The 143,535-nt window shown below is 37.9% G+C and overlaps 6 protein-coding genes and 1 non-coding gene across 8 annotated transcripts; 5 read left to right on the plus strand and 2 right to left on the minus strand.

Moving 5' to 3' along the window:
• Positions 1–4,084: 4,084 nt before the first annotated feature.
• LOC117298061 lies at positions 4,085–11,605 on the minus strand. 2 transcript variants are annotated; one of them, XM_033781291.1, is made up of 3 exons: positions 11,473–11,605; positions 6,309–6,704; positions 4,085–5,478 (listed from the first exon to the last, which is right to left on the minus strand). In XM_033781291.1, exons 2-3 carry the CDS (start codon positions 6,693–6,695, stop codon positions 4,795–4,797), a joined length of 1,071 nt encoding a protein of 356 aa, XP_033637182.1. In that variant the 5' UTR covers positions 6,696–6,704; positions 11,473–11,605; the 3' UTR covers positions 4,085–4,794. The 2 variants fall into 2 exon arrangements, with proteins under 2 accessions (XP_033637182.1, XP_033637181.1); XM_033781290.1 differs by lacking the exon at positions 11,473–11,605 and having other exon boundaries at positions 6,309–6,837.
• On the plus strand, positions 10,194–14,072 carry LOC117298062 (RING finger protein 11-like). The gene is made up of 3 exons (XM_033781292.1): positions 10,194–10,466; positions 12,437–12,585; positions 13,704–14,072. Exons 1-3 carry the CDS (start codon positions 10,365–10,367, stop codon positions 13,873–13,875), a joined length of 423 nt encoding a protein of 140 aa, XP_033637183.1. The 5' UTR covers positions 10,194–10,364; the 3' UTR covers positions 13,876–14,072.
• Positions 14,073–21,495: 7,423 nt separating this feature from the next.
• Positions 21,496–42,098, plus strand: LOC117297603 (intraflagellar transport protein 74 homolog). Its single transcript, XM_033780719.1, has 21 exons — positions 21,496–21,632; positions 22,640–22,754; positions 24,123–24,180; positions 25,361–25,438; positions 26,061–26,208; positions 27,373–27,433; positions 28,498–28,557; positions 29,121–29,182; positions 29,863–29,941; positions 31,543–31,665; positions 32,270–32,362; positions 32,507–32,598; positions 32,993–33,072; positions 33,505–33,558; positions 34,231–34,271; positions 34,972–35,028; positions 35,432–35,552; positions 38,590–38,753; positions 39,626–39,680; positions 40,659–40,790; positions 41,820–42,098. Coding segments are annotated over exons 1-21 (1,794 nt in total). The 5' UTR covers positions 21,496–21,630; the 3' UTR covers positions 41,939–42,098.
• An 8,287-nt stretch (positions 42,099–50,385) lies between these two features.
• LOC117297970 (neuronal acetylcholine receptor subunit alpha-10-like) lies at positions 50,386–75,577 on the plus strand. The gene is made up of 8 exons (XM_033781170.1): positions 50,386–50,801; positions 58,251–58,396; positions 59,673–59,717; positions 60,607–60,716; positions 63,442–63,644; positions 65,600–65,832; positions 67,208–67,301; positions 72,952–75,577. The coding sequence occupies exons 1-8, from the start codon at positions 50,729–50,731 to the stop codon at positions 73,500–73,502; spliced, it is 1,455 nt and encodes a 484-aa protein (XP_033637061.1). The 5' UTR covers positions 50,386–50,728; the 3' UTR covers positions 73,503–75,577.
• A 6,089-nt stretch (positions 75,578–81,666) lies between these two features.
• On the plus strand, positions 81,667–84,697 carry LOC117297341. Its single transcript, XM_033780319.1, has 2 exons — positions 81,667–81,780; positions 82,926–84,697. Exon 2 carries the CDS (start codon positions 82,963–82,965, stop codon positions 83,884–83,886), a length of 924 nt encoding a protein of 307 aa, XP_033636210.1. The 5' UTR covers positions 81,667–81,780; positions 82,926–82,962; the 3' UTR covers positions 83,887–84,697.
• A 7,331-nt stretch (positions 84,698–92,028) lies between these two features.
• LOC117297668 (GTP-binding protein Di-Ras2-like) lies at positions 92,029–120,288 on the minus strand. The gene is made up of 2 exons (XM_033780816.1): positions 120,109–120,288; positions 92,029–95,675 (listed from the first exon to the last, which is right to left on the minus strand). The coding sequence occupies exons 1-2, from the start codon at positions 120,250–120,252 to the stop codon at positions 95,046–95,048; spliced, it is 774 nt and encodes a 257-aa protein (XP_033636707.1). The 5' UTR covers positions 120,253–120,288; the 3' UTR covers positions 92,029–95,045.
• Positions 120,289–120,621: 333 nt separating this feature from the next.
• On the plus strand, positions 120,622–120,694 carry Trnar-ccg. The gene has a single exon. It is a non-coding gene; the product is annotated as a tRNA-Arg (tRNA).
• The last annotated feature ends 22,841 nt before the right edge of the window (positions 120,695–143,535 follow it).

Genomic DNA, 143,535 nt, shown 5'->3' on the forward strand with positions numbered 1-143,535 from the left:
AACAGCTAGCACTCAGCAGTAATTTTTAAGATTAAGAGAAGCCGTTTTTATTATCATTATCTTCATACCCTGTAAGTTTAATGTAATTCTGTGGACATTTTGAAAAAGTACCCGATTCTCTTGATATTTCAGAAGCCTTACGTTAGCTTGTTTTAAAAACAGTTGTATACCAAATTGATTATAATCTAGGCCTATGTTGGGTCACAGAGTGCAGGTACTTGGCCCAATTTGATAGAGCTGCTTAAAGGCAGTGGACACATAGGTAATTACTCAATGGCATAAAACCTCATTGGTAACGAGTAATGGGGAGATCTTGATGGTATAAAACATTTTGAGAAACGACTCCCTCTGAAGTAACATAGTTTTCGAGAAAGAGGTATAATTTTCCACGAATTTGATATCGAGACCTCAAGTTTAGACCTCGAGGTCTCGAAATCAAGCATCTGAAAGCACACAACTTCGTGTGACAAGGGTGTTTTTTTTCTTTCATAGTTATCTCGCAACTCCGACTACCAATCAAGCTCAAATTTTCACAGGTTTGTTATTATATGCATAATTATGTTAAGATACACCATAGAGGATACACCAAGTGAGAAGAGTCGCGCACGCTTTATGAAGTGCGCCCTCTGTCATGTGAAAGCATTGCTCTTTTTTATGAAAACAGCCCCATACTACATTACAATGATCCTGCTTACTGCTACTTTTAAGTAGCATTAAAATGTTATAATAATAAATAATAGTAATAATAATTGTGACTTCTTATATAGCGCACAGTCATGTCCGTCACACAGTGACGCTCCATACGTGTCGATATTTTTTTTATGGAAGTATGGAAATAAATGTGTACTTGAATTGAACAAATTTAAATGAAGTAGCAAAGATAATAACAAAGTCTTTCACTGCATTCATCTCTCTATAAGATATGGTCGATGGTGAAACGGCTGCAAGTGGTCCCATCAGTGGTACCAAACCTACAGCCGGTTTCAACTATGGTCAACAGAGCATGTGCTTCAAGGATTCCATCAAGTGTCGTGATCTCTTTCAATAATGAAGAGCTCTGGAGTAAATACTTCGAGCCAGAAGACGAGATTGAAGTCGGTTTTGCATCTAGATGACGATGCAGAGTGGATCGTCGTGTAACCCCTCTATGGACCACAAGGTAACAAACATTTGATGTCAGTGTTTTGTATTATACCAAAAGTCGTATTAAAAGGCCATGCAGATGCACGGTCCGAAAAATCGTTTCGGGACCCCTGCCCGACCACCCAATTATTAATGACTTGTGTATCTTTATCTATTTCTGATTACCTTCAGAAGCGAGCCGGCGCCGTCGATCAGTGATGGCTGAAGAACCGAACTCTCTGAAAAGTGGTAAACCTAAATCGATGTTCCTTGAGTTTACACCAGTTAGCGTAATGATGCCCTTTGATAGCTGAGTTTCCCGGGTTTCATAGTGATGCCCTTTGATACTTGAGTTTCCACCCAGGTAGCGTAGAGATGCCCTTTGATACCTTGAGTTTCCACCCAGGTAGCACAGTTTCCGAACTCTCTGAAAAGTGGTAAACCTAAATCGATGTTCCTTGAGTTTACACCAGTTAGCGTAATGATGCCCTTTGATAGCTGAGTTTCCCGGGTTTCATAGTGATGCCCTTTGATACTTGAGTTTCCACCCAGGTAGCGTAGAGATGCCCTTTGATACCTTGAGTTTCCACCCAGGTAGCACAGTGATGCCCTTTGATACCTTGAGTTTCCACCCAGGTAGCACAGTGATGCCCTTTGATACCTTGAGTTTCCACCCAGCGTAGAGATGCACTTTGATACCTTGAGTTTCCACCCAGGTAGCGTAGTGATGCCCTTTGATACCTTGAGTTTCCACCCAGGTAGCACAGTGATGCCCTTTGATACCTGAGTTTCCACCCAGGTAGCGTAGAGATGCACTTTGATACCTTGAGTTTCCACCCAGCGTAGAGATGCACTTTGATACCTTGAGTTTCCACCCAGGTAGCGTAGTGATGCCCTTTGATACCTGAGTTTCCACCAAGGTAGCGTAGTGATGCCCTTTGATACCTTGAGTTTCCACCCAGGTAGCACAGTGATGCCCTTTGATACCTTGAGTTTCCACCCAGCGTAGAGATGCACTTTGATACCTTGAGTTTCCACCCAGGTAGCGTAAAGATGCCCTTTGATACCTTGAGTTTCTGGGTTTCATAGTGATGCCCTTTGATACCTTGAGTTTCCACCCAGGTAGCGTAGAGATGCACTTTGATACATGAGTTTCCACCCAGGTAGCGTAGAGATGCACTTTGATACCTGAGTTTCCACCCAGGTAGCGTATAGTGATGCCCTTTGATACCTTGAGTTTCCACCAAGTTAGCGTAGTGTGGCCCTTTGATACCTTGAGTTTCCACCCAGGTAGCACAGTGATGCCCTTTGATACCTTGAGTTTCCACCCAGCGTAGAGATGCACTTTGATACCTTGAGTTTCTACCCAGGTAGCGTAATGATGCCCTTTGATACCTGAGTTTCCCGGGTTTCATAGTGATGCCCTTTGATACCTGAGTTTCCACCTAGGTAGCGTAGAGATGCACTTTGATACCTGAGTTTCCACCCAGGTAGCGTATAGTGATGCCCTTTGATACCTTGAGTTTCCACCAAGGTAGCGTAGTGAGGCCCTTTGATACCTTGAGTTTCCACCCAGGTAGCACAGTGATGCCCTTTGATACCTTGAGTTTCAACCCAGCGTAGAGATGCACTTTGATACCTTGAGTTTCTACCCAGGTAGCGTAATGATGCCCTTTGATACCTGAGTTTCCCGGGTTTCATAGTGATGCCCTTTGATACCTGAGTTTCCACCCAGGTAGCGTAGAGATGCACTTTGATACCTTGAGTTTCCACCCAGGTAGCGTAGTGATGCCCTTTGATACCACGAGTTTCCACCCAGGTAGCGTAGAGATGCACTTTGATACCTTGAGTTTCCACCCATGTAGCGTAGTGATGCCCTTTGATACCTTTAGTTTCCACCCAGGTAGCGTAGTGATGCCCTTTGATACCACGAGTTTCCACCCAGGTAGCGTATAGTGATGCCCTTTGGTTCCATGAGTTTACACCCAGTTGATTTGATTGGAGTCATACCCGTTTATATTTACAAATGGTATGGAAATTATTCTGAACCTGATATACCTTAACTTTACACCCAAGTAGCGTAACTGGAATGTGGAATCCTTTGATACTGACATCGACCGCATATTAATAATTTATTTTACTTTTGAAACGTAGGCTAGTGATATAATTACAAAGACAACAGAGGCCGACGTTATAATTGCAAGAAAACGACGAAGTATGGTTGAAACCTCCAACTCGGTAAGCTGGAAGAGGCCACGTTTACCGACTAAGAGTGATATTCTGTGTATCCTCATTCAAAAAAACCTATACATTATAATTTGAACACTGTTCGTTACGGTGACCGGGCCTTCTTATAACATTATTGGTTTTTCTAATAAAAAATAAACTTGCCAACTCCATCCGGAATATTGCTTATTTGGAGACTTGCAAAAACAGAATTAACTTGGAACATTGTTTATTTATTGTACATCACTTTCAACAATTGCCGCTATGATAATATATTCATAAATACCAAAGACAGTTTATCCATTCTGATTGGGCGAGAGGGCATCACGTGGGGGTGTTATAACGGATGATATAACACCTGTAAAAAGTGTTGAACCATGGGCGTGACACGCGAGCTTGCACCTGTGCTTATAAGACAGTTTCTTCATTCCTATTGGTCGAGAGCAACGGCCGGGGCAGTAGTGCCACATCACGCGATACGCGCGACGCGCACAGCAATCTCCTTATAAGGAGTTATTTACCCGAGGGCCTTACCATTTCATAGCTGGAGGGGTGTTGTGTTGAAAGAAATCTCTCGAAAAGAAAATTATTGTTGCTAGTTGAAATTTAGTAGCCTTTAAGACGTTTCGTCTCAATGTTTTGTGTTTTGTGGGGTTTTTTTTTTTGGGGGGGGGGGGTTGGGGGGGGCACACTATGTGGAAGCAGACTTACCAAGTAAATAATAATATTTATCGTGGTATTGTGTGCATGCTCAGAACTACGAAAACAATGGGTGCGTTCCATTAGCTTCCCCGGTTCGACCCCGGGTGCTCATCCAAGTAGGCCCCAGACACGAGCTAATCGAACGCCAACTTTCCCCAGCATTGACACCGGTGCATCTTGGCATGACCAGACCGGAACTGTTTTCTCTGTGTGCATTACGTCCGAAATAACTGTTGATTCACGAAAACGTCATAAAATAAATATTTTCAATGTAAAACTGCAACATTAAATAATTTCACACACCCACAGTGATAAAAAAAGTACCTGTCTTCGAATAAAAAAGTACTAACTGCTCACACAAAGTCGCTGATTAAAGGGTGAGAGTAAGTGTTAATAAACCATGTGGAAATGTCCGGCTGAATTACACACGAAATGGTGGCCATTTTACGACATGACCACCTCGTCAGCCCCAAGTAATGACCCACTCCACAAGTTAGACATTTTGGGCTGACCCGGGTGAGCCCCACAAATGACTTCAACGCTAATCGAACGCATTCTATATAATTAATAAGTCTGCTGCCACCTAGCGTTTCAGAGGTTCCCATTGCCATAAAGGAAAGCCTTTGACGAACATCTCAATATACCCTGAACTTGAATTGTCCAAGAGTCTATAAGCTGTAGTAATGTCTATTCTTATTAATCTAAACGCAGCTTCAGATTCACCCACAGAGCAATAAAACAAACTTAAATCATTGCTGTATTTGTCACTTGAATTGAATCATACCGCGGGTCGAATGCAGGAGAACTTTTGGAATGTTGGAGCCTGGCTATCTTTTTAGCATGTGGATCAGCAGTCATCTCCGATCCTTCTTTTTCATTTTTCTCCGTGATTCCTGCTTCTAGGGCTCCGGACGAACTTCGTCGTTTTCTTAAGGTGCCTGGTGACGGCGTCGACTGGGGTGCTTCTTTGGGGATATGGTCAACGCTGGAACGACGCTGCCTCTCAAAGTCACAACTTCCCCCTGGCAGGAGCTGCGGGAAACTACTATTCATCTCTGTTTGAGGAGACCTCCAAAGGGTATTCTGCAAGCTCGGCAGACCGTACTCACGGCTGGTCTGCTGACCGTTCGCCTGCGGCTGCATGCTCGCCCCAACACTATTCAATCTCCCCATGTTGGTACGGGATAAGTTACTACGGGAGTCATCTCTCCAACTTGATAGATCTCGGCTGGACGCAGACTGCCACTGGCGGCGCTCTGACATCCACTTCTCGTGTATTTGCTCGATGGACTCACACATGGATGAATTTATAGATTCACACGAATCACTCATATCATATGACTCACTCATCCAGCGTAGCTCTTCAATGGCATCGTAAATTGTGAGGAAATGTTTCAACAAGCCCAAGTCTACAGCCCTCAGTGCACTCTGGAAATATTAAAAATAGAAGAGATAAATATTACCGCGGTTTGTTCCAAACATCACTAAACCTGTCACCCGATCTGGCAAACCAGGGCCCAATTACAAAGAGCTGCTTAAAATAAGTAGCCTTAAGCCATCATATTTACGCTTACCATACCAGGGTTACCAGCCAAAATACCATGTCTCATGTACAGATTGTGACTGGTTTCCTGCTCATATATGCTAAGCATACAATTTTTGTTAAGCAAATTGGACCCAGAGCTTAATAACTCGGGAAGATCACGATTCTAGAGTATAGACAGGTGGGTCCAAGAGCACGTCATCACTATGACTACTTCTGGGTCATAGTGGACATGGATTCTGGGTCCCAGGGGCGGACAAATTTCCGGGTCAAGTGACCCGGAAAGTAGCAAAACTACTTTTTGTTTTACTCTGAAACTGCAAATTCTGACCAAATTCTGTGCCATAACTTACACAGATTCCAAGTTAAACTGGCCCAGAAATGATTCATGCCCAACGGGGAACCCGGATCCAGGTCAATTCCAACTCGGAACTTGCTTAGAGAGCACACGGAACTCTCCGCTTTTATGACTGCCTGTGTTGTGTCATTTCGTTGGGTAATAAGGAATCTTTTCAACGAGTCTAACTGGCACTTGATTGTCAAACATTAATTACTTGTTTTCTGTTAGGCAAAGTACAACCAACATAAAACACATAATTTGCAATTATGTTAAATTAACACTTGAACTTATTGGCCTAATGGGGAGGCTTCGTTTGGCCATTAAAATATGAAGTCTAGTTATTGTCACAAAATATTTATTAATAGAAAAACTTACCATAGAGGTCTTGAGTTTGTGACAACTTTCCTGCAGCTTGTCGTGTTTGACAACGAGTTGTTTTACGGGAGACAAATGCCTCAGTGTGACGTCATCAGTGGGAGAAGTTCCATGCATGTCTTCTTCCTCCAATCCCGGCGCCATCTTGCCATCATGTTTTCGCTGGTGTACCTCGGGGGTACTGCACCGTTGAGATGCGGCTAGCATCTCAACTGATCCCGGTGGGGTTCGATTAAAACTTTTACCGCCACTGGACGACGTATATCTCGGTGGCGCGTTGAAGTTATCGAACATCGGGCGTAGAAGGCAATGGGGGACAGAGGCACCCAGTTTATTCTCAATCCCACAACAAAGTTCGTCCATATATTCGACATCAGTAAGTTCCATCTTGCTGTTCTGCTGGTATAATAAATTGTATATGACCCTATACCTTTTCCCCCAAAGGTTATACAACCAATCGTACATATACAATAGTACCGGGCATGAAAATGATTGTGGAGTTCACTTCAGGCACAGAACGCAGCGGAGGTTATTACAACGTTTCAATGGGTACACACAATGTCCGGGTACGTCAAGACATATTTACCTTTTGATAGGTGGACTAAAGTTCACCGTCTACAATAATCAGCTTACAGTATATGCCTGTCAGCGAATTATTTGGCAGAGTAAACATTCGTGGATTTATGGATTATTATTTTGTTTACATGTTTCGAAGGCAGTGGACACTATTGGTAATTACTCAAAATAATTATTAGCATAAAACCTTTCTTGGTGAAGAGTAATGGGGAGAGGTTGATGGTATAAAACGTCATGAGAAACGGCTCCCTCTGAAGCGCCATTGTTTTCGAGAAAGGAGTAATTTTTTATTTATCGAATGTTGGAAATCGAGAATACTGAAATCGCGAATGTCTTTGACATTTTACCGACAGTAAGCCTTTAAGGAAATGTTGATTTGGTCATCTTAACAAAACTGTATAAGATGTGTATACGCAAGGCTGACTCGAATGTATTAAAGTTCACAACTGTGTACAGTGTCAGGACCGGATTACACAGTAATACTGAACTTCGTGCAGTAAATCATAGGCCTTAAAGTAAACATTAAATTTATCGAATTATAATGTGCATGCTTGAGCCTGCATTGTGTAATTTATCTAGGGTTGATTTGCTTCCCAATGCACTGATTTGGGGGAAAGACCAGCCCACTTCGATATCAAGTCTGAAACTACCTCTTGTTGCCCCTCGTATTGTCCGGTGTAAGGTGCAATTGTGTCCGCCATGCAATACTGTCCGCTCCGGACACTTTTGCATATGCAATCGTGTCCGGGCCATGCAAAAACCGTCCTGCGGAGATGATGGATGTACAGGTGCGCGGTAAGCAAGCGTGCATGCACTGAACCTACATGCACCATGAATATTCACGTAGTTTATTATTGCAGCGAATACCCAACGGCCGAACATTTCCCATGTCATTCGTGACTTATAGCTTGTAAAACAAGGGGGCGAACGTGTTGCGTCGACCAAGGACGTTTAATTTATTGCAAGGACGGTTTTGCACGGGGGCGGACACAATTGCAGTATGCAGTAGTGTCCGGGCGGACATATTTGCATATGCGAAACCGTCCGGCGGACATTTTTGCATAATAATGCAATAATGTTCTCCGGATGGTATTGCATAGAGGACATAATAGCATGCGACACCGGCCTTGGTGCCCCTTCACAGTTTTGCCATAGACTTTCAAAATCTCCCTTGGAGGTGCCCTTTTCAAAACATTGCCTTGCCGCGTAAACGTAAGAAATTCCAAGCCTTATATAAGTCAGTGACTCCAGTAACAAACTGTCAATAAATTATAGCGAGCATTTTACATTCGGCAGCAAAAGAAATTTGGGGAAATCCAAAGAGCACTAACAGTACAAACGTTTTTTAAACTTGTATTTCAAGGCAGTGGACACTAGTGGTAATTACTCAAAAATAATTATGGTTATCACCATAAAACCTTTCTTGGTTACTAGTAATGGGGAGAGAGGTTGATAGTATAAAACATTGTGAGAAACGGCTCCCTCTGAAGTGCCATAGTTTTCGAGAAAGAAGCAATTTTCCACGAAATTTGATTTCGAGACCTCAAGTTTAAAATTTGAGGTCTCGAAATCAAGCATCAGAAAGCACACAACTTTGTATGTCTTTGTCGTCCAAGTCCTTGTCTGTCTCAGGGAAATATCCAAAAGCATTATTGCGTTAACTTTTTCCCTGCATGTTGACTATTATGTTAATTTTTGTAGTTATTATCTTCAAATTCTATTCATTGCATTTGTCCTTCATCATTATATTCATCGATATTTGTTTTCTAGTATATGCTTTAATTGTTATTGTCGACATGAAAATAAATGTTCATTGAATTAAATTGAATTGTTATACAATGGTGTTTTTTCTTTCATTATTATCTCGCAACTTCGACGACCGATTGAGCTCAAATTTTCACAGGTTTGTTATTTTATGCATGTTGAGATACACCAAAAAAAGTGTGAAGATTAGTCTTTGACAATTACCAATAGTGTCCACTGTCTTTACACACATTAAGTGATCATGGTTGACTATGAGATATGTTATTCCATGGTTTTAGGAGCAGCGGCCACAAACAATGCCAGATGGATAGAGTATAAGCTATAGTGTACGGTCTTGCGAACTCCTGAGATGGTAAGATATTCGACCGATATAGTAATTTCGTGGAGTGGTTAATATAATATAAGAATGTACATAATTAGTGGTAAACCCATCATTGGCTTTATAAGTTATTATAATGAATTTAAATGTTACGTTTTATGTAGTCCCCGGACAAACTGTCCAGCCCATTCGGCACATTATTTTACAAACCAGTCCTAAATAAGGCGGCTTAGCTCAATCGTGTTTTTGTGCACTTTTTTTTTATACGGGCATCAACGACTATGATGCATGATGTGTCCAAATTAATGTTACCAGGCTATTTTCGACGCTGTTGATAGCACTCATACAATGATCGCTGCATATAGAAGTGATGCAATCCTGAATATAACCACACATATGTCACCATTACAGTTGGGACAGCATATAATTCACAAAGCTAATAGTCTTTGGCAAATCAATTGTTTAACAATTTTAGTCCGAAAGTCATATCTTATAGTTTACTGGACAGAAACACCATTTCAAAGTGTCGGTGTTCTATAAAAAAAAAGTTATAACATACTGGGCTTATGTGCACAAACTTTAATTCGAGAGACTTGATTATAGGTTGGGCTTGCAAGCCACCGGGCAAGCCTAATGACAACATGGGTTGGTAATTTTATGGCACTTGAGGTAACTATAGCAAAATCAACGGCTGAGCTGACCTGCCAAAACAAATAATGATAACAATTTGGCAGATTAAGTATTAAAAAAAACCTACGGTTTTCAGTCTTCACATAAAAACTGAGATACTACCTAGCTACGATAAGTTATTATTTGTATTCCACTTGTTGTGGTCACATGAACAAAAAGGTTAGTATGCGCCTGTTCACCCCACTGATCTCTCTCAGTGGCATGGCGCACCCTGCAGAACAATAATAAACAAACCGCTATTTATATTATAGCGCCACCACTCGGTAAAAGTGTACTGTTTACAATTATTTTAGTGACGTATTGATGACTAGCGGGATTGCACCGCGGAGTGATAGTCTATCTTAAAAGTACCCAAATAATCTATAATTTAGAATGAAATTCCACAACCAATAATCACAAATAACATTGTTTCGTAAATTCTAAATAAACCATTACTCAATTTGACCATTTATTTCTGAATTTGTGTACATCTACTGAACTATTTATGTATGCGCACTGTTCAACACAAAATGGTGTGCAGCGGTTGTGTTATTGTGATGTGAGATAGTGCAGAAACAAACACAGTGACGATAGGAGAACTAAATGTTATCGCCATTTTTCTGTTTCGCGGAGAGAAAAATAATGTTTGTTCCTCGTACGTCGCCAGTTATGTAGAGAAGGAGAACAACAGAGTCAGTTATTTCCTTTTTCAAGGGGACTCAGTTAGTATGGGGAACTGTTTGACTGGCCATGCGGCCGATGATCTGTCTTTACTACACGAAGAATCGGACCATGTCTCGGATCGTCTCGGACCCCCACCACCGTATCAGGTAAAAAACGATAACAAAGACTGTACATGAGTTGATAAACAAAGGCTCTACACACAACCGGGAAGGAAATAACTCATTTCAGTGTACTAGGTTTGTATAGTCATGGAGGTATAGCGTGTGTTATGTATGAATGTGGTGTAACAACTAAAGTAAACATGATGAGTCTGCAATAATTATTATAACCTTTTGGGGTTTGACTTGGTTGGTTTCTACCTCAATGGATAGTTGGCTATCAATCATGACAATAAAAATACATGTCTGAACAGCTGATTCTTGTAAATTTGTTGTCTTCAGGGCTGATGAGAACATTTCAATCTTGAACTTGAAGTTTTATCAAAATTTAGTTTTTATACAATCTGCTGGGTAAATAGAATAATGTATTTTTTTTCCCTCCAAATAAATTAACCACCCTTAAGCTTTACGTCAAAACGTGTGGCTCCTGCTGAGTAAACCAACATAAACGTATAAAGTCAAAGTCTATAGTTTATGTTTGAAGATACTGTTTCAAAAAGCTCCTTGCATTGCACTCAATGTCCAGCAGAGGAGTTTATTCAATTGTTATTTACCAAAACTTATACTATAGCGCCTTAAATCAAGCCATGGGGAGCTCTATAGCTAGGGCACTAAACGAATGGTGCTAGTCAAAAGCTAAGCAAAACATAGGAAAACAAATTTGTAAGGAAATTTAATTGAAGAGAAAGTAACAACCTGAGTAAAAGTAAAAAAAAAAACCATTAAAACCTATACAGATACATGTTAATTTGTTATTGTTAGTAAGACGACGAGGATAAAATTAATTATCGACTGAAAATAAATTAAAAAATGCAATCAAAAGGTAAATATGCCGTCATTTCAATATACCCCAAAGGATCTGGACCCTAGTTTAGTTTCATCATTTTTCATCAGCAGTAACTCTCAACATGGAGCTTTATTACAGCTCAACACTCAAGGCTCTCAGTCTGTGTGTTGCAGATTGTGTAAACAAAACAAACAAACTATTACTCACTACTTTTTAGCGGTCCAACTCCAAAGTCCAAGCACTATTCATTGATCAGAGGCTGCACTTTCTCATACAGGAAATACCCCTGATGGAGTTTGCCCTGCCCCAGCTGGCTGGTGGTAGGATGTCTATCTCTGTTTGCACGGCAAGCAGAGTCTTATCATGAAGGCTCATTCTGTACAAACTGAAACAAAATTACAAAATTGTAAGTCAGGAGTATACAGTGATTTACACACATCAATGTTCAATCCAAACAATAATTATTACAATTTATTTCAAACCATTTTTTACCTGAATGCTAGCTGAAAGCTGAAAGACATTTCATACATTGTGAGTTGGAAGCTTCAAACCTCACCACTGTCAAACACCAAGGGTTACAACTTAATTGTTCGTGCAAGAACTGCGGCCTTTTTTTTTTACTCATTTCACAAGAAACTTCCAGAATATAAACATGTAGAATGCTCCAGAATGGGCTTTTAAAGCCAAAATAAACACCACAGACCTTGTTAATTCAGCATGCTTTACACCAAAATTCTAGGGGTTCTTTCCTTTTTTGTGTAGCAAAGTTGTAAAATGTTATTATAAATTGTAAATTCCGTAGACTGTCCAAGGTCAAAGTGAAATCTTCTGAAACATTGCTACAATTTGTTGGAGGTCGGGAACTGCAACAAAATCTTCTGCTAGCGGAAGTTTGACTCTAGGACTTGCGCAAAATCATCGAAGGGAACCTTCCATGCCTGAAGCATCCTGTACTTGTACCTTTATGTTAATTTGTTTCTTAATATATGCGCATATGTTAATGTGTGTCTTAATATATGCACATGTGATTGGATAAATAGTGCGAAATCATCAAAGGGAACCTTCCTTTGCCTAAAGCATTCTGTACTTGTACCTATATGTTAATTTGTTTCTTAATATATGCGCATATGTTAATGTATGTATTAATATGCGCATGTGATTGGATTAACAGGAAGAAGCCCCAGTGTATCACTTGAGTCCAAATCAAAGACGTACTGTCAGTCAACTCACAGAGGAGGAACAGGTGAAGATCGCTAAGAGGATAGGCCTTATACAGCACTTGCCAACCGGACTTCATGATGGCACTAAGAAGGCTAGAGAGTAAGTAATTATAATAATAATAATAACAATAATATTAATAATAGTAATAATAATAATAATAATAATATTAATAATGAAGTGATAAAAGAGGTTCTGCTTATAAAAAAGTACTTTCTGAAATCTGGATTTTCAGTTTGTACTGCGTTGTGGACACTATTGGTAATTACTCAAAATAATAATTAGCATAAAACCTGACTTGGTGACGAGCAATGGGGAGAGGTTAATGGTATAAGACATTGTGAGAAATGGCTCCCTCTGAAGTGGCATAGTTTTCGAGAAAGAAGTCATTTTCCACGAATTTGATTTTGAGACCTCAGATTTAGAATTTGAGGTCTCAAAATCAACCAACTAATCGCACACAACTTCGTGTGACAAGGGTGTTTTTTCTTTCATTATTATCTCGCAACTTCGATGACCAATCAAGCTCAAATTTTCACAGGTTTGTTATTTTATGCATATGTTGAGATACACCAAGTGAGAAGACTGGTCTTTGACAATTACCAAGTCCAGAGTCTTTAACTTAAAATGAATTTATATTACATGTATGTGCAAAAACACTTTGCAGCAGTACAACACACATTCTATTAGTATCTTACTGGCCACAAGACAATTGTGGGGAAATTAACATAGTGAATGTTGTTGTGAAGACTGGTTGGCAGTAAACTGTCTCATGTGACATGGCCATTAGCCAAAGAATTAATAAGGCCGAATTTTATGAAGCTTTCTACTGGTAAGCAACTTTTCATTCCACAAATCTGACAGTGCAAGTTCGTGTTCCACAATTTACTTATGTTGTTGTGTTCCTGATCTTTGTACAAGAACCGCCGACACGATAAAGTGACTTTTGCTTTGTTTACAAACATGTAAGGTCAGTGTTATAAATTAAAAGAGACACTGTGCTAATGACCGCTCCGGTAGCATAAAACATCAGGGCCTAATGTTTTCTGTTAAGTGGCTCTATGAAATTGGTCCCTGCTTACAGGGAAACTTCCTAGAAACAGTAAAGCTTTGTTGAAGTTTATTTTTATTTTTACTGTGACACTCATTGCGACATGTTATGTAACCATGATGTAACAAAAATGACCTTCATTTCTTTCATTTGTTTGTTTTTTTGCCAGGTGTGTTATTTGTATGTTGGATTTCCAGATGGGAGACGGTCTACGTTACCTACCATGCATGCATACGTATCACAAGAACTGCATTGATGATTGGTTAATGAGATCTTTTACTTGCCCGTCATGTATGGAGCCAGTGGACGCAGCCCTCTTATCAACGTATGAGACTCGCTAGTCACAAACACTCTGTGCCAACACGACAAAACACTTCTGGGCCCAATTTCATAAAGCTGAAACAAATTTCTGTGCTAAGCAAAAATTGAGTGGGGCACCAGTCTCATTAATGTAAACATTGGCTGGCCAGTTTCTGTTAAAGACTCTGGACACTATTGGTAATTGTCAAAGACAAAGTCTTCTCACTTGGTGTATCTCAACAAACATAGTATGCATACATTAACAAACTTGTGAAAATTTGAGCTCAATTGGTCATCAAAGTAAAAAAAAATAGGGAAAGAAAAAAACACCCTTGTCACACCATGGAGCATTGCTCCATGGTCACACGAAGTTGTGCGCTTTCAGATGCTTGATTTCGAGACCTCAAACTCTAAATCTGAGGTCTTGAATTCAAATTCGTTGAAAATTACTTCTTTCTCGAAACTACGTCACTTCAGAGGGAGCCGTTTCTCACAATGTTTTATACTACCAACAACTCCCCATTACTCGTTACCAAGTAAGGTTTTATGCTAATAAATACTTAGAGTAATTACCAATAGTGTCCACTGCCTTTGAGCAACCCTTCTCTGTGCTTAGCAAGTTTGTTTGCGCTTACAGGCTTTATGAAGTTGGGCCCAGTGCATAGCCACAATCAATGGTACACTTCCTATCGCGATGACAACATACAGGTATGAACAACAGTTAAATATTTAGTCAATCTTTGAAGATCTTGTATTCGACAAACTCAAGCACTTGTTATTCATCATCGACACAGCGATTGATAATAATTGATGTATATAAAGAAATAAGTAATTGCTACATCAGAAGTTTTAAAACTTTTGTTCATAAAATGGACACCCAAAATTAAGCTTGGGCGATATCACGATATTATCGAATATCGCGGTATTAATTTGGAAATGATTTCGATATCGGTTCGATTTGGTTTTAATCGAAATATCGATATACCGCGATATATCGCGAAATATATCGCAATATAGCGGTTTAAATATCGATTAATATCGATTAAATATTGCAATATCATGATGTATTTGCTAGCTGAGACATTTTGCACCCCATAGGTTTGGAGTAAAACCAGAAGAATAGGTCATTAGAACACCTCTCTTATGCTTTGACTGTCTCTTCTACAACTTTCACTTGGAGTTTGAAGACTGATATGTCAAATTTAATTAGTCGCGATTATATCGAATATCACGATATATTGTCGGCGATATATCGTGAATAAAATAAATCGATATCGCCCAAGCTTACCCAAAATGTGTAACCATGATTGTGGCTGTGCACTTCTACTTCATGTGCAAACAACATTCGTACCAAACTCTTTATAATAGTTCTTTGTCTTAATATATTCCTGGGGTAACAATGCAATTCAGTGTGCACACAGATCGTTAAAAGTTATGTGGTTTTGAACAAATCATTTAGTTTGCTTAGTTTTTTAACATTAATTAATGAAGTTATAATAATGAAGCCAAATCAGAATAATCAACCACTGTTGATCAGAAAAAATCAACTTCTGATCAGTTAAGTTCATCCATAGATGGTGATGTCTTGAATCGTCCTGTTTGTGTTAAGTTAGTTTGTGTCTGTTGATCTCTGTGATATGTTATTCAATCTTGTATCTGTGTCGTAATGAAAACACTTTAATAACACTGCATCATAAATTGTACAAGTTATATGATGCACATACATTGTAGCATCATTACTTGGTCCTTTTCTCAAATTGCTGTTCTGTATCGAAATTAATTTTGTGGCACACCACACCACGGTACAGCAGAAGAAATTGTACTAGTTTAAAAGAATTATTGTACGGTAAGCCACCTAACAAAAAATTTTAAGACAAGAGGATTGACACATCTACATACAAATTTTGATTGGCGTTGCTCGTTTTGTTCACCTTGTCACCGATAGCGCAACACAAATGACTGGAGAAGAGATGTCTGTATCACACAAACATCAGGGCCCAATTTCATAGAGCTGCTTAGCACACAAATTTGCTTAGCATTAAATTTCTTCCTTGATAAAAACAGGATTACCGACCAAATTTCCACGTGATTTTCAGGTTAAAGCAATCAACAGCTGAATACCAGTAACAAGCAAAAAAGCAACAAATGGAAGTTTGGTTGGTAATCCAGTTATCCCAAGGAAGAATTTTCATGCTTAGCAAATTTTTGTGCTTAGCAGCTCTATGAGATTGGGCCCTGTTGTGATCCAGATACGTAGACTTGCCAAGTCCCTCCTAGTAAATGTTGCGCCCTCTACCGCCCAGTGACTAATACACAAAACAGCCTCCCCAATCAAGACAACATCTATATGGGCAACAAGTCACTCTCACTTTCCTGATATTTAATGTCCTGTTCCTTATTTCCTTTCCTGTTTTTAAGGGGGGTGGGGGGGGGAAGGGACATGAGTTTTGCGGTTAACGTACATTAATTAATTTCTCCCTTTTTTTTTTTAGTGCCATTGAAATTTCTAAAGTTTTTTTTTGTATCACACTTTGGTCTTTTCAGTTATTTAATTCTAAGAATACAAGTTATATGTTGGCCTACTGAGGAGTATCACTACAGTATCATACTTCAGTTTATTTTTTTCTTGGAGGGGTAGCATTTTCTTTCTTTTTTTTTTTTTGGGGGGGGGGATGCGTAGTATCAGAAAAGTTACTTTAATGAAAAATACATTGAAAATAGCATTTTTGCTGACGACTAAGATATCACTTCAAAATGGACATGAAGCTTGTATTAAAGTACTCATTTCCCCTCAAAAGAATGCACTTAGTCTGCACCACAGTTCACAACTAAACAAAAGTATTTGACAATGTTGCGACATGGAAAAGTGATCTAAACAAAACACATGCCATGCTTTCTACTTGTACAATAAACACTGTTACAAAACCGTTGAACTGTTGATATAATGATGAAACTAAACTTACAGGAAATGGTTGGTTTATTCAAGGTAAAAGTGTAACACATGTCGGTTCAGTGTATCTGATTGGTGTGTTATAAACTGCATCAATGTGCCCAGTTTTAGAACTGTTCCAACTGTGGTTGGAACTAGTCGCAGCGCTGTTAGCTGAGAGAAACTTTGAGAGGATCGAATATTACTTAAAGGCCCGCTAACAGACCCCTTGTATTTGATGTCACATCCTCAAACAGTAGCCTCACTGAGGCAAAAGGAAGCGGGCATTGGATGATAGCTGTTCTTGGGGCATCAAAATATGAATAAACATGCGCGTTACCTCAAAATACTAGCAGCGTTGCACGTTTAAATGTACAGTGGTTTGTACATCCATGGAGAAATAAACTATGCTCCATGGTACATCACTATCATGCAATCCCATGTATAGTTGGGCTGTCCCAACTGCAGTTGGGATCATACCCAACTATCATGACTATAGAACTTGGGCTCTCCCAACTGTAGTTGGAACAATCCCATATCAAGTTAATGGGCTCTCCCAACTTGTCACCAATCCCAACTTTGGGATGATTTAAAGATGGGACGGAGTATTAAAAACTTTGGTCTTTACCATTGTGTGCATGCCTTTTGCATGACATTTTTATTCAGTGGAACTAATGTGGTCATCAGAAATTTCACTATGTCGGATTCCAACTTTCTATTATCATTTGACATAACTTTGATTAATTGGTTGTTGAAAAGGAAAAACTTTATGATGTACATAAGTCACGTCCGAACACGCAGCAAGTTGTAAGGCAGGACCAAAACTGTTGTCTGAAGGGCTTGGCTTGTTGAGTTTGAGAACACAGTGTGTGGTAAAAAAGGACAAGGTGCTGGATTAAATTGTCACTTTTTATGTATTTATTTATTGATTGTAGATGGGCAATGTGATTGTTTGTCTTTAAATTCAGTGGTTTTGTTGAAACATGTAAACATTAGTTTATATATAAACCTGTCAGTAGAAATGGTTTACAGTAATGAAAGGACTGTGCTAACAGAGGAAAGGGTTGGGCCAAATTTGTTTCTTGGCTTTGGATGTGGAAAAGGCATAACATTAACATGGCAGCCATTTTGAAAAATGGCAGGCATCTTTAACAAAAACGGCCGCCATCTTTGTTTTCTTCAAAAAATGATCTGTTTCAATCTATGTATTTTTAAAAGGACTGGTTGTTGGAAAGCAGCTGTCATTATTGATTGGCAAATTATATAATACAATATAAACGAGTATAGTTGTAAATCAGCATAAAATTCAGTCTCTTTGTAATATTAATTACAGATAATGACTTGTGGTATCAAGGATTTACCACGAAGGATGAATATCAAAACCCAATAGATTTAGAGGCAGTGGACACTATTGGTAATTGCCAAAGACTAGTCTTCACAGTTGGTGTATCCAAACATATGCATAAAATAACAAACCTGTGAAAATTTGAGCTCAATTGGTCATCAAAGTTGCGAGATAACAAGAAAAGAAGAAAACACCCTTGTCGCACGAAGTTGTATGCGTTTTAGATGGTTGATTTCGAGACCTCAAGTTCTTAATCAGAGGTCTCAAAATCAAATTCGTGGAAAATTACTTCTTTCTCGAAAACTATGGCACTTCAGAGGGAGCCGTTTCTCACAATGTTTTATACCATCAACCTCTCCCCATTACTCGTCACCAAGAAAGGTTTTATGCTAACAAATATTTTGAGTAATTACCAATAGTGTCCACTGCCTTTTTAAATAGCATGTAATTATTGAGACAGGAAGTTTGTTTTATTGTCAAAATCTACTTATAAACAAACATTTTACTCAATTGCAATGCACTTATTTTGAGAATAATTAATTGGTTGTTTGTCTGACACACAGAAATTAATAACTTATAGTTGTGGTATCTTTCAAATCATTAGTTTGCCCTTTACAGTTCATTCATTTTCAATTTTCCATCTCTATTATGTTATCTATGTTGTGTTTATTTAGATTTTATCACATGTATATTAATTTATTTAGAGTTGTTAAGATTATTAAAATGCATTCACATCCACAGATTGTAATTGAAAACTTAATTAATTTTATTGTATATAATAAGGATAATGTTAAAGGGACTCGAACGTGGTACGAGTCGATAAAAGTAGCTTTACACAATTAAAGGTATTGTCATTGAGTAAATCATGAACCTGTTGGATGTAAAGATCGCAAAGTATGACAGTGAATAAAGTTGGTCGTAGCAGGCATTCAGCTACAGTACACTTTAAATAAATATAAAAAGTCAAAAATATGTCTTTCTTTCTAGATTTCATGTTGATATAATATGGCCTGTTATTATAACATGGGCTTCAGTCCTTCGGAGGACAGGGAGGGGCCTCTTCTCCCTGAACCCCCCCCCCCTCCCCCGTCAAGAGCTTTGCCTTTAGACCCCAGGTGACCATAACCGGGCCCATTGTATGTTATAAGTGCTATGACTCCTGAAGTCCCCTCCCCCCCACCTAACATTCGGAAACGCTTGCATAAAAGATTAGTAGGAGCTTTGATCACATCCCAAAGTGGGTGGGGTTTTGCTTTTAGGTGTTTATATGACAGTAGCTGCTGACAGCACCCCATCTCATAGGCCCAATTTCATAGAGCTGCTAAGCACAGAAAATTGCTTAGCATGAAATGTCTTCCTTGATAACAGGATTACCAACCTAATTTCCATGTGATTTTCAGGATAAGCAAACAACAGCTGATTACTAGTAACAAGCAATAATAGAAATTTTGTTGGTAATCCTGTTTTGATCAAGAAAGAAAATTCAGCCAAGCAAATTGTTGTGCTTAGCAGCTCTATGAAATTGGGCCCTAGTTGTAAACAAAACTATACATAAGGGTCTCATTATTAAAAATAAAATAAAACATAACTCTGCTTTTATAAATCATTTTCAAACAATCAGTGTTCTTGTAGTCTGATATGCCCAAGGCGCACTTGGTAAAGCGCTATAATAAGAATCCAGTATTATTGTTATCATGAAGAGGAGACAAAACAAAATTGAGAACTATAAATTGATTGTCCATAGATGAGCAATTAAAAAACTTCAAACTGACCACCCTGCAACTACAGAGATTGATGTTTGGCTCTACAGAGCTGTCATTTAGAGCCTTCAGTTTGGAATAATCTGATCTAACGGTAAGTACAGATGTTCTTGGTAAAAACAAAAATGCCTGAAAGGTAGAGGACACTGCATGTATTGGTAATTACCCAAAATAATTATTAGCATAAAACCTTACTTGGTGACGAGTAATGGGGAGAGGTTGATGGTATAAAACATTGTGGGAAACGACTCCCTCTAAAGTAACCTAGTTTTTGAGACGGAGGTAATTTCTTACCTAAATAATAAAAGACTTCTAGCTGGAAGTCTTTTATTCTTATCTGAAAGCACACACAAATTCGTCCGACAAGGGTATTTTTCTTTTATCACTTTCTCACAACTTCGATGATCAATTGAGCCCAAATTTTCACAGGCTTGTTATTTTATGGTTATGACATGTGTGATGGGATACACCAAGTGAGAAGACTGGTCTTTGACAATTTACCCTACTACCTTCCCTTCAATTATACTGTTTATCTTTAAATCCACTCCCCTTATCACTTGCATGCTAGTTTGTGAGTTTTGTTTTTTTCTTGTGTGGCCATAGAACGCTCTTGTTCAATGGTGTGCGAGCATTCATTTTGAGCAACATTTTATGTGATAAAGATTATGAGTGAATTGATTTAATAGTTGAATTGAATTTACTTGGTACATGCGTTTCGTTATCTCCAAGGTTTTGTTTTTGTTAGCTTCTTCCGGCTTTCATTATGGCTTTTGCTGCTTTATAGCTTGCTATTGTGTTAATTTTAAGGTTTTGTTTCTTAAAAAAAAACTATTACTTTCTACATTTTCATAAGTGCTATTCGTGTTCTTTATCAGTGTTTGTTTTTGTTTGTTTTGTAGCCACTTTCGTTGTGGTTATTGCATGCTTTGATAGGCCTAGTGTATTTTTCTTATACCTGGTTTTGTTTTGATTATAATACATTACTTTTCATTCATGTCAGATTATTTGTGTGCTCCTTTTGTTCATTTAGGGCTTTTGGCATAGGGCAAAATAACTTCCAGCGAGGTTATTGTAATGTAAAAAAAAATATATAAAAAAAAATTGATATTTATTATTGCATAATTTATTTTATTATTTTTTTTTTTTTACAATAAAATGTTGCGTTTTTTATTTTGGTCACTAAAAACTTTGTTGCCCAATAGCCATCCTTTCCTATAACTTTTTAATTTATTTTTTATTAAAGGCTACCCTGTTATAAAACACGCCGAACAAACTTAATAATAATAGAACAGTAAGTCGGAAGTTTGCTGAGATCAATGTCAACCGTAAACTGACCGCAACAAACTTTGTTTGTATTATTTGCTATGCTTTTAGTAAGTTTGCATTCTACAGCTATGAATAATTATTAGGGGAATTACCTAATAACACCTGTTATGGTGATTTCGCTCTCGCTCGGCGGTGTCCGCACGAAAGTCAATGATCACTTTGTTCGAACAGCGCCCTCTTTTGAAAAACAAATTCAATAGTCTGGTATCCAGATCTACAGAGTTTGCACGTAAAAAAAGCATTGGTCTCTCGTGCGCGAGTCGGTAGCTTTTCCAGATTCCTCAGAGTGGTAATTCTTTTGGTAGTCATGGACGCGTTGTAAGAAGTCTTGAAATCCGCTGTCTAGTAGTATTGAAAGTTTAGGATAGGAGATCTTTCATCAACATTTTGTTTCTTCCAAGCAGAGACTTTGAAGTCCACACTAAAAGTTAAAGTCATGTAAGTAATGACATGTGTTTAATTAGTCGTATCATTGTCAGTATTGTCTAACTATGTTTAGACTTTTCACTCGTCTCTACTCTCTAGTCTAGTAAACTAATCATTTTCTCATTAGTGATTAAATCAATCATCCAAATATCATCAACATGTATCTTCTCTTGGATTCGATCATGATCTTGCACCCTCTCTTCCTTCCCTCGCCTTTTAAATTATAGTATTCTTTATGCATGCTTAGCGAGACACAGCAAATACTATACACACACAGTGCACAAACTAAGACACTGCAAAGAATTACATGATGACTATAATGTGTGAGGAAAGGTTAGACAATATTTAAAAACCGACAAATAAAATATGATGTAGCCTTCATTTTGTTCATGTTAATCCGTTTTTGGTGTAGACTGACAACTGTTTGATATGTGATACTGTACTGACAACTAACTCGGACACCAGTGACGTCTGAGTGATGAGACTGATGGTGTTACTGAAAATAACATTTGGAAATTTGCCGTCAGTGGCGCCTGTATGGATTTGCCTCGTGCGATCCGGAAATTCCTGACATACATACATGTAGAGCCTACCTAGTCCTGAACTATATTAGTCCTGACCCTACACTAACAAGTAACACACATTATTCCTAACTTCGCAGCAATAACCATAGCTCGTCTTGGTCTCGACCTTCAGGAACATTATCAATACATGGGTTAAGATGATTGAACGGTACTAACTTAACAGTTTATAAATTGTGAAAAGAATTAATTTTACTTGTCATTTTTTGTTAATGTTTCAGTATAAGCATTATTATATATTTTTTCTCTAAACGACCCCCCCCCCAAAAAAAAAAAACCCAAAAAACCATAAAAAACCACCACCACCAACAACAACAACAACAACTCAACAACAAATATTGTCAATAAAAAAAAACAGTTAAAACTCCTAATGATGGCACACTCACATTTGTAATGTATGTCCTAGTTTCACTAACTTGCCTAAGGACCTATTTTCAGGAATCGACCACCATCAGGCGGAGCTCGAAGGCCAACTACAGGTGCTCGACCCAACAGCTCCTTACTGAGACAAGCCCCACCTGGAACTGCAATGAGAATGCCTCAAGGAACGGGGGTAAATCTTACATCATTTCTTTTTATTTAACAGATTTCTTTACAACTATATATTTTGTTGGACAGCAGACCTCGAATTTCATCTCTGAGAGGGGTCAAAGCCATTTTCATTTTGCAAAGGGTACTTCCATTGGAAAATCTGAGAGTCAATGGGAAATTTGGCCAAGGTCAATAATAGGGGCAGCATAGGCCATGGCCTTCAAAGCTCAAAGTAATCTCAGGGATGGGACAGAAGCACTACCCTTAATGTATATGCACCACTTTCACGGTAGAGATAGTTTGAACTTTGAGGAATGCTCTGAAACTAAGTAAGCCCTAATGAACAGGATTCATAATATTAATTTTTGGTTTTTACCCATATACACCAATGTGTGTAGCACTGTATACTCAGTACTTTCCCGAGTCCTGTGAAAAAAATCACAGGCATTTTACTCGGGTGAGATTCAAACCCACGACCTTGGGTAAAACCCCCCCCCCCCCCAAAAAAAAAAAAAAAAATAATAATAATAATAAATTAAATATTCTTTATCCCCGATGCAAATTTAACATCTATAGGATTCATAATGGTGTAAAGCGCCTTGATCTAGCCTACTAAAATATTACGCGTGCCGTTTAGAAATCAATTATTATTTGATGAAAATATAACATGCCTTGAACTTTACTCTTGAAGGGGTACAGCAACTTTCCATTTCCACTGGTAAGGGGCACTGGAATGAGTATTGAAACCGTGCAAAGGGTACAACAGCAAGAGCACATGGTTATTTTGAGGTCTGATAAAATTGGTAGAGCTGCATTAAAGCCATTATACACTTTCGGAACAGAAAAAAAAAAAAAAAAGTTCACAGATTTACAAATAACTTACAGGGTTTACAGAAGGTAATGGTGAAAGACTTCTCTTGAAATATTGTTCCATGAAATGCTTTACTTTTTTAGAAAACATTAAAACAATTATCAATTCTCATTGTCGAGAATTACGGATTTATTTTAAACACATGTCATGACACGACGAAATGTGCGGAAACAAGGGTGGGTTTTCCCCGTTATTTTCTCCTGACTCCGATGACCGATTGAGCCTAAATTTTCACAGGTTTGTTATTTTTTATATGTTGTGATACACGAAGTGTGGGCCTTTAGACAATACTGTTTACCGAAAGTGTCCAATGACTTTAAGACCAAATAATTATTTATTTTTAAACCTTTTATCTACATACCAGGTAGATACAAACTATACTAAGAATACATCAATTTTGTAAGTGTACGAAGCAGGTATAAAAATATGTAAAATGTAGTTCAGTGTAACTTGTAACACCACTCACGTGAATGTGAAACATTATTTATATTGATTGAGCTTTGATTGATTTGTTTTAAGGCCCCAGGTACTGCAAGGCCAGGAACAAGGGGAGGAGCTGCAGGTGCAGGAGTGGGAGGTATGACATCTTATTCTTATTTCAATCTTAAAGACACTGGACACTATTGGTAACTGTCAAAGACCAGTCTTCACACTTGATGTATCTCAACATCAACATGTATCTCTGCATAAAATAACAGCCTGTGAAAATTTGAGCTCAATCTGTTATCGAAGTTGCAAGATAAGTTAATGAAAGAAAACACACCCTTGTCACATGAAGTTGTGTGCTTTCAGGTGCTTGATTTTGAGACCTGAAATTCTAAAAATGAGGTCTCAAAATCCAATTCATGGAAACATACTTCTTTCTCAAAAACTACGTTACTTCAGAGGGAGCCGTTTCTCACAATGTTTCATACTATCAACAGCTTCCCATTACTAAGTAAGGTTTTATGCTGATAATTATTTTGAGTAATTACCAATAGTGTCTACTGCCTTTAAGAGCATCATTCTGATCTTTAGTAAAAAAAAACTTTAAAAAAAACCTTTTACTCTTGATAATGTTTGCCGATAAATTGACCAACCAATTGTAACTATTCAGTTGAATTTGAAACGTTGGATGGTGGGAGTATACTGATGGAAACGTTGCGTTCAGGGATGTAGCTAGACCAATTTAAGTGTAGGGCAGTAAATCTACCGAGGGCAAGGGGACCAACAAAATAAATCATGTTTAATTATGAGCCATTATTGATGAATGGCCTCTTGATTGTATTCTTTCTCTGTGATATTTGATACTCCTTATCATTAGCTGTGTCTCAAATCAATGCACACAGGACAATATTTTGAAATCTGTGATGGGTGGCATAAAGTATTTTTCTCAGAGTGCTGGGCAAAAAATGAGAGTCCTGGGCAGGCCTGCCCAGCACCGCCCACCGTGGCTACAACACTGGTTGAGTTGTCAACCACCAGTTTTTTTTTTCAGAAACAATTACTCAAAAGAGGTTTACACATGGTGCTACTGCAAACCTCCCCTAATGGAAATATTCAGCAACACATTTTGCGGATGTTGGAACAACGGTATCTTTGCAGTGGATGATATTGAATGGTCACAAAGTAGGAGGGTTGACTGTGTGTGGTGTAGATGCATTCACCACATGGTTCTCAGAGAAACAAAATCTACACAGCAGAGTAACACATTGACTTTGAGTTACCATAAAACTGAATTATACATTGTATTCATTATGTTTGTATTATTTTGTCAGTCCTTGATGCCAAGCTAAGCGTGACTGATCGACCTACCACACAACAAGGTCTTGGAGGAATGAGGACTGGTAAAAAAGGTGAGACAGTCGGTTCTTGTTTGTTTAGAGATACTTTTCATTTTATCTGGTGAAAAATTGCATTCAAAGAAATGTATAATATTGATCACTTTTTTTAAACTTGTTGATGACCCCCATATTTATTCAAAATAATAATAATAATAATAATAACGAAGTCTTATGTAGCGCACGTATCTACCAAACAAGGTACTCAAGGCGCTGAGTATATACAAACTTTCAGAAAGATATGTTATTGCAGTGATGAATTCTGAGACCCAATTATTTAGCACTTTATAAGGGTTTACAAGGGGCTACGGCGCATTAAGCAGCCACAACCAGGAACACCGGGGCGAACCCCTTCTTTTTGCGATAAGTGCACTGGGTTCTTTTACATGCGTTACACAACACATGGGACCAATGGCGTTACGTCCCATCCGAAGGACGAAGCAATGGTTAAGTGTCTTGCTCAAGGACACAGTGTCACAGCTGGGGATTCGAACCCACACTCTGCTGATCAGAAACACCAGAGTATAATATTGATCAATTTGTTTAACTTGTTGGTGACCCCCATTATCTATTCAAAAATGCTCATTGTTTGGCTTAAAGATTAGCATTTTTGCTTTTAATTTAATTTTTCCCCTAGGGCCACAACGTGTTGTAATGGACAAGTCGTATTTCATTGGAATGCTTCGCACCAAGCTCAATGAGCTTCAGATTGAGAACAACAAGCTTCAAGGAAGTATCGACACAGCTAACGATGAGAATAACAGCTATTTGTCTTATGAAAAACGGTGAGTCTACCAGGATTTTCCTTGGCAGTTCTTATTTTAAAAAGGGAGTTTTTGAAAGTTGATGAGCATAACATATTGTGAGAGGCTTGAGACAACATAAGTGCCTATTCTAAGCCCTAGCCCAAGTAGGGGCAAGTTTGGGCAAGTCTACTCGCAGTTAGCCTGAATTTCTGACGTCATTCTTCGAGGCTTGTACAAACCGCCAGAGACAGCCCTAACAAAAATTGCAAAACAGGCGTGTAGTTTGACTTCTGACCTCGGTCATTTCACATAATATGCAGTCAAATTCCATTGCGGACTTAGCAGTGACTATTTGGGCATCTATGTCACTGCACGTATCCAATGATATCATTGTATCCAATGGAATCACGGGATCTCGCGGCAGCGACCTGTCTTTATCCTTGCGGATAAAGACAGGGGCCCAGTCTAACTCGCAGTTTGCACTGCGGCAAATTGCCCATATGAGAACCCTACCCTATCCCAAACAGGGTTTTGGCTAGTCTACTGGCAGTTTGCACTGTGGCAAAGTGCCCTACATGGGTAACCTATGTATGGCCCAGTGATACAAGCTGAGGGATTAGTGAAAACTGGATGATCAATAAAATATTTTTTTTACCCTCACACCAATGTGTGTTAAGCACTGTATATTCAGTAATTTCCCGAGTTCTGTGAAAAAAAAAGTCCCAGGCAAAACCACTCGGGTGGGGTTCCAAACCATAAACTTTGCATTGCAAGAGCAGACATCATACCAGGGGCCAATTTCATAGTGCTGCTTAAGCAAAAAATTTGCTTAAGCATGAAATAAGCATGCTTATTATACACATGTTACTGGCGAAAATTTCATGCCACATACATTGCTTGTGACTGATATTTAGCTATTGTTTACTTAATAATAATTGAGTGGAGTCTTGGCCGGTAATCTGATTTTACTAGGCAAGGATTTGTTTGCTTAAGCAAAATTTTGTGCTTAAGCAGCTCTATGAAATTGGGCCCAGTAGGTCACCAAGCTAGCCTGGTGTCTAGAGGCAGTTTCAATCCTGTGTATTGGAACCGGGTGCAGTAACGATTTAATAGATCTATGTTATTTTTGCATCGAGGAAAAAAAATACATTTTGTTTTTTACCCACCTTTCACATGTTTTATTTAATTTACTTCTTATATTAGAGCGGAGAGTCTTGCAAATGAAGTCAAGGAGCTTCAAGGTCAACTTGGTGATTACAATACCGTGAGTTTTTATTAATATTATTTTTATTCTTGATAATTATTCATTTCTTGCCAAGCATGAGCATATGATTTCAAATTCATCAATAACGGTAACTGTTTATTATAAGGTGCAGTGGCACAATCTGCTGTAACTCATACCAAAAACCACCGGGGCGACTCCCTTTTCTTAATGATAAAATATGAACTGGTTTTCTTTCGTGTAACTTCTGGGAGTTGGGATTAAAATAAGGGAGATTAAGAGCGTGCAAGCTTTAAACAATTTAAAGACACTGGACGCTATTGGTAATGTGTCAAAGACGAGTCTTCACTTTGTGTATCTCAACATATACATAAAATAACAAACCTGTGAAAATTTGACCTTGATTGGTCGTCGAAGTTGCAAGATAATACTGAACGAAAAAACACCATTGTCACCCGAAGTTGTGTGCTTTCAGATGCTTGATTTCGGTACGAAATCAAATTTGTGGAAAATGACTTTCTCGTAAACTACATTACTTCAGAGAGAGCCATTTCTCACAATGTTTTATACTGAAAACAGCTCCCCATTACTCGTTACCAAGTAAGGTTTTATGCTAAACAATATTTTGAGTTATTACCAGTAGTGTCCACTGCTTTTTAAAGGGAGGGTATACCCTTGGTTATTATTCCACAAGTTTTAAGGATATAAAAACTTACTTGGTGTGAAGCACTGTAGCTGTTGATAATGTATACCAATTTGAGAAGCGAGTCCCTTCCAAGGAATCTGGTTTTGGGCAAAAGGGATTCAACACTTTCCAAGGAATCTGGTTTGGGAGAAAGGGATTCAACAAAATTTTAATTTGAGTATATTCCAATCACAGATTATTCTTCTTGCGTGGACATATTTTTGGTGATGTCTAAAAAGAGTAGGCATTTTTTTTTGTTTTTAATGAAATTGTCACCGGTAAGTTTGATTGTATATATCTACACTTGTATTAAAATAATTCTACAGTTCCGAAAACCAAAGTTTACTTTGCTTTTAAATTGTTTTCATATTCTGGAATCTATTTTTTGATATTAATAACAAACTTTGTGTGTTTATTTCAGCTGGTGGATAAAATAAACACTGATACTGCGATGGAAGATGTGCTTGAGGATCATAAAGACGTAAGAAATTAACTGCAATCAGAGCATAATTGACCGTATCATCGCTTTTTAACGAAATATTTTCTCGCATCACAATTTTTCGGCTCAGAACTTTAAGATCGATAATGCAGTTTGTATGGATTTCATAACATTTTGTTTGCACATTTTGGAGCCTGTGGTAAATGGAATTTATGGATTGAAAGTGGTCTTCAAAGTATTTGTTGGGCAAAAAGAATTGCAATCTTTTTTGACAAAAAAATAATTATTTTGATTTACTTGTTCGGAAACTCATATGCATTTTTTACCTAACACCATATTGATAATTACAGATACTGTATTGAAATGCAATTAATGACTTAGCACTAAGCTGACACGTTTCATTTTTTGCTTAGCTTGATTGCCTGTTAGTTGTTTTCTTAAAATCAATGGCCAAATAAATACAAATAGAAATAACATACAAAATCAAAACATTTATGAATTGACGAGAACCTCAGTTGTTTATGAGTAACAGACATGGTTAGAATTTCAATATTTGGATGACCCATTTAAGTAATACAATTTTGATTTGATGGGTTTTTTTGTAGCTTAAGATTCAGAATGATACGGAAGCTAAGAATATCGACAAGATCTTTACCCAAAGACAGGAGTAAGTGTTGCCTATTTGCTTTCTTAATCTTTTTGCATCTCCTTACTCTATGAAATCCATAGAGTAAATCACTAATCATGCAATTGTGGAGAAAATCATAATTGCGGATTATTTTTCCTGCTTGGACATAATATTTTTGGCGATATCTAAAAAAAACGCTACCACGTTTTGAAAACGAAATTTTGTTAGGTTAGTTTTAATGTATGTATTTATATTTTTAAGGATAAAAACAGGAGAGATTGGACATTGCTATGTCAATCACTTTCATGCAGTAAGCACATGGGCCCAATTTCATAGAGCTGCTTAAGCACAAAATTCTGCTTAAGCAAAATAATCAATGCTTAGTAAAATCAGAATACTGGCCAAGACTTCTCTCAATTGTTATGCTAAGTAAACAACAGCTAAATACCAGTCACAAGCAATGTATAGGGCATGAAATGTTGGCCAGTAACATGTGTAAAACAAGCGAGCTATTTTCGTGCTTAAGCAAATTTTGTGCTTAAGCAGCTCTATGAAATTGGCCCCAGAAGGTTAGCATGCATACAGTAAGCACAAAATCGGCCATTGTGCAGCGCTATGAAATTTGGCCCAGGTCCCCACAATGTTATTGCATGATTTAAAAATGACTGTCTTTAAATGCAAGATCTTTGTACATTTGTCTGTTGTTTATTTGCTAACAGTGTTGAGCAGACTATTCATCAAATAGAGCAAGAGATTCAACAATGTCGTAGGATGGCGGATACATTGATTGATGATATGGTACGTATGAATCAATCTACTCCCCGCAACGTAGGGTGCGTTCAAGGCAGCTTCCCTGGGTCGACCCCGATCTCCCCCCCCCCCGGTACGTTCTAATAGCTTTCACGTCATTCCAGGGGCTCACCCGGGTTAGCCCCAAGTGCCCTGCTTGTGGAGTGGGTCACTTTGGGGCTGGCCCCATAGGTACATGCCGTCACCACGAGAGGGTGAGTGTGTGTTGGATTAGCTCTTGTCAGTGGCTCTCACCCCAGTGAGCATCGCGGGGTTGACACAGGGAAGCTTATCGAACGCACCCATGATAATAATAATAACAGGGGCTTCTTAAATAGTCTCGAATCCAGTAGTGGTCAACAAGGTGCTCTGGCGCAATGTGCTCGCAATCAAGCCAGGACGCCCGGATGAACCCCAAGTGCACTTGGTTCTTTTATCGTGCATTGCACACTGATTACACAACACATGGGTCCTACGACATTACTTCCCATTTGAAGGACAAAGCATCATGGTTAAGTCTTGCTTAAGGACACAGGTGTCACGACCGGTGTCACAAACCCATACTCTGCTGATCAGAAACACCAGAATTTGAATTCCGGTGCTCTTAACCGCTCGGCCAGGACAAGCCACAACAGGTCCCAGTGAGTTAAAGGCAGTGGACACTATTGGTAATTACTCAAAACAATTATTTGCATAAAACCTTTCTTGGTGACGAATAATGGGGAGAGGTTGATGGTATAAAACATTGTGAGAAACGGCTCCCTCTGAAGTGCCATAGTTTTCGAGAAACAAGTAATTTTCCACGAATTTGATTTCAAGACCTCAGATTTAGAACTTGAGGTCTCGAAATCAACCATCTAAATGCACACAACTTCGTGTGACAAGGGTTATTTTTCTTTCATTATTATCTCGCAACTTCGATGACCGATTGAGCTCAAATTTTCACAGGTTTGTTATTTTATGCATATGTTGAGATACACCAACTGTGAAGGCTAGTCTTTGACAATTACCAATAGTGTCCACTGCCTTTAAAGAGAAGGTATACCTTCAGTAATCGCTCTTGAAGGCAATACATACTTTTGTTTAGAAGCCTATAGCAGCTTTCCATAGTATAAAGCATTTTGAAGGATCAAGCATCATGATTTTAACACTTAAAAGTGTTTTGCTTTTAAAGGACACGGGTGTCACGACTGGGACTCGAACCCACACTCCACTGATCAGAAATTGTCATTAGGCATTTAGGTACCAAGAAGCTATTGTTGCTATAGTACAACAGTATATTTCTTGCTATTGGTACAGGCCCCAGTTTCATGGCTCTGCTTACCGCCGAATTCTGCGCTTACGATCGCAATTCCCCGCTTACGTGCAAGCGCCGAATTTCTGCGCTAGCCTTGGTAATGTAGAATGTCTAGAAACGTGGAGTACGCGCGCGCAGAAACCCAAATTCGCCGCTAACCCCGTGAACTACGCTTGCCGTAAGCACAGAATTCCCTGCTTCTGTAAGCGCCGATTATGTGCTTACGGTAAGCATAGCCATGTAATTGGGCCCTGTACATTTGTTGCTAGGTTCTAATGAACTATTCCTAACACTATTGTAAATTCAACCACAGAATCCACAGATGCGGAAGAAATATGGGGCATTGAAACAGACGAATGAATCTCTGGCAAAAGAATTAGAGGCGAGACAACAGGAGCTGGATGCATTAAGCACAAAGAAAGATAATCTGGAAGATGTAAGTAGCATTCTGTACAATTTAGAACGACAGTTTTAAATTATGAAAATTAATTTTGTAACTTATAAAGAGATTTTCCAGTACCGGTGTAATGTATTTCCAACATGCAAAACTTTTAAGTTCCCAGTAAGACAAAAGTTATTTTAGCCTGTCGAACGGTTTAACGCGACTCTCCTGAAAACCATTCCCTGTTATTTTCACTTTTTTTTCTTTCTCAAAAATTCATATCATGGCCAAAAACTTACTCTTCAAAACCCTCTAGCGTATCATGTATAAAGGGAAGTGTGCTTAGAGCAGTTAGACTGTACGTCTTTCTCCAAGTTCCAAATACCAAACTACGTTTTTCCGACATGATGTAAACTATGATGCAAATTTAACATCTATATATCGTATCGTTGCGGTACCCACTGCCAAAACATAGCTGCCTCTAGCTACCGGGAAATCTTGGTAGTCTAGTTGGTAAAGACACTGCTATACCTGTGATGTTTTTTTTCACAGGACTCCAGGAAACAGTATACAGTGCTATAAGACACATCGGTGTTAACTGTTTGTAGATAAAACCAAAAAGAATATGATGTAACTAGTTTCTGGTTGGCTCCCATAGGATCTATCCCACTCTCAGATAAAGCAAGAAGCAGTGCGTCTTTATGAGCAATTGCACGAGTTGGAAGAGAAGAAAGCTCAATTAATCGCCGAGGATAACACCAAAAAGAATATGATGTAACTAGTTTCTGGTTGGCTCCCATAGGATCTATCCCACTCTCAGATAAAGCAAGAAGCAGTGCGTCTTTATGAGCAATTGCACGAGCTGGAAGAGAAGAAAGCTCAATTAATCGCCGAGGATCAGACGAGAGGGACGCCCACGGAAGAAAGAGAACGCCTCTTGAAACAAGTCAAAGAAGATAACCAAGAAATAGCGGGCATGGACAGACAGTAAGTATCGCTAGTTAAAAAGTCTCAATCAAATGCCTGAAAGTGTTAACTGGAATACAAACAGGCCTTGCAATCAAAATTGTAGAAAGTAGCCAACCTGTTTCAGTTGCCCCCATACCATTTTAGTAGCCGAGATATAAACATGTATTGTCATAAATCTATCTTTGTGATGTACCAATGGTAGCAATCTGGACCAGTTTGATGGTTAAACAATTTCTGAGCAGTACAAACTGGTTCTCATCAAAGCCACAACTACTGATCTAAGAGATTTTAAAATGGTGTCACTATGGTCCTGTTAACATTTTGAGTGCAAGCCCTCACATGGTTTTTATTTCACCCAAACTCAAGCCGTAACCATTCTTCTAAACTTTTTGATACAATCTGCTTTGTGTAGAATTCAGGAATACAGAGACCAAATCAGTACTTTGACCGACGAAATACAACAGCTGGATTTGGATCTTGAGGAACATCAAGGTAATTTTGTTTGTTCAAAATTTTTATAATAATTTCAAGTATAAAAGTGAACTGTTTAGTTTTTACAAAATCTACTCCGTGGCTGTAGATTCGATCAATCAATCGACCAGTCAATCAAATAATCAATCAATCAACCAGTTTATTTCCACAGTAATACAAACAAAAGACAATTCAAGTTGGAAGTTTACAGTTACAAAGTTGTACAAGACTTAATTTAAAGAATAAGTATTGGAGTTCTTGAAACTACCGTAGTGTTCCACTTGTTGTGTAAGTATCTCTCAAATAGATTTGTTCTTCATCTTGTCTACTTTTTCCTTACTTTTTATCTGCTGTTTTTGATACTTTTTTGATGTAATGCGCAGTTGATCCTTTTTGTGTAAATCGCGCTAAATAAATCTCTAATTATTATTGTTATTGTACTTCTCTTTCTAGGTGAGAAGAACATGAAATACAAGGAGCTGAAGAAGAGAGAGGAGACTATGACAGGTTAGTTTAAATTGCTCATTGGGTCTTGTCACTAGGCCTGTGCGACTAGTGAAGTTTACTACTAGACGGACGCAATACAGTAAAGTTCACACTGAAAGGATTGAAGGATTGTGTCATTGATTGGGTTTCGTTCGTAAGTAAATTACGAATATTCATGAGCCACACAATGAGCAGGTAGTCGCGACTGTTTTTGCAGTAGTCAGGGCAGCACAGTTAACCAAGTTAATAAAAAAAAAGTGGTCGTGACTCGACTAAGCGATCAATAGTCACTCTAGTCGCCCAGGCTTTACACAAGGCAACATTTGCTGGCAACTTGGGAACAACCAAGAGCAAGTTGGAGTGCGCACATTTAGTCCACCAGTGGTCGACCACAGACTAGCAACGCACATGCGCAGTGATGCACTCACTCGAACAATTCATTTGTTTGACTTTCACACCAGCTATTTCACTGGTGTATATCTCAAACAGTGATGTCTTGTGGCGTGTCGTGGCCAACGGGTCAAGCCCACTGGGCTCGAGCTCTGGGGTCAACTGTAACGTGGAAATGCTGCATGGCCTCAAATGTGCACTACACTGTAATTGTATCAAAGCTTGTTGTGATTACAATATCAGGTGAATTGGATTAGAACCACCTGTTTTTTTTTATCTGAAAATTATTTTTTATTTTTCTAGAATTCTTGGACACATTTGAAGAGACCAAGGCACAGGAAAGTGTGAGTATTAATCATGTGACTCAGAGCACCTGACTGAAAATCACTTCTTAAGCATTTAATCACATGATAGGTTGTGAATCACATGATACATAGAGGGCGTTCGTTTAGGTCTAGGGTCGACCCCGGTGTGTGGCGTTTTTTTTCTCTTTTCAGGACGAACGTGGGTAATTATCTGCACACGTTCGTCCTGGAAAGAAAAAAAACGCCACACACCTGGGTCGACTCAGGGAAGCTAAACGAACGCACCCATTGTGAATCACATGATACGTTGATTGAATGACTGAATTAAGGTTTTAGAGTATTTTTAGACCATAAAATTTGGACAACATTTGAAAAGATTTTGATACAATTTGCTTGCACAATACACTTATATTTCCAGTCACATCACAAGTTAGGCGTTTTATTGTAAATAAAATAAAAATTTGAGACCTGCTGTACAACTTATTGGAGAATAAAACAGACCAGAAACAAAGATTGCCATAAGCACACATTTGAAATAAAATTTGATACAATTTGCTTGCAGAATACACAAATACTTCCAATCACATTACAAGTTGGGCGTTTGATCGTTGATATTTATTTTATTTCTGCATTGATTTCTCTTTGCTTTGGCTAGGGTGTCTACGTAATTATTGATTTGTTATAGCGTGATAACTTTTCTTGAATCATGTATTTTGCTTTCTACTTTTTTTTTCTACAGGAACACAAGTCAAATCTGGAAGAGAACATAGTTGCTATCTTATCCCACATGAGCAGGGTATGATATTATTTTGTCTATTGTTATTTTCATTTTTATAAGATACCGCCTTATATCTGCAGAAGTGGGTGCTGGTAAACCAATTCCTCAAAACAACTTTTATCTCAGGCGACAGAATTGTTTTTAAGCACAACGGATTTACGCGACTCTCCTGAAATTGTGATTACTCGTTTTTTTTTTTTATAAACTTGCCGACTAATGAAGATGAAAGTTGTACAGGTTAATTAAATTACATACAATTTCATTCAAAGTGAGTAAGAATTCATGTCATGGCAAAAAATCTTTATCTACAAAGGTATAAAATTCTTTATAAAAAACCTGTTATTTTCTCATTGTATAACGAATTCATGTTCTTTGATCTACTTTTCTATCACGGTCAATGTTTGTTTTGTTTTTGTGCTAGAACCTGAGTCGTACAAAGCACATGCCAAGCCCACATGAACTGTCGCGTATGCAGGATGATCTGAATTTCAAGCAAACTGAGATGCATAAATCGGAAGCGACAGCATCTACTCTGGCTGGAGGTAGGTTCTTTTAACCTGTGGGATTAGTATGCCAATATATTCACACTGCAGCGCATGGCCACACAGTCTGTGTGTATAACTGATTTGGGCTGCTCTCAAACTTTTCTAACATGGTATAGACGATATGACCTCTGACGTCACACGAAAACCATAACATGATTCGCGCGCATACCGCCGGGCAAAACCTTTGTGTTTTGGCAGCCAGCTAGAAAGTGTATGCAATCTTACCATGACTACGTGTCTTTTTGCCCGGCGAAACATGACATATACAGTGTTTTTTCAATAGAGGGCGGTTTAAATGTAAACACAGGTCACATCGTCTATACATAAACTCTGAAAGATTCACTGAAGCAACAGAACCAACAACACATGCTGTGTGTATTTGGGTTAGCACACTTGGTCCCTACAACCCTGCAGTCCCCTTGCAATTGCTCAGTGTAAAGTTAAAGGAACACGTTGCCTCGGATCGGACGAGTTGGTCTTTGAAAAGTGTTTGAAGCCATTTGTTATGAAATGCATATGATTAGAAAGATATTTTAAAAGTAGAATATAATGATCCACACAAGTACCACTCGAAAGTTGCGTGGTTTTCCTTTTACATCATCGACTAACACGGTCGGCCGTTTATGGGAGTCAAATTTTTTACTCCCACAAATTTCGAGGCAATTTTGTGTGGATCATTGTATTCTACTTTTAAATCATCTTCCTAACCATATGCATTTTATAACCAACAGTTACAAACGCTTTTTAAAGACCTACTCGACCGATCCAAGGCAACGTGTTCCTTTAATATAAGAATAATGTACATCAGGGTCCGAAGTTGGGTCGATGAAATCCACAAGACCGCCGGGCTTGTAGCTAAGAATGTTTTTGTTTTTTCTTCTTCTTTTTGAGAAGAAAAGATTGTTCTCATTTGTCTTACGAGAAAGTAGACTTTTGTTCCTCAACATAATTGAAAGATATTTATTAGAAACAAAGTCAACATTTGAGAATAAACTTTTTTAATGAAGATATTGAATTGAGGAACACAAGACTAGCAGCATTGCCAGTCGTGCGTTTACTTGCATGACACTAAAATCGCTTGCCTTAGGCCTCTCGTACAGTGTCAAATTCAAGCCCTGGACAAGCGCAGCCACCCACCAATTATTACGATCAAAGCATATGAAAATTAATAAGAGTAATATTAGGCAGTTCTTTACAGCTGTATGTGACACCTGACGGACATCTCAAAGCGCTCATTTGAAATATGAGACACTTTTATATAGTGACTTGTAATGGTTTTTAAAGGAACATGTTGCCTTGGATCGGTCGAGTTGGTCTTTGAAAAGCGTTATTAACCGTTTGTTATAAAATGCATATGTTTAGAAAGATATTTTGAAAGTAGAATATAATAACCCACACAAGTATCACTCGAAATTGCGTGGTTTTCCTTTAACCTCGTCGACCAACATGGTTGGCCATTTATGGGAGTCAAATTTTTGACACCCATAAATGGCCGACCGTGTTAGTTCACAAAGTACAAGGAATACCACGCAATTTCGAGGCATATTTTATTGGATCATCGTATTCTACTTTTAAATTATCTTTCTAACCATATGCATTTTATAACAAACGGTTACAAACGCTTTTCGAAGACCAACTCGACCGATCCAAGGCAACGTGTTCCTTTAAGGTGATAGGGCAATCTGCAGCCAACCACGCTAGAAACACGGAGGTAAACCCCTTCCCTTAATTGGACTGGATTCTTTTCAATCAACACATGTCCCATCTGAATGCCATTTGACCTGTTATTTCATTCCGTCTCAGCTCCCAGGGGAGTACACACATGTATACAGCTATTGCTGCCAAGTATGTAGCTCACTAAACCTAAATCAATCACGAAAACCATCTCTGCCCTAACAGGTGCCCTTATACTCCTGGGTTGAAAGAAGCAATTAGAGTCAAGTGTACTGCTCAAGGATACAAGTGTCATAACCAGGATTCAAACCCACAATCTAATAAGACTTTGCTTCCAGGACTTGTGTCAGGTTCACTAGATCACTCCGGCATGACAAGCATGATTTGATTATTTTACAAAGTAATAAACTCCTTAAGGTGATCCCTCTCCTGCCACTTCCACGGTTGTATCCTAAAACTTGGGTGTGATTCCTGGCTATATGGCAGTTTGTTTGGCTTCTGACTGATGGCATCCCAAACAAAGATATTGACAAAATAGGGAAACCACCAACTAGAAAGGAAAGCTCAGTTAGAAGGGCACTGCCATGTTCATCTTAAGTTTGCAGGTTCAAGTCTTGCTCTAGTCAATTTATCTTTTGTTCAACCCCAAACTGTATTTGCCAAAGTCTACATCATTACGAAAAAAAGCACCAATATCAGAGTTTTTGAGTTTTGCCACAAAAAAATCAGAAAGATATACTGTTTGGAAAAAGAATTACATGGAGATAACAGGGGTGAGTCGCCAGAGGAAAACGATGTTATAGTTTCTGTAAAGGGTCTGAGTACTTTCTGTAGGACACTAAACACAATGTCCACAGATTGACATTGAAGTTACACAGTTTGAAGATGATGATAGTAATCTGCTTCCCTTGAAATATTACGAGCTGTAGTTTTTTTTGAGAAATGAGTGGAACAAGTCACAAAAATAATTTTCATTGCAGTGAGACAAAAATTATGTTAGCGTGTAAAACGTATTTTTGTGACTTGTTTCACTCATTTCTCAAAAACTACAGCACCTCAGCAAGTAATAATTTAAGGGAAGCTTTCTACCATCATTATCTTCAAACCGTGTAAGTTTAATGTAAATCTGTGGACATTGTGTTTAATAGAGTGTTTTGCGCAGTTTCATTTCATTGTGTTTCATTTTATTAACATTACATTTCATGGCCGCATGCCAAATTGGATGTGAATTACAATCGGTAACTAGCAATAAATAGTACAAAAACAGTAAAAGAATTACAAGGAATTACAAGTGTAATGGAAGACTTAAGTATTTACTTTAATCTGTAATTTATCTGTAATATTCTTATTTTTCATACAGAGAGCACACGTCTCCAGCTTGATTTCCAGAAGGTGGAGCAACTAGAAGCAAAAATCAATTCAGAGTTGGACACCTTGAAGGCCAAGATCAGCGCAATGGAGGAGGAACTTGTGGTTTACTCCGATCTGAATAAACTGAGATCCGAGTCTGATCAAAGGAAACAGGTATGATGTGGTTTGTTAAAGGCATTGGATACTATTGGTAATTGTCAAAGACCAGTCTTCTCATTTGGTGTATCTCAGCATATGCACAAAATACCAATCCTGTGAAAATTGGTTGTTGCGAGATAATAATGGAAGAAAAAACACCCTTGTCAAACAAAGTTGTGTGCTTTCAGAGGGAGCCGTTTCTCACAATGTTTCATACTATCAACCTCTCCCCATTACTCGTCCAACACTAGAGCACTGTGACTCGTGCATGCCAAAAGAAGTCAGCTTTTCTTTTGTTTTAAAATGTTTTCAGTTAGTGGTCTCCATAAAAGACTTTTAAAGTCATTGGACACCTTCGGTAAACAGTATTGTCCAAGGCCCACACTTCGTGTATCACAACTTCTATATAAAACAACAAATCTGTAATAATTTAGGCTCAACCGTTCATCGGAGTTGGGAGAAAATAACGGGAAAACCCACCCTTGTTTCCGCACGTTTCGCTGTGTCATGACATGTGTTAATAAATCCGTAATTCTCGCTATCGAGAATTGAATGTTTTAATGTTTTCTCAAAAAGTAAAGCATTTCATGGAATAATTTTTCAAGATAAGGCTTTCACCATTACCTTCTGTAAACCCTGTAAATTATTTGTAAATCTGTGAACTTTTACTTATTTTTCTGTACCGAAAGTGTATAATGGCTTTAAGTGCAAATGTCTCCAAACCTCGAAGTTTCGCTGTGGTGCAACCATTATGTCAGTTCGTAGTGTGACATAGAAATGAACTTGGTCAGTAAACGACAACTATTTAAATTATGCTGGACTTGAAACAGTTTTTGGTCAGTAACCCAAAAATACAATAAGATTTAAAATAATTATTTTGAACACAGAAACTTCAGGAAGAAAAGATTACCCTCACCACAAGACGGGACACTTTCAAGAGAGGTAAGTCAAAAGTAAAAACTCGGCTACAAATGAGAGGGATTTACCCTGTGGAATTTGACAACATAGTTTCGAAGCACAAGAACGGGAGTAAATGTGTATCACACTGTTACATGTATCTCATTTGAAGGACAAAGCAATACAACCAAGCGTCATCTTCAAGGACACCAGTGCCATGATCCAGGCACTAAGCAATGTGATTACAAGTGTAGCATCCTGCAGATCGGCAAACCCTGGTACCATCGTGCCATACACCTTCATTCTAAAAACTGTATGGGTGTTCACCGTCTCTTCTGTAACTACGCAAAAGCTTTCCCCGAATCATGTGCCACAGCAACTGTCTCATTAGTCTGGGGTGGATTTCACAAAGATAGTCCTAACTTAGGACTAGTCCTAAGCAATGCTAAGAGATAGGACCCGTTCTAAGTTAGGATGAGTTACTGGTCCTAACTTAGGACCAGTCCTATCTCTTAGCAATGCCTAGGACTAGTCCTAAGTTAGGACTATCTTTGTGAAATCCACCCCTGGTGAATTAAATTTAGGTGGTAACTTTTGATCAAGCACGTCATTGTACCAGAAAATATTCAAATCTAACTCACAAATGGCTTATTGTCACTGATAATTGTAATTAATAAAGAGTAAAAACTGCCCAATATTTTCAGTCTTGTGGATTTTCCCCTACAAATTTGAGCCCTGTATATAGAAATGAATGGTCTTTTCAGGGCTAGGTGCACCCATGTAGAGTTGAGAAGCCAGCCGTCGATTTCACAAAGAGTTAGGACTCGTCTTATCTCGAGTTAGGACGAGTAACTCGTCTTAACTTAGGACTAATCTTAAGGTCTGCACGCTGCAGTGCAGGGTTGGGACTCGTCCTAAGTCCTAAGATTAGTCTTAAGTTAGGAAGAGTTTTGTGAAATCGACGTCTGTTACTTGTTTCCTAACTAAGTTGTTTGTTGTATTTTATTTTGTGTCCGCTATTAGCTGTTCAAGAACTGTCTTCTCACTACGAAGCCATGAAGACACAGCTGAATGAGAATGAGACACACGCCCAACTCGGCAATCTGGAACGGAAATGGCAACATCATGAACAAAACAACTTTGTCATGAAAGAGTGTATCCTTTGTATTGAATGATTTTGTTGAAATGGGATTTGAGATGATGAGGTATCAATATATATTTGGTTTGCGGTAACACCATGTCTGTGTCTACTTGGCAGGTAAGATTTGTTCTTTTGGGAACTTGTCTTAATTTATACTCGCTACCCCGGAGTAGATTTTCGGAATTCGGGAGACTTCTCAGTTCGGAAAAGAACTGTCCTGCTTTTTAAACTACTACCTGGGCGAGAGGTAGAAAATCGGCCAGGGCTACTACTTAAGCTTTTAGTGGATCTTTATTAACTTCGCTACTGCGGAGTGAGTTCTTAATTCGTCGCAACATTTTGACTGGCTAACTCAATCTTCAGGAAACTGATTTAGTCAATATTGCTGATCTCGTGTGTCTGCCAGTTCTAGAGCAGTAGATAAAGGAAAGTCTGCTTTTTGACTGAAAATAATCCCGCAACAAAGGTTGAATAACTGTTGTTAGCAATCCGAATGAGGAAAACATTACATATTGATCTTGTAATCAGAATTTAACAGGTCAGATTTGGGGGCACGTGTTGGCAATTGGTTAGTGAATAGATCTATTATGATTCTGAATAATGTATATTTTTGTTTTGATCCACGCATTGAACATCTCTTAAAGATTGATATGGTAAAACAAATGCCTCTCATTAATGTTACATGAAGTAAATACAGCCCTTGTATGGCAACCATTGTTGGGGGAAACATGCACTAGTGAAAGGCTATCATTTGCTGAGGGTCGTGTGTGTAGCCCGTACACTTGTGGATTTTTCCATTGTTTGTCATTAAAGATAGCATAAATTGGTGTCATATATGCAATCTATAAATTACAGTTATCACCGCATTTTCAATTCATCAAACACACTTTAAACATTACAGTAAGTCTTCAGAATAAAACAGTACAACCAGTTCAAAAAATATATGTATTACAAGTTTTCTCTTTTAGAATGATTAAAGACAAAAAACTAGTAATGTTCAGAATTAGCAGCATTTGTTTTTCTTAACCAGTTTTTTCCATCAGTCATTGCTGCCAAGAGCATGGAGAGTGACTACCGCCCTCTAGTGGCAACTGTCAAGAATCAAATCAATGAGTACAACAAGTTGCTACAAGGCAGCCTGACGAGAGGATCCCAACGATGATGTCAGAGTGTGTCTTAAAGATGGTGTCTTAAGAACATTCAAGGTCACTGCCTTCTTCAAATACTTTGGATGTGTTCAACTCTATTCAAAGGCACTGCCGTCAATTTCACCAAACTCTTCCTAACTTAGGAATAATCCTAACTCGAGATAGGATTCATCTTAGGGTTTCGTGAAATCGGCTGCAGGACACCTTTGGTAATTGTCAAAGACCATTATTCTCACTTGGTGTATCCCAACACATGCCTAAAATAACAAATTGTGAACATTTTGACTCAGTTGATCATCGAAGTTGCAAGAAAAAAAAACAAGGGAAAGAACCTCTTGTTGCCCAAATGTGTGTGCTTTCAGATGAATAAAATGAGAAATTACCTCTTTCTCAAAAACTACGTCACTTCAGATGGTGCAGTTTCTCAATGTTTTCTACTATCAACAGCTCTCAATTTCTCATCTGGAATTTTTCAAACAGAATAATAGAGACCTTCAAGACCAAATGAAACTCTTCCATTCCAACAAAATTAAGTCACTCATTTGTAAGGGACAGTGATATTGTAAAAAATCCAAATACTATAATATTAGAACGGGTTTGCTCTTAACTTTATTCAGTGACTATCCAGTGGGACCAGTTAGCTTTTCATTTAACTAGTCCCCAGGTTTTTTACTAGCTGTAGAATTTGGCTGTTTTTCAACACTGAACTAGCCTATCAGAACACTTGGAAAAAAAACTTTAAATGGTTCTCAGATGTTTTGGTCAGCGCAAAATGCTATTAAATCATGGTATTGTAAACGAAACACACCAGCATGTCTCATACAATACTGCAGTAGTGAACATTTGTTATAATAAACATTATACAATTATACAATTTATACAATTGTCACAACTGAGCTTAAGTCTCCATACATTATTTGTAAAAGCTAAAGAGTGAAAACTGTACATAATATTAAAAAGTCATGTTTGAAGCTGTACATGTAGTAAAGTTTACCTAGAAATTAATTTCAGGTTCCAATGTATATACAGGACCGGTAAGGATGACAACAAATTTGTATTTACCAGTCTTAAATGTTAGTGAAATCGACCCCAGGTATCTTAAAAGCCATGATTTCAGAGCTGCCACCTCTCCCTAATTCTACACAGAAAGTTCCCTGACAAAAAACCAATCTTTCCACAATTTGATTAACAAATTTGAAAAATCTCCCCAGTACGGAAAGTCAAAGATGGGGTCAGTTTGCAAGTCTTTTCCAGCGCTGTGCAGCAAACACTTCGAGCCGTCGTGCTTCGAGAATCCGGAATACACTACACATTTTGACATGAAGAGAAAAGTTCTTTTCTTAAACATGACGCCAAGGAAGGCTGAAAGTGATTGATGTTATATTAATGCACTAACTCTGTCCCCTGTTGTACTTAATTTAAATAGTGAAATATTGTTTGGTCTCTTCTTTTTGTTGTTATATGAATTAGGTTTACAAGTTCCAGTTGTTTAAATGAAAAAGTAATGTTACCAAAATGTAATAAAATGCAAAAAGATACCGTTTTCATCTTCTGAACTCCTCAAATTGTTGTAAATAATAACATTGGGTGTGTGTGACTACAAAATTAAAGTGTGTGACTCGTGTTGGTTTTGTCAACTAGTAACTGTTCTCTCCAGTTATTAAGATACTTCAAAATACAAATAAATTTACTGAACCTGACAAATTGACCCTTGCAGAGTTTTTCTCGAAGGTTACAAATTACAACACAACACAAACGGGTGTAGGCCGACAGGTTTAATAGATGGAAGTTTGCATCGGGATAAAGAATAATAATTTGGGGATTTACCCTTAACATCGATGTGTGTTAGCACCGATGTACGCGCAGTACTTTCCCTATTTCTGTGGGGGAAAAAAAAATCACAAGCCTACTGCTCAATTTGGACTCGAACCCACGACCGTTGCAATTATAGAGCAGTGTCTTTACTATAGGTACACTGGTCTAACAAATTCAGTCAAGTGGGAACCAGTGGTAAGATATGGGTGTCCGAATAATAGAGCAGTTACCCAGAAAAACAAAACAATGGATGAATCGGACAATGAAGCAGACAAATGGGGGGGGGGGGGGGGTATAGAACAATCTTTTTGAAATAACTGTAAAGTGCACAAATTTAAGAGACGACGTTCCACTATAGTTTAAGAGCAGTGGACACTATTGGTAATTACTCAAAATAATTATTGCCGTAAAACCTTTCTTGGTGACAAGTAATGGGGAGAGGTTGATGGTATAAAACATTATGAGAACCGGCTCCCTCTGAAGTGACATAGTTTTCGAGAAAGAAGTAATTTTCGACGAATTTGATTTCGAGACCTCAGATTTAGAACTTGAGGTCTCGAAATCAACCATCTAAACGCACACAACTTCGTGTGACAAGGGTTATTTTTCTTTCAATATTATCTCGCAACTTCGATGACCGATTGAGCTCAAGTTTTCACAGGTTCGTTATTTTATGCATGTGTTGAGATACACCAACTGTGAAGGCTAGTCTTTGACAATTACCAATAGTGTCCACTGCCTTTAAATCCCAACGATATTTAGTTTGTTTAACAAATTAATTCTCGGGTTTTCAAGCACTCATGAAGTAAAAAGTACTTGGTACATTAAATGTTGAACTGGATCCCAAACTAATACAAGCTGATTTCCTGTTGCAAGACTGACTTGCAGGTGGTTGCATATTCTGACGTTACGTTACTCTTGTATCAACACAGTCTATAGGGGCTGCTTTTGTAAGAAAAATCTGTCGCCGTACTTTTTTTTTGTAGAACATAGGGGCTTTGTACAAATGCCAAAGCATTTGGAATGGCTAAGAAAACATCTGTACTATTGAAGTCAGACAGTTCAGCTGCTGCAATTGGAAAGCACAGCAGCTTGTTTATTAATCTAGTAGCCATTCGGTTCGATTGTGCATAGTTTATATTCCACCATCAAAAGCACCATGACGGCGTCACATAATGATCATCGTCTCCAAGCAAGTACATTAAACTTGAATTTCATAGCAATGAGAAAATAATTGTGAAATGAACTCGCAGCGAGGTGTTTTACAGAGGTCGTTGCGTTTTTACCACGGACTTTTTTTGTTTGTAAGTGTGAACCAATGTTGGGGGCCATTTTGCATTATAGATGCATATTTTGTTGAAATCTAGCCGTTGATTTAGCACCCTTGACTTCCACACCTGTCACCTTCGTGACTCGACTCGTATCTTGACTGAATACTACGGACTTAATAATATCTATCAACACGGCAACATCTCACTCCCTTCACGAGCACCCAAAGGTCCCGTGAGGCCATATCAATATCATCTTGAATTTTAAATCAATAAAGGTGCAGTTTGGGGGCTAATAAGAACACACGCTCAATCGCTGTTCTAAGTCGAATACAAAATCCCACGTATTGATCGCTTACTACACCCGCAATGATATTTATCTCAAGTCTCGCTACCATTGAGTCCGCTGATTGTGTGTTAATTTAAGTTTGAATCAAAGCATTATCTGATCTTTATGTCATTGAACTTTATGGGTTTGGGTGAGAGTAAACTCTCGCTAGTCTTTCTCTCAAGGATACAGTATGCTGATAATAACTTGGAGGATGAAACTGATTGTAGAATCGTGAGATAGGTAATAAATAATGCAAATTACTGTGCAAAAAGAAAAAGTTAATTGTCTGACGTTTCGACTCTAAGCAGAGTCTTTCTCGAAGGTTTAACACCATATTTGTAGTTTTGGTTGATAAGCGGTTTCCAACAGCTCATTATATTTTTTCAAAATTATGTTTTGCAAGCACTCGATCGCATGAGTGTTCTGAAAATTTTCAGTTGACCATTAATGCATCAATAGATTACTAAAACGGTGTGCCACAAGTCTGTGAGGTATTTTGCGTCTAATTTTACCGGAATTCTTTATTCACCATCGACCTTAACATGTCCTGCACGTACGTTGTAATTGATTCTCACCATTTTATGTGCCACTTTTCTGTGTCACTTAAAGAGAAGGTGCAGGCCTACGTTTGGTAATCACTCTTACTAGCAATCAACACTAGGTTAGTAAGCAGCTTTCTAGATAGTATAAAGCATTTTGATATAATCATTTCTCTTCGAAGTGGTGTGGTTATGGAAAAAGATATCAGTTTATCCCCTCAAAATTTGACTTTGGGAAACGTTAATGTCAGAAACGTTTCTCAGATTGTGTATTCTGATTCTTCTTCCGTGCGGGTGGACAAAACCAATCCTTGGCGATTTTTGGCGATATCTCAAAACAGCTTCTACCTTCTTAGCTGAATTTTTAACAGGTTAGTTTGATTGTATACATCTACATTGTAACATTGTGTAAGAAAACAAACAATCGAACGATTCCAACAACCAAAGCTGACGGGACACGTCTGAAAAGACTCCCTCTGAAGTAACGTACACAGATTGTGAAGAAGAAAACAAAAATCGCTCACTAAAATATTTGAATCTGAGAAAGATATCAGGCCTGAAGCTTTCCTCCGGCATCTGAAAGCGTACACAAATTATGCAACAAGGGTGTTTTTCTTTCATCATTTTCTTGCAACTTCGAAATTTTTTTACAGTATTTTTTAATGCATATGGTATGTCAGGGATACACCAAGTGGAAATACCCGTCTCTGACAATTACTAAATGTGTCCAGCGAATTAATCCCATGTCAAGTTATGACTAGTAACTCATCCTAACTTAGGATGGGTTCAATGCGTCCTGTAACGTTTATCGGTTATCGGTTATATTATCATCACGGAACCTAACTCTTCCCAAGTCCTATAAGATTAATCCTTATTTAGAAGGAGTTTGGTGAAATCGACGGCAGTGCCTTTAAATCATCTTATCTGACATTTACGTAACTATGTTCTGTGGGTTGGGATGCTGTATCCCCGATACAGCCAGGCAAGAAGGTGCCTCCATCTGCTCCTGGGCGTAGCAGGTGTTAGTGGGCCAGATCGCCTCTTCATTTCCCACGCGCTTTGACAGTTTCTAATGAAAACATTGATTAGCTGCCTTTCTACTTTGAATAAAAAAAAGAGATTCTTGAATGTGTGTAGATGGAATGAAATGGCACAACGCGAACTAAGAAAATTATCTTCAAAAAAGCAGCTACATGTTAAAGACCCTGGACACTATTGATAATTTTCAAAAACCAGTCTTCTCACTTGGTGTACCTCAACGTATGCATAAAATAACAGACCTGTGAAAATTTGAGCTCAATTGGTCGTCAAAGTTGGGAGATATTATTGAAAGAAAAAACACCCTTGTCGCACCATGCTTAATTTCGAGACCTCAAATTCTAAATCTGAGGTCTCGAAATCAAATTCGTTGAAAACTACTCTTCTTGAAAACTACATTACTTCAGAGGGAGCCGTTTCTCACAATATTTTATACTATCAACCTCTCCCCATTACTCGTAATCAAGAAAGGTTTTATGATAAATATTTTGTGTAATTACCAATAGAGAGATCTTGTTTATTCATGTGACGGCTTTAATGGACGAGAAGGTGTATGTTTGAGAACGGAATATACAAGCCAAAGTCGAGTAGCTACAAATCTACACTTAGCTAAGTCTATACCGACTTAAACTATTTTCCCAATTGATTATGTTACAGTTTCGAGGAATTGGATTTCTCAATGATCATAACAACACTTAGTCTATAATTTGTATAACTTCGTGTTTTTAGTCAAACGACGGTTGGTCACATTTTATAATTATTTTGCAAAATATATAGGATATAGTGTTTGCAACAGTATCGAGCACAGTGTCAGTTTGCCCAGTCAAAAAAAAAGAAAATTGGTGCTAAAATGAAATTTTTTAACTGAAAAATGATTTTTGTAAATTGAAAGATGATATGTTTCCAGCTCACGTGTTACCACATCATATTATCTTTTTGGAAAGGCAGTTTTTTCGTCGAACTATTTACTTCAGCTTGTAACGAATCTACAGTCCGATTACATCTACAGTTGAGTGTAGATTCGTGAAAATGATCTACATTTTTATCATTAGAGTGACGTCAAATAAAATAGTTTAAATACCAGGAAGACCCAACGGTCATATTTATTATTTCAAACTATTATTATAGTGCACGTACACGATAAGAGAGATATATTTTTTTGCAATCATGTGGCGGCATCGTTTGTATCTGAACACAGTTCTTTTTCAAGGCCGCTTTAAAGGCAGTGGACACTATTGGTAATTACTCAAAATAATTATTAGCATAAAACCTTACTTGGTAACGAGTAATGGGAAACTTGTGATACTATAAAACATTGTGAGAAACGGCTCCCTCTAAAGTAACGTAGTTTTCGAGAAAGACGTAATTTTACACGATCGAGACCTCAGATTTAGAATTTGAGGTCTCGAAATCAAGCATCTCAAAGCACACAACTTCGTGTGACAGTGGTGTTTTTTCTTTCAGTATTATCTCGCAACTTCGACGGCCGATTGAGTTCAAGTTTTCACAGGTTTGTTATTTTATGCTTGTGAGATACACCAAGTTAGAAGACTGATCTTTGACAGTTACCAATGGTGTCCAGTGTCTTTAATTTCTCTAGTCGGGGATAATAAAGTTGTATCTATCTATCTATCTGTATCTATGGATGCGCTTCTGTGGTGCAGCAATGTGAACTAATAAACTCAAATTGTTTTTATTTTTATTAGTAATGTTAAAAAGTGCATGAACAGTTTGTGTACAATTAATATATCAAAAATACACATTAAAAAAACATAAAAAACCATAAGATGTGTTCCGGGCTGTTGGCCCGAACACCTAATAATACGACACATCACTCTTTTATTTAAACAATAAAACAGTGTCAAAGACTGCTAGCCTTTCATTTGGGCTAGTATATTTTTTATTTTTTTATTTTATTTTATTTTTTATATAGGTTTTCTCGGTAAATTTCGGCAAATGAGCAGCCAATTTAACCACCAAGCTATTCTATTTCGCGCGAAATCGAATGCTATTGAAAAGGGTAATTCTATTTCGATTTCTTTTTATGATTAGTCAAATGTAATGTTGCGTCATTCGATTTAACAAAATAATCATCAAAATTAACAATTCATCAAAGCAGCATTTAAATTCGCAGAGGCTTATTTGGGGCGTGTGTGTCACGAAAAAGAATGACGGTCCGCTAAATTGAACAGAGTGCTAAAGGAATTTGACTCGACTCAAAACGAAATTGAATGGCCGAATTCTGAATTTGAAACGCAGTAACAACTGGAGAGGCAAAACAGCTTTATTTCGAACGCATGAAAATGAAATTGGCTGCTCATATGTCGAATTTGACCGAGAAAACCTATAAAATAAATTAAATCTTTTCATAATAATTGGAGAGCTTGAAACATTCGTGCAATCACACACGCTCAAACGGATCGCCGTAATCCGAGTCAGCGTAGTGGTCCTTCTGAGAGTTTTTTTTTTTTTTTTTTTTTTTTTGAAGCACTGCCTTTTTTAAGAGTCAATTGAAGTTCCAGGTAACCAATGTGAAGTGGACATTCGATCTTGTTCAAAACAGAGGGTTTGATTGAAGATCAGAATTGCTAATAGGTCACATATACCGAGCATCATGAATGCATTGAACTAGTTTGCACCGTTGGTGTTGAGTTGCGTGTTGTGTGTTGGGAAACATTTCAACTGAATCGACGGTAATTGTTGGGAGCAAATTTAAATTTAAAGACAGTGGACACTATTGGTAATTGTCAAAGACTAGTCCTCACAGTTTATGTGTATCTCAACATATGCATAAAATAACAAACCTGTGAACATTTTAGCTCAATCGGTCGTCGAAGTTGCGAGGAAATAATGAAAGAAAAAACACCACTGTCACACAAAGTTGTGTGCTTTGAGATGCTTGATTTCGAGACCTCAAATTCTAATCTGAGGTCTCGAAGTCAAACTCGTGGAAAGTTACTTCTTTCTCGAAAACTACGTCCCTTCAGAGGGAGCCGTTTCTCACAATGTTTTATACTATCAACCTCTCCCCATTACTTGTAATCAGGAAAGGTTTTATGATGATAATTATTTTGAGTAATAACCAATAGTGTACCTTCCCTTTAAGCTTCACTTAGGCCTCAAGACACAGGATGAGCCATATGACGTAGACATTAGCAATGCTAAATTGTAATAGTTTTTTTTGTGGTTTTTTTTTTTACAGTTTTAAAACCTTAGAAGAAAAAAACACTTTAAAGGTTATAATAGACAGTAATTTGACTATCACTGTTTTGTATTAATGGTTTTTTTTTAAAGGTTTTTTTTAGTCTACACTATTTCATGTTTAGTTCGTGGTGAATTCTCACGCGTGCTGACTATCAACTGAAACAGCCGTTGGCCGTGGTTATACATATCGGTCATGCAGAAGAAGCTCGATCCAGTGCTCTACTGGCAGTATAGAGGGCTGGCATAATTTCAGCGAATGCCTAAGCTTCAAAACCAAGCTGCGTGGTGAGGAGGGAGGAACTGTGATGACAAGTGTTATTAAATAATCACATCATAACTCAGGCTGAACCCACTTAGTCTGTCATACACAGAGACTTCGGGATCAACATTTGTCAAAGTAAATTTTGGACAAGTTTTGGAATCACCTGCTTTCCGGACTACTGTTTTAGTCGATCACCAAGTTGTACCGGGAGCTCCATATTTTGTTCTGCTAAATTGACATGTAGAAAGCGTTTCTCTCGGCAGATTAAGTAGAATTAAGACGTCAATTGGATTACTTATCGGGATCTTATTGTGCGGGAAGGAGAACACCAACTTCTATTTTTAAAAATGGAGAGGTTGTTGATGAAGATCACCACTGCGATGTGGATCTGTTCCGTTTTGGTGGCTCTACAATTTACAGGTAATTCTTACACATGTTTACGTTTCTTTAACTTTATGTCCTTGACATAGTTTGAAGTGGTTGTTAGCTTTGGACGTACAGCCGTTAATGGAAAAAAATAATGTGGGTAATTTATACAGGAAAAACTGATCACAATAATTAACGCATGGCTTGGATTTTATGCATGAAATTCCAGTCATCTATGGTTCTACACTTGACAAGTAATTCTGCACATTTGTAAGTTGTATTTATCTTTAACTTTCTGATTTCCATTACAGTATTAATGATTTTAAGTGATTGTTAGCTCTGGAAATACAGGGTTGCTGAGCCGTAATGGAAAGATATAATGTGCGTAATTTCTATAGAAGAACTGATCACAAAATGATCAACGTATGGCTTGGATTTATGCATGACATTCCAACCGTTTATGGTTCTACACACGGATAATTCTACGCATTTCTACCTTTAGACACTTTAAACATCTGTCATTTACATAATATTTATGAAGTGATTGTAAGCTTAGGACGTGCATGCTGTACGTAACTTATATATAAAAAATATAAAAAAATAAAATATAAAAACTGATGACGATGATTAACATAATGGTTTGGATTTTATGCATAAAGTACCAGCCAGAAAAACATTATTTATTTCCTACAAATTTAATTAGTCATAATACTGTTTCGCACGGAATGTGAGCACACAGCTCATGATAATTATTCATCCAGTATTATGTTGATGTGTAATAAAATGAATTATTATTATTTCTACCCTCGAAAAAAAATATTTAAACGAAAATAAAATGTTTAATTGCCTTTGGATTCAGACCTTTGTCTGGCAAATAAAGTTTGCGGTATTCGTTTTGTTTTATTTTATTTCTTTTTTTTGGGGGGGGGGGGTGTTAACAAAAGCATTGTTATTGCGACAGCAAATCGCTTTATCTCTCAATAAATCTTTGGGGAAAAAATTGTTTTATCAAACAGAGCTAAAAACAAAACAATTTACAAACTTAATGTTTTTGAAAGGGGATAGGCTGGCACAAAATACTGGCTGGAACTACGTGGGCGGAAAATACTTGGGAAACTATGCAAAGCAAATAACATACCTATATTTGACAAACTTGGGCACTTCCTTGAAACGGCGAAGTGGCTTTAATTAAAGTGAAGGTAATTATTGCATCACCCTTGATATGAATTATGATTTGATGTCTGGAATGTTTTATGTTTAGAATTAGCCTAGGTAATTAAACAGACCTGGAGTCGATTTCACAGAGATAGTCCTTAGGACGTTAGGAGTAACTAAAAACTAAGGCTGTAGTCCTAACTTTAATTACCTGTCCTTACTCGAGATAAGAATTGTCTTAACTCTTCACGAATCCAACACTGAGACTTCACGGTTCCCCTCGAAATGTTCGAACAGAAATTTATAATTTCCCCATTAGAAGTGCCCTTTGGAATATATAGCTTGCCATTTCAAAAGTGAAGCTCCATGCCTGCTTAAAGGCACTGGACACTATTGGTAATTACTCAAAATAATTAGCATAAAACCTTGGTAACGAGTAATGGGGAGCTGTTGGTAGTATAAAACATTGTGAGAAACGGCTCCCTCTGAAGAGACGGAGTTTTCGAGAAAGAAGTAAAACATTTCTACAAATTTTAACTTTAGGGTCTAATATCTGACTTAAACTTATTCCCTCAATCTGTGTACTTTGTCCAACGACGTTTTTCACAACTATTTTTCAAAATTTACAAGCATTAGTGCTTGCAACATTATCGAGTCCAATCTTTCGCTAATAATTATGTTTTTACTCAAGTAAATAAAATTGTTAAAACTGAAAAATGTTCTGGGAAATTGAAAAATCAACATGTTTCAGCCGAGTTTTTCGCATCATATTTGTGTTGGAAAGAAAACCGTTTTCAAGTTGAACTAGGGGGCCTATCACTTTAGTAGTTTGTACACTAAACTATAGCGAATCCACAGCTGAGTGTAGATTCGTAACAAATCTACAGTTAAAGGACACTATTGGTAATTGTCAAATACCAGTCTTCTCACTTGATGTATCTCAACATAATTATAATATGCATAAACTAACCAACCTGTGAAAGATTTAGCTCGATTGGTCGTCGAACTTGCGAGATAATAGTGAAAGAAAAAACACCCTAGTCACACGAAGTTGTGTGCGTTTAGATGGTTGATTTCGAGACCTCAAGTTCTAAATCTGAGGTCTCTAAATCAAATTCGAGGAAAATTACTTCTTTCTCGAAAACTATGTCACTTCAGAGGGAGCTGTTTCTCACAACGTTTTATACCATCAACCTCTCCCCATTACTCGTTACCAACTACGGTTTTATGCTAATAATTATTTTGAGTAATTACCAATTGTGTCCACTGCCTTTTAAATGTAGGCCTATATTCATAACAAATAGTTCTCACTTTCATCTATAGAGTGACGTCACAGAAACAAACGACATGAATTCGGTATAAAATATTTATACAAAGTAGACATGGACACAAAGCACGGGAATTATGTTTTGGACCGATAACAACATTTTCATGTGGTGGGGGTGGTGGGGGTATATGGACGCTACGAAGCTACGAAGGGCAGACCTTCCACAGAGTGTGAACTATTTATCAAGGGAATTCCGTTGATGGCAAAATTCAATTATGGAAATAAATTTACGATGGTATAAAAATAAGGTTAATAAATATTATTTGTGTGCACATTAAATATTTATGTGGTGTACCGTGGAAACTTAAGAGAGAGAGAAGAGAGAAAACGAAATGTCCTGCTAAACGAGTTCTGTCTAAATAAAAAATAAAAAATCACAGTATGTTATCGCACAGGTATATTTTTATGTGTATTATAAAGAGCCTCTTTGAGGTATGGTAGACCTTAGAGGCAGTGCACACCATTGGTAATTACTCAACACATTTTTAGCATAAAAACTTGACAACAAGCAATGGAAGCTGTTGGTAGTATAAAACATTGTGAGAAACGGCTCCCTTTGAAGTAACGTAGTTTCCGAGAAAGAAGTAATTTTCCACGAAATTGGTTTCGAGACCTCAGAGTTAGATTTTGAGGTCTCGAAATCAAGCACCTGAAAGCACACAACTTCGTGTGATTCTTATCTCGCAACTTCGACGACCAATTGAGCTCAAATTTTCACACAGTCAGGCTTGATATTTTATGCATATGTTGATATACACCAAGTGAGAAGACTGGTCCTTGACAACTACCAATAGCGTCCAGTGTCAAGATGCTATGTCAGATTTTTGGCCCCAAACATTAAAAAATATATTTGTTTGAGTGAATGGAATTTCAAAGAGTATCACCCGCTCCAACGAAAACAAGTTTAACTTTTACTTTAAATGGTCAGGAACCAGAACAAAAATTTAAAACGTTTCTTATAAAACACATAAGAATTGGTCACGTGGTCTGTTGTCGGGATCCCGATAAAAACTAATTTTGAGCACTTTATTTCACTGCTACTAATAATTGGCGGACTTTTTCGAGCAATGGCTCAAATGAAAGCTTGTATAACGTTCTCGAACCCCAACAAAATACCTATTGAATTTTAAATCAAAATTTTTTGGTCAAATCGGCAAAAAATCTGACATAGCATCTTTAAAGGAGTGTACTGTTAGGTTGTTGGTGTTTGTACAGACCAAATCAAATAGTGTCATATTAGTTTGCCCATCTCAAAATGGCTATAAACTAGTATCCACACGGATGACTAAAGGCTTATCTTTGAAGGACAAATGACATTGGTTTACGAAGCAGTTTGTCTATTTTAATCCTATAAAAATATGGAAATATACAATAAACACCAACCACCAAGGGAGACGATCAGAGCATACTGATCGAAACGTCGAGTTGAAACCAACGGTTCTTTTCAGAACATCCCCCGACTCATTAGAGATAGTCTTTACATGGTGTTATACCGCAAACCTTTCTATAACACCAACCTGTAAACATTTATTTCAACAGTTTTTTTAGATGAGTTTTTTTTTGACTTTGTCCCACGCAGGAAGAATAATCCGCAAAGGTTGACAAAGTCAGAGACGTAACTGTCAGTAACGTTTCTCCGATTCAAATTTTGAACATAAAATCTGATATATTTATCCACTCTTAAATATGTTTATACTATCGAAAGCTGGTGCACTTCTAACCCAGTAATTATAAGAGTAGTTAAAGGCAGTGGACACTATAGGAGACTTTCCAACGCTAGGTGGCAGCAGACATACCGGGTAAATTTCCATTGTTTACGTAGTTCTGAACATGCGCATAATTCTGAGAACAATGGATTTACCGTGTAAGTCTGCTGCCCTCTATCGTCCCAGAAAGTCTCCCATTGGTAATTACTCAAAATAGTTGTTAGCATAAAACCTTTCTTGGTGACGAGTAATGGGGAGAGGTTGATGGTATAAAGCATTGTGAGAAACGGCTCCCCCTGAAGTGTCATAGTTTTCGAGGAGGAAATAATTTTCCACGAATTTGACTTCGAGACCTCGGATTTAGAACTTGAGGTCTCGAAATCAACCACCTAAAAACGCACACAACTTCGTGTGACAAGGGTGTTTTTTTCTTTCATTATTATCTCGCAAATTCGATGACCGATTGAGCTCAAATGTTCACAGGTTTGTTATTTGATGCTCTATGTTGAGAATGAGATACACCAACTGTGAAGGCTAGTCTTTGACAATTACCATTAGTGTCCACTGCCTTTAAGAAACCTATACTTTCCCTACGGATGGCTACTGAATGGACTCTGGATATTTGCATGTGAATTTGTTGAGCAGGACTTTGGAAAGTAGGCCTAGGCCTAAGACCATTATTAATCCCCAATGCAAAATTAACAACTATTAAATTATTGATTTCTTATACAAAATTATAATAAAAAGGGTATAGTAATTTATAGGGTTGTTTGTGACTGAAATTTCGTATCAGCCATAGAGTGTTTGTTTAAAGAGGCACTGTTGTACTGGACACTATTGGTAATTGACCTCTTCTCACTTCCTGTAAGTCAACATATGCAGAACATAACAAACCAGTACGGTAAACATTTGAGCTCAATCGGTCATCGAAGTGGCGAGATAATATTGAAACAAAAACACCCTTGTCACATGGAGTTGTGTGCTTTCAGATGCTTGATTTCGAGACCTCAAATTCTAAATCCGAGGTCTCGAAATCAAATTCGTGGAGAATTACTTCTTTCTCGAAAACTATGTCACTTTAGAAGGAGCCGTTTCTCACAATGTTTTATACTATCAACAGCTCTCCATTACTTGTTAACAAGTACGGTTTTTATGCTAAGAGTTATTTTGAGTAATTACCAATAGTGTCCACTGCCTTTAAATTGGTATGCACAAGTGAATACTATTAGGCAAGCTTGTCTCAGCCTCTTGAATTTGGTAATGGATATTTGCGCTTGCTGATAATAATTTCTATTTCCTCTTTGTATTATTTGTCTACGTGAAGTTGCTTCCAGGCTTTCTTCTTTTACTTGGCCTACAGGTGATCTACTGCAAGTCCTTTTAAATAACACTTCGGCATTTTGAGGGCTTTGATGAATTCATGTATAGACACCACTAGGCATCACCTGCATGGCTCTAGAAGCCCAACTTAAACCACGGCTTGTTGTTGCCACTGCTTATGATATAGGCCAAGTAAAAAAAAAAAAAACTGCTAAGCGTCCCGTTCGCTTCCTTTTTAGGGGTCGCTTTTTTTTTTTTTTTTGGATTTTTTTTTTTGTATATTACATGATCTTTTTTGTATGTAAAAAGAAGATATGTTTTAACGGTCTCAGCGAGAAAATAAATATAGAAAAAATAGCCAAGCCGTTTGTCTTAAAATAATGTGTGTCGGGCAGCCATTTAAATAAGATATATATAAAAAGGGCCCTCTTTCCTCCTTTTCATTTTTTCTTGTTCAATGTTTTTGTGTGTGTGTGAACAGTAGAAACAGCGATGTATATTTGCAATTTTAAAAAGAACGGCGGCCGTCTTGAAATTTTTTGTTTTTTTAAAAGCCCCTCCTCCTTCCTTTTTGTCAGAAACCCAGACGCAAAACAAATTTCTTTTTATACTAATGTCACCTTCCCTTAATGGTTAAAGAGATGAGCTTTATTTCTAGCCTGCGTCCATTTCCTTCGATCATTTTTGGTAAATGCTTCTAGACATCATTTAATCGTGTTCTTCTTGTTATATGATGACGAAGCAGATCGAGCTAAAACTATATCAACCGATTGGGGGCGAACCGTGGTCTTGCAAAGCCGCCGCAAGATATTTAAACTCATTACAATGCAATCTTGTGTTAGCCCCTTTTCAAGAAATACACATTTGCTAGCAATACACTATTAAAAAATAAATCACAGTTTTATGTGAAGATAATTAAGAAGAAAACTCCCTCCGCACCTGAGGTGATGAACGCGACCGTAATTAATTTACAATTGGCCGGCCCAAGGCTGTGCTCCGGGGTATGGAACAGCACCCAAAATCACTCCTGGGTGAATAGGATGTTGATATAAGTTTATAATTAAAACAATTAGCATAAAAAGCTCATTCCAAATTTGATGATGTATTTCATAATCGTTTAAAAACTACATAGTGTTTCTATATCATTTGTAAAATTATTCATAATTATTTTGTGGCCATCCTTGCTAAAGTTAAGGCTTAAAGGTAAGGTCATGCTGTTGTTGGTTATTATTTTTATGGGGGAGTCCGGCCCAATACTCTATAGGGCTTAAAACAGCACCTATATATGACGCCTGTGTGACTATGATGTTTGTTTAGGTTGATGTTAAAACAATATTATCAACAGACAGCTCATTCCAAATCTATGATGAGTTTCACAATCATTTAAAAACTCTGAAATGTTGTTTTATATCATTGGCTTATTCTGAAACTATAGTTTTCAATAAAATTCAACATCCACAACCGACCTCCAAAAAATGGTGATGAAATTGGGTGATGAAATTGGGTGATGAAATTGGGTGATAGCTTGCGTGTTCCACCTGACAGAGTTAAGGGCACTGTGGTCGATTTCACAAAGTCTTAGGACTAGTCCTAACTTAGGACTAGTCCTAGGAGATATACAAATTGCATGTATAGTCCTAAGTTAGGACGAGTAGCTGGTCCTAACTTGAGATAAGACTAGTCCTAACTCTTTGTGAAATCCACCCCTGGACACCTTTGATAATTGTCAAAGCCTACTACTCTCACTTGGTGTATCCCAAAATAATATAGGTAAAAACAACACATCTGTGAAAATGATGACTCAGCCATGTAAGTTGCAAGAGAATAATGAAAGAAAAAACACCCTTGTTGCACACAATGCATGTTACTTCGTTACTTCAGAGGGAGCCAGCTACCCTTTGCTTGTTAACCAAGTAAGTTTTTTAAGCTGACAATTATTTTGGGTAGTTACCAATAGTGTCCATTGTCTCTAATGTATTTGTTTCTTCCCATTAGGTGTCAGTGGGTCCCTTCAAAGCAAGAAACTTTACCATAAATTCTTCGTGGAGGAAGCCTACAACCACAATATTCGTCCTGTGTACAACATAACTACAGTCACTGATGTGGATATGCTCCTGTTCGTCTCGCAAGTCCTTGATATGGTATGGTAACTTCTTCATAAGTTCCATTAAATTCTTGATAATAAATAAGACTTGTTGGTATCGGCCAAATAATTTCATGTTGTTGTCCAATAACGTCTTGTTAATAATAAGAACTTACTGGTTTTTGGCAAAATAATGTCATGATGTTGTTATCCAATAACGTCTTGATTAATATAGAACTTGCTGAATTGGAAAAAAAAAAAACTTGTTGGTGATGTTCCATACATAGTAATTTTTTGATATGGCGAAATACCTTTTTTTTTGGTCCAATTACTTCTAGATAATAATAAGAACTTGTTGGTATCGGCAAAATAATTTCATGATGTTTTCCAATAACTCCTTGATATTATTTCTTTAGAATTTGTTGAATTGGAAAAAACTTGTTGATAATGGTCTATATAAACTGCTCACAAAAAGTAAGGAAACTTTTTTCAATCCAGTGAATTTGTTATTATTTAATACTCTCTTTGTATATGGTATATATCAATGCAAAGCTAAACTGTTCCTCTTTAAAATGATATCACATTTGCAATGATTACATGTTGCTGAACTTGGATACATGCATAACAATGAGGCAAAGTCACAAAACAAATGTGCCAAAATTACCGTTGTCTGTGAATGGTCAATAGGTAATGCTCATTAATCAGTTTTGCATGTAAAAACGAATTAACCAGTTATGCTATGGTTTTGGTATGATATCATAAATGGTTAAGGGGATTTGACATGCTAAAATAATTTTGGTCTCATGAGACCAACATTATTTTGTGACTTGTTTTACTCATTTCTCAAATACTACACAATCTTAGTTAGTAATATTTGAAGGGAAGCTTTCCACTATCATTATCTTCAAACCCTGTAAGTTTAATGTAAATCTGTGAACATTTTTAAAAAGTACCCGAATCCTTTATAACATATTTTTTGGTAACTCTTGGTTTGGGTTGCTGTTGTTTTGATTTTTGGAGGTTGGGTCAATCTTGTCAGACATGCATTGTTTTATATCAGTATTTTTATCAACAGTTACTTGTACAATAACATCGCAGCTTTTTGTGTTAATTGCAGGATTAGCGTACAATTAGGGTATCTAATAGTTAGTATACAAATATGGGCTACAGTATGAAGTATAAACAATTGTTAACATATTATTTGGTAACTCTTGGTTTGTGTTGCTGTTGTTTGGGTTTTTGGAGGTTGGGTCATTCTTTCTATAGAGGAATATCAGTATTTTTATCAACAGTTACTTATAAAATAACATCGCAGCTTTTTGTGTTAATTGCAGGATGAAAGGAAGCAGACCTTAACAACGAACATGTGGCTCACATTTGTAAGTTCTTTTCTGTATAGACTTTTTAGAAGAGGGTTATTACCCTTGGTAATTACTCCAACAATTAATTACCATAGAGCTTAATTGGTATGACGCACTGTTGCTATAAATATTTTTAAACCTATCGTCAATAACTGACAAAGTTGTGTTCATGTGGTTGACAGTGGAAGTTTATGTGGTTGACATTTCCCGCTTAAAATGATCACACTTAAAGTTAATACTGGCAGGTGTAAGTTAAAGGTTCTTAAAATTAATAGTCAGAAAAAACTTACTTGATAGCTGTTTACAATGTACAGCATTCTGAGAATCATCTCCCTGTAAGGAATGTAGTTTTCAGAGAGAGAGGGATTCAAAAACATTTAAGCCTGAGAAACGTTTCTGTATGGAACGATTCTCAGATTGTGAATACCAATAATTGACTCACTCTGTGAAAAAGAGTAAGTTTTGTTTGTGTTTTTTTTGTAAGATTTATATTTGCATGGTTAACCTTTAGAAAACTCTGTTATAGGCAATAAAGCTATGATTACAACAATTTTGTGATCATAATTCAGTCTAATTTGTATCCTTTTGCGTGTAATGGTAGTTTAAAACTGGCTAATTTCAAAGGGAGTTACTCAGCAACGCGATACACCCCAAAGCTTAGACATATACCAAATTACTGTTGCTGGTGTGTTCTTTTCAGCCATTTTTTTATTATTAAATTGTCATCATCTGACTTGTTTCCACAGAGCGGGTCACAATTACGGATTTATTATTAGTTTCCTGTCAACTCCATGAATGTACTGAGTATGCAGTGCTAACCGTAACACATGGGCGTAAAGGGGTAAACAAAAACAAAATGTTCTTGGTATTAAATGAGTGATCCTAAAATTGCTGTGTTTTCATCCAGGAGTGGATTGACGAGTTTCTGCAATGGAAACCACAAGAGTGGGGGAATGTTTCCAAAATCAAAGTTAACTCCAATCTCCTGTGGACACCTGACATTACATTATACAACTGGTGAGTTCAAAGGTTTGCGGTAACACCATGTAGTGGTAATCTCTATAAGTGAGTTGGGGTGGTTCTCAAAAAGAAACGTTGGTTTCCACTCAACGTTTCGATCAGTATGCTGTGATCGTCATCTGGAGAAAGCACACATGGTAATGTATTCATGGTTAATGTCACTGCTGTGTCAAATGCCACAATATGTTTATACATTGTACACCCGACAACATTGATCAAATTTATCATTGCAAAAGTTCAAGCTTAAAGGTAGGGTCATAGCTATATAATTTGGTTTGCGGTAACACCGTGTGTGTAATCTACTTGCCAGGTAGAGCTGGTTCTTGTTATTATTCTACTACAACCGCGGAGTATGTTCTCGGATTTTCGGGAGACTTCTATTCTATTCTATTCTTGGGGGAGGGGTGGGGATGGGGTTCCAACGCAATGGTTATTTTGAGCCAAATTATCGAGAAGGATATTTTCATAATAGAGTCTAAATGTTTTGAGACATCATCACAAAAGAACTCTAATGTTATTTGGTATTACGAACGTCAAATCCGACCGGTTTAGCGAGAAAACAACGGGTACCTACCGCAACTCAGGCCGCAGCATTCCTAAATAGACACCAGGGACATTTGAATCTGTTACAAAAGGCGCCTCAATGCGAACTTTGCAGATTTAAATTGTTCAATTTCTTTTATTGGTTTCAAAAGGGGCCAATTCAGACTAAGTATCCTCACAGGACGCTTACTACAATCACCATCCTATTAAAGGCGGTGGACACTATTGGTAATTACTCAAAATAACTATTACCATTCTTGATTACGAGAAATGGGGAGAGGTTGATAGTATAAAACATTGTGAGAAACGGCTACCTCCGAAGTAATGTAGTTTTCGAGAAAGAAGTAATGTTCCACGAATTTGATTTTGAGACCTCAGATTTAGAACTCGAGGTCTCGAAATCAAGCATCTGAAAGCACACAACTTTGTGTGACAAGGGTGTCGTTTTCTTTCATTATTATCTCGCAACTTCGACGGCCGATTGAGCTCAAATTTTCACAGGTTTGTTATTTTATGCATATGTAGAGGTACACCACCTGTGAAGGTTAGTCTTTGACAATTACCAATAGTGTCCACTGCCATTAACATACTTATGCTCTCTTATAAAACATTCTCAATTATTGTTTTCAATGTCCTAACCAAAGTAAGACCCTACATTGAACAAAATAATCCTAAAGAAAAATGCAAAAAAAAAAAACCCAATCCATTGGGCTCACTTCAACAAGCAAGCGCTGAATGTTAATTATTCTCTTCAATAAAGTCTCCCATTTCAAAGTGCATCTGACCTTGATATGCGCATATTATTTCTGACATGCGCAGTGTTGTCATGACATTAGATCTAGCTGCAGGAAAAATACCTTACCATATGAGAATGAATAAGCGGTTGAGTTTGAAAAATTAATGACTGCGATTTCCTGTCACCATTCATAATCTTTGGTTGATCGCACGTTTATCCAGTCATAAGTGTTTGATTTTGTTTTTTAAATACCGTTGGCGCCTATTCATGTAGGCCTACAAAGTGTAGCTTAAGTATTCTGAGAAATATACAAGCCAACTTTTTGATGACTATAGCATCAGTTCCGTTTTTGTTAAACATTCCTTACTTGTTTGGTCAACCACTTGTGACTCAATTCAGCAAAAGTGTGTCAGTATAATTTCCTATTTAATTATTGTGTGAATCCAGAATCACTGGAGCTTAAACCAGATATCAAATCTATATTGTATAAGAAAATACCACGTACAACTAACAATGGGACTTGCGTCTCAGAAGGCTGATTGAAAATACACGGAAATTACAATCCCTTGCCCCAGTTATTTGAAGTGAATATGTTTCCTATGAATGAGACAATACGATAAGCTGTTGCAAACTGCTTACAAAAACAAAATAGTTAAAGGCCTGACGTTTCGACCCTGGCAGAGTCTTTCTCCAAGACATAACACTAAGGCACCTAACAACACTAAGGCAGGCAAACAAATATATGTAACACAAATATTCTTATGCAGACAATACTTTTTATTTTAAAGATACACTGCCCCAAAATGTGGTGTTAAAATTTACACCATGGGTAGGTCTATTGTCACATAAAGATACCGAAGAGAGAATCAAACTTGACATCGTAGGGTGTTAAAATAACACCAATGTAATTTGTTGGTATTAATTGGTGTTATTTTAACACTTTAGGGTGTAAAATGATTCTCTATTCAGTATATGTAACAACACCCATATTGTGTCAATTTAAACACCTAGTTTTTACAGTGCGTTGTACAAACTCATCATGTAGTGTTCTGGTCTAAAAATATTTTATCATCTCCATTTTTGATATCCATACTTTTATTTCAGTTCTACTTTAATTACATGTATTCCCTTTGTTGGCGGGGTCTGGGTGGGCACATTGCTTTTATGACAGTCTTTTTCATACTTTTGCCTTACCCAGGAAGGCCTCTGCCAACCAAAAGTTATGTCCGAAGATTAAAAGCTTTTATGAAGGGTTTTGTAATGTTCGTACTTCTTTACTTTATGTGTGATTGATTATATACATTTCTCATATGCTATATTTTTTCCACTGTTAAGTGACCCTTTCAGCTGCTGCTGCTGTTTGTGTAGTAGACCTACTAATAATTCTTTTTTTAAAGTAAACAAATCTAAAAACTTTGTTTCTCCTTATTTTGTTTATTTCAGCGCTGCCGACAACTATGTTGCTTACCTCAGCAACAAAGTGTGTACAGTGTACAGCGATGGTAAAATAAACTGGGCAGCGCCAGTAATCTTCAAGTCATATTGTAATATCGATGTCACCCAGTTCCCGTTTGATAAGCAAAGCTGTAAACTCAAGTTTGGCCCATGGCAGCATGATGCATCTGAAGTCAACTTGAATGGCACAGGTTCGATACTTACTATTTGAATTCATGATTAAAGGCAGTGGACACTATTGGTAATTACTCAAAATAATTATCAGCATAAAACCTTACTTGGTAACGAGTAATGGGGGAGGTTGATAGTATAAAACATTGTGAGAAACGGCTCCCTCTTAAGTGGCGTAGTTTTCGAGAAAGAAGTAGTTTTCCACGAATTTGATTTCGAGACCTCAAGTTTAGAATTAATCGAGGTCTCGAAATCAAGCATCTAAAAGCACGCAACTTCTTGTGACAGGGGTGTTTTTTCTTTCATAGTTATCTCGCAACTCCGACGACCAATTTACCAATGTCAATCTTTCACAGAATTGCTATTTTATGCATATGTTGATATACACCAAGTGAGAAGACTGGTCTTTGACAATTACCAATAGTTTCCACTGCCTTTAAACTAATCTATATTACATAATAGTTTAGGATTTGATAACAAAGCTGTAAACTCAAGTTTGACCCATGATGCATCTGAAGTCAATTTGATTGGGGTTCGATACACATTATTTGATATCATGATTAGGCTATTATTAAACTAACCAAAGAATTATTGTTTACAATATTGGCCCATTCTTTAAGTTGAAACAGGTTTTTAATTAACTAACTTATTTTTTTAGCTTGCTAAAGTCTTTTACGGATGTTTCCAGTTTTCCAGTATACTTTATTTATCGTGTTTAACTACCGTCACGAATTTTTAGTAGATTCGTAACAAACCTAAATTAAATGACAATTTTAATTGGATTGAACTTTAATTTCGCGTAAATAATGGACTTTATTATGCTTGCGCGGTCTTTATTGTGTAGATTAAAAACCATAAATTAAGAAAAAGTTCATCGATTAATTTCCGGCGAATTTGCATAGGAAGACTTATCAAACTCCATGAGTTATTGTATCGTTATTACCATAATTTAAATAATGATATTCAAAACCCTGCGAGTTTATTGATGTAACATTACACGACTCATATACAGGAATGAGATAGTACCGACAGTTCAAAGGAAAACGCGCAATAGAACTACTCAAACCACATAATTATTCTTGAAGTTAAAGACAGTGGACACTGTTGGTTATTGTCAAAGACTAGTCTTCGGAGTTGGTGTATCTCAACATATGCATAAAATAACAAACCTGTGAAAATTTGAACTCAATCGGTCGTCGAAGTTGCGAGATAATAATGAAAGAAAAACCACCCTTGTCATACGAAGTTGTGTGCTTTCTGATGCTTGATTTCGAGACCTAAAATTCTAAACTTGAGGTCTCGAAATCAAATTCGTGGAGAATTACTTCTTTCTCGAAAACTACATTACTTCAGAGGGAGCAGTTTCTCACAATGTTTTATACTATCAACCTCTCCCCAATACTCTTTACCAAGTATAAGGTTTTGTGCTAATATCTATTTTGAGTTATTACCAATAGTGTCCACTGCCTTTAAAGGAACACGTTGCCTTGGATCGGACGAGTTGGTCTATAAAAAGCGTTTGTAACCGAATGTTATGAAATGCATAGGTTGGAAAGATGTTGTATAAGTATAATACAACGATCCACACAATGTGTCTCGAAATTGCGTGGTTTTCTTTAAACTGTGCGAATTAACACAGTCTTGTTCTTCACTTAATTTATTTCAATCTAAGTTAAAAACCCATTTGTATACTTCAACCATTTAATTCATTCTTGCTCTGTTAGTGTATTTTTTTCAATGATTTCTCTGCATTTTTTGTATTCCTTGTAATGCGCAGTAGAGCAATATAGGTAACTGCGCAATATAAATGTCCGTTTTATTTGTGTTTGTATTAGTAACAATGCTGTCTCAATCGCTGTTTGTAGTCTGTATGATTGTAATGCTTTTGATACATGTGTTGTTATTGCCAATATAGGAATAAACATCTAGACTTATCTTTCATACTAAATTGTTTTGTTTTAATTGGTTATTTCAGGTGATAAGTCTGTCTTCACCAGTGATGGTGAGTGGGACATGTTAGACCTGGATGTAGAAACAATAACTAGTAATTATCCTGATGCACCGCAATATACTTACAAAGACGTCTTGTATACTGTCCACTTCAAACGACGGTCCATGTATTACGTCTTCAATCTTGTTATGCCGTGCGTAATGGTGTCAGGGATTACTATCCTTGGATTTGTGCTTCCAGCCGACTCAGGGGAAAAGGTACATTTTGTTTCTGTCTCTCTCTCGTCTGCAAGAAGAATAAATTTTTCTGATTAAAGACACTGAACACTATTGGTAATTGTTAAAGACCAGTCTTCTCACTTGGTGTATCTCAACGTATGCATTAAATGGACACTAATGGTAATTGTCAAAGACTAGCCTTCACAGTTGGTGTATCTCATTCTCAACATATAGCATCAAATAACAAACCTGTGAAAATTTGAGCTCAATCGGTCATCGAAGTTGCGAGATAATAATGAAAGAAAAAACAGCATTGACACACGAAGTTGTGTGCTTTCAGATGCTTGATTTCGAGACCTCAAGTCTCGAAATCAAATTCGTTGGAAACTACTTCTTTCTCGAAAACTATTTCACTTCAGATGGAGACGTTTCTCACAATGTTTATACTCATTACCAAGTAAGGTTTTATGCTAAGTAATTATCCATAGTGTCCACTGCCTTTAATATGATTGAGATAAGCGACTAATGTATAGATCATGCTTCAAAAACAGTTGCTTAAAGGAACTGTACACATTTGGTAATTGTCAAAAAAAGCAGACGGTTCCAAATAATAAAAGTATGCTTTGCCTTTAAACATGTTTCGTTGCGGGAGGTTTCTCTACAAATGCAAAATCTGGGGTGTTAAAAATTGACAAAATTTACAACATGGTGTTGAAAAAAAAATCAAAAATTGGATGCCAACACAAATACATTTGTGTTATTAAACACCCTATGATGTGAATTTTGATTCTCTCTTGGTTACATAATGTGACCACACCTATGATGTCAATTTTAACACCCTTGGTTACATAATGTGACCACACCCATGATGTCAATTTTAACACCCCATCAGTTGTTTGCAGTGTAGACTGATCGCCTCGCGTGCTGTTTGAATAGGACCCTTTTTCAAAGTGTGAGATTTTTTAGCTATGTGCCTACAACTTGCGCAATCTGCATAATATAAAACACTATATCAAAGATGGGCTCCAATCTATTTTTTTCTTCTTCTTTATTCTTGTATGCAAGTCGCCAGACACACAATTCTTGATTGCCACAATCAACTAATTTCCCAGGGGTCGATTTCACAAAGAGTTAGGACTAGTCCTAACTTAGGACTAGTCCTAGGAGATATACAACACGTGAGACTAGTCCTAAGTTAGAACGAGTAAACTCGTCCTAACTCGAGATAAGACTAGTCTTAACTCTTTGTGAAATCCACCCCAGGGGCCGTTGTCACCTACTCCTAGGGCTGACACAGGGTTACCCCTTTTACAGTCTATAGTAATGTAGGCTTGGGTACCATCCGAGATTGCCCGGTAGCTCAGAGTCAATTCCAATCCTATCACGGTGTTTGTGCTATGTTTTCAACCCGCAGGTCAGCCTTGGCATCACTGTGTTGCTGTCATTGACGGTTTTTCTGCTCTTAATTGCTGAGTCGATGCCCCCATCAAGTACTGTACCCGTTATTGGTGAGTCAATTAATCACAAGAATTATTCATTCTATTTTAAAGACTGTCATTGACGGTTTTTCTGCTCTTAATTGCCGAGTCGATGCCCCCATCAAGTACTGTACCCGTTATTGGTGAGTCAATTAATCACAAGAATTATTCATTCTATTTTAAAGACACCTGGGGTGGATTTCACAAAGAGTTTATAGGACTAGTCTTATCTCGAGTTAGGACCAGATACTCGTCTTAACTTAGGACTATCCATGCAATTTGTATATCTCCTAGGACTAGTCCTAAGTTAGGACTAGTCCTAACTCTTTGTGAAACCCTGGACACGTTTGGTAATTACTCAAAGTAATTATTAGCAAAGAAACTTACTTGGTAACGAGCAATGGAGAGCTGTATAAAACATTGTGAGAAACAGCTCTCTCTGAAACAACACAGTTTTGGGGAAAGAGAAATTCTTTCTCAAATAATAAAATACATCAGGCCTTGAGCAAGTTATTAGACAATGAAAGCACACAAACTTTGCTACAGTGGTGTTCTCTTTCATGGTTCTCTTGCAACTTCGATGACTAATATTTATTGAGTACAACAATTCATAAATTTGTTATGTTGTGCATAATTATGTTGGGATAACCCAAGTGAGAAAACTGTTCTTTAAAAATTACCAAAGGTGTCCTGCAGCCGGTTTCACGAAGTGCTAGGATAGTCCTATCTCGAGTTAGGACGAGTTAACTCGTCAAAATTTAAGATTACTTTAAAGGTAAAGATTAATCGTCATGTTTACATGGTACAGTGCCTCCTCTGGGACTCGTCCTAAGTCATAACATTAACCCCGAGGAGGTAGGAAGAGTTTGGTGAACTCGACGGCAGTACCTTTAAAGAAACACGTTGCCTTGGATCGGACGAGTTGGTCTTTACAAAAGCGTTTGCAACCGTTTGTTATGAAATGCATATGGTTAGAAAGATGTTTTGAAATAGAATATAATAATCCACACAAGTATCACTCAAAATTGCACGGTTTTCCTTTTACGTCGCGAACTAACACGGTCGGCCATTTATAGGAAGCAAAAAATTTGACTCTCATTTATTATATGGCCGACCGTGTGTTAGTCGACGAGGTTTAAAGAAAACTACGCAATTTCGGGGCATATTTTGTGTAGATCATTGTACTTTTACAACATCCTTCCACCCATATCCATTTTATAACAAACGTTTACAGACTGCTTTTCAAAGACCAACTCGACCCGATCCAAGGCAACGTGTTCCTTTAAGCATGAGGCAAGAAGAGTTTGGTGAACTCGACGGCAGTTACCTTTAAGCAATAGCTCTGCAAAATTAGGCCCATGCTTGTATTTGATTTACGCTATAATGACTTTGTGTAAGGACAAGGGGGTTGTGATTCATAATTTCACAGCACCCCCACCCCCATGGTATAGCATCGACATTACTACATGCCTCGTCACCTTTACAGCTAAAGGTTAATGAGTGAAGTGGATTTATGGCCAATTTAATCACGAGTTTAGTGGATACGGCTTGGCTAGTCAAATCAGCATAAATTCAATCTGGGGATATGCTTACAAAACGAACAGTTTGCTGCGCCTCTTAAGTCAACACTGTGCATGCACGACACTACACGAATATACTTTAATTAATTTTCTTAAGATAATGAATAATTAGGATGCATTTATAAGTGTTGAAAGATTTCCGGGTGGTCAGTATTATGGAAGTTGGGTTGAATTGTCTGTGCTATCTTCAATGAAGCGAGAACACGGGACGTACAATATTTACGCTCGTTCGCGCGTCTTTAAAGTCTCGTGTTGGAATTCACACGCACATCATGAAACACCATTCACAATCTCTAATCCGATTCAGTGGGTAAAAGGGGCGTGTATATTCACCCCCTTATTTATTGTTCTGCACATGTCTTTGATCACACAGACCATAGAGCTATTTCCTAGCTCTATGCACAAACACACCCTCCACCACCCCACCCCCTTCCACTCCTCCCAACCCGGCCCTCTCATTGCATACTCAAAACCTTACGGATCCGGTTTGTGGGGCCCTGTCAAGTTGAGCAAAGAATTCCCAATACTGGATTGCAAATTTACATAGGCCTATATGTTTGTACAACGAATTTATTTCAATGTTGTACATTGGACATTCGTATAGGTTTGTACAGCGAATGTCCACTGTGCTTTTTCGATATTTGACATTGGACATTGTTATAGATTTGTACAGTGAATGTCTACTTTCACATATGAATGTCCAATTTCAAAAACCAAATAATGTGAATTATGTCTTAAGTTTTATTTCGAACAAAAATACACATTCGTTGTACAACGTCCGTATCCCTAACTTTCTTTCTTTAAAGACAATGGACACTATTGGTAATTGTCAAAGACCAGTCTTCTCACTTGGTGTATCTCAACATATTTATAAAATAACAAACCTGTGAAAGAGCTTAATTGGTCGTCGAAGTTGCGAGATAATAATGAAAGAAAAAACTCCGTTGTCACACGAAGTTGTGTGCTTTCAGATGCTTGATTTCAGGACCTCAAATTATGAGGTCTCGAAATTAAATTCGCAAAATTTACTTCTCTCTCGAAAACTACATTACTTCAGGGGGAGCCGTTTCTCACAATGTGTTATACTATCAACCTCTCCCCATAACTCGTAATCAAGAAAGTTTTTATGCTAATAATTATTTTTGAGTAATTTCCAATAGTGTCCACTGCCTTTAAGTCCTATATCGAACAAAAATACACTCGGTGTACAATGTCCATTGTCCAATATCCAATATCCAATATCCAATATCAAATCTATCTTTCTTTCATTAAACGTTTATAAATCAGCGATCCATCCAGGAACGTCAACATAAATCTAAGAACACTTTAAGTTCACTTCATGGTTAAAATTATTTGGAGCTGTCGAAAGTGCACCTTAGCATTGTGGCCTATAGTTTTATTGTTCCTACTTCGTACTAATTTAGACCGACTGTTTTCCCGTTATATCCGGTAATTTAAGAACAAAGTCAGCTGGTTTATTTGGATCACCACGATAGCGTTATACAGTGTATCGCTTTATTTTGAATAATGAGACTTACTTCGTAGTAATTTTTAAACACTGATTATTTCTTTCATTTTGGAAATTTGGTCGATCACGTCCAGAGCATTGACGTAATTACGGAGGTCACTTTATTAAAAATTTAGTTTTATTCCCAATGGGTAAATTATGTATGAATTATTATTGAGGTCAAAGGGCATTTCAGCATGCATTAATAACGTACAGATTGGTGAATAGCGAGAAAATACAAATTATTAACACTTATCTAAGGAAGACAGGGGTAGCACTTACAGAACAACTAATTATTACAACAGCAACCACCACAACAACAACAACAACAGCAACAACTACAACAAAATCTTGCTAAGTTTTCATATCAACAACACTATATGTTTTTATCAGGTGCAACGAAGGGGACAAGCCAAGTACACAACAATAGGCTACATGAAAGAGAAAGGAGTTTAATACATCTACTCTTAAAAAAAAGGAAAAAGTATTTCCCTTTTATAACGTGGGTAGGTTTGTTTTTGTGATCGTCAGCTTGATCAAGCAACCTGAGGGTATCGTGACCCATTGGCCGTAGTAACGTGGACTGAGCGTCATCCATGCCTATAAAGCTCAACGTGTTTCCGTTAGGACAAAACCAAACCACTAGTTCCAATCAAACCCTTCGGTGTATGTTCCACGCTTTACTGTGGAGGGCTTCATCAGTCATTACAAATAATATAAAAACCACCATCGCACTATTTATAGAAAGAGGCAGGACTGGCTTCCGATTGAGATTATTAACATGGTTTTAGATCATGCTACTAATGAAGATAATGAAGCCGTAAGCTAGCCCGTAAGGTTTTTTTTCTGCCATTGAAGGCGTGGAGTGCAGTAAGAAGGTAAAACAAAATGCCAGGAAATTTACGTCCAAGATACTATTTAGAGACAAAGAAATCATCCGCTAATGTGTATGCATTAAAGGCACTAAACACTAAATGTATGATGACTCAAAATAATTGTTGGCTTACAAACTAACTTGGCATTAAACAAAAAAAGAGCAATGGAGCGCTGTTGATAGCGTAAAACATTGTGAGAAACTGCTCCCTCTCAAGAAACGCAGTTTTCTAACTCAAATAGTAGAAGACTTCAGCTAAAAGCCTTTTATGATACATCTGAAAGCACACAAAATGTGTGCGACAAGGGTGTTTTTTTTTCTTCATTATTCTCTTGCAACTTCGATGACCAATTGAGCACATATTTCCACAGGTTTGTTATTATATGCATTCGTGGAATACACCAAGTGAGAACACTAGTCTTTGAGAGTTGTGCCCAGTGCCTTTTGAGGACGAACATTTTATAACTCACAAGTCTCATCATATTTTGGTCTAACCCTCCTACTTTTGGTGTCTCTTTTGAACAAGTTGACTTGCCATTCAAAACCATTCACTGATGTGGTTTTGAATGGTCTGATAACTTTGCAACAGCTGATACACCATTCAAAACCATTCAAAATTCCAACTCTCACATTTGCCCATTGCTTTTGTACACACATGGCAATACCATTTGAACATTGTTAATAGTGATGGACTGGGATGGACTGATGAGTTTACAGTCCAAGTTCTTGTTTGGGAAGTAGATATGCATGATGTACATAATCATGTAATACAATAGGCGTTACTACTGTTCACACACGATGATAAAACATGGATCTGGCCCGTATTCATTAACCATGTGTCCATTTATATATTGTTGTAATGTTGATGATTTGCCATAACTATTGCTATTATTGATGTTTACATAATTATGTTATTATACAGCAACAAAGCTCCCTGTTTCCATTTAAATCATGTTGATAATTTACAATGCCGTTTGTTGTTATTGTGGTTTACAGACAAATAAATAACAATACTATGCGCCAGCAATGCTCCATTTGTCCTTTTTTTTGTCTTGTCGATGGTTACAACTATTTTTTTTAGTTGTTTTCAGGAAATTATTCAACAGCTATTTTTGCTCTCTGTGTCCATTTCAGTATGACGGGTCATTTACAAATATGTTTGTTGTTATTGTTGTTTACATTACAATACTATGCGGCAACCACATGCTCCTTAGGCCTATTTCAATCATGTTGATATTTTACAAAGGCTTTTGTTGTCAATGTTGTTTTTAGGACAATGCTTTGCGGCAACTCCCACTCCCTGTGTTAATTTCAATCATGTTGTCAATTTACTGTACATTTGTTGTTGTTATTGTTGTTGTTTACAGGACAATACTACGCGGCAACCATGCTCCTTGTATCCATTTCAATCATGTTGTCAATTTACAGTACATTTGTTGTTGTTATTGTTGTTTACAGGACAATACTATGCGGCAACCATGCTCCTTGTGTCCATTTCAATCTTGTTGTTAATTTACATTACATTTGTTGTTGTTTACAGGACAAAACTACGCGGCAACCATGCTCCTTGTGTCCATTTCAATCTTGTTGTTAATTTACAGTACATTTGTTTTTGTTGATGTTTACAGGACAGTACTATGCGGCAACTTCACTCCCCGTGTCCATCTTAATCTTGTTGTTAATTTACAGTACATTTGTTGTTGTTGTTGTTGTTTACAGGACAATACTACGCGGCAACCATGCTCCTTGTGTCCATTTCAATCATGTTGACGGTGATCATACTCAACCTGCACCATCGAGGCCCCGTATGCCGGCCTGTACCGCGCTGGATGAGACGCCTTTTCATTCAAAGACTTGGCCCAATACTGCGTCTACAACTAACGCTCAGCAAGAAGACCAAGGGCAATAAAGAGAACAAGCTCTTCATGAAAATGCAAGAGAGCGAGACCTCCATTATGGACATGACGACACCATTACATCAGAATCACCAGTCACCAGGAGACGAGTCTCCAATTCAAGCCATAAACAGTGGCCGCTACCTGAGTAAAGATGGTCCCGAGAGGGCGTGCTGTCGCCAACAGTCTGATATCCTACGTCGCATGATGGATCACATGAGAGTGATAAGAGAGCATTACGACGGGACAGAGCACTCGGAATTCATCCGGGGCGAGTGGAAACAGGTGGCCCAAGTAGTAGATCGCCTCTTTATGATTTTCTATATGATGGGCACAGTTGCCACTTTACTCATCATATTCAAACAGTTGAGTTAAATTCAAGTGGAATTACATCATCGTTAAATTGCTCATTATAAGAACAGTACTGCAAGACCCTTCTACTCACAAAGTTAACAGTTGATGCTTGAAACGAACTCTGATCACATCATATTAGTTTCCCAGCTCTAAGAGTTGGATTTGGCCTGAAGTAATGCAGACATTCTTAATGGGCAATAGGTGATGTATTTACAGTTCAACTGACTTCCAAATCGAAGGAACTCTAAGGGACAAGAAAACCTTCCTGCAGGTTTTGATAGAAGTATCTCCCTTCGTTGGTAATTAATTGTCGAGTCGTATGTTATAATAAACAACAAATCCAAACCCGTATATCTGACTTTCGAAGACACCGTAAAACAACTGAATTATGCCAACAATCCTTTGCATGTGAAATCAGCTCGTTTCTGATATATTTTGATAAGCTTGGGATGTTTGCATACTATAAGAAATTTTATGTGTATCGATAAGTAATCGAACAATGACGAGTAATCAAACACTTTCGATCATTATTCGCACTTCATCGATCAGTATTCACACACTATCGATAAGCAATCACACAGTCGCACTATCGATCAGTAATCAGACACTATCGATCAGTTATTGCACACTATCGATATGTAAACTCCAAGATTTCAGAAAAAAAACAATATTTCAAAGTCCAAGACAATAGTTTGTTCTCAAACACTGATGACATCTTTGAGTAGGATTAGGACAAATTAAAAAAAAAATACTGTTAAAATTCTATATGATAATCTTTAAAAAAGTATAATCTACATTTTTTTTTTTTTTCGAATGATAGAGGATTTCTTGAAAAAAGAGAAACAGTAGTAGAACCTTTTACTGCTATGGAGGTTGTTTAACTGTAGGGGAGGTGAGGATGATGATGCTTTTTTGTGATGATTAATGTACATGAGTTGATATTAAAGATGCGAGTGTGTTAGCTGGATATGTGGGTGGGTGGGGCTCGCTGTTGTCATGGTGATTGTCCTGGTGAAGACCATGGTGGTGTTTGTGATGATGAGGTTGTTCTGGAGATTGTCATTGTGGTGTTGAGAGGTATTGGTGAGTATTGTGATTGTCATGAGTTAAGGATGATATACTGAGGGTTGTAATAGTTAGATGATAATTGGAGGCTGATGATCATTATTTCAAGGTGTGATGATGTTGCGTGACTGACACTGTGTGGCCGTCAGATGGGAGGATTATGCATGGTTTGTGTTCGGGTGGTTGTAACAGTAAAGGTACTAGGCCATTTAGTCATAGAGCTGCTTAAGCAGAAATAAAGTAGCTAAGCACAACAAAGTGACACTTACTTACCGGGGAAAAGGTTACTAGCCAAACTACGATATCACATGTTCAGTTTGTGACTAGTATCCTGCTTATTACTATTAAAGAACAGAAAATGTTTAAGTAATATTTTCTGCTTAAGCAGCTCTATGAAAATGGGCACAGGTGGAATACTTGGGAGGTGGTGTTGATGGTGAGGTAGTCGGATGGTGCGTGGCTAGCCTTGCTAAAGGCAGTCGCCTTGTTCACTCCGAAAAACACGCCATTGTAAAAACCACCCGTACACACTGTGCGTGGTGCGTCCGATCACACCGCACGACCTACCCGCATACACACTGTCACGACGCATGCGGACGGTGTACGGGGGCATAGTGTCGTGCGATGTGGTTACCTTTTACGCACAATGTACATGTACACGGGTGGGTTTTTATACAGCGGCGGTCTTTTTTTTCGGAGTGAATAATTCGACTGCCTTGGAGCAAGGCTAGTGCGTGGCTTGTGTCGGGTTGTTGAGGAGAGGCTACCTGATGGGCCAAATTTCATAAATCCCGTATGCACAAAAACTTGCTAAGCGCAGAAGAGTATTGCATACCAGAAACAGGTTATCGGCCAAAACTATATTAAATTTACACTGTTGTGATTGGTGGCCCACTCACATTTTGCTTAGCAAAGAAATTTGTCACGCAATCTGCTTAGAAGCTTTGTGAAAATTTGCCCTGGTGGCCAGTTGAGAGGTAGTCTTGAAGTCAAGACGGTAATTGTTAAGCGCGGTGTGTATAGTTACAGCGCGGTGTAGCTACGGGGACGATACACACACCCTCGATCCCAGTATGTGTGTGTGAGTCAGTCGCTCGCGCTACCTACGACTGTTGCATGTGTAACATCGCACTGTGACTGTTGCATGACAGGCAGACAAATAGGCAGCGCCTAACGACTTGTCATCAAGTCTAGTTGAGAGGCGATTGCTTATGTCAGTCATGGCGAGTGTGGTTAGATGTGAACTGGATGGGTCGGAGTTGGGAAGGTAACGGTTGATAGGGGTGGGGTACGTGGTTTGGTAATGGTGATGGTACGATCTGGGTGGGTGATTTGTGGTTTGGGTAATAGTTGTGATGATGATTGTGTTATTTTATGCGATAGCGATGATGATAAAAATAATTATGTTTCACATACCGTATGGATTGCTTATACGACCCTAAATGCTTAATGCGTGGCAGGAATGTTGACCATTCTATTCACATGTTTTTAATCGTGTTATATTAATAATTAAATTAATAATCTTAATATTCAAGTTCTATTTTAAGGCTGTAGTGACAGATTGGTCGAATTAGCCATTATTATTCGAATGTTTATTCCAAACAAAAACAACTTTAAAGAACAGCTACGCCGTATCTCTGAGGATTGTTTCAAAATAATTATTATTCAATATTATCTTAATAGCCAGTTGATCATTAATTGTTAATCAATATGTTACAATGTCCATGGGTTGCTATTATCAGACGGTGTATGCTTAGGACGTGGTAGGAATGTTGACCATTCTATTCCCACGTTTTTATTCATGTTATATTATATACTGAAATGAATAATCTCAATATTACATTTCTATTTTAACATTTACAGACCGTGGACACTTTTGGTAATTGTCAAAGGCCAGTCTTCTCACTTGGTGTATCTCAACAAAAACATAAAATAACAAACCTGTGAAAATTTGAGCTCAATCGGTCGTCGAAGTTGCGAGATAATAATGAAAGAAAAAAGCACCATTGTCACACGAAGTTGTGTGCTTTCAGATGCTTGATTTCGAGACCTCAAATTCTAAGTCTTAGGACTCGAAATCAGATTCGTGGAAAATTACCTCTTTCCCGAAAACTATGTTACTTCAGAGGGAGCCATTTTTCACAGTGTTTTATACTATCAACAGCTCCCCATTGCTCGTTACCAAATTAGGTTTTATGCTAATAATTATGTTGAGTAATTACCAAAGGTGTCCACTGCCTTTAAGGCACTGGACACGTTTGGTAATTGTCAAAAAACAGCATTATCACTTTGTGTATCACAACATATGCATGAAATGATAAACCTATGAAATGTATGGCTCAATTGGTCATCGAATTTGCAAGAGGATAATGAAACAACAACAAAATAAATTTGTTGCATTACTTGGCTCAATTGGTCATCGAATTTGCAAGAGGATAATGAAACAACAACCAAATAATTTTGTTGCATTACTTTGCGTGCCTTCAGCTGAATGGAGTCTTTAATAAATGTATTTAAGTGAGAAAATACCCAAATTATTTTGAATGGCAAGGGAGTATCTTTAAGGAATGTTCTGAATAATAATTATATATTATATTATTATATTTAATAACCAGTTGATAATTAATACATCAACTATTCATCCAGTTATTCAACATTACAGTTTTGAAATATTCTAATGTTTGTCGGCTTTTATTTTCAGGCTTTTAGGTGTTAACTTGTTGAAGGTTTTTTGGATATTGGTGAACTTTTGGCGTTTCTAGAGTCCATCACAAATATGATGAAATTATAGACACTTATTTATTATTATAGACCATTATTTATGATTGAGATTTTGTTTAAGAATAAGAAGCATGCATCATGCATAAAAATGCAGTAAGATGATATTAGATTTTTTAAAAATAACTTTCAGGTTGTTAAATGATGTTGCACAAACCACGTGATGACATCTTGATTATTTATAGTTAATATTTTACTACAAACAGTCAGTGTTTAAAGCAATTGGACCCTTTCGGTAAACAGTGTTGTCAAAGGCCCACACTTTGTGTACCACAACTTCTATATAAAATAACAAACCTGTGAAAATTTCGGCTCAATCGGTCATCGTAGTCGGGAGAAAACAACGGAAAAACCCACCCTTGTTTCTGCGCGTTTCGCCGTGTCATGACATGTGTTTCAAATAAATCCGTAATTCTCGTTAACGAGAATTTATATTGTTTTGCTGTTTTATCAAAAAGTAAAGCATTTCATGGAATAATATTTCAAGAGAAGTCTTTCACCATTGCCTTCTGTAAACCCTGTAAGTTATTTGTAAATCTGTGAACTTTTTTTTTTCTGAACCGAAAGGGTCCAATGGTTTTAAGCTGATACATGATGCATGTTGTTGATGTTATTGTTGTTGTTGTTGGTATTGTTGTTGATGTTACTGTTATTGCTGGTGCTGTTGTTGGTGATACTGTTGTTGTTGTTTGTTGCTGTTTACAATGATGTAAATGACGCTATTGAACATTTAATAAAGTGTTTTAAATCAAACTAATCTTTATTGAGATAATTTACCCGTATATTAACTTACTGTTATGTACCCCGGGAACTACAAAAGGGTTTAAAACAATGTGAACAGCTAGCCCAACTCCTCCGTTGCATACATAGCGAACAAAACAATTACTCAAAAAATGGTTCATTATTATTATTATTGAGAAAGCTGAATTTTTCCTAACATATTCCCTTTGACAAGAACTACCAGTTTGATTGGTTGAAAATTGTTGAGTTTAACAATAATTGGTCAAAATAGAATCGGAATTGCCAGCACTGAACACGTTTGGTAATATTGTCAAAGACCAGTATTCTCACATGGGATTATCCCAACATTTGCACAAAATAACAAACCTGTGAAAATTTGGACTCAATTGGTCATTGAAGTAGCAAGAAAATGATGATGAAAGAAAAAACATCCTTCTGGCAAGGAGTCATTTATCACAATGTTTTATACTATCAACCACTCTCCATTGCTCGTTACCAAGTAAGGTTTATGCTAATATTATATATTTTGAGTAATTGCCAAACGTGTACAGTGCCATTAGTTGACTTGCTTGTAAAGACTTACTTGCATGTGGGTAGCCTACTTAATTTTGAAAAAAATTACATCTCCTTGCGAGTTTGTAAACTTTGTTTCAACATAGGGTTTTCCCTTTGTCTTTTTTTTTCTGGATATACAGTTATATGCGATAACCCTTCTTGTTAGGCAAGACAAAATTACAAGGTAATTTGAGCCAATTTAGGGCAGACAAATTGGTGGCGTGGCGCGATAAATGTTCCCTTAATTTTGTATAATTATGCTGCACAGGGCTAGTAAATGGACAACAACACAAACTATTTGCAGAAACCTCCATTAAATTTGTAACCATTCCAGTTTAATCTGACTTTATTGCACTTCAAATGTTGTCTAACAAGCTTGGGATTTTTAGAAGAAAAAAAAAAACTTCGCCACTGTGTTTCTGGCCTAAAATCAACACTAAAGACAACGGGTTCAGCAGAGTTTTGGGCCGTGGTCTAGTGGCCCGAGTCTCCATGCCGGACCCAGGCCGCGGCTCACCCTGGTGTTCCAAACGCACCGCGAGAACTGTCTGCAGCCTTTACATTATTGCAAGCCAACCATTCGTCAAAATTTGACTTTAAAACTTGACCTTACCTTTCCAGGAGGTGGAGAAAACGTTTCAAGAGATGAACACGTACTATTCACGAGCCCTAGCTGGGTGATTTGGTTCCATAAGACATATATTCCGGCAATGAGAGTTATTCGTCACACATTCACTGAAATAGCTCGACATAAAAGTTGTGCACACGTTTTCGACTATTTTCAACTGCCTTCCTGTATTAGCAGCCTTTGGTTTGTTTTGTTGAAAGTCAGCTGTTTTTTCGTCTAAAACTCAAGAGGGTACGCACTCTGTATCAAAAAGGAGTGAACTTAATGTTTCTTTTGAACGTCTGAACTGCATTAGGCCTGCAATGTTGTCAATGGACACAAATAATGTTTCAATCTTTACAAATCTTCGATTATTATGTGTGGACGGTTTCCTATAGTTTTCCGTCACACACAAAGGTCTCGCCATACTAGTTAACTATTATCAATATAAACCACGAGGGAAACTGACTGGGTAAATTTGTAAATGATTTTTGGGGTTGAACAAAGAATTGACTAGAGTGGGATTCGAACCAACGACCTCCGGATTAGAGCGCCGGCACGTTAATCTGGAGGTCGTTGGTTCGAATCCCACTCTAGTCAATTCTTTGTTCAACCCCAAAAATTAGTTAACTATTACGTAAGATTACGTAATGAGATGGGTTGGTGCGGAATTTTAAACGTCTGTATCACAAAAACACGTCCGTTGTAATTAGCATTTTCATGTTGGTCGCGCGGGGGGGGGGGACGGGGACTATGCCATAAATGGAGTGGGATCCTTTGGATGTTTCGAATCATTCATTTGTGGGATTCTTCCGACTAATTTCGTGGGAGGGGTTTTGATGAGGGAGCAATGGTCTCATTTAGGGGGGGGGGGGGCAAAGAGGATTGAGCAATGGTCCCGGTGGGCCCCCCCCCCCCTTTTGTTGGTCAGAAAATAAACTTGGTTCTAACTGGGTCAGGCCCGCCGATAAGCAGAAAATAGTGTCATAATATTGTCTGCTAAGCAGACTTGAGCACTAGGATACCAGTCAACAATTGTACATGTGACTTGGTAATTTGACTGGTGACCATACTCCGGTAAGCATAATTTTGTTGTGCTTAGCTACTTTTCGGGCCTAAGCAGCTCTAAATGAGATTATAGGCCCACATTCATAGAGCTGCTTAGGCACAAAAACAGCTAAGCATACAAAAATTAGGCTTACCAAAATAAGGTTACCAGCCAAACTACAATGCCACATGTACAATTTTGAGCTTACCCCTCTCAGTTCTGCTTAGCAGAAATGTGGCAATCGTTTCTGCTATTAAGCAGCCTCTGTGATTATTAGGTCCAGGTAAATTCTCACCAGGTTAGAGTGTACGCCATCGTGAAAACATGATAAGCCTGCCATTATCGTGGTGGATTTGTCTAGAGAAGGGGGGCTGTAGAGGGGATATTGGTCTAATTTTCAGAAATGTTTCCAACGTGTTTTGAAGCATTCACTTAAAAATATGGGACGTGTTCATGTGTGGTTATTTTCATTTCTTTTTCTCTTGTAGTTATTTTCAAGACGGATTGTAAAGATGAACTATATTTAAAAGAAACTATACATAAAATATAGTAAACTTCCGGGTACAACTCTGCTCGTCTTCAGGAGAAGAGCAGGGTATACCGTTCGAAACGTTGAGACCAAAACCGGCTCTTTTTCAGAGCCAACACTCACCCTAAGAGATTATACACACGGTTGTACCCGCAAGTTAATCCTTATTTGTCCACACCATGCAAAGCTTCAAACAATACGAAATTTAATACAAAGCGGCAATCAGAATATGCAACAGTGATTTTCAGAGTAATCAAAACTTCAATTCCTCAACCTTTCAGTACTTTCACCGGACAAAGAAAAGCAACCGCAAACGTGGAACAAAATATGACCCCAATTGAGCCAGTTTCAAAATGTTTTAACTACCCCCCCCCCTTGTCGGGTCGGTCCCCCCCCCCCTCGTTCACCATTCTAACAAAATTCCACCAAAATCAAAATAAAGAAGGAAAGGGTCCACCTAAAAAATATTATATGATGAACACATCAAACAAATCTGCCGCCAAAACACAACATTACCAAATAAACTGGGCCTGCACTGTTCAAAAACTACCCCTCGCCTATGTACACAACAAAAATTAAAAATTAAAATAGTACATAAATAAAAGAACTTAAATCATAGTAACACCACAAAAATAATCATGATCGCCCCCCCCCCCTTCCAAAAATAACATATAAAAACAAATACATACATACATATTAATAATTCCTGGTTACGGGGGGGGGGGTGTAATGAGTATTGTGTAATATTCTAAAATCATTTCTAATACCTCAACGGGATAGCCCCCTAAATTTTTCCAGATATTTCATGACGTGTGCACACAACCACCTGGTATTGTGCCGTACAATAGAACGTTCTGCTTGGAAGAGCTTAGGTGTACAAATACACGTATGTATTTCCATCCATGGGATCTTTACAACATCTGCCATTATAATTCAGCAGCCATGTTGGAATAAAGGCGAATTTAGAGTCAATTCTGTAAGTATTTTTTTTTGCTGTTTCGTTGCTGCAACTCCCGCTGTAAAGAGCACTGTTTTAAAAGAGGCTATCTGTTTATAAATACATGTTCACGATGAAGTCGAAAATCTCATATTTGCTTCTGTGTTGCTTTGTTTTGTTTTCCTCTATAATAACAGCGGTCAAGAGGTAAGTTGCCAAGTTTCAGTGATCTTTTGATAATGAGAGTCAATTGTACGTGCCTCTAACGGGATATTGGAACTAATAGGGTCCATGTTTTCGTTTTGTTTTTATACACCATAAGCCTATAATCTTTACTTAGCGCCATTGATACATGGACTGCCATGTAGTATGAGGTCAAAGTCCATGTAACATTATTAATTCGATGCAGTACAAATGTATTCCTGGACTTACAAAAGTGTTTAATCCATGCAAAATGTGTAATCGATTTTTCACTATTTTCTGTGACCCAAATGGCCAATCGATCTCAACCTTCTACAAGTTTGTCAGTTCATGTGTTATGGTGAAGTACATAAAGTTCTTGCACTGCCAGCAACTGTTTTGTGAGCAAAAAAAAACCCAATTCTGTAACGTGTTGACATACGCAAAATCCCCAGTGGCTTTTTATTCATGGTGCATGGTTCCATGCGATATTGAACACAAAGTACGTTTTCCTAGTGACAGAAGGCCGTATTATAATTCAAATGACTCCAGATCAAATAATAGCACTGTACTGCTATTTTGTTGTTAGACTGACAACCCCCCCCCCCCCACTCCAGCCATTTTTCTGCTTTCCCATGCAGAACTTAAAGGAACACGTTGCCTTGGATCGGTCGAGTTGGTCTTTGAAAAGCGTTCTGTACCCGTTTGTTATAAAACGGTATGATTAGAAAAATGTTGTAAAAGTAGAACACAATGATTTACACAAATTTGCCTCAAAATTGCGTGGTTTCCCTTTTACTTTGCGAACTAACACGGTCGGTCAATTTGGCTTAATAGGTAGGGCCCTAGTAGTCGATTTGGCATTCGAGAAAGACGCTGCTGGGGTCGAAGCGTCGGGCCATTACCGTTTTTTTGGTGCCATTCTACTACAATGAACTCCTAACGGGAACACCGTGTTTTGTTTTGTTATTCTCAAACGTTCTTGTACGATTTTACCCGTCCAGAAACGATAGTACATGTTGATGTCTGCTCTGAGCTAAGATGGCGAAGCCAAACGTCCCGGTTGAGGACACATGCACTGAGTATCTAACCGACTTCAATGTCGATGAAGCCCGCTCTGTAACGTCAGCAGCTCAACCGTTTCAGAAACAGTCAACAAGTTTGGACGAACACACTCATCAACTTCAAGAAATGATCAGAAAGTTGGAGAAAGTTGGGGAAATCACGCAAGAGGAGATTCACGCTCTACGGACAAAAACGGAAGCTTTACAGGAGGAGATTCGAGAGGTCAAAGAAAGCTTTGTAACTGCTAAGACAAAACAAGAAGAGGCAGAGGCAGCTGCTTTGGATATGGAGAAGAAAAGAGAAGAAATAAAATCAGAGAAAACTGTTCTCCAAAATCAAGTTGAGCAGCTCATCATCGCACAGAAAAACGATGAGCAGAATAGGGCATCGGTCAAGAAATCCTACAACAAAATGATCGTGGATTTACGGGGGGTATGTACGTCCCAGAACAGTAAATTAACAATGATGGAAGAGAGGTTGCAGGAGGTCGAAGAAGAAAATCGTCAGCTCAAGTCGAAGAATAACTTCTTAGAGGAGACTCTTTTTGCTGTCGCTTCGAAGTCGGATGAGAGCAACCAGTTGTTGTGTTTCTCGTGTAAGCAACCCTACTCAGCTGATTCGGTTATTGAGACCGAATGCCGGTTCCATCCCCTGCCGGGGCTCCCGCCAAACTCGTGGCATCGTTGGAGACCGGGACCAGGTGAAGAATTCCGCAAGACAAAGTACAAGAGTCATGTCTACTGGCCCTGCTGTAATACCCTCTCGATGAGACGCCCAGGCGGGTGTTGCAAAGGGCAGCATCATCAGAAATGGGAGATGGATGTGGTGATGAAGAGGGTCATGTTGTCGCAAGAAACTCTCGAAGAGATGAGTCGGATGGAAGATACCCGAATTATCTGAAAACTAGTCACGCTATTGAATGAAATATTAGAAGGAATAGTTCGAATGGAACGTACCAGAACTTTAATCTAGTGTCACGCTATTGCTGGTAATACGAGAAAGGGCTATTCCAAAAGACCTGGGCCGAATTTCATTTAGCTGCTTAAGCGCAACAAGCAGCCAAGCACAACAAAACTTAACCAGATTAATTTATAAACAAACAGAAATGTATACATGTCACATGTACAATTTGGGACTGGTATCCTGCTCATTTCTGCTAAGCAGAAAATTCCTAGCCAATATTGTCTGCTTAAATTCTTCATGCCTTCACACTATTTCAATTCTTGTCGACATATGCTCTCTGTATCCTTGGCAATTATTCTTGCAGAAAGCAAATACCTGATCGGATGACAGTGCTTTTTAAGTGTATCACTTCTCACATTACATGACATTGAATTTTCTGACAGCAGGCTTGTGGAAAATGTAGACTGTTACGGTTCACGATGCATGGGGAGACACAGTTTCTCTTACGTTCCTCAAAGACATTGGCAATTTTTATGATTTTATTTATTTATTCTTTATTTTTTTATGGGTAAAAATCAGCCCAGCATAAAATATGTTTCCCACCGATGCCAAGTCGAACCACTAAAGTTCTCAAAACAAAAAATACAGTTTATTTTTCTACTGAAGACGAGAAGAGTATACTGTACGAAACGTCGAGACCATACCGCTCCCACATAAAGAGATCTACACATGATTGGACCTGCAAGTTTACTAACTATGTATAGCTCAATTGGTCGTCGAAGTTGCGAGATAATAATGAAAGAAAAAAACACCCTTGTCACACGAAGTTGTGTGCTTTCAGATGCTTGATTTCGAGACCTCAAAATATAATTCCGAGGTCTCGAAATCAAATTCGTGAAAAATTAATTTTTTCTCGAAAGCTACAATACTTCAGAATTAGCCGTTTCTCACAGTGTTTTATACTATGAACAGCTCCCCGTTACTCGCTACAAAGTTAGGTGTTATGCTAATAATTGTTTTGAGTATAAAACCAATAGTGTCCACTGCCTTGAAGTGGCCCTTTCAGCTGCTGCTGCTGGTCAATTTGTTTATATATACTAATAATAAAATAATAATCAATTATTGTCTTTCGTACACTAAACTTTGCCAAATTATAGATTGGTGCTCAGCTTTCAAGCACAATCTCAAAAACCTGTTTATAAAAGTTTGTTTATATTGCTTGTTTTGAACATTTTTTTTTTAACTGAGCTGACTATTAGGCATTTGGTGCTCGATGTGTGTCTTTGTGTGGGACCCCCCCCCCTCCTATATTGAGTATTCATCGTGTTGTTCAGTATTTCTGTAAAATTATTATTTTGTGAGTTTTTGGATACTTCTGTAACTATAGCAAAAGAGTGTTTTAAAGTGTATGAGGTTTAAAAAAAAAAAAAATTGCCGCATAACGAGCATGGCATGCGACACAAGGTTTAAGATAGACCTAAGTATACTACTATATCACTGGTCAATTTGTTTATATATACTAATAATAAAATAATAATCAATTATTGTCTTTCGTACACTAAACTTTGCCAAATTATAGATTGGTGCTCAGCTTTCAAGCACAATCTCAAAAACCTGTTTATAAAAGTTTGTTTATATTGCTTGTTTTGAACATTTTTTTTTAACTGAGCTGACTATTAGGCATTTGGTGCTCGATGTGTGTCTTTGTGTGGGACCCCCCCCCCCCTCCTATATTGAGTATTCATCGTGTTGTTCAGTATTTCTGTAAAATTATTATTTTGTGAGTTTTTGGATACTTCTGTAACTATAGCAAAAGAGTGTTTTAAAGTGTATGAGGTTAAAAAAAAAAAATTGCCGCATAACGAGCATGGCATGCGACACAAGGTTTAAGATAGACCTAAGTATACTACTATATCACCACGTGAACCCCCCCCCCCCAACCCCACCCACCCTCCTCTCCCCACCCTCCCCTCCTATATTGTGTATTAAACAGTGTTATTCAGTATTTCTGTAAATTATTATTTTTATGGGGGTTTATACTTCAGTAAATATAGGAAAAGAGTAGGTAAAGTAAAGGAGGTTTTTAAGGTTCTTTGCCGTATAACGAGCATGCATGGCCTACGACACAAGGTTTTTAAGGAGTTCAATATATCCCCACATGAACCCAGAGACATAACTTAACCATTTGTGTTCAACATTTGTTTGAATGTTATTTGTTTGTAATTGGTGTTAATTTGATTGCGCTTTAAAGACACTGGACACCTTTAGTAATTGTCACAGACCAATCTTCTCACTGGATGTATCTCAACATTTTGCAAAATAATAACGGAATAAAACATCCTTGCCACACGAAGTTGTGTGCTTTCAGATGCTTGATTTCGGGGTCTCAAAATCAAACTCTGAGATCTCGAAATAAAATTACTTCTTTCTCAAAAACTTCATTACTTTAGAGGGAGCCGTTTCTCACAATGTTTTATACTGTTAACTACTCTTACCAAGTAAGTTTTTATGCTAACCACTTTTTTGAGTAATTACCAATAGTGTCCAGTGCCTTTAATTTATAATCGAGAGTCGTTAACTGGGCCGTGGTGTGAACCCGATATAGTCTAGCGCCACCATCGACGACTTGAGAGAAGATTATTTCTTTGACTTCACCGGAGGCAAGATTAATACTTTAAAATAATAATTAATACTTAAAAAGGCTAATCTTCCAATAAAATACAGGTTATAATCATAATCAAGAAAAAAAGTGTTATTTATACGACTACGAACTTTGATTACAGTTTTTTTCATTTGAATTTATATTTTTTAAGGTATTATGCATGATTGGTATAGCTAAAAAAAAGAATTCTTGCAGAAAGTGTTCACGTTTTGTGTGATCATGAATCATGAAATAATGAACCCGTGAAAATCTGGCTTTAACCGTTGTTTCAGTATACACACACATTGTCCTAATAGTTTTGGTGTATCTCGTCAAACCATAGAGTATGGTCAAACTAATGTACAACGATGGTTGGGATGTTGACTAATTTGCTAGAGAATTGTGTATGTTATCACTTCACCATATTTGTAGCTTTCAAAATAAATGTAAGTGTGACATACACCATGTTTGTGAATTGAAGTCACAAACTTGGCTATTTTGAGGTAGACATTATAGAGTGTATGTCTGGAACGAAGCATTGCATGGTGTTGAGAGTTTCAACATCAGAAACAGCGCCCTCATGTTACGGGGAAATGGCTTTATCTCAAAATCATGAAAATTAATTTGACTCCACATGTACATCTTGTTAACAAATAGGCTGCACAGGGGCACGGGGTGATCCAGAAGGGATGGGGTTTGATCCAGAAGGGGCGGGTTTTTTATGTTTTGATCCAGAGGGGGGGGGGGGGGTTATGACTCAGGGGGGGTTATGATACAAAGGAAACCAGAGCCCATTTTTACAGAACCTGCCATTAAGCAAAAAAAAAAAACAGCTAAGCAAAACATAACTGTGTTAACCAAAAAAAGGTTACCAGACTAAATTACCACGTCACATGTACAATAATGGGATTGGTAGCTTGCTTGTTAAGCATTATGATATCTGCCTAAGCAGCTCGATGAAATTCTGGCACAGGCTCAAACGTACTTTTGAGGGCACGGTAAGGTTGATTGTTGAAATTGGCTTCGGTCCACAGTAGAATAAAACAACTCACAGACTTCAAAATCATTAAGAGCTTTGAGCTTTGAGATGTGGTTCGTCAGTTTCCTTATCTAAATCCCAGACAAGTCACCTAGGAGAAGAATAATATTGGTTGTTACTCAAAATAATTATTAGCATAACATCTAACTTGGTGACGAGTAATGGGGAGCTGTTCATAGTGTAAAACATTGTGAGAAACAGCCCCCATCTGAAGTAACGTAGTTTTCGAGAAAGAAGTAATTTCCCACTAATTTGATTTCGAGACATCAGATTAAGAATCTGAGGTCCCGAAATCAACCATCTGAAAGCACACAACCTCTTGTGACAAGGGTGTTTTTTTTTTTCATTGTTTATTATCTCGCCACTTCGACAACTTATTGAGCTCAAATTTTTACAGGTTTGTTATTTTGTTCTTACACCAAGTGAGAAGACTGGTCTTTGACAATATTACCAATAGTGTCCAGTGATTTTAATGAGAAAGCATTCTTTGAGTAAACTCTGATACAAGAAAACCAAGCCCCGTGGTGAAAATGTCGCAAAATTTGATGGTTATGCGGTAACGCTTTTCAGATTCAAATTTCGGGGCATAACAAATTGAAATCTTTTTACATAACCACGTAACACTTCGAAGTAAAAATGTTTCTCAAAATGCTTTGTACTTTCGAAAGCTGCTGTAGGCTTCAAACCAGAGGTTTGTACTGCCATTCATTGGTTGAATACCAAATATACCTTCCCCTTTAATCAAATAAGACATTGATTCATAGTGCGATGCAACCAACAGCCACCGGACAGACTTTAATATCGTTAAATTATAATTTGTTTAATTTGGGAAAAGGTGAGTTTTGATTGACAATGGACATCAAACGGCCCGATTCATCATAATCTGAGCTGCTTCAGCATAAAGTATTTCCCAACTAATATTTTTTTTTTCAAATCAAAACTAAGCAGGGTTGAAGATACATGTTTTAGCGGGTGGTTTTTAGCTTACCCTAATTTGGTAAGAATTTTTTCTTGTGTTCAGCAACTTTTGTGGCTAAAAATGCCGAGGGCCTGACCTTTAAATTTCTACACTAATTTAAAAGTTATAAAGTTGATCTCTCGAATAAAATAATGGTCATGATCACTCTACGGAACTGTGAATGGACATAAACAAATGAAGTTAATTTTTTATTAATTTTTTTAGAAATTATAAAATTTGTTTTTTCTTTTAATATTGATTTCTGGATTTCTTCCCTTAAAGGCAGTGGACACTATTGGTAATTACTCAAAATATTTATCATCATAAAACCTTTCTTGATTACGAGTAATGGGGAGAGATGGATGGTATGAAACATTGTGAGAAACAGCTCCCTCTGAAGGGACGTAGTTTTTGAGAAAGAAGTAATTTTCCACGAATTTGATTTCGAGACCTCAAGTTTAGAATTTGAGGTCTCGAAATCAAGCATCAGAAAGCACACAACTTCGTGTGACAAGGGTGTTTTTTTCTTTCATTATTATCTCGCAAATTCGACGACCGATTGAGCTCAAATTTTCACAGGTTTGTTATTTTATGCATATGTCGAGATACACCAACTGTGAAGACTAGTCTTTGACAATGACCAATAGTGTCCCACTGCCTTTAATCCCTTTCCCCTCATTTGTTCTATGAATGTATGTTTATGTATGTTTATGTATTTGTTTATGCCTCTGAAGAAGGTCCGGTTTGGATCGAATAAGGCCATCTACCCTACTCATTAAAATAATAACATACATCGATGAGGGCGCTAGACACATTTTACGGTTTTTGCGGGTCGTCAATAAAAAGTGCGCTATTTGAATACACTTGCATTACATGTTTCATACCTAGGTCACCCTGCCTTCACGCACAATGATCCCCGACTAAATTTAAACTGACCCAAAATAAAAATCCGCGTTTCATTAATGTTGTACTAGACTATAAAGCCATTATACACTTTCGGAACAGAAAACACAACAAAAAGTTCACAGTTTTACAAATAACTTACAGGGTTAACAGAAGGTAATGGTGAAAGACTTCTCTTGAAATATTATTCCATGAAATGCTTTACTTTTTGAGAAAACATTAAAACAATTATCAATTCTCGATAGCGAGAATAACGGATTTGTTTAAAAGACATGTCATGACACGGCGCAACGTGCGGAAACAAGGGTGCGTTTTCCCGTTATTTTCTCCCGACTCCGGTGACCGATTGAGCCTAAATTTTCACACGTGTGTTATTTTATATATAAGTTGTGATACATGAAGTGTGGGCCTTGGACAATACTGTTTACCGAAAGTGTCCGATGGCTTTAAATCTCTAGGCTGGTCCCCATCCCGTACATCTTTCTCTTTGATGGCGAGAAAACCACATTTTGAATCAAATAAAATTACATCAACCAAAATAGCCTGTATATAAAAAAAACCTTAATCAAACTAAGCATATACATACAAAGGAAATGCACTGGTATAGGACCTGTGATGCACAACGACAACACCACTGCAATTTGCATATGCAGGAATTTGTTTCAAACATAGTTAAGGTGAACGATAGTTCATTCTTTGGACACCAGGGTTCTTTGTAGCAAGTATAAAGTTCATTCGGTGCTTGTTATGTGGCATAGTGTATGACCTACCAGTTACCACTTCTATTGTGTCTTAATGTTCTGGGAATCTTGCAATTCTTGAGAGGATTTTAGGGGGTGCTTTTCATAGAGGAAAATCAATAATAATGGGAACATTTGGGGGAGAAAACCCTCTGCCATATTAGGGGGTTAATTTCATAGAGCTGCTTAAGCAAAAACATATGCTAAGAGCACAACAAAATTATGCTTACCAGAATAAGGTTACCGGCCGAAATTACAAGTCACATGTACCATTATTTTGTGACCGGTATCCTGCTCATTTCTGCTACGATATGAAATTGGGCCAATGCTGAAAGTTAGTTTTTTATTTCCACGATTTTGTACCATTATTTGTGACCGGCATCCTGCTCATTCCTGCTTAGCAGAAAACTGCAAAGCAGCTCTATGATATGAAATTGGGCCAAAGCTGGCCAAAGAAGTAAGTTTTGTATCTCCACGATTTTGCATGGCGTACACGAATAATGTCACGCAGTAATAGAATGAAATGTTGAACTGACCTGCGGGGATCTCTTTCTTGTCGGTTGTGTTTTCCTGGAGCAACAGTGGTCCGGCATTGAAACCGTCTTCTCTTGACTTTGGAGGGACACCGTGGAGGCATTGATATGTTGTAGTCGGTCCTGTTGTGTTGTGGTGTGAACACATGTGCTTTGCCTTATATCACTGGGTGCGTTCGATTAGCTTCCCTTGGTCGACCCCGGTCTGCCCTCGTTACGTATGCAAAACATACCTTTTACTTGTACAAACGTACAAGAGAACCAACGTGTGAACATTTCGTTTTGGGGGAAGGGTGTGGCGTTTTATAAAAATCTCCTAAAATCTGGTGGAAGAATAAAAGAATATACGCAGGAAGAATTCTCCGCAATGGGAATGCACAACCTCGGAAACGTTTCTGCAGAAATGTTTCTCACAGAGTGAAATGCTGTTGAATCCCTCTTTCTAAATTCTCGTTCCATTGAAGTGAATTGGTTCACAAAAAGTTATACATCATCAATCAGTGCCCAATTAATTGTTTTATTGCAATTAGTTTGGAGTAATTACCAAAGGTATACCCTCACTTTAAAGACACTGCATGGTTACTATTGGTAACTACTCAAAACAATTATTAGCATAAAACCTTACTTGGTAACGAGTAATGGGGAAAGGTTGATAGTATAAAACATTGTGAGAAACGGCTCCCTCTGAAGTGATGTAGTTTTCGAGAAAGAAGTAATTTTCCACGAAATGATTTCGAGACCTCATATATTTAGAATTTGAGGTCTTGAAATCAAGCATCAGAAAGCACACAACTTCATGAGACAAGGGTGATTTTTTCTTTCATTATTATCTCGCAACTTCGATGACCGATCCAGCTCAAATTTTCACAGGTTTGTTATTTCATGCATAATGATGAGATACAGCAAGTGAGAAGACCGGTCTTTGACAGTTACCAATAGTGTACACTGTCTTTAACTAAACATATGCCAGGATTAACTTAAGAAAAACAGCTTTAGCTGTTGCAAAAACTTTCCAAACGAAAGGACCTATTATGTTATAGATGAAAAACAGTAAACGGTCTGATGATTCCATCATAGCAGAGTCTTTGTTAAAGGCTTCTCTTTTACGGTGGACCTTTTTTACTTTAAGATGGACTATTTTACAAGGTAAACGTCAAACAGACTCACAAACATCATACTTCCACTGTCAACCACAAGAACACACCCTTGTCAATAATTGATGATAGGTTTTAAATATTTATTTTTCTTTCTCAATAAATAAAATAGTTTTAATATTTTACCATTATTGAAAAAAAAAAAAAAAAAAAAAAAAACCAATATGCAAACGATAATATACAAACAATTAAACAAAATAATTTTTATGACAAAAAAATAAACACGTTACCATGGTTATAATAAATCGGAAACTCTTTACAACAACTATAACTTTGTGTACAAAAATAAACACAACTGAAGTGACGTAGAAACGTATAAGTGTACATAACGATCCAAACAGAAAAAGAAAACATAATTATTACAATAAACTATCAACTTCAAAATTCTGTTTTATTTATTCAAAAAGATTATTTTTAAATTGTGTGAAAAGAAACAGCCACTTGCTGATTGATAGTCAATAATCAATGTTAATCGATAAGTCGTTCAATTGGCCCTTGCTAATTGGAAACTTTGATTTCAGTGCAGTGAATATTGATCACTATGGTGACAGCATACCCAACGACCATAACCACATTCAACATTGTTTTTTTTACAAAATTAATTTATGATCAATTTTTTTTCCTCCTAGGGTTTCGACCTATTTCATTAAAAAAACTGGGTGATAATTTCCAATATATTTGGTTTTCAAAGTGGCATTTCATTAAAGTTGATAAACCATCAAAAGTGACTTTAAAAGAAAGTTAATTTCTTATAATGCTGCCAATCTGTACAACAAAAGTAAGTTTCAAGTTGTCAATGTGCAGAGCTGTTGTTACTTTGAAGTCATGGTTACCAGTTCAAATCAATAACGCCCCATCATTAAAGGTACTTAACAGAATTGGTAGAGTTGAAAAAAATCATTACAGACAGTGTTCCTAATTTAACAAACATTAGACAATTTCGTCTGCTCAGAAATAAAAAACCTCATTGGTGCACGTTATCTGGGTTTCATAAAATTGCTTTTGCATAATTTTCGTAATCTGGTGGTAAAGTGGTTTATTGTTGTATAGCGGTCGTCAAAGTATTAATTTGTAGGGCAAAAACAAGCATTCATTTTCAAAATAAAACATGCATTTGTTGATTGTGATTTTATTTTAATTTTGTTTAATTTGACACGCATCTTTTTTTTGATGACCTTTTGATAATAGGAATTTGAAATTGAAATTAAATACCCCAGTTCTGAGCAGAGGATTTGATATGAAACCGTTGTGTGGGAAGAGAAAAAAAAGTGAACCCGCGCCTATTTACTTTTGTCAGCACATTGTCCTAAATTTTGGCAAAAATTAACCGAAATCAGGTTATGCGTTTTAGGGAGTCTGTTACATGTTTCTCGTATATGACTTCAATTCAGAAGGGAATATTTCCTTTGAAAAAAGAATGATTTTAGTATGAACTTCTTAATCAGTAAGGTTTCAGACTAAAATTAAGTAAATGTGTTTACCAATCGTGTATACCTTCAATCGGATAAACAAGAAATCCCATTTCGGCTTGTGCAAAAGTACATTCGTCGTCCTCTCAATCATCCCTGATGTGATCTTAAAAAAAATACTTAGAGGCACTGGACACCTTTGGTAATTGTCAAATAATACCAGTATCAGCACTTGGTGAGGCCCAACATTATGTATCAAATCTTTGAAAATTTGGACTTAATTGGTCATCGAAGTTGCAAGAATAAAATAAAAACACCCTTGTTGCACAAAATTTGTCTGCTTCTAAATGCTTTAAAAGGGCTTCAGGCGTGGTGTATTTGAATAATTGGAGTGAGAAATTACCGCTTTCTCAAAAACTACGTTACTTCAGAGGAAGCCGTTTCTCGCAATGTTTTATACTACCAACAGCTCCCCATTGCTCGCTAGGCTACCAATTAAGTGTTTATGCTATTAACAATTATTTTCAGTAAACTGCCAACTGTGTCCAGTACCTTTAAACACATCACTTCAAAATGTAGCTTCTTCAAATACATCTCAATGCAATAAGTTGGAAACAAAGCAAATAATGTAATTTAATCCGAGTACAAAATTGATGATGCCAATAAATCATCTCTCTGCCAGGCTGATTACTTATCAATAACCTGACACAATAAAATATTACTTAGAATTTTATCTGTCATAATAATAATCTCGTAAACTGTTGTAATCTCTCTCTCAATAATTTGTAAAGACTCATCTTGTTGTATAAGGCTAAACTGAGTTACAAAATAGTTCTTTGCTTTCTCACAAAATGTACAATTTGTATCCTGAAGTCGGATTGGTCAATAATCTCCATCACTTCTTCTTCTCCGGTGATTAATTTTTTTAATTCTAATAATTACATAATTCTGTATAAAACAAGGAAGAGAAGTGTAAACTGATTGCTGTTTATCAAACACTCATTCCATACCCTTTTGTTTAATTTGAATACTTTATTAGCAACTCTCCTGTGAATTTAAATCGAATTGCAAAGTGCCAAAATATAATAATATTTACTCGAGAAAAAAATGAGTAACTAAACAACATGTCATAATCTGATTTGTACACGTCACACCATGAACATCTCAAATGCTCCTGGAATCTCACTTTTTACGAGACAAAGGGTCAAGTGTTTCGTGAATTCGCGAAGTTAAAAGAAAAAGTCACATGACTTCGACAGTGTTTTGTCAACAGAGGGCGGTTTAAATGTTGAACAGAGGTCACATCGTCTGTAAGACGGACTCCTGATCACTGCATCCAATGGTTATAATAATTGTGACATGGCATCTATTCGTGCATAGGAAATAGCATTCTTCAATCTTATCCAAAACAATCTTAAAGCTTATCAATCCATTTTTTTAAATTTATACTTTCCGTTTAAATTCATAACTCCTGACCGAGACTTAAAGCTTTTCTATTTTTAAGATTACTTGCTTCATCCGAAGAGCTTGCAATGGTCTTATTATCCGACCTGCGGACACGGTTTTTCTTGCATTCAAGGATTTATTCCAATGGTGTCGTAACTGTGTAGAAAATCTCCTTTACATGTAACAATGACACCAATGATTGTTGTTTATTTGTGTGCGCATTACGTAGCTAGTAGTAAGCACACGTGGCATTGGAGGCAATCTGATGTTTAGCGCCCTCTTGTGTTTATGCAGTTCTCTGCAGATAGGTGCAGTTGACTTCATTTATTGAAATCACATCACCGTACATTTGCCTTTCAGCTTTTCCCGCCTCTTTTGTGACTTGGATTTCTTCGTCTCCAGGTGAAGGCTCATGGTCCGCCGCTTCTCGAGTTGGAGCAGATCTTGGAAAAGTTCTTTGACATTGTAGTTTGTCTTCGCCGATGTTTCGAGAAACGCGCAACTCCACGCCTTCGCCTGCTCCATCCCCTCCTGTATACTGACCTCCCGGTTCCCATCGTCGCACTTGTTCCCCACTAACATGATAGGGATACCGTCAATGTCACCTTTGACCTCACATATGACGTCATAGATGGGTTTGAGTTCCTCCAATGACTGTCGACTTGTGATGGAGTAGACGAGAATGAAAGCGTGCCCCTTGGAGATCGACAGCCGCTGCATTGCCGGGAACTGATGGGACCCCGTCGTGTCGGTGATTTGAAGGGTACACACATTCTTATTGCAGCTGATCACTTGTCTGTAGGTGTCTTCTATTGTGGGGATGTACGTCTCTCTGAATGTCCCACGTACGAATCGTAAGACCAAGGAGCTCTTGCCCACTCCACCAGCTCCGAATACCACCACCCTGTAATCGTTGCTTTGTTCCGGCATGACGCGAAGGCGGATGCTCCGATCACGTGGTAACTGTAAACAGAAAACAAAAAAAGACTCAAATTATCAAACTGCATTTATGTCGCACATTATTGAGTTAGTTGATGTGCCACTGCGAAAATAGAATTAGCTGGTCGTACCAACCGAAAGGACCTGCAAAACAAAAACAGCCTGACGTTTCGAACACAACAGAGTCTGTCTGGAACCTGTTGTGTTCAAACAGACACTTCCCTGTACCACGCCCCCTTTACCCTCTTCATTTTTCACCCCTTATACTTTCTGTCTACTTGACTGCTTCTGTAACACCCGATACCGGTTTAAATTTGGGGTTTTGTTGGGTTGACTCTGACGATATGGTTGAAACGTCAGACCACTGGACTATTTTTTGAAATGTATTAATAGAAGAAACTTCTTTATAAAAAGAGTGGGTGTCAACCATGGAAAGATCTTAGGTTTTCAAGGAATAAAACTTTTCAACAAATCTTTGGCAAAAACACTTCTGTTTGTTTATCTTTTTAGGCCATGTGGATATAAACGTCCATAAACGCGGTTAAGGGGTGGGTTTGGCAGACGGCCTACGCGGTGCTGCAATTGTAACATGAAATTCGCGTGTGGTTTTAAAAATTGCTGGTAAGAGAATATTGGACAGTCATTGTGCTACACGTAGTATCGAATATCGGCATGGACAAAGCATCCCCTACTGTCACTGCACTGTCACGCTATTGTGCCTGCAGACATCTGATAGAAGTCTCATAAAAATAACAAGTCATATCACAGTACGGACACAACAAGAGCAAGATATCTCATTACAATGGGAATATCCACAACTGGGGGTGAGAGGAGAAAAGAAACTGATACGATGCGTGGGTACGAGGTTAATATGAAAATGATGTCTGGGCATTGTGAATAAACACGGGGTTCGTTGTGGCGTCTCTTACAAGTACATGTCTATCATGAATAAATTCATTGTGAGAGGTTGAGAGAATGGCTGGTCGAACCAGGGCAGTCGGCACGTCAGATGACCTCACTTTTATTATTGTTCGAGTTTGAATGATGACCACACAACAGCGAAACTGTAGGAAATGTTACTTTTATGCAAACTTTTTACTATTTGAATACTGTCTTCACTCAGAACTGTATACACATGTTAAAGCCTTGTCACATGAGGCAACTTTTGTAGACAACTTGGTGCAACCAACTGCGGTACTTTGGTAGCGCATGGGTATCTTTTCGCAATGCTCAAGAAAACTAGGCCTCTGTGAACACTCACAATTTCTTTGAGATTGCATGGAACTGGTTGTACGATATTTTCTTCGTGGGATATGGTCCTTGGGACAAAGGAAAGTCCTACCACTGATAGCAAACAATGTAAGTTTCACTAATTATCATTAGATAATGAATCCTCAGATGTATTTTGTCTTTGGTGGTGTCAACAAGCCTGTTTATACACAGCTCAATTCCTTGCCCTTTTATACTGTACTAAATACCCCCACAGGGGACACATCGAGAACTGCAAATCATTTCATAGACAGATGGTCTAAATAGAAAAACACGATGATGGTTGACGCGTGAGGGCCGCAGATTCTAAACATCTCGCGTTATCTTGTGTAATCTACTCTGACGTTGCCGAGATACCATGAGCTTTTAACATGCTGCCATCGGGTGTCAATGCATCACACCCATCAAGGAGGTTGAAATGATATACTCCTCGAGACTAGAAACTCAAGGAGACCCTTGAAATGTGGGAGGGACCTCTATCATCCATAGCTTACAGATCTCCATCTAAATGAGTTTTTTTTCATGGACACATAATATTGATTCAATTTTTTTTTTTTTTTGCAGAGCGACACAAGCTTGTCTTTAATTCAATAATGTTTCGGTATTCTACTCTTATTTCTGTTTTTATATCATGAGCGGGAGTAACCATGCCAGCAACGGAGAAAAACAACACCACTGGCAAAGTCGTCTTAATTGAATCAAGCACATACACCATTAAAGATGGTCCCCTATATCTTGCTCTGACGTCATTAGTCTGACTAGGAGACTGACTTTGTACATGGTATCCCTATATGTTATTATTGGCTGTCTGTGTGTGTGTGTGGATGGTGAGATGCAGCTATGCTCGACCTTTTCTCTCTCTCCAGCTCACTGAATGGTTACCTTGGATGAAGCACCGCACACGCTAGAATCAATACTTGGCTTTGCCCGCATAATCATTGAAGCTAACATCACATTCATTTGCTGGTGTATACAGTGTGACATTAAGCATATCATGTAGTTTGCTATGCTTTCGAATCCAGCGCGGAACCTGCCATCCCGATTATCAACATAAGGCACTTGTGTTTATTATGTATTCATATAAATGACAAGTTGTGTTTGCAAGATTGGTTTTGAATAATGTGCGCAGAGAGAGGGCGAGTGACTATAATATTTACTGAATCAGATTGGCTGACTGTCATAACTCATTTTCTTTTAAACACACTGTGAATAGTATAACACATTGTGAGAAATGGCCCCCTCTGTAGTAACGTAGTTTTTGAGCAAGAGGTAATTTCTCACTCAAATATTAAAAGACTTCCGGCCTTTTATTTATTTATTTATTTATTTATTAGCACAACAAATGTGTACAACAAGGGTGTTTTTCTTTCATTGTTATCTTGCACCTTCGATGGTCAATTGAGTCAACATTTTCACAGGTTTGTTATTTTATGCATATGATGAGATACAGCAAGTGAGAATACTGGAGTCGATTTCACAAAGAGTTAGGACTAATCCTAACTTAGGACTAGTCCTAAGAGATACGAAAAACGTACAGCTAGTTCTAAGTTAGGACTAGTAACTCGTCCTAACTCGAGATAAGACTAGTCGTAACTCTTTGTGAAATCCACCCCTGGTCTTTTAAAATTCACCAAACTCTTCCTAACTTAGGATTAATATTAGGACTTAGGATGAGTTGAGTCCCGCATTCAAATACGTAGGAAGCATTGAACCCATCCTAAGTTAGGACGGGTTACTTGTCCTAAACTCGAGTTAGGATTAATCCTAGAGTTTCGTGAAGTCGGCTGCAGGGCCTTAAAGGGTGCGTTCGTTTAGCTCCCCTGGGTCGACCCCGGTGTGTCGCGGTTTTTTTTTTCCAAAGACGAACGTGGGTAATTATCTGCACACGTTCGTCCTGGGAAAAAAAATGCCACACGACGGGGTCGACCCAGGGAAGCTAAACGAACGCACCCATTATGACAAATACAAAAACAACCATGATATAATGCCCGGTCGAGATAAAGCACTACAACCCTCTCTGTGGACGGTTCCGTTTCCTGAACAAATACTCTAATCACGTCATCCCACGTCAAACCCGCCAAAAATGTGTCCAATTAGGCCCCGTATAGATTATGCTGCTCATTAAGAATATAAATGCCGCCACTTTAGAAGACGTTATGTAACATCACCTGATGGGACACTAAGCAGTGATCTATTATACCTCAGTACCCAATAATTATGTTACGTCAATTTTACGCGTAAAAATGTATCTGTAGACAACATCTTGTTTGTTGTTGTTGTTGCTGCTCTATTTTTTACGTTGTTGTTGTTATTGTTGTTGTTGTTTGCTTTCAAACTATGGATATTGTGATATGTAAAATAAACTTAGACGCAAAAAATAGCAAAATATAATGATTTTACGTCAAAATATCGAGAGTATAATTGTAAGTGCACACAAGAATCCGGCTTGTTGTGTTGTTGTTGATGTTGTTGTTCTGGGGTGATTACTCAACAATAGGCACATTGGATTAGTGTTATGGGCATAATTTAGGTGATTTTGGTTACGAGTCAATCCGAATTATTATATCCGCTGTGATGATATCTACACTGAGACTGAGTGTATGCAATCTTGATGTAACCATTGATTCGATAACATTGCTATCGTTACGTGCTGAATCAACGCATGAAAGCTACCAACTACTATAATGACTGACTCGACCTGCAGTTTGTACACAAAGGATAAAAAAGTTCCTTTGATCAAGTATTGTCATATCTCTTCAAATAATTATTCAAATCTTTTGTGTATTTTTCAACTGTACATCTTTGTGTGCGCTCGTCCCTTAGGATGCTAGTGCTAAATTAACGTTCAAATTATTATACAATAAGACGGGCTAAGTGCACGTGTGGTTTTCTTTATCAATGGAAAACTAAACAACTTCCGGGCATGTTTCCTTCTTTTGCGATATTGAAGAAGCAAGATGGATTATTGATGAGCAGACAACATGGCGGTCAAGACAGCTGAGTTTCGGGAACTATAATTCAAAACCTCAGCCGGGGAAAACGTCCAAATGTGTCTCAGAGGACGACCTCTTATCATAACTGCGTTGTTGTGTGCGTTTTTGTCAGAGTCAACTTGCAAGATACATTTTTACCACAGTGACATCTGTTTAGGTTAAATCATCAAAAGCACAGCAATATTACTGTTCCATTTTAAACATCACCCTCGCAGCACTATATCAATCAGAAACCAAGATGGCAGTAAATCTTATTATTAATTCAGCCGTGACCTTAACATAATATCAATCAGTGAAAAAAAAAACGTCAACGTGTGTGTGTAAGTGATGGACGGTTTTGACACAGCCGTTTTGAAAATGTCGTCTGATCACGCGGCTGGAGTGAGATTTAAGTTGTTTTTTGTACACGGTCCAGACTTAAAGGCAGTGGACACTATTGGTAATTACTCGAAATAATTATTAGCTTACTTGGTAACGAGTAATGGGAAGAGGTTGATAGTATAAAACACTGTGAGAAACGGCTCCCTCTGAAGTAATGTAGTTTTCGAGAAAGGAGTACTTTTCCACGAATTTGATTTCGAGACCTCAGATTTAGAATTTGAGGTCTCGAAATCAAGCATCTGAAAGCACACAACTTCGTGTGACAATGGAGTTTTTTCTTTCATTATTATCTCGCAACTACGACGACCATTATTGAGCTCGAATTTACACAGGTTCGTTATTTTGTGTCTATCTTGAGATACACAAAGTGAGAAGACTTGTCTTTGACAATAACCATTAGTGTCCAGTGTCTTTAAACCTTTTTCTTTCTTCACGCCCCCGTCATGGATTAAAAATCCAGAAGCTTAGGGGGCAATCACGCCCTTGGGCGATGTCACATGGTAAAGCTTAACCAATCGAATGATATGGAGTCTTAAACTCAATACTAAAGCTAGCGAATTTAAATGTCAAGATGAAATAGCTCTTGGTTTTCATTTCTTCAACTGATGGGAAAGCATTGTTTTCTACGGACCATTACTTGATCGTTGACTCAATGAAACACAGAACTAGACCCCATTACCGGCTTGCAATTCGTGAGACTGATACCCCATTCTTTAATTAAATTGCATCGAAGAAAAGGTGTACACTTGAGAACCTCTTAAAATTAGTGGTCAAACAAAACTGACTTGGTTATAAAGCAGGACATCAGCTTTATACATTGTAAAGCATTTTGAGAATTATTTCACTTCGAAGTAATGCGATTGTGGGAAAACATTTTAGCTTTTATCCCACAAATTTGAATCTGAGAAGTGTTACTGACAGAAACGTTTCTCAGATTGTGTGTCCGTTTATGAATTATTCTTCCCTGCGTGGACTGAACCGCTCCGGATTTCAGCGATATCTCGAAAACGCTACCATGAATGTTCGCAGGTTACTTTTATTGTATTATCTATATGACTCCAGTATCGCCCAGTCTCCAGTATTTTTCTTATCGCTTTTTAGTGGTTTTTCTTGTTATTGTAGTTAGCCATTGTCTGTTTTTTAAAAATGTTTTTTAATGTCTCATTGTTTTCACTGTATGCGAGCATTGGAATTACCCTCTTGGAATCTAATCAAGATTATTGTATTGTATTGTAAAACAATTGAGCGGTCCAAAACACTTAAGCATTACATTCCGTTTAGACGACATTGCATCGCTGGCGATCCTTTGATACAATGTCCATTAAACGTTTAATCCATGGTGGACAAGTTTACCAAGCGCACACTCAACTCAAGATCTCCCCATAAATGCAATCATTTCAATTTGAATATTGGAATGTTCGGCGTAATGACTTAACCATTAATTTTATGCTATTGCTTGACAACCAGATTGGCCTGAAACAATGTTAATTTGTTTCGCTCCAACCCGGCGTAATCTCTTTGAAAACATTCTTCCATACCTCCGTGTATTCAAGAGGCTTTAACCAACCCCCCCCCCCCTCCAGTCCTATGACAGTTCAGCCAGGGCAATTATGACCGATTATTTAGAAAGTAAACAGCAATTTTGCGTTGGCCGTTTAGGAGTCAAACTCACTCTGACAACTAACAGATGGCCACTAATGGATTAAAAATTCACTTACGTAAAAAAAAAAAAAAGTTAAACATCTCTTACTTACAGCTCCATAATCCTAAACCCAAACATGCTAAGCCCTCTAACATAAATTGAAAACAATTGCGGAGATACTAATACGGATTCGGATTGATGAGTTATTTATGTTGGCCAATATTATTTATATTACAAAGTTATTGAGATGCTTGCCTTATGGAAACAAAATGTAAGTACCGAGTTGCCACAGTATCAGGGGAAAAGGGGAGGTAAATTAATGAGCAAAATGTAATCTACGTCAGCAATGGGCGAAACTAGCGAAACTAGCGAAACAATGGCAAACAATTCTAGATCAAGCTGTGGGAACTCTGAAATATTTGGCCAAACAGTTATATTAGCAAGTCAGCGCGAACGAATTGCATATTCATATATACAAATTAATTATACATGCAACATTGGTTTATGTGTCTGAGACAGGCTAGCGGTAAACACCATGTGAAGAAAGAGTTCTAACCATCGGTCGTTTTCATAACCAACACCTAAAAGAGATAATCACATGGTGTTACTGCAAATTTCCTTTCTAATTATATAAAGTTGTACTTTCCATCACGCGAAGTGCCAAATCTTACTTATTGGTTTATGTATTATTTTGTTATCTGAGTCCATCTGTTCATTTAGGATGCCTTCACACACAGATTCCAAAGTGATAATTATTAATCATTACAATCAATATTGGATGGTTTGTCGGTAAGAGCTACACCGGCAACGAGATGAAAACTAACCACACATGAATAATAATAAAATTAAATTATTCTTTTCAAGCACATTCCGCTAAATATATCATATGACTAGACCCAAATGCACTATACAGGCATGAAACTTATTTAAAGAACACAAACAATTCTGAAACTACAAATTATTGTACAAAAACGCACGATAAAAAGTTCACAAGATGAAGTGGAACGACTGGCAGGAGACATGTAAGTTGTAGGTCACACATGCTAAGCAGGTGGATTTTATACAATTGACCTTTTGTAATTGTCAAAGATCAGTCTTCTCACTTGGTGTATCTAAACATATGCACAAATTAACAAACCTGTGAAAATTTGAACTCAATTGATCGTCGAAGTTGCGAGATAATAATGGAAGAAAAACGACATTGTCACACACGTGTGTTTTCAAGATGCTTGATTTCGGGACCTCAAATTCTAAATCTGAAAATTACTTTTTTTTTCTCTTCATAGGGAACCATTTCTCACAATGTTTTCTACTATCAACAGCTCCCATTACTCGTTATACCAAGTAAGGTCTCATGTTAAAATTATTTTGAGTAGTTACCAATAGTGTCCGCTGCCTTTAAGTGAACTCTTCAACAAATCTACAGTGTTCGTAATCGCAACAATGTGTTAGATGACGGTTCCAGAATACACAAGAACCTGAATCAAATTTAATGCTGGTTTAACATAAACCACTGAAAAGTAATTAACATCCAAGTTAATGACCGGTAATCTTTCAATCTTACGGCCGAGTCACTATCAAGGTACACATTTCAAGCTCACGGCGGACAAGAATAACTTGAGACAATTATATTCATCCATCGATGGTGAATCAGACAGGGCAATAAGTAGGGGGGTGATCAAGAATCAAGATTAGCTTCTTGGCTAAAATTGACGTTCAGAAGCGGCAGTCAACTTAAAGGAACACGTTGCCTTGGATCGGACGAGTTGGTTTATAAAAAGCGTTTGAAAACCGTTTGTTATAAAATGCATATGGTTAGAAAGAGTGATTACCAGACGTATACCTTCCATTTTAAAATGTGCCAGTCTACCTCAGAAAGCTTGAAGGCTTTGGTAATCCGAAACGCAGTAATGTACTGCGTGGAAAGAAATCCAATTACATGATAATATGATTATAGTTACTGAGTTACACCATTACAAAACCAAAACAATCCCAAATCATAGTAACAACAGTAATAAATAATAAGAATAAGCAATAAATATAATAACCAACTCATATTGAAAAAAAAAAAAATAATATTAGTGTAGACACAATTACAACGCGATATTAAGACCCACTGGAAGAGTATTTACGGTCGATCAGAAAAACATCCCCAAATCACTGCGATATTCAGGTGGTTTTTTTTTTCAGAACTGAGAAGTCTCCTGAATTCCGGAAATCTACTCCGCGGTAGTGGAATATAAAGCAAGGCAGTCCTCTAAAAAACAAGATCTACCATGGAAGTAGATCCACACACATGGAACATATAATTAATAACCGACTCATTTTTGGTAAAGTGTACACACAACATCTACTGTATGGCGAAATTAAGGCCCATCGAAAAAGGTTCAATTCGTCTAACACAAATACAACCGTGATCATGATGTACTAACCTGCAGTTTTAGATATCACCCCACACAGTATGAACCACCATGCACCAACGTGTATCACAGACTGGTCTAGCTTGGATCGCACTGATGCAAATGATGCAAATGAAGATGGTATGACGATAGAGAGAACTGTTGTGTTTGGGGGTCTATACCGAACTGCGAGCATTCAGAGCGTGGTGTTGTGAGTGGTTGACGCGTAGAGCTCTTATGAGCGAATGGGATGATGCGGTCTTTATATAGGCGAGCAGCCATACCATTCATTATCAACATCGTCATTGATAGAGAGTCTGGGGCTGATCGCACAATACTACAGCGAGTGTCATCAGTTTGTGTAGGTGACTTAAGATTCATGTTAATATAATACTACATCATAGTGCTTGCGTTGGCGAAATGTTCCGGTATGGCGAAACGTCGGTTTTTATTAGAAATACTATTTTTGCCAGTTCAATTCGATTCAAAACTCACATTTATTTCCATACTTCAAGAAAACCGTACTAAGCCATAGCAATATTTTATGTCATTCCGTATCCTGCCTACAGTTTTCACTGATTTTGACTAAAAGGAATAATGTTTATTTCAGAAAGAATCAAACAGGTGGTGGCTGGATGGGTAAAATACAAAAATCTGTGTTTAATTTAAATCTGAAATCTTACTTATATTGTGAAGGAAGTTAATAATAAAACCACCCTTTTTCCCCAGAAATAAATCCCACCTGAAATAAATGAAGTCATATTCGAAAAAAATGCATCTGAAAACCTGTAAAAAAAAACCTCAAAAACCTCAAAACCAAAACAAGATATGTGTTCACTTGCTAAAAAAAGATGTGTATGTTTTTTCACTTTTTTTCACATGACTCATACAAGGGGTTAGGCCCACTTTTTCACAGTCTGATGTTTGACCACACAAAACACGAAAACTAATTTAATTGTCAGGTTTTTTGTTTACCAATCCTGTAAAATACCTTTAAAAAAAGAAAAAGCCTAACGGTTTTCTAGAATTTTTTTACAAGTTTAAAGAACCTATGAGTGTATGTGTATGTACAACAGCCATAGTGCTGTTATTTGTATCCTGTATTAAAGGCACATGACACTAATGGTAATAACTCAAAATAATTGTTAGCATACAAACGTAGTTGGTAAAAAGCAATGGAGAGCTGCCGATCGTATCAAACATTGTGAGAAACAGCTCCCTCTGAAGTAACGTGGTTTTCGAGAAAGAAGTAATTTTGCACTAATATTTTGAATTTGATGTCAAGACCTCCGAATTAGATTTTGAGGTCCCGAAATCAAGCATCTGAAAGCACACAACTTCGTGTGACAAGGGTGTTTCTTCTTTCATTATTATCTCGTAACTTTGACGACCAATTGAGTTCAAATGCTCATTACGTTTATTATTTAAAGCATATGTTGAGATACACCAAGTGAGAAGACTGGTCTTTGAAGATTACCAATAGTGTCCAGTGTCTTTCAGATCTTGAAATAAATAAATAAGTAAATAAATAAAAAATAATATATATTAGATGCTTTCACTGGAAACAACGGAAAAAAACTCCCTGTACACCAATATGGATGGGTGAGTATTGTTGATATCAAATACAAGGACGATTGTAAAAAAAAAAACCACTTCATTAAGAAAAACCTTGCCAAATTAAAATGAGCCCTAATCTAATTTCAACATAAAGTTGTTGACGAAATAAACACTGATCAGAATATGTAAAAAGGTCAAACGTTGTGTGATAATTGGCTGTCATCGGTTAATCCAATATTATAAGGTCATACTTTGGTGTAGGCCTAATTGTGTTATTTCATATCCGAAAGCTTACTTGTTTTATGGTTATAAGCAATCTGTGAAATTATTTCGTCTGAAATGTTCTCGTTGATCGGAAATTAATGGAGTAATTTTTGGCATAAAGTGGACTCATTAGAATTCACTTCAGGGCGAGTTTTTGGAGATTCAAGTATTTAATGATGATTATGTTTGTTGCTGCCTAGCATGCCAGAGATGCGGCTAGTACCCGCTGTCATTCGCTAAAAGGGAAGGTACACGTTTGGTTATTACTAAAAACAAATATTAACTTAAAAACTGACTTGGTAACGAGCATTGGAGAGCTGTTGATAGTATAAAACATTGTGGGAAACGACTCCCTCTGAAGTAATGTAGTTTTTACAACGGATTAAGCCAATATTTTCACTGGTTTGTCATTTCATGAATATCGTTGATCACATTATTTAAACTTGAAAAACTGTCCTTATTTTGTGAGTATTTTGTTAGCTCTACTTATCCCGTGTGGTACCTTAAAGCTTGTATACATAATGTGACAGAAAGAATATTATTTAAGAGTGTGTTAGTTCTCAATAACAAAAACTTAATCATTTAGTTTGTGTTATGTCAAAGGCCATTGCTCGAGCACTGCAACAAAATAAAATGGAGTTGTGACGTCACAGTAGCGATGTAATACAAGTCATGTCGATATAAAATAGTTTCGATTTATCGCTGACAATAGTCCACTGGGAAGATTCTGTGCATGACAAAGTTTGTCCCGGCATAAGGGGGCGACCTCCTGTTTGCGATGACAAAATATTTCCCATGAAATTCAATATATTTTGGGATGGGTTGCTATCTACGTGTGAATGCCCTGTTTGTTTGTTTGTTTTGGCTGTTATGAACAAAGAATAAGGGTGTTTTGAAGTTTGTAGCTTTCATGCTGTTGAATATTATTTTCCATGAACAATTTGATGAACAGAAGTGCGAATCTTCCAAGAAAACAGATTGAATTTGTGTATATTTCCGCTTATTTTGTGTGCAAAATCTTTAATCAATTACTTCATTTAAAAAAAAAAGTTGTAAAAAAAAAAAATGAATATGAGAACTGTTCCTGCATGAAACGTTTATCAGACTGTCTATTACGGATTATTCTTCCTGTGTGAATAGGCGTAGAAGACTTTCAGCGAAATCTCAAAAACGCGTTCACCTTTTGAAATAATTTTTTTTTTCACAAGTTAGTTTTATTCATTTAATCACGTACAGATAAACTACATTAATCATTGGACACACACAACTGTTGTGGTGGCACCTTGGCTAGTTCTGTAGTGTTGGGTGAGCTTGCTAAACCCTGTCCAGCCGTCGATTTCACCAAACTCTTCCTAACTTAAGACAAATCTTAGTACTTAGGACGAGTCCCAACCCTGCACTGTAGCATGCAGATCTTAAAATGAATCCTAAGTTAGGACGAGTTACTCGTCCTCACTCGATATAAATAAAACGGGTTCTAACTCTTTGTGAAATCGACGGCAGTTGGTCTTTTTACGGGTTTTCCATGGGTGTCCTCTTGCATGGGCGGGGCTTCCATATTCAACCAATCAAATGCAGTTACGTAAATTTGAGCGGGAACTTTACTTCGGTTCAAATTCCAACCAATGTCCTCAGAAAATAATTGTGCAAATATTTGTTTACATAAGATTATGCATGAACAGTTTCTCAGATTGAGAACTCCAATAACGATTAGTCTTCCTGAGTGGTTATAAACCGCTCCGGTTTTTCTGGCAAAATCTCAAAAAACGGATCATTATTTGAAAATAACTTTTTCACAGGTTTATAATAGTTTTATTGTGCATATATCTTTGTAGTGACCAGACGTCGCCTGAACTGGTTTGGCCATGTCATCAGAATGCCAGCCTATGGGCTACCCAACCTGGTCTTCTACAATGACTTTAACACTCCACGCCAACGAGGACGCCCACCATTGCGCTGGAAGGTGCACATCCAGGAAGATGCCAACATTCCACTTCATGAGGCAGAGCTAAAAATATACATGAATGAAGACGGTTCTCAAAGGAGGCAAAGGGACACCCAGTCCTACGCAGCTAGTAAGTAAGTAAGTATCTTTGTTTCCATAAGATTAAAACAATCAAACAATTCCAACAAATCGTACTACTATATAAGGTGCGGAATAAATTAAAATCGATGCTGTAAGCGATACTGGCTTACAATTAACTTGAGCCTTGAGTTTATAATTCACAAGCCAATATAATGAAACCCTGAGAGTATTTATAGAAATACCTTTACCCACCTTTATATTTTAAAGGAAGTGGACACTATTGGAAATTACTCAAAATAATTATCATCATAAAACCTTTCTTGATTACGAGTAATGGGGAGAGGTTGATAGTATGAAACATTGTGAGAAACAGCTCCCTCTGAAGTGATGTAGTTTTCGAGAAAGAAGTAATTTGACACAAATTTGATTTCGAGACCTCAGATTTAGAACTTGAGGTCTCAAAATCAAGCATCTGAAAACACACAACTTCGTGTGGCAAGAGTGTTATCTTCTTTCATAGTTATCTCACAACTCCGACGACCAATAAAGCTCAAATTTTCACAGGTTTGTTATTTTATGCATAAGTTGAGAAACAGCAAGTGAGAAGACTGGTCTTTGACAATTACCAATAGCGTCCAGTGTCTTTAACTACAAAGATGGGTTGCTATAATCCCTTCTATTCATGAATACATGCAAGAACATTATAGTTTGGGTATTTTGTTACGCTGTGAAGGTTCCGGTGACTAATATACGCAAAACATTACCAAGAGAGGAAGTAACCAAATACTGTGCGATGGGTCAAGTATATCAGAGTTTAACACGGGGCACATCACACATAGGGTTTTACAGACATAGTCATACAGCGTACGCAATGGGCTTGTTTAAAGGTATTACTCAAGTTAGCATAACAAACTTACTAACGAGCAATCGAGAGCTGTTGATTAAAACTGCTGATCAGAAACACCAGCACACGGCCATGACACGGCTCAAAGTATGGTCCAGACCCAATTTCGGGTAACTTCTGACCTTTTGTTTTAGATTCAGCAAGAGTTGACAACCTTCCCAATAATTATACGTCACAATTTGACTGCGTTGCAAATGCTGTTTTTAACACTAATTACTCTTAATTACTGTACCATAATGAGGGGGTTGCAGGAACAAAGGCCAACTCGCACAGTTTCTTTCTCCTTCGTTTCATGGAAACATTTTCAATTAAACAGATACGGGATGTAATTACTATTTATTACAGAAACGAATGACGTATTAATTACGTATAAAAGCTCATTAGGCTAATTGGTGACGTCATTAATACGTCAGCATTCAGAGTCTGCAGGAAAAAGGATCAACTTGCACAGCTTCTTTCTAGTTACGTTCATGGCATGGGGGCAGATAGTTAAGTGACTGTGTGGGCTAAACTCCTGGGGGAACGGTGTACCCCTGGTAGCAGCTACTGCATAAAGAAACCCTGGATCGAATCCATTCTTGACCGTACTCCAGCAATTCTTGTATGTGATATTCTCTGTCATTCTATAGTTGCGGGAGATAATTAGTTTGTAACAGAAATTAATGACTTCAAAGTTATTCTCAGGTTTCCTATACCTGAAAAATTGTTTATTTATATCAACTTATTTCCGGGTCATGTTTTTGTTTTAAAGACACCCAAATGAACAACTTTGAAACATTGGGTAACTCTTTGCAGATCTTGTACTCGAAAAACTCGAGCACTTTCCATTTATCATTGACACAGCGATTGTTTTCGGAAAACATGTGTTTTCTTTCTTTTTTTCTTTTTCAAATTGTTGTTCATAAAAATGGAAAAAAAAGAAGGAACAAAAATCTACCGTGACAGGGCAAGCTAGGACTGTTGCATCAAATACAGAATCAACAACAGACTGAATTCACACGGACGTTATACATTATTTCACATACAAATATGTCTTCAAAAAGGACTTTAAACTGTTTTAGGTAGAGGGGGTAATGGGAAGTTAATAGCCAGAGAGCAGGAAATGCAACCTGAAAGAGACTTGGCCATGCTTTGGTGGTGGCTGGAAAGGGGTCGAGGAAATGTTGTGAGCCAGAACACAATTTCCAGTAAGACAATAGTCTTTGGGTTGGATCAACTATTTGATGTTTTGAAGAGCTATACCAAGTTTGCGTTTGAATGTTCGTGACTGAAGTTTGAAAATTATACTTTGTTGAACTGGTACGTAAATTATAACGAAACTGGGGAATTGGGTTTATGTGAACGGGTACGAGTAACACGCCTTGCATGCATGCAGGGTGTTACGAATCCGTTGAAGCTTAACAAGAAAAGATGCGATTAACCAATAAAAAGCTCCTTGCAGATATCAATCCTACTCAAGTTACAAATCATTATTAATTTTTCCATTATTTTCTGATTCTTGTCTGATCTTTACTATTATTGCACAAACAATAAGAGAGAGCCCGACAAATATTATTTATATGTTCATGGAATTTCCTTCCTCCACGATTATGTTGTGTCATTTACTGACACTTATTAGTCTAATGAGTGACGTCATTAATATGTAAGCATCGGGGTCTTACTTGTTCAGTGACCTTTTCATGTATATTTTTGAGACAATTATTTTGTTACAGAAATGAATGATTTTTGTGACTGTCATAGAATGTTCTTAAAAGACGGTCTTTATCACCCCTAAAGGCGTTACCGACTAACAATACCTCCCCCTTTTAAAATGCATTGACTTGGCGAGACTACAACACCTTGACTTTAAGTGGCAATTGTGATTAAGACTTAGTTTTCCCAGAAAACTCCAACGCGATATCCTTTGTGGTTAACAAAAACCTCTCCAAAAATTATGAAAATGAGAGAGAGACTAAAGATGAGGCATTGTAGGGTGCCATGAATAAACAAATAGACACCTGTATTTGATGGTGTATCAGCTTACATCTCATTGTAGATGGGCTGTACGGTTAGTGGGCTGCAGTGACACATCGCTGAAGTGTGAGACTATACAGTGATTAGCATTGATGCGAATCGACTAAGGAGAGTATGTAGGTTGCGGTCATGACCGCCGTGGCAAACAAGATGGTTGTTGTGGGAGGTACGGGCGGTGGGAGCAAGGTGGGAGGGACGGGCGATGGGAGCAAGGTGGGAGGGACGGGTGATGATGGGAGCAAGGTGGGGGTACGGGTGGTGGGAGCAAGGTGGGGGTACGGGTGGTGGGAGCAAGGTGGGAGGGACGGGTGATGTGAGCAAGGTGGGAGGGACGGGTGATGTGAGCAAGGTGGGAGGGACGGGTGGTGATTTCGAGACCTCAGAATTTAAATTCGAGACCTCAGATTTAGAATTTAAGGTCTCGAAATCAAGCATCTGAAAGCGCACAACTTCGTGTCACAAGGCTGTTTTTTCTTTCATTATTATCTCGCAGCTTCGACGACCAATTGAGCTCTAATTTTCACAGGTTTGTTATTTTATGCATATGTTGAGACTCACCAAGTGAGAAGACTGGTCTTTGACAATTACCAATAGTGTCCCATGCCTTTAGAGATTTAACTGACCGGAAACCATTCCACTGACATTTCAAACGAAAATGAGAGACATGTTCTCTTCTGACGCAAATCGAGGACCTTCTACAGGAACACCTCCCTGTAGACGAAAACATCCACAGGTAGGCTTAATTGACCTCATTACCTAACAGTCAAGACTTTGTGTCTTCATCCATCATTCTCTCTTAACTTTGTATTGTGTTTTATGCACCTTTTTTATTAAAAAATATTACATTTGTATATATTATTTATTATCTGTGAAAACTGTCTTGAAAGGACTTGGGTACTGTTTGTACGGCACAAAACCATAAACGATTTACATTCAACTTAAACGGTTTAAAGATGCTGACAGTAAAAAGCATCTCGCAGACTGTGTAAAAATGTTTCAGTGCAATCTCCTTTTAATAATTATATTGTTTTATTTTTACCGTTGGTAGGGGTCTGGTTGTACACATCTTAAGATGGCGGTTTTTATCTTTTGAACAACCTTGACAGCCTGTGTTAAACTTGTAATCATTGTGTTAATATTTTAAGATTTAAAATATATATTAATAACATAGAGATATCTGGTTATCTCTTACAAAATAAGAATAATTTGTACTGAACTTTTTTTTTTTTTACGAAAACAAAAATAGGGATCAGGCTTGTTGAATGTAGCTTGTCGTGCTCCCCCCGCCCCTTTCCAGACCCCTCTCCCCGACTAGGTCCAAGGTCTGGTGCCCTGAATCGTACTGGGTTTTTTATACGTAGTATGAACTAACATGGTATGGGTGGGGGAAAGAGGCAAAACTCAACCTGAGCTTGACATCAATATCACGTTGAATAATCTGGGTTTTTTTTTTTTTATTACTTAACACATCTACACTCCCTATAACAATATTTAAGCTGACGTATTTGCTTCTCTCACTAGCTACACAAACACCCATTGTCAACTTCATCTTTTACGGTACTATAAATCACAGACCAAACGATTCAACTCAAGAAATAACTACTGTCCTGAAATCAATATTACAAATAAAATTATAGAATGACAGAGAATATCACATAAAAGAATTGCTGGAGTACGGTCAAGAATGGATTCGATCCAGGGTTTCTTTATGCAGTAGCTGCTACCAGGGGTACACCGTTCCCCCAGGAGTTTAGCCCACACAGTCACCTTACTATCCGCCCCCATACAAACACTGCTTGGCCAGAAAATCTTTCTTAATTATGGCAAAAGAGTTTAGTCAAAATGCCAACATCATTATCATAATGACTGTGAAACAATAGATGTCATATAAAACATGTTATTTAGTTTGACCTATACACCGACGTGTGTAAAACACTGCATACTCTTTCCCATGTCATGTGAAAACAGGTTACACAGGCATATTACTCAAGTGGGATTCGAACCCATAACCATTTGAGAGTAGATGTCTTACCACCGAGATTACCCGGTAGCCATAATAGAGGCAGTATGAATTCCCCAAAAAATCATCATCATCTCGGAAGGAAGAGTAAACATCTATTAAAGGCACTGGACACTATTGGTAATTGTCGAGAACTAGTCTTCTCACTCGGTGTATCTCAACAGATGCATGAATTAACTAACCTGTGAAAAAGTTAACTCATTTTGTCGTCGAAGTTGCAGAAAAACACCCTTGTCACTAAAATAATAAAAGACTTCTAGTTAGAAGTAGTTTATTCTTATCTGAAAGCACACAAATCCGTCCAAAAGGGTGTTTTTCTTTCATCATTCCCTAGCAACTTCGATGACCAATTGAGCCAAAATTTTTACAGGCTTGTTATTTATGGTTATGATGGGATACACCAAGTGAGAAGACATGTCTTTGACAATTACCAAACCTGTACCTTCCCTTTAAAGTGGGGTTGTTTTTGAGTTCACATGAGACTTGTGTGGAGCAGCTGTATGCGACCAATCAATACAAGACGAATGAATAAACGTCATAAGAAAAAAAAAAAAAACCTTAAGAAGTATGAATTCCAACCTATTCGTATCACTACGGGACATAACACCACAAAAGGTCTATAGTAACATTATAAGGCGAAAGTATAACGTGTGTGGGTGTTCACAACCGAATCTGCAAACCCATGAATCCTATTGTTTCAAAAGTATTAAAGAACACGTTGCCTTGGATCGGACCAGTTGGTCTTTGAAAAGCGTTTTTGTAACCGTTTTTTATAATATGCATATGGGTAGAAAGATGTTGTAAAAGTAGAATACAATGATCCACACAAACATGCCTCGAAATTGCACGGTTTTCCTTTTACCTCGTCGACTAACACGGTCGGCCATTTATGAGAGTCAAATTTTTGTGTGGGCCTTTGGACAATACTGTTAACCGATTTTGTGCGATTGCTTAAAGTCACGCGGAAATTTACCATGGCACTTTTACACCTTCATTATTTACTCAACAAACATTCATGATTTTCGAAGACACAACAAGAATTGGGCAAAATTTTACAAAGAGTCATATCTTACTATCCATCTGTACGTTGACTTCAGGAAAGTTATAAAAAAAAAATTATTCAAACGGCAACTCTTTTTCTTCCCCTACCCCCGCCCTCAATGTTAAGGTTATACCATTTTCAGGTTGATGTTTCTTCTTTTTACCCCACACACGTACGAGTGAAACTTGAGCACGCAAAGAATTCGCATTTCAATATTATTACAAATAACGAAGTGAAACATCTCGGACAATGTGAACATCAAACTGAACATACTCAGAATCACCTAGAAATGTTTTGTAAAAATGTTACTGAAGCCCAAATACGGTCAACATTAAACAAATAAAGCTAACAAAAGGTGTGTTTTTATATCGGTACACATAGGAACGGCTGCGCTTTGTACAGGCTATTGTGACGTCGCCTTAGTACGGTGGGTGCAAAGGCAGTTTCGTATTACACGCACACAATGCGAGTCGTACTTATATGACAATGCATGACGTACGTTGCACTGCTCACCCCCATTCAATGGACAACTCAGTCGAAATGTATCTACGTAATTAATGTATACTTCTTATATCATATGTCGTAGCATAACTGTAGCTAAAATTAAAATATAAGTTTTCTTTTTTTATATAACAATACCTTATTTCGGCATTTCCGAGGTAAGATGCACCACTGGGATTATTTAGGATATTTTTGTAGACATCCAAATATTCCTGTGAGATTTCATAAATTATTGAACTTGTTAGAATATCCGTTATCTTTTTTTATCATAATAATATCGAAGTCTTATATAGCGCACGTATCTAATACCAAACAAGGTACTCAAGGCGCTGAGTATATACAAACTTTCAGTAAGATAGGTTATTGCAGTGATGAATTTTGAAAACCCAATTAGTTAGCACCTTATAAGGGTTTACAAGGTGCTACGGCGCATTAAGCAGCCACAGCCAGGAACACCGGGGCGAACCCCTTCTCTTATCGATGAGTGCGCTGGGTTCTTTTACATGCGTTACACAACACATGGGACCAACGGCTTTACGTCCCATCCGAAGGACGAAAATCATAATATTGTTAGTTTCGGAAAGGGTCTAGCACGAGTTGGTGCGAGTAAGAGTCACATGACAATCATGTGACAATCGTTCTTCAACCCGAACTGTCCTAACTCCTCCGAGATCCTTATCACTGGATGACCAATATCACTAATAACTGGCTGATTTGGTTGCCGTATAGAGTGGTAGTAGGGACTTTTCGTTTTCGACGACGGATGGTTCTGCGACGGTTGTTCAGCTAAACGTTGTCGTTTTCAGCACAACGAAGATTCATCCCAAGTACTGTCGTAGAAATTGAGGGACGACCGTCCTCAAAGCCGACGCATGCGCAGATGACGCCAAATGTCATCTTAACCGTCGCGGAACCATCCGTCGTCGAAAACGAAAAGTCCCTATTCAGCGTTGAGTCTTCACCAAAAAGACATCAATTACATGGTTTTAAAGCAACATGACGTCATTGTCAAAGAGATTGCCCAATCTCATAGAGCTGGTAAGGGAGAAAACAATTTTCTGCTGTAAGCAGAAATGAGCAGGATACCAGTCGCAAATTTCACATGTTATATTGTATTTTGGCTGGTCACCCTATTCTGGTAAGCATAATTCCGCTGTGCTTAGCTACTTGTTGTGCGTAATTTATTAGCAGCTCTATCAAATTGGGCCAAGTATCTGCACTGTGACCCAACACAGGCGCCTACATGATATAACAAACCTATAATAATTTAACCCCATTCGATAAAAATAGTGTAAAAACACCTTGTAAGCGTTCATTGTTTTTTATAGATATGGATTAGGCCATGTGGACATCAACAAAACTAATTGATTAACATTTTTGACATTTTTGAGACACCTCGAAAATTGTTATGTTCATAAAAGAAGGAAAGAATAAAAGAATAATTGAGAGACGTTATTGTCAGTAACGCTTCTCAGATTCAATTTTCTGGGGAGAAAAACTGATGTGGTTTTCCATAACGCACATTTACTTCACGTGACTGTGCATCTCAAACTACTTTATACTAATTTTGATATAATACTAACATTCATTTTTAAGAGTGACTACCTAACGTAGGCATCCCTCTTTTATCTGAGTGTTTGTTGTTGGCCAACAGATACAACCCATCGTGGTAAATTTCATGCCATGGTTCAAATAGGCTGACTAGACTACTTCCATCAAAGTGGAGACAGATTTTCTTTCGGTAACTTAAATCCCCACAGAAACGGATACACCTCCGTATTCTTGTAACTTCTATTATTTATAACCAAAAATAACTACAGTGGTTTTAAATTTAGCAAACGGATAAACATTGTAAAAAACGGGATACGTCAAACATCCCTAATCATTGGAATGAGCGAGCAGTCTGATTGTTAACAAGGTTTGATTGTAATTTATGATATAAATCCCATTCTATCCCCCAGTCTCCTGTTCGTCTTCAAGTTGTTGATTCTATGTGTTTATGAGACCTGTTTTTAAAGCCATTATACACTTTCGGAACAGAAATAAATAAAAAAAAGTTCACAGATTTACAAATAGCTTACAGGGTTTACAGAAGGTAATGGTGAAAGACTTCTCTTGAAATATTATTTTATGAAATGCTTTACTTTTTGAGAAAACATTAAAACAATTATCAATTCTCGGTAGCGAGAATTACGGATTTATTTTAAACACATGTCGTGACACGGCGAAACGTGCGGAAACATGGGAGGGGTTTTCCCGTTATTTTCTCCCGACTCCGATGACCGATTGAGCCTAAATTTTCACAGGTTTGTTATTTTATATATATGTTGTGATACACGAAGATAGGGCCTTTGGACAATACTGTTTACCGAAAGTGTCCAATGGCTTTAAGTCAAAACAGTGTTGTATATTTTTAACTTGATACACTATACGTTCTATAGGCGAGTGTTATCTGTAACTTATACGGACTGGGCACTCACTATCAGACCATATTACCGATCTATTACTGGAATTATCCAATGGGGTCTAACACAGTGATGAGGGTACCAGGGAGACATGATACCACTCTCATCCGATGGGTGTCAATGGTAGCCTTCGTTTAGCTTCCCTGGGTCGACCCCGGTGTGTGGCGGTTTTTTCCCCAGGACGAGTGTGTGCAGATAATTACCCACGGTGGTCCTGCTAAAAAAAACCGCCACGCACCGGGGTCGACCCAGGGAAGCTAAATGAACGCACCCTATAACAGTAATGAGGGTACCAGGGAGACATGATACCACTCTCATTCGATGAGGGTCTAACACAGTGATGAGGGTACCAGGGATACATGATACCACTCTCATCCAATGAGGGTCTATAACACAATGATGAGGGTACCAGGGAGACATGATAGCAGTCTCATCTAATGGGTGTCTAACACAGTGATGAGGGTACCAGGGAGACATGATACCACTCTCATCCGATGGGTGTCTATAACAGTAATGAGGGAACCAGTGGGGCATGTTGCCACTTTTATTTGAGTGGGACCCACATTCATCAAAGGCAGTGGACACTATTGATAATTACTCAAAATATTTGTTAGCATACAACCGTACTTAATAACGAGTAATGGAGAGCTATTGATAGTTTAAAACATGGTGAGAAACGGCTCCCTCTGAAGTAACGTAGTTTTCGAGAAAGAATTAGATTTGAGGTCTCGAAACCAAACACCTGAAAGCACACAACTTCGTGTGATAAGGGCGTTTTCTCTTTCATTATGGTCTTTGACAATATTACCATTAGTGTCCAGTGTGTTTAGGGCACACAAATGCAACGAGAGACCGCGCATATAGTGGTGGGGATCTTTCCCCAATCAGCATGCAATACTTGACACATTTTGCGTAGCCACGTGTGTCACCCATTGCTTTCACTGTGAGAAATCCCTTTCAGTTATTATAGGCATAGACTGCAGAGGGCGCTAACACACTTGGAGCATAAGGAATTGCCAAAACAATCTGAAAGCAACCTCGCCTATGAAATGCAACAAAATGATCGATTCAATCAAATAAACAATTGTTTCATTTAGCGAGAAGACGTTTTAAGTGTTTTAAGTGGTCCCTTAGCGTAATATATCATTACAAGGGTTAATTTAATTTCCCAAACATTAAAACAATGAAAATATCATTCCAAAGAGATCAATACACACAAATCTTTACAACATTTTCAAGAACAAGATGCAAACAAATCAATCACTGAGGAGTGATCCGTTGAAGCGCAGCTATAGTCAGACATGATCCCCGCTGATGTTGTACTACTATAATTATAGCTTTAAAAGAGGGTCCCAACAAAGTTTAAAGATCAACAGGGGGCGCTCGACTATCTTTCTAGACTAAGGGTTTTGCCTATTCTGCGATTTAATAATCAGTAGTATTCCGTTTTATTGCAGCCTAACCAACTTCTTCCAACCATCGTCAAACACGGATTGAACAATAAGTATGGACCTGTCCGATAGATGCACCAACAATTATCGATACATTCCGATTCTAAATCTGGTTTGTTTTTAGTCAGCAAATAACTCTATGCAAACATCACATCAACTTTCAAAAAAGACAATGAAGAAACACGTCAATGTTTGACGGGGCAGGAAAACCCACGCACAGTCATAGGGACTGCAAGAAACAATCAACATGCACGAATCCGGTCTGGGAATCGAACCAAGGTCCACATAGATGATAAAGGCATGGACGTATAACCACATACAAGACGACCACAATACCACATTGTTCTCTACCGTACAGCCATATACAAATTAACATTTCCTGTACAAAACAGACAGGACAAAATAATACGCTAGATTATTACACCTTATTTACAAGTCCGGGAATCGAACCAGGGTCCACTCAATGAGGAGGTGCAAGGCATGTTCGTAACCACATAAACAAGCCGACCACAATGCTACATTGTTCTCATCCGTACAGCCGTTTAAAGTTAACATTCCCTGTACAAAACAGACAAAATAAAACAAAATGATACTCTGTATTACTACACCTTATTCACAAGTGCGGGAATCGAACCAAGGTCCACTTAGGAGGTGCAAGGCATGGACGTAACCACAGACGACCACAATGCAACATTGTTCTCTACCGTACAGCAACTCAAATCTAACATCCCTGTACAAAACAGAAATACATGACAAAGCAATACTCTGTATTAACTATTAATACACCTTATTCACATGCAGTCAAGGAATCGAACCAGGGTCCACTCACTGAGAAGGTGCTAGGCAGGGACGTTACATTATAAGCCGACCAGAATGCCACATATTTCTCTACCGTACAGCAATTTAAATTTAACATCCCAGACAGGACAAAAATACTCTGTATTATTACACCGAAAAACTTTCCGTATGGCGCCACCACTTTTTCACAAATTTTTACAAAAAAGGATATATCAACCAGGTAAATTAGATACTATATTATTTTATTTCGAATGAAAAAGTGGTGGCGCCATACGGAAACTTTTCCACTATATTATTTTATTTCGAATGAAAAAGTGGTGGCGCCATACGGAAACTTTTCCAACAACTCTACAGTATTCACCAACCATGCAGTCCGGGAATCGAACCATGGTCCACATAGATCATGGGGAGTGACGTTTAAAACACTACATGTTTAAGCCGACCTAATTAAATGCCCCATTGTTCTCTACCTTGCAGCAATTTAAATTTAACATCCCTATACAAATCAACATTACCGGACAAAACATCACTCTATGTATTATTAACACAGCTCTTCCTCGTGTAAATCCAACGATAGATTGTACACCTGTTACAATCGAACCAGGTTGTCAACGCAGCCCTGGGCTAGTTGTCAACGCAATACAAATGGCTACGAGTCCAGGAACACGACTTCACCCTGTCAGTTTGTTGTTTAATGTGCTTGAGTATGTTTATTTTGAATGACAATCTTACCTGATGATTACACGAATTGGCGAGGGATATGAAGGCTCTAACAGCAAACAGCTTACTCCAGGCTATACGTAAGCGCATAAATCTATCTATGATCTCCGAAGATGACATCTTGGAGCCAGAAATCTGCTCATTTTCTCCGCTCATCTGAGATCTCCCCGTCCACACAACCGACGTGACCGTGTGCGTAGAGACCAAATCAAAATTTTCAATATGGCGCCAAGTGTTAGTTAGCTGTTCTATTTCCGCAGGGCAAATTGTAAAGGGAAATCCGAACATGCCTCCGAATGAAGTTATTGGTTCATTTTTGTTTTGCTTCTTTTATTCGCTATGAGGTTTGTACAAAATTTAATAATGTCGTGCCCCGGAAATAAATATAAATCCCAATAATGTAACGTGTACGTGATTTTTGTGGGGTTCTTTAATAATTATTTCAAGAGTTTCTTAAGTTACGAAAAGTTCTAGAGGTACATTAGCTGAGTCGAGTAACATAATAAAGAAGGAGTACCATCAACTGGCCCTGTGGCCTAATGGATAAGGCGTCAGTCTCCGGAACTGAAGATTGTGGGTTCGAGTCCCACCAGGGTCGTCCGATCACAGTTTGTACTTTTACTATGGCCTTCTCTGATAATATAACAAAACAGTTTCTTTCTTTTTTAAAGGATTCGGGTACTTTTTCAAAATGTCCACAGATTTACCTTAAACTTACAGGGTTTGAAGATTAGGATAGTGGAAAGCTTCCCTTCAAATATTATTAACTAAGGATGTGTAGTTTTTGAGAAATAAGACCAAAATTATTTTAGCATGTAAAATCCCCTTAACCAGTTATGATATTATACCAAAACCATAGCATAACTGGTTAATACGTTTTTACATGCTAAAACTAAGACGAAAATTATTACTTTTACTCATTTATCAAAAACTACAGCACCTCAGTAAGTAAAATTTCAAGGGAAGCTTTCTACTATCATAATCTTCAAACTGTGTAAGTACATATACCCTTTAAGTTGAGGCCGCATAGTTATATCATGCCCGATATGATGGAGGAAGTTGGTATCCTGCTCCCTCCAGCCCCCCCCCCCATATATTCCCAAATTTAAATATACAAAGGCAGCATTTGTGTCTAAGTTTCCTCAATATAACTTTGTCATATTTTAATACACCTTTTTATCTTTTTGTGCACATTGAATACATTTTGGCCTTTGGACCACTTGTTTAATTTTATCGTGTTGATAATAAAAACACCCCAGAAATAAAGAGTCTCCGCTTTCTTCATAGTGTTTCTGTATCTTATTGTCACCATGTAGACAAGATGTTCGCCACAAGAACTCATATCTCATTCCCAGGTGCAGAACCAAAAAACTACCGAAATTATATTGCCAAATCAATTATATGTAGACTGATATGTCAATTTTGTTGAGCGCAACCCGTCCTTGAACTATAGACCTTTATCACTGTGTGGCCATCTTAATTTTACTCCATTCCAACACCCCCTGTAACCAAACTGAGGCTGGACGAAATAATAGTCTGGTGTCATGCGCAAAGAGGGAACATGACCAAAATGGGGACAGCGTGATAAGGTTATATTGCTTTGACACAATATATTCCTCTTCCACAGAAGTAGACCCCCTCCTTTCGCTCGTCCCCAGCGCCTTGCTTTAACCAAAGGCGCTGGGATGGGCAAACGTGTCACGCACTGCCATAGGTTGAATAATGCGCAGTCCCATCATGCATCACACTCACACTGCACCATATTTCTATGCACTGCATACGTGACGTACTTCCTGAACAAGAATCTGTGCAAGCGATTAGCCCATCCCAGCGGTCCTGGACAGACTGGCCGCTGGGGCCGAGCGAACCCCCTCCTAACTCCTCCCATTAGAACGCCAGAGTTTCCCGCGCAAAATGAAGAGACAATAGAGGGGGTACCACAGCGTACCATCCCAGAGATACAAATCGCCTGGCATGGTTGGCATGGTCGGCCGAATGTTAGTAAAACACTCAATCGTAAAAACAGATGTTTTAACAAAATTCAAAATTGTGGGCAAACTTTCAATTAAAAATAATACCTCTCATAATTAGTTGTTTTGTTTTATACAAAATCAACCATTTTGGTTACATTGTTACAAAAAAATAGCGATCTTATCTCGATTTGCACTTAGCCTTAAAAGGCTTTCCATAGTTTTCCAATCTGGGTTGGCAAAAACTCGGGCTGTGACGTTGAAAAAGAAAGGTATATCGGGAGAGTTACGACATTTGCGATTAGGAGCCATTTTGTTCCCAAGGACACCATGGGCGAACACAAGGTGCCAGACTAGTCTGTCCATTGAGTTGTGCTGCTTTTGGAGACAACATGGCGTCCAGCAACCACGTGACCAAAGAAAACTGGTCCCTCCATGTCGCAACTCTCTCAATACACAGCTCTGTATACCATCCAGCCCCAGATACGAATAGTTTAAAGCAACCACCATATAATGTTATGCCTGAGAACTAGGCCACAGTGTAGTGCAAATAGTTAAATTTAATTAAGCTCATGATACGGCACAATATTGATTCCGGCAAGATAATGAAATTAAGACGCAAAAATGTTGGTCACATTTTAAATAAAACCGAACATACATTGATACCTCACCATGCAATGCCTCAAATCACTCATAATGTTCAACATTATGCTGAAGGATACGGAACGTACAAATTGTGTATGGTCGGGCGTTTTTAACTTGCTCCACCCTAAAATGCACCCTTGGCTTCACATCGATTGGTACTTTTCCAGTCGATTTCTCTAATACAGGTAAACACCTAGATCCTCTATATTTTGCTTCGAAAGTGTCAGGCAAACGGTTCCATACTCTGGGGCATTATTATTCATGTAACATTTATCAAACTCGGTTCATAGCGTTTCCATAGTACAGAAAGGCTTCAGACGTGCGCAAATAACTACCCGGTAGCTATTTCATGTTTCATATTTTAGTGTATCGCGGACAGTGAAGTCTTGGGATTTTGAGTGAGCAAGTTTCGTGCATATCGAACTTGATGTCAACATTTTTTACTAGTCATCACATTATAGACAAGTCTTTTTGTTTCACAGTTGTTAAATTTAATGAAATTTAATTATTGAAATTACATTGCGTCGTTGACTACATAGTTATAAATTACGCCGGCTTCGCCACAAGAAAATTAACACCGGATTCACCAAAAAAAGATCACACCGGCTTCTTCACCAGAAATAAATTAACACCGGCTTCGCCACAAATAGATTTACAACGGCTTCACCACAAATAGATATACACTGGCTTCACCCCAAAATAGATGAACACCGGCTCCCCCACAAACACTGACTTCGCTACAAATATAGATTTACACCTTTGATATGCGACATGCGGATATGAATTGAGGTTACACTGTACGTGCAATCAGCGTTACCTCGATACACGAATAAGCTTCAAGCTCAAGGCCAAGTGACGAGCTTGATGGAAAGGGACGCTAGTCGCATGTGGGGAAGAAGGTTAATTGTTAATAGACTGGTCCCCTGTCCTTATCTGCAAGGATATATTATGGACATGTATCGCGTGGATGCTAGTCACATGTGGGATGAAGGTTGATTGTTAATAGACTGGTCCCCTGTCTTTATCTGCAAGGATATATTATGGACATGTATCGACATGGATGCTAGTCACATGTGGGGTGAAGGTTGATTGTTAATAGACTGGTCCCCTGTCCTTATCCGCAATGATATATGGACAGGTATCGGCTTTATTATGTTTACACATGTACGTCAGATTTAACTGCGAATATCAAGAACCATGAAAGCCATGTGGAATGGTGCAAGGTCAAAGGTGATTATGTACTTTGGCTTAACGGCGTGATTCACAAGCCTCGAAGTGCTGTGACGTCAGATGTTCTGGCTAGATGATTGCATGCATGTGAGAAATGAGTACGACTCTTTATTGATAGGCAGGCGGGTTTAGGCTTCCCGTTTATTTCATGCACTATTAGCTGCAGGGCTGGCAACATCACAGGGGCAGACTGACATACGAAATGCTAGCGGCTATAAGATTATAGAGGGCACCACATTGTATTAATTTTCTTTTAATAATTACCATTTTCAATTGTGATGATATTAATCAAAGTCACTTATATATTGATCGTGGTTTAATAAATAACTCCTAAACACTTAAAAGTGTCCCTCAGTCTCCCTATTGCTTTCAAGCTCATTTACTTAAAACAAAAAATTGTTGGCCCTAGTTTTTTTTTATCGCTTCACAAAAAGACACTCGATCATTAGGCAGACCCACTTGTCTCATCCTTCTTCCCCTGTGAAATGTATTGATTTCAGGCGAGAGAGCTAAAATGAAATCGAATCGTATCCCGCTGTGAAACGATTCATGCGATTCAACCTCGGTCTCATCTTGGTAATCAAAACCTATTGGTTGGATCGGTACTCCGATGGCAACGACTGTTTCATGAATCATTAAACATTTCATGAACCATTAAACATCTTGTTCCCGCTGGTAATTAAAACAATGGGTCTATGTTCATTAACTATCAAAAAAATAAACATTAATGACACTCAAACGTTGCATATTTATTACCGCAAGGGTCGTTCTCCAGACTAATATTGCGTGTCATGGCCGAGCGGATAAAAGAGCGCCAGACTCAAGCTATGTTTCTGATCAGCAGAGTGTGAGTCTGCGTCCTTCGCATGGGACGTAAAGCTGTTGGTCCTGTGTGCTGTGAAAACGCACGCAAAAGAACACAATGCACTTATCGAAAAGAGAAGGGGGTTTGCCCCTGTGTTCTCTGTAATTGATTGGCCTTATATTGTGCCTAAACCATTACATGGCGTTATAAAAGGATGTTTCATACTTCAAACGTAGCCCCACGTATATCTTGCAGGACAATAATGAATGATGAGGTGAGAGCGTCACTGGGTGACGGATACCAGCGCCTTACAAGAAACCACTATTATAGATGTCGATGACAGCAAAGAGTCGCCGTGTCATCTACACTAGAGGTTCATCTAGCTATACTACACCGGTTCGTGCTAGGTGATACGAATTGTAGGCTAATTATTACAGCACCACACACCTGCTACTTCTATTGAATTTTTCCTCCAGATATTTCTGCTCAAGATTGGAATGACCGACGGCTAAATAATGTTCCTGACGAATGGGCTATTATTCCTCCACAAGGCTCAGACTGTGTGGGAAAACAGACGGTTTTGAAAATGATTCTAAATTTAATTTACTCACAGAGTTACAACCTGTAGGTAGGTTTCTACGAGCTTCTACAAGCATTGGCTTAATATAAAGGCAGTGGACACTATTATAAATTACTCAAAATAATTATTGCCATAAAACCCTACTTTGTAACGAGTAATGGGGAGAGGTTGATAGTATAAAACACTGTGAGAAACGGCTCCCTCTGAAGTGACCTAGTTTTAGAGAAAGGAGTATTTTTCACGAATTTGATTTCGAGACCTCAAGTTTAGGATTTGAGGTTTCGAAATCAAGCATCTAAAAGCACACACTCTGTGTGACCATGGCGCCAAGGGTGTTTTTTTCTTTCATTAATATCTCGCAACTTTGACGACCGATTGAGCTCAAATTTTCACAGGTTTGTATTTTATGCATATGTTGAGATACACCAACTGTGAAGACTAGTCTTTGACAATTACCAATAGTGTACACTGCCTTTAAAAATATTCTGCAAACCAAAAACAAGCAGGCTCCAAGTCACAAATTGTACATTATGATATGGTATTCTCGCAACTTTGACGACCGATTGAGCTCAAATTTTCACAGGTTTGTTATTTTATGCATATGTTGAGATATACCAAGTAATCTTTAGCGTACTTTTGGGGCTTTAAGCAGCTCTATGAAATTCGGCTATCTCTGTTCCAACGAACGAGAACTGGAAATTTTAGTGGCGTTTTTTTTTTTTTTTTTTTTGCACCATGCAACAGTAGTCTGGTCAACACTACGACAATCAAACATTGCAGCCTGCGCCGTGCAGTTGAGCGGCTGGGGATTGACCTGGTGCAAGTCATCTGAATCGCTATGCATGGAAGTCTTTTACAGGAGATGCGATGTGGCGGCTTACAAATTATGGAGTCACGTTGGATTACATTGTATGAGTTCACTTAATTTTGAACCTCTGCTCGGATCGCCAGAGATGCTTAGTAAAGAGGCAATGTGGGTTTTCCACAGGTGTTGTCCTATTGACTCCCTTTTCTGGTTTTACACAATTTTTGATGACGGTTTTTATACTTTTGTTTTAACCGTGACAGCCACCGTACAACTTGTAACTATTGTGTATGTCTCAAGATTTAAAATAAAATAATAAAACAAATACAAAATATGTTGTTTACCTTTCTGTTACAAAACAATATGGGACTAAATCTGGTACCGTACAACGAGATTATGACGAAGATGCAAATTTCGAAAAGTAGCCAGACTATGAATTTGCAAACGTATCCAAAATGTGTGGATATGCAAATGATCCAATACCAAGGTGAGAGAGCGACCAACCTTGTAAACGCTCGCATGGGGACGAGGTTGGTGTACGAGTTTTTGAAAAAAAAAATCCCGGATGCGACACTAACATCTACTACATTTGGTAAATAGGGGTCATGTTCGGAGTTGAATGAACTCTCATTGCCCACTCTGCCATTAACCGGACCAATCATGTGAATCAGATGGGCTATCTGCATTAAGAAACAGAATTCGTGCACCGAACGACTTGCAGTACGTTAGCAATTTTAATACTCAGGTGTTTATGCTTGTGTGGACACGTAGCACACGACTTTCACCGGAAACGATAATCCGTGGAAACAATGGGCTATGCAATATTATTTCATTAACTTGAATTAAAATGTTGGCTTTAGTTCAATGACTCATACAACCATACTAACGAAATAATAACATTAATAGCTATAAACACCAAATGAAATCGCACACTCATCATATACCTCCTGGTCAAAATTGACCCGGAATTCCGGATTCCATGGACCCTGACTTTTTTTTTTTGATCAGGCTGACCGGGAACTGGGATTTCAGGCTGAGATTCTGAGTCAGTTTCCAGTTTCTGGGTAATTTTGACACAAATTCCAGCTCATACTGACCCAACAATTAATAGGAGACTTTCCAACGCTAGGTGGCAGCAGACATACCGGGTAAATTTCCATTGTTTACGTAGTTCTGAACATGCGCATAATTCTGAGAACAATGGATTTACCCGGTAAGTCTGCTGCCCTCTATCGTCCCAGAAAGTCTTCCATTGGTCACGGCCTCAGGGGACCAGTGGGGTCGATTTACGACTAGTCCTGGGTGTCCTAAAAACTGAAGGCTGTCTTAAAGGATGTGGGTACTTTTTGTAACACAAAACACAATGTCCACAGATTTACATCAAACTTACACTGTTTGAAGATAATGATAATAGAAAGCTTTAGTGAGAATATTTTGCTGATTTTTTTTAGAAATGAGTAAAACAATGTCATGAAAATACGTTTTTGTACATGCTAAAATAATGTTTGTCTCATGATCACTGAGACGAAAATTATTTTCATGACATTTGTTTACTCATTTCTCAAAAACTACACTGCACCTCAGCAAGTAATATTATTCAGGGAAGCTTTCTACTATCATTATCTTCAAACTGTGTAAGTTTAATGTAAATCTGTGAACATTGTGTTTTTTGTCTTACAAAAAGTACATAGACCCTTTAAGTTAAGACTAGTCCAAACCTAGGCCTGGTCTTATGATATACTAACAACTTAAGGCTAGTCCTAATTTAGGACGTCCTAACTTAAAATTAGTCCTAAATTCTTCCTCCTTGGTTAGGACCAGTAACTTGTCCTAACTCAAGATAAGACTAAAGTCCTAACTCTTTGTGAAATCCAACCCAGGAATTCGAGTCGTTTCTGGCCCGAGAGTTTTGGTTTGCAGTGTAAAAGGAAGACGTTTACACACACTTCATCAAGTCAGACCTCTTCATTTCAACACTCAATAAGCGCTCAATATTTGGACTGTCTAATGTGCAAAAAAAAATTATTATTCATAAGATATACCCTATATTATACTTTCAATCTATATTCACGCCTTTGTCTCAAATCTAAATAAAGATCATTTTGACTAGCTCCGATAAACAATTAAATTATTGTTGAGCTGTATTTTGTTCAAGCTGCATGTAGTTTATTCTAGTTATTTCGAATTGAATATCGTGACAAGAAGACACTTAATTTGGTGTCAGGATTATGTTGACGCCAACTGACGTCACGACAACGTTATTAAACCATTGTTAAAACTGTGAATTATTGAATTTAAGACTAGTATAATGGTATGAATAGGGCAAGGACGTTCTCCTCATACAATATTTCGTATGGCTTATAAAAAAAGTCACAGGCAGTAATCATATTCTGTGTGATATCTAAAAGCGTAAAAAAAATATATAAAAAAAACTGTGAGAATTGGGGCCTTAACACATTGTGTTTTATAGTCGGGGGTGGGGGAACCATGCACAATAATTGATCAGCATGTAAACGACATTGTGCTCATAGTTTGGGTTTTAGCAACCGAACTCAATTTTCACATTTTCCAATAGATAGAATCCTCATGAAAAGTGGGTGAAATTACCTTTCTGGACCACTTTCACGTTCAACTATCATTTATTTGAATAGTCTTCCAGAGCGAAATTTGAAACATGGCGTCATCTGATGACAGCAAAACAAAAAAAGCAAATAATGGATCCAAGGGGAGTTTCTGCGCCAGACATACAATCAAACACAAGCCGTGTTGATTGAATATCATCAACAACAATAAATGAATTGAACATTCTCTGCAAAAAAATGTGCAGACCATGATGATATTTACAATGTGACGTCATCGAACGATTTTGGATTTCGACAGAAAGCGAACTTTGAAGGGTATCAAACACTTCTCGTAATTTTCAACGTGAGGTCAGGGGCAAGTAATTTTTTTCTACATGTTCTCCTTTTGGGAAATTAATATTTCGCATATTTTGACCTTACATACCGGTATTATTTTAAGGGCAGCAAGGCAATGAACAAGGGGCATGGAGTTTATTGTTTAAGGGGCACCAAGGTAATGACCAAGGGGCATGGAGTTTATTCTTTAAAGTGCACCAAGGCAATGACCAAGAGGCATTGGGGTTATTGTCCCCGTTGCCTCCGTGTGAAGTATCAGGTCCGTGAGAGAGAAAACAGAACGGTCAACTACGGGTTTTTTTTTTCTCGCTGGTTTTTGAGCTAAAATATTTCTCCTTGAACGAGTGCTGGAAAAAGAGTAAAGTTGTCAATAATTAATGAATGCACCATTAAGTATGTAGAGTCTGTTAAATTTCTAATTACATGAATTAGTGCATACATGCAAGTGATCGCATGGCGGCTACACCAGTTAATAACCCGTGTTTTGTGAATAACGGCACACCGTGTGTGCGGCACCATAATGTAGCCCGAGCCCTAAATGTAGCCCATTTAGGTACATGTTTGGGGCTACATTTAGGTCTGGGCTACATTTAGGTACATGTTTGGGGCTACATTTAGGTCAGGCAACATTTAGGGTTCGGGCTACATTATGGTGCCGCACACCGTGTGTGCAGTCTAAAGTAGGCCTCATGCTAATAACCTTTTCCATCAGGTTTTTTTTTTTTTTTTTTTTCTTTTACAACAAAGAGTATTTACAGGGCGCCAAATCCACGAATTGAAGGAGCTCATGGCGCACGAGAGTGCATCCTCACACAGTAAAGAAAGAGGAAATCAAACAAAGAACAATTACATATTAAGCCATATTAAACTAGTCTTCAAACTAGTATGAACATGTGTCATCTTAAAAAATGTTACGGATTTGAAGTGGTAAGTCGTTCCATGCAGACAGTGGGTCCAGCATGCGAAAATGACAATCGCCCCATGATTTCCCACTCTTAGAAGCATGCAACAAGCAATAACTAGAAGATCGTAGAGATCGTACACATGTGAATCATGTACTCTCAAATTAGAAATGGCTGACATTGACATCCAATTTAACAATTAAAATAAATTACATTGCCATGGTGTTCATTGAAACTACCTTGGTGTGATAAGGATAAATGACAATCAGGGACGTTCATAACAACAAATGACATTGGATTAAAATTTAAAGGCGTTGTGTATGAAAATAAATGACATTGCCATGATGTTCAATGACACCTACCATAAGTGTGATACAGATAAATGACATCCAGGAAAGGTCATGACAATAAATGACATTGCATTACAATTCAAAGACGCTGTGTAGAAAATAAATGACATTGCCAAGTGTGATACAGATAAATGACACTCGGGAAAGGTCATGACAATAAATGACATTGCATTACAGTTCAAAGATGCTGTGTAGAAAATAAATGACATTGCCAAGTGTGATACAGATAAATGACACTCGGGAAAGGTCATGTCAATAAATGACATTGCATTACAATTCAAAGACGATGTGTATAGAAAATAAATGACACTGCCATGATGTTCAACGGCACCTAAAATAAGTGCGATAAAGATAAATGACAATCAGGAACATTCATGATAATAAATGACATTGCATTACAATCCAAAGACACTGTGTATGAAAATAAATGGCACTGTCCAAAGCCACGGGGCCAAGCGATTTCTGAAGATGCTATAAACATCCGGGACGTTTGATCTGGAGTGGTGGATAGAGTTACCAGCAAATCTTGATTAATTATGCAAGCTGCGGAATGACAACCAGTGAACAATTTGCGAGTCCGACCATACGTGTTTGTTTGGCGCCAAAACAAAATCCTTAAAGGAGCACTATATTTCTCCCCTGTGTGGTAAACAACGTACTTGATTAGAAAATTCCCCGTGACTTTTGTTGGTGTGCACCAAACACGCCAATGATAAATCACAACAATTTTATAGAATTTATCGGACAGGACGGCTTGAGAAAACTATGTAAAATAAACTCACTGAAAACTTAACAGAAAGTGGAAACTTAAATTATGTCTAAACCTAAATTGCTGATGAAACACTTTTTAGGTCAGACAGTGGATCCGTGTATACAACACTTTACCCCATGCTTAACCTCACCTAAAGCCTGTGCCGTTTGCGGGTTCAGTTTCTGTTTAGTTGCAAATATTTGTGGTCAGTATTATATACTTCGTTAAGTGTTGCTGTCCTGTCAGGGACATTCAGTAAACCATTTAGAAATACACCTTGTTTTGCATACAGTTTAAGGGCACTGGACACCATTCGTAATAATTGTCAAAGACCAGTGTTCTCACTAGGTGTATCCCAACATGCACAAAATAACAATAACATTTCGACTCAACTGGTCATTGTTGAATAGTGAAATAAAAAACACCATTGTTGCACAAATTCGTGTGCTTTCAGCTGCCTACAAAGATATTAAAAAAAATTCGGGGCCTAAAGCCTTAGTAACAACCAGAGATGTTACTGCAAACTTAATACAATGTAATGTCTAAAGTCCCATCTAGGCCTGATTTGATTCTCATTATTATTTCTATCCAAAACCTATCACTGGTTAAACACGATATAAATCTTCATTTGCAAGTCTGCGCGGAATTGGTTGCATTATAGTCAAGGCACTGCAAGTGCATTTTGAGCTGTCCATGACTTGGTCATTCCATAGTTGATTTATTCTTGCAGAGCAGTTTAATGAGGAAGCTGACACGACACACATAGAGCGCAAAGATACATAGAATGTGAAACAAAATCATTCGTCACATACTAATCTCATGTTGTTGTTTTATAGACATGTTGGACATAGATCCTGACGAAACAGAAGATCATGTATTGTGATAAACTGTTATGTTTCATGCCAAAGTATCGACAAAAGAAGCAAATGTGAGACTTTGGGACGCTAGGTGGCAGCAGACTTACCTGGTACAATCCATTGTTCTTTGTAATGTGCGCATGCTCAGAACTACGTAAACAATGAAAGTTTACCTGGTAAGTCTGCTGCCACCTAGCGTTCCAAAGTCTCCCATTGAAGCTGATAGCACAATATACTCTATAAAACGGGCTGTTAAGTCCACGGTCACGCTTTGTACGCTGTATTTGCCCACAGACTGTCAATAAACACGACGATATAATATGAAACGTGAATTTTAATACGTTATGCTTCGCGCTTCGCAGAGCGTGGTAACTTAATTTCACAATAGACTACATTTCGTGTACTTGGTGACCATGATAGATATTGGCTGAGATGTACCTATTGTCACTTGCTACATCCTCGCTCTAGATACACCTTCGCAGCTGAGAACAATTTTATGGGTCAAAAATCATGACAGGAAGAAACCTCCGAAACTGACTGCAAGATTCAAGAAGGACAGTCTTGGAAGAAACTATAATTAGGTAGTAAACTTGCAGGTACAATCATGTGTACATCTCTTTTGTGGGAGTGTTGGCTGTGTAAAAGAGCCGGTGTGGTCTTTATGGTATTTAAGGAAGTCAAAAAGAGTCCAACACGTTTGTCAGTAAACTAGCCAGAAAGATGGCGCTGTAAACTTAACTACGTGATTGTTCCCCATTGCGGATTGCATTGAGTTTCCCACCCCACACAAGGATGTCCGCAACATGAACCTCCAGTGACGTATGATGACGTCATGAAATCAAAGAAACATCTTGTTTCCAAATCAAGACGACAGTGTAGATCAATGTTATTCTTTAAATAGAATCTCGATAGATTATAAGGAACACGAGCCTTGGCAAGCAAGATGTATGTCGGTGACTTTATAGCTTCTATCGATTGATGTATAGAGTTGTAAATATTTGTATAATAAAGTGTTTCCTGCAACTCGTGGTTGGGGTGCCGTCCAATAGACCTTTATCGCGGTGCAGCCATTTCTCCCATTGATATCAATGTTACCAAACCGAGGCTTGAAGACATAAATAGTCTGGTTCCTTATTGCAAGATGATTATTAGCATGCGTTATTGTTACTCGATACGAGGAACATGGCCAAGAGGCAGTAAGATAAAGGTCTTTACCACTAAGGACGTTCGTATTTGTCTTAACAACCAATGATTATTTACACTACGTGGGTTTAAAAGAAGTTAAGAGGATTTGGTCTCAACATTCCCTCGCGCCCTCTGCAAACAGATTGGCACCTGATCGGAATTAAGTAATGTTGATGAAGATGAGAGAGCCCTATTAGTAGAAATGGAACACGGTGAAAACTTCGACAGTCTATCAAAACAAGACGAGTTTCCCGCGCTGTACAGTTGCTGACTTTAGGCCAAAATAACTTGTTTCGCGTCCCCGCCCGCTTCTTTTTAGAGCAATTTTTCTTTTATAGATGAAAAAAATATTCTTTTTCATAAAATAATATAGGCCTACATTTAAACGATCTCAGACGTTTTTGTTTTTTGTTTTTTTTTATCTTTAAAAAGAACCCAGTCGGTTGTCGTTTAAAATGTGTCAGGCGCCTATTTTAAAGAAAAATGGTCATCCTCTTCCTTTTTTCAAAAAGACATGACGCTGAACATTTTTTTTATTTTTGCCTTACCACGCTCACACATTTCAATTTGAAGATTGTCAATCAAGTACAGCTCGATATCGCCAGAGAAACATCAATAATAGTCCTCAGATATAGCGAAAGGGAAACTAGGGAATGGATAATAACCATAAGCACACCCACCACATTGACTGGTGCATTATTCACCGTCACAATCAACTGCAAGACCCATTTATTTATTTTTTGCAAAACAACATGGGTGGAAAAAGGTACCTGTGAACAAATAGCGTAGGTGGATTGGGTAGAGTTGGGATTTGAAAGGTGAGATATACTCCAACCTCCACATTGACTGATGAGTGTATTAACCGTCACAGTCAACTGCAGGAGCCATTTACTTGTTTTAAAAGGGGTAGAAAGGGGTACCTGTACACAAATGGCGCAGGTGAATTGGGTAGAAATGGGTTATGAATGGGATGAACTATTATACAGCGGGGGTGAAAGATTTACACCCACCACCACATTGACTGATGCATGTGTTCACCGTCACCATCAACTGGAGGACTCAATTTACTCTTTAAAACAATTAAGGGTGGAAATGGGTATCTGGTGAACAAATAGCGTAATGTGAATTGGGTTGAATGGGGCTAATGAATGTGATGAACAATATACAGGGAAGTGATGGATGTTAAAGTCAACATATTAAAGGAATTGACATTTGTATAGGTGGACTGCAAGCAAAGAGTGAAACCGGGCACCAGGTGAACAAATACCAAAGGTGAATTTGGTAGAATAAGGGATATTAAACAAAATATTGTGCAGGGGAGTGATGGGTACATGCATTAAAAGTCAATATCCTATAAGGAATTGAAATTAATAGGTGGACTGCGAGCAACGGGTTAAAATGGGTAACCTATGAACAAATTCTATGGGTGAGTTGGGTAGAATGAGGATACGAAATATAGTATTATGCAGAGGAGTGATGGATGTACACGCATTAAAAGTCAATATCCTAAAGAAATAGAAAACGGTAGGTGCATGGACTGCAAGTAAAGGGTGAATTAACAAATTCCATGGGTGAATTTGGGTAGAATGGGGATATGAAATGAAATGCTATAGGAGTTGTGGATGTACATGCATTAAAGTCAATATCCTAAAGGAATTGAAAACGGTAGGTGGACTGCAAACAAGGGGTGAATTAACAAATTCCATGGGTGAATTTGGGAGAACGGGGACATTAAATGAAATACTATAGGAGTTGTGGATGTCATGCATTAAAGTCAATATCCTAAAGGAATAGAAATTGGGAAGTGGACTGCACGCATATGAACTAATCAAAGGCAACAAAACGTGACCAGGTTTGGGAATATAAACGCGTGGGCCGAGTGCAAGGTGATCAATCGCGGAGGGGAATATCGTTTTGTTTTAAATGCCAATGAGTTGTCATGATTTTACCGAACGGAAGTATAACAAAATATAGCTATAGGTTTTTTTAAACATTCAACTGTGACTTCGCAGCCATTTTGTATTGGACGGATTATTTCATTTAATATCTCTTTACATGCATATTATTGGCTTTTGTTGAGTGGGGTATGGTGGGCCAAAAGGTCATATGAAATATCATGTGTGTGTTTTCGAAATACAGGTTTCATGTTTCAGTCCAGTCGTATTGGTTTAAAGCCTCGTGAATTCGCATGGCGAATGATGGGTTAAAAACGACTGAAAGCCTGTACATAAATCGTGTTCTCGCAAATGCCATATATAGTCATTTTGTAATTAGCGGTGGGGGCTGCTGCAATACTTATGATTGGAAATGGAAATTTGAGATATGCCAATTTGATGTGTTGCAATATCAGATTTTTACATTTCATTTACTAATTCTGGTTGTGAAGCCAAGAGCTCTCAGAAAAGCGAATTCAATCACACAACAAGAACCCCATGTAAAGAAGACAATAAAGGAAATTTCAATTTTAGATGTGGGAGGAAAAACCAAAGGGAACAATTTATTCGAAGGAAATCCATTAAATCGGGAAGGGACTGACGACCCAACCCACATAGTGACCCTACGCTCAAACATGGGTCCTAGAATGATGTGGAAGGCGAAGAAGACACTTCTACGTCAACTCGACCGTCCAAATACAAGAACTCTAAACTCCAAATACAAAATACTCCCGGGTCAAAATTGACCCGGAGTTGGGTCCCAGTGGGCCAGACCCATTTCTGGGTCAGTTTGACCCGGAAACCGTGTCAATGTGACCCGGTATCCGTGTCACTGTGACCTAATATTTGGTTAAAAGCGGGGATATCTCGGATTCCGGGACACATTGACACGGAGTCCGGGTCAAACTGACCCAGAAATTGGTCTGGCCCCCTGGGACCCAAATCCGGGTCAATTCTGACCCGGGAGTTTTTAGAGTGTAGGGATGCACGCCACTAATTAGAAAGTAAACCATGCATCGGCCTCATTATTGTTTTGATAGGACCTCAAAATAATGTATTTTATACAAATTTGATGGTCTAAGAGTTGTTGACTATCAACATGATATATTGTGGATGACATAGGCCCTGAAATAACTAGATTTATATGTAGGGACATTTTTCAAGATTAATGCGCGGACGTTTGGAAAATTACACTGGGCTATAGATTTTTTATTTCTCGACATGCCCTGTGGCTCCCCGTATTAAATTGAGAAGAGGATGTAAAAAATTGGTGAGACTTCTAAGTAGTTTTAGTGTGATTATAAGTATTTAGCATTTTGCCTTGTAGGCTGTGGGCGTTTAGTTAGTGGTTGAACCCTTTAGGGATATCAGAACGGCGGTAGCAGGTGAAGTGGCCAGGGTTTAAAGGTCAACAGGAAACGCATGGCTGAGTAACGTTGTTATTATTACTGTTTTTTATGAGACACGTGTAGTATTAATCTGTGCAGTGGTGCGTAAACCAAAGATGCGCGCCAAATATTATGCGGAGGAGGATTCTCAGAAACTGCGTCCCAATGGAATATACCATGACAGTAACAATAAATATAAATATTGAATAGTAAAGATACCATGGTTTTAAGGAGAATGCACTTTGACGAATGAAATTTCTCTTGATTTTTCAAAATGAAGAGTTGTTGTTGTTAAACGGTAAACCCATTACATCGGAATGTATGCCTTAGCTAAGGGATCCACACAGTGCGAGCAAAACAAATACGGATTTAAAAGCAAAGGGCGTTAAAATCTGCACCGAATCCAAATGCCAAATGTCATCTCACATTTGGAGCAGTTACATAAAAATGCATTGCCCAGAAACAGGACTAAATATTATTCATTCACGGTACAAGTGCCACTTTGCAGTTTTATGCAATCATGTTGACAGCCGAAATTGCTGTCTCCACAAAACAACACTACAGTCCACATTATTGTGTTGGTGTGGAGGGGGGGGGGGGTCTATCTCAACCTCGTTCCTATTCGAGTTGATTTCCTCCCCGCCATTACGAAGCGCTAAGTGTCCTTAAGTGGTAACATGATGTGTACGCTTTCCGCTCTATCAACCAATCAGCGGTGGGTGTGACGTCGTCTGCTGCTCTGGGGGATTTTTGTACATGACTACGATTCACGATTCACGATACATACAATATTAAAGGCACTGGTCATGTTTAGTAATTGTCACAGACCAATACTCTCACTTGGTGTATCTCAACATAGTTTTTTATGCATAAACAAACAAACCTGCGGAAGTTTGGGCTCAATTGGTCATCAAAGTTACAAGAGACTAGTGAATAGAAAAAACACCCTTGTCGCATTACTTTGTGTGCTTTCAGAAGCATATAAAAGGCTCTAGCTGATTTATTTCATTATTTGAGTGAGAAATTACCTCTTTCCCAAAACTATGTTACTTCAGAGGGAGCCGTTTCTCACAATGTATTGCTCGTAAAACCAGGTCATTTTTATGCTAACAATTATTTTGAGTAATAACCGATAGTGTCCAGTGCCTTTAATGCATCTGCGACCCCAATGCCAACATATTTGGTATGGTGTTGGAGTACAATAAAGAAAGACATCAAAATAGAGACACCGAAGGGGATAAGTTGATACGTGTCCAGAAGCATGGATATATTTAGTCCTTCAACAACCAATTAACCCGTTTTTCCAGCTTCTGAATTCGGACATGCAGCTTGGCAAGATATGGATAAAACAAAATCACAAACTCGACTGGTTTCGCTCAGAATCTAAACTGATAATTGTCAATTTTAAAATCAGTCTTGTTTTTCTCTCTTTGATTAAAGGTTTTATACTGTATAGAAATATGAAAAGGGTGCAGACCATTCCTCCATTATGAAAAAACAACCTTTTTATAATTTAATAAGAATATGGAAGCTCACTGGTAGCAAGTTCATAATGTATATTTGGTTTGCGGTAACACCATTTGTGTATCTACTTGCCAGGTAGAGTTGTTCTTAGAGAACTGTCTTGCTTTATTCTACTGCCGCGGAGTAGATAATCGGAGGTTCGGGAGACTTCTCAGTTCTGAAAAGAACTGTCCTGCTTTTTAACTATTACCAGGGCGGATGGTATAGAAATTAGACTGGACTACTACTTTAGCTCTCCTGACGATGACTAGAGCAAGCTAGTCGAAACGTTGAGACCAATTTAAGAACTGACTCCGCGGCAGTACAGTTAATTACGATCCTATAAGCTAAAGTAGTAGTCCAGTCTAATTTCTATACCATCCGCCCTGGTAATCCTATATACGTTCATAATGAACCGTTTTTCTGTGAAATATTCACCTCTGGAATTCAGCCATAATTGAGAAAGCTGTCCTGGAAACCTTAAAACCTAAACAGCTAAATTCCGTTAAAGATAGACGAAGGAAAATGTGTTTAAATGCTGAAAACCGTACATTGTTTCACTTTTTTTTTTATTCATATTAATGTTTGATAACTCAAAACATTAAAGGATTTGGGTACCTTTTCAAAATCTCTATAGATTTAGATTAAACTTACAGGGTTTGAAGATAATGATAGTAGAAAGCTTATCCTTCAAATATTACTTACTGAGGTGCTGTAGTTTTTGGAAAATGAGTAAAACAATGTCATGAAAATACGTTTGTAAATGATTAAAATAATTTTCGTCTCATGAGACGAACATTATTTTCATGACATTGTTTTACTCATTTCCCAAAAACTACAGCACCTCAGCACGTAATATTTTGAGGGAAGCTTTCTACTATCATTATCTTCAAACTGTGTAAGTTTAGTGTATATCCGTGGACATTGTGTTTTTGTCCTACAAAAGTTACATATAGACCCTTAACATGCGAATATTGTGTCATCTCTAACACAAAAAACACACAAATATATTCAACGAGCAGAAATTCACCTTACCGGCTTCATTCGTGAGTTGAATTCGCTCTGTCAGTAAATTATGGGCAAGTAGTAAACAGTATGTTACACTACTGTTTAATAATCTCGTGTCTTTACGAGAACACAGAGGCAACGCAACGTCGTATATTAAAGCAGCGCGGGCTTTCAAGCAGTGGAGTGTTGCACTCCGGATCACGGCCGACTTAAAGACCCTGAACACTATTGGTAATTGTCAAAGACCCGTCTTCTCACTTCATGTATCTCAACGTATGCAAACCTGTGGACATTTGAGCGCGATCGGTCGTTGGAGTTGCGATATAACTATGAAAGAAAAAAACACCCTTGTCACACGGAGTTGTGTGCTTTCAGATGCTTGATTATGGGACCTCAAAATCTAACTCCGAGTTCTCAAATTCAAATTCATGGAAAATTACTTCTTTCTCGAAAACTACGTTACTTCAGAGGGAGACGTTTCTCACAATGTGTTATACTATCAACAGCTCTCCATTGCTTGTTTCCAAGTAAGTTTTTATGCTAATGTTGAGTATCTACCAATAGTGTCCACTGCTTTAAAGCAGCGCGAGCTTTCAAGCAGTGGTTACACACTCCGTATCACGGCCGACTTAATTTGACGGCAAGCACCTTCTCTCTGTTTCATGATGGTGGAGAAACAGAAAACTTGCCGTATTGATTGCATAGCCCAGGGAGAATGACATCTTGTCATTAATTGAGCCAGTTTCCCTCCGCTGTGTCCAACATACTAATGGAGGTTTTTTCCGTCTTTTTTATTTTTACAATCTAATATGCATTTACGCACACGATGGCATCTGAATTGACAATTGGACATTATTCTAATGCACGGCGAGCAAACTCATATACCGTGTTGCACTCACATTATTCAAACTTAAAGGAATCGGGTACTTTTTCAAAATGTCCACAGATTTATAATCTACTTACAGGGTTTGAAGAGAATGATAGTGGAAAGCTTCCCTTCAAATATTACTAACTAAGGTTGTGTAGTTTTTGAGAAATGAGAAAAACAAGTCACAAAATCATTTTCGTCTCATGAGACCAAAATGATTTTTATAGCATGTAAAATCCCCTTTACCAGTTATGATATTATACCAAAACCATAGCATAACTGGTTAATACGTTTTTACATGCTAAAACTGAGACCAAAATTATTACTTTTACTCATTTCTCAAAAACTACAGCATCTCAGTGAGTAAAATTTCAAGGGAAGCTTTTTACTATCATAATCTTCAAACTGTGTAAGGGAAGCTTTTTACTATCATAATCTTCAAACTGTGTAAGTTTAATGTAAATCTGTGGACATTGTATTTTGATTTTTGGGGTTGAACAAAGAATTGACTAGAGTGGGATTCGAACCAACGACCTCCGGATTAACGTGCCGGCGCTCTACCAACTGAACGAGCTATCTAGCCCTATATTGGCGGTGTCCCTATTTTGTCAATATCTTTGTTCGGGGGTGCCAGTCAGAAGCCATACAACCGTTAACTGCCGTGTAGCCAGGGATCACACCCAAATTACGATACAACCTGGGAAGCAGCAGTCAGGGGATTAAGGGGATGCGTTTTTTTGTTTCAGATATCAATATAAACCACAAGGGAAACTGACTGGGTAAATTTTAAAATGATTTTTGGGGTTGAACAAAGAATTGACTAGAGTGGGATTCGAACCAACGACCTCCGGACATTGTATTTTGTTAGGAAAAAGTACATATACCCTTTAAAGGGGGTTTGATACGACTTAATTTGTGTCGTTTTACACATCTCAATATGACAGTTGTTCTACTTTTGTAAAACCTTGACAGCCCCAGCCTGTCCAACTTGTAATCATTGTGTATATGTCTAAAGATTTAAAGTAAAAATAAAGCATACATATATACGGAAATAGGTATGGACTATACCTCACGATAATGTAATATAGATCATGATGGTACGGTTTAACAGAATCAATGTATGGATTTATATAGCAAAATGTCATATATCTCAGTTATACAAATGATTATCTAGATTTTATTCCCCTAGGATGGTCAGAAATAAACCAACCTTCGGCGAACGTGTAAAATGAACACGTCAGTTTGACGCACAGTGTGTTTTAAATAAATAAAATGCCGAGATGCGAAACTGGCTCATTTATTCATCACCACAGTCTTATTTTCACGTATAATTCCTTGAGTATTTAATTGATAGCTGAAATTCGACTTTATCTCCATCTATGGAATAGTCTTCCTGTGCATATTCGCCAAGCTTATTCTTTACAATGTTATGAGTCCCTGTTGAAAACTCATCTGTTTAAAGACAGAGTACACTATTGGTAATTGTCAAAGACCAGTCTTCTCACTTGGTGTATCTCAACGTATGCATAAAATAACAAACTGGTTATCAATTGGTTATCGAACTTGCGAGATAATAATGAAAGAAAAACACCCTTGTCACACGAAGTTGTGTGCTTTCAGATGCTTGATTTCGAGACCTCAAGTTCTAAGGTTCTAAGGTTCTTGAGGTCTCGAAATCAAATTCGTGGAAAATTACTTCTTTCTCGAAAACTTACTTTTTACTTCCGAGGGAGCCGCGTTTCTCCAATGTTTTACACTATCAAAAGCTCCCCATTACTCGTTACCAAGTAAGGTTTTATGCTAACAGTTATTTTGAGTAATTACCAATAGTGTCTACTGCCTGTAAGAGAAGGGGTTTACCCCGGTGTTTCTGTCAGTAGCTGCTGTCAGAATGCGCCAACGCACCGTAAAATGTTACATAAACTCATAACTCATAAACTCACAACTCATAAACTCACAAAAACCTGTCTTGAGACAAACAATGACAAGCACTTTGAGACGCCCGGCAGGTAAAGCACAATACAAAAATACTAGTGATTATTATGATAATTAATAATATTATTATTGGTTACTACACGACACTGAATGCATGCTGAAAAATCCGAATGCATTTTATATCCCACCGGTGTATGTCACTGCACTGGGTAATCTGATAGTATACATGTTCAGCAAATTCAATAACATACACTGGCCATACCGTAAAAAAAAATCATGTTTTATTATAGATACTCAATTTACAAGTTATATTATACTCTATTAGTTTACGCCATGCATCTCTGAATATGAAACGAAGCACTGAACTGCAAAGTGCCGTAAGTACAGCAACGGTTCAATCCCGATGCCACCCAAATCACACCATGCGAGCACTAAGTGCAGTGGCTGAAGTTTACGATTCAGCTTCTCAATTACTGGCCAAGTATTTAGGTAATTTAAATACTAATTCTCACAAATGCTCATCAGCTTGAAGTGAGTTTGTTTAGCCTAGAGCAAAACGGTATAACCACAAACGGTACACGCTGGCCTATACAATACATGCATTTTTTTATGAACGAGGTATACAAGACTTAAAGGCACATACACCTTTGGTTATTGTCCAAGACCGGCATTCTCACTTGAAGTATCTCAATATATGCGTCAAATAACAAACGTGTGAAAATTTGGGTTCAATATTGGTCATTTGCAAAAGACTAACGAATGAAAAAAGGACCATTTAAGTGTGTTATTATTGAAGTTAAAATTTACCTGTTTCTCAAAAACTACATTGTTTCACGATGAGTCGTTTCTCACAATGTGTTATACTATTAACAGCTCACCACACAAAGTTAAAGTTTGACACTAAGTAACAGTCTTTTGGAGTAATTACCAATAGTGTCCACAACAGTGCCTTTAACAGTCTTTGAATACGCAAGACTCGTGTACAAGACATAACTACATTTCTTGTTAGTTCATCAGTCAAATCTACAACCCCCAAGGCGACGAAACCTGGGAAAGAGAATGCCAGAGGGAGATTCTTGTACGCAGGAAATCACATAGTGCGATCCAATGGGGACGAGATTGTGATGCAATGGGTAACACTGGAAGAGACAAATGCTATAGGCAATGGCATAGGAACAACCATAGACGCAGCTATATTGCGCAAGGGGGAAAATGTGTTAGTTGAATAGTTCAATAGGCATATACCTCACAGCGCAATATTCTGGCAACACATGTAAATGTCCATGAACAAAAATTCACATTACTTCAGAGCCATCAGCTCACCACACTAAGTTGTTATACTAAGTAACAGTTATTTTGAGTAATTACAAATAGCGTCTATACAGTGCCTTTAACAGTCTTTGAAATTCGTAAGACTCGAATACAAGACATAACTACATTTCATATGATTTCATCAGTCCATGGAGCTATCAGTCCAATCTATACAAGCCCCAAGAAGACGAAACCTGGGAAAGAGAATGCCAGAGGGGGATTCTTGTACACAGGAAATCACATAGCGGGGACGAGATTGTGATGCAATGGGTTACCCTGGAAGAGACAAATGCTATAGGCAATGGCATATGAACATCCATATACGCAGCTATAAAATGCGTAAGGGGGGGGGGAGTGGCTATAGTTGAATCGCTGCATATACCTCACAGCGCATATTCTGGCAACACGTCATGTAAATGTCCATGAACTATCTAAAATGAAAACATCAATTCCCATAGCTGGTGCACCTATTCCTTTATCAATGCGTAAGATGT

This window comes from Asterias rubens, chromosome 12, assembly GCF_902459465.1.
Source record: "Asterias rubens chromosome 12, eAstRub1.3, whole genome shotgun sequence".
Lineage (NCBI taxonomy): Eukaryota > Metazoa > Echinodermata > Asteroidea > Forcipulatida > Asteriidae > Asterias > Asterias rubens.

Excerpts from the sequence above, each read along its gene's own strand:
- LOC117298061 (XM_033781290.1), bottom strand. The coding sequence starts at position 6,773 with ATGTACGATTGGTTGTATAACCTTTGGGGGAAAAGGTATAGGGTCATA. Across the intron at positions 5,479-6,308 it reads ACAAACTCAAGACCTCTATG|AGTGCACTGAGGGCTGTAGA; the intron begins GTAAGTTTTTCT and ends TAATATTTCCAG.
- LOC117298062 (XM_033781292.1), top strand. The coding sequence starts at position 10,365 with ATGGGGAACTGTTTGACTGGCCATGCGGCCGATGATCTGTCTTTACTA. Across the intron at positions 10,467-12,436 it reads GACCCCCACCACCGTATCAG|GAAGAAGCCCCAGTGTATCA; the intron begins GTAAAAAACGAT and ends TTGGATTAACAG. Across the intron at positions 12,586-13,703 it reads GGCACTAAGAAGGCTAGAGA|GTGTGTTATTTGTATGTTGG; the intron begins GTAAGTAATTAT and ends TTTTTTTGCCAG.
- LOC117297603 (XM_033780719.1), top strand. Across the intron at positions 29,183-29,862 it reads ATCTTTACCCAAAGACAGGA|TGTTGAGCAGACTATTCATC; the intron begins GTAAGTGTTGCC and ends ATTTGCTAACAG. Across the intron at positions 33,073-33,504 it reads GGATCTTGAGGAACATCAAG|GTGAGAAGAACATGAAATAC; the intron begins GTAATTTTGTTT and ends TTCTCTTTCTAG.
- LOC117297970 (XM_033781170.1), top strand. The coding sequence starts at position 50,729 with ATGGAGAGGTTGTTGATGAAGATCACCACTGCGATGTGGATCTGTTCC. Across the intron at positions 50,802-58,250 it reads GGTGGCTCTACAATTTACAG|GTGTCAGTGGGTCCCTTCAA; the intron begins GTAATTCTTACA and ends TCTTCCCATTAG. Across the intron at positions 65,833-67,207 it reads CAGCCGACTCAGGGGAAAAG|GTCAGCCTTGGCATCACTGT; the intron begins GTACATTTTGTT and ends TTCAACCCGCAG.
- LOC117297341 (XM_033780319.1), top strand. The coding sequence starts at position 82,963 with ATGGCGAAGCCAAACGTCCCGGTTGAGGACACATGCACTGAGTATCTA.
- LOC117297668 (XM_033780816.1), bottom strand. The coding sequence starts at position 120,252 with ATGAGCGGAGAAAATGAGCAGATTTCTGGCTCCAAGATGTCATCTTCG. Across the intron at positions 95,676-120,108 it reads CCAATTCGTGTAATCATCAG|TTACCACGTGATCGGAGCAT; the intron begins GTAAGATTGTCA and ends TTCTGTTTACAG.